The sequence below is a fragment of the Scomber japonicus genome, chromosome 3 (assembly GCF_027409825.1).
Source record: "Scomber japonicus isolate fScoJap1 chromosome 3, fScoJap1.pri, whole genome shotgun sequence".
Classification (NCBI taxonomy): Eukaryota; Metazoa; Chordata; class Actinopteri; order Scombriformes; family Scombridae; genus Scomber; species Scomber japonicus.
The window spans coordinates 28,104,552-28,241,802 of NC_070580.1; the positions used below are offsets into that span (position 1 = coordinate 28,104,552).

Genomic DNA, 137,251 nt, shown 5'->3' on the forward strand with positions numbered 1-137,251 from the left:
CGCATGTGGACTGGGATCATTCCCTGTTCATCACAGGAAAACCAGCACCTGGTACAGCAGGAGGTGAGGGCAGTCATGGAGGATGTAGGGGCGTGCAGATCTGTTGGCATTTAGAAGCAAGGAGCCTGGATAAAATGGGACAGTTCTCTTGTAAAGAAAGTGACCTGTGCAGCCTTTGGAAGTATGTGCCCCACAGAGTAAAGCTTCTCATCCAGGCAGCGTAGTGACATGCTACCCAGCAAACCTCCACACGTGGGGCAAAACAGAGTCACCAACATGCCCACGGTGCTCAAGGTGTGGAACACTCAAGCACACATTGAGTGGCTGCCCAAAAGCCCCAGCAGATGGGAGATATCGCTTTGCCACAATCAGATTGTGAAGGACCTTTCTCAAACCATCAACAGAGGTCTTGACATGAACAGACACACCTCTTCCAAGCTCATCAACCTTGTCAGAGCTGGGGAACAAACACCTGCCACTAGGAAATCTGCAGGGATACTGGCCTCAGTTAAAGTCTGGAAGATGTCTTTTGACCTATGGCACAGCTGAAATGCCTCCAGCACATTACCACCACCACCACCACCACTCTATGCCCTGATGTGGTTCTCTGGCCAGACTCAACCAAGCATGTCATCCTATTGGAGCTGATGGTCTGTGGATGGAAAACCTGGATGAAGCATATGAGAGAAAACTGGCCAAGCATTGAAGATTTTATCAGCCAGTGAAGAGAATCAGGATGGAAGGGGAGGTGTACGCTGATAGAGGTTTGATGTTGAGGATTTGTTGCCTGTTCACTGACCAGAGCCCTGCGCACACTGGGCATTGAAGGGCAAGAAAAAAGAGAATAACCATTTACGAGACCACCAGCGAAACACCTCTACATGGCTATGGCTGAAGAGGGAACAACCCTGGTTGCAGAGTAACTCACCAGCTGGATACAAGCAGGGACCTTGATTGGCCTCTGCTACAGTAGGTTGCCTGGGGGAGGGAGTATGATGTTGAGAGTCCCAAATCCTGGTGATCAGAGGAACGTGTCCAGCAGTATCTGAAGCATTTTTTTCACTCAACACTGTGACAGGATTTTTACTGTTGTAGGAAAAGATTTCCAGTCTGAATCTGAGACAAAGTGACTGGAAATAGTTTATGGAGAGTGAATCTGCACATAGAGATTCTACCAAAGTCTCCATTGTTCAACGATTAATGTCCTGTGTAGGAGGGAAGCCAGTGATGTAAAGTCAAGCCCTCTTTTTATGTAAACCTCGACCTACAGTCTTATTGATTGTAATAAAATGACAGAATGGAAGCTAGGTCCAGACCAAGGCCAGACAGTCTATGCAGTGTGATCATGATGTAATGAGAGATAGAAATTTAAGGTTGGAAGAGACTGGACCTCAGCGCATCGCTTACGCGCCTGCAGGAGACATGAGTCAGATGATGACCATCCTGCTGCATCCCTAGCGAAATGTCTCTGTTTCTTGTCATTTACTGTTTCTTGTCTACAAAAATGCAGATTTTAAAATAGTGTTTCTCTTGCGGCAATAAGTCACTGAGATGATAAAGTTTGTGTTTTAAGATTTAAAATATCAAAGTTTATATACATACTTTACCATTTTTTGAAAGGCAGTGAAAAAAGATTTCTACTTTAAAAATAAATAATGTATTTATGCAGGCAATAGGCGACTCCATCCACAATTTAAACAGCCCAGATGGGAAGCAAGACAGGCAGCAAGGTTGCAATTGTAATTGCGTGAAATCTGATAAACATTCATTATATTATGATGTTATTAAATTATGATTTGTTAATGCAGTGGTTGCTTGTAATGGTATTTTTTGTATTTCTCTTTGTATAGTACTCACAATGTGTAAAAAGTAGCAGCTGTTTTAGTGTTTTTTGTGTACAGCTAAAATAAGAAACAGTTGTACCTCATCTACAACCCCACTCTGACTATACAGTTGCCTCTTACGCTCAGCCACACACAGCCATGCAGAGGGCACGCTGTTGTGAAATGTCAGAAAGATAAGCAACACTGCCTTGCTGCTCCCTAGAGAGTGAAGAGAGGAAGAAAACACAATTACTGTAATTAGGAGTTAGTGCTGTCTGCACTGCAGCCTCATCACAGCAGGTAGACCTCTAAATATGATTGCAAGGGACAGCATTTACATCAGAAAGGTGCTGGTTGGGGGATGCTCGCTCATGTATTTTTTTTTATTATTCCAGCCTTCTGATTGTCTATTAACTGTTTTTGACACAGGGAACACCTTGAGGCTGCTGCCACTTATGATTGATTCCTCTGGCAAGACTGTAAATTGTCTAATAAATTCCAATCACAAATGTACTATGTATCATACTGATTAGAAATGCCTTTTCAGTCATGAATTTGTGGCTCTTTGATGCACTGTCAAACAGTAATTATTTCTGGACCTCATTGGTAGTCTGAATGTTTTTCTTTGCTGTGTGTGTGTAATTTTACTCAATTTCCCTCCTCCAAACTCTTTTGAAGTAAATTCTCAGCTCAACCAGGAGCTCGTATTTGTAGGTTTGGCTGTTACACATAAGGTTTATTCTAATATTTTACTCAAAAACTTGACTGTTAAACTGGTTGTTTGTTTACAACACAGCAGCATGTCCATTAATCAATTTGTTTTTCAACATAATATTAATTAGCTGCAAATTTTTTTTTTTTCGGTTTCGGTACACCGGCCGACGGGGGGGGGATGTGTGTGTGAGCTATGTGAGAGAGACGCGTGAGTGACAGAGAGACGCAGGGAGAGCAGAGAAAGGAAAAAGGAAATGCAGCTTAACGAATACGATGCGTATTTTTTAATTAGCGTAAAAAAAAAATTAATAACGAAACGCAATATGTGGCGGCCGGTGTTGAATCTGTGGCGCACCGCCACGAATTAGTCTATGTGTGGGAAACACTGCACAACTTACCAAATTATGAACTGATAAAATAATCACTCATTAGGAGTATTCAGTAGTATTTATCAGCTTATCTGACTGCTCATGTTGTTTGCCCTACTGGTCTCACCTTTAGCAATGTTGGCACATCCCATGATCTCACTAATAAATCTGGGGTTTGAACAATGGTAAAAACTACTACAAAAAATATAACCAGGACTGTAAGAAAACAATTGAATTTAACACTTAAATTAATGAATAGTATGAATTCTGTACAAAATGTACTACAGTCACAGACTCCACAAAGCATTTCCCTCTGGTTCTGTATTTTGAGAATATGAACACCTAATTGTGAGGACTTTGTTTACTTCGACATGTTCCATGTTTTCATTTTCTACCTTCTGGCTGCTCATTGTTTCTCTCTCTCATCCTCCAAATGTTTTTTGCGCCTGCAGCTCTCAGGGACATCTGCGTTTGCCAGCACAGCTTCGATATGTTTTTATTTCCCTTATTGTTTCGCTACATCAATTCTCGGGGGACATTAGACAAGGCGTACTATCAAATATTCATTAACACATTATTTGATAGGCTTTTTAAAATTCTAATTAAGCTATTCCAGTATCTTAACTGCTCAACAAATTCTGTAATCCAATATTTATTGACACAATGCGTTTTGTGAGCACTGTGCATTGGTTTCATTTTGTTTCAGCTGTCAGATCAAAAGCTTATGATTTACTTGTGTCAAAAAGATAATTGCGCACAGACTGTGTTGTGTTTACTGTGTATTTTTGCTGTAGTTGGGGCGTTTGGGATGCTGCTCTCCTGATCCCCATCCTCCATCGCACTTCAAGCCGTAGATATGCTTCTGTATGAGAGGGATGAGAGCAGCTTTCTGCTAAGTCGGACTGTGTGAGTGGTGTTTCCTAAGAGCTTTGGGCCTTAGTGTGGGAAGTATTGTTGTGGAAAAGTTTACAGCCGAGTTATATTTGTGTCACAACTTTTTAAACAACACGCTGTATTGATCCTGCTTGTCCGGTCGCTTTTAGCAGGAAACTTATTTCTATTCTAAGGGTGAGAGAAACAACCAAGAGCAGAGTGTTTTGACTCTTGCAGTGTTTGCCTCAGCAGTGAATTACACCAAAGATAACGAGAAGGATCTTTTCCAAACACCAGACATCCCAAATACCTGACAGAGTATATGAAGTATAGAGCAGACTGAGCCATGTGTGTGTGTCTTCTTCATTCCTGACACTGCTACACTTTTAAGAGTAATTACTTGCTGCATCAGACACTGTGTTGTATGAGATGCCTGAATTTCGTTAAAGCAGACAGATTTCCCTGCGAGCATGAGTTTCCTTCATTGTGAGTCTTGACACATCATCCTTGATTGAGTTCCAAATGTCTCACAGCCACTACTCTGATGTTCACTCTTGTTTGCTTTAAAGCAGTCGATGTTGAGAATTTAAAAAAAGGCCTTTTCTCCCATGATGAGAACCACAAAGTTTAAATGTGGGAGCCAAGGGTGCAATCCAATACAACCAAACTATTTAAACACCCTGTGGAGATGAGCTGCTTACACAAACAGACTGTGTGTATCAGACATATGCAGAGGTTTAGAGAAAGAAGCAGAATATTTATGTTTACATTGATCAGCCATGCCCAGCTGGAATCACACAGCAGGATTCACGTTTGTCTCCTGCAAGCTGCTGGATAACAGAGTTGATACAGAGTTGAATGTTATGCAAATAAGCTGAGATTTATTTATAAAAAATCAAGATTAAGACTGGTTTATCCTCTTAACTCTCTACTCCAGCCAGGCAATCCATATTTAAATTATTTAGTGTGCTCTTCCTGTACCTGACAGCATGCCACATCAGTGATTAGCCCATTTCTCTCATCAAGACATTATGATTGCAGTTGTGGTTGACTCAATTATGTTCATTCCTTCTCCATTTTCTCCTTAGTGGAATAAGATCAAGATAATTAGACTGACTGATTAGCTCCACCTACTACTGTTAATTAGGATTAGTGTGCTCACCAGTTATAACGTTGATGGTGGTGATAATGATAATGGCTCCGAAATGAGGACTAGTGTGTGAGGCACTGTTGTGTGAAGAATTACAGCACCAGTTAATCATTTAATGAAATATAAATGTATGTATACCTTGGGAGGCATCATAGAAATGGACTGGATTTTAAGTAAAACATGGGTTCATCTCACTCTTAGTAACTTGTCTATACTCTGTGTCAGAATATGTCCACATAGATTGAACATCCATTTATTTTCACTGCAGGCTGGAAGACATCACAATCAGTTAGAAGCCAGATTGTTCTGTAAATTGTGTCCCCAGGGCTCATTTTATTAGCACACAGCTTGTACTCCGGTGATGATGTTTCTCGCCACCTTTCAAAACTCTCAGACGTTGCTTGTTCCAGATAACTGGAAAGCCAGAGATGAAGACTGCTACTCAAATAATGACCTGGTCTCAATTCATAGCTGGGGGGAAAAGGAAGGAAAAGACATACATTTATGGATTTTTTCCCCTCTTTTTAAAAACAGATCCCTTGACCAACAGTGTATTAGGATTTTCTCTGTTATGACTTCCCTACACTCTGTGCCAGGCAGCCTGAAGCCCATTCATCCCCACGGACTATACTTTTCTGCATGCATGTTGAATAAACAGTTTTTTTTTTTGTTTGTTTGTTTTCTCTCTCTTTTCTTATATGCTTTCACCCTCTTAGTAAATCCAGTGTTTCATGCCAACCAATATATAGGCCCACACACATTTCCAGTTTATTATTCAAGCTCAAGGACAGAATTGTCGTGGTGGCTTAGTACTGGCATTAACCCGACAGTTAAACGCCTTTCTGAGTTTCCATTAACCTACACAATAGAACCGCCCTGCTAATTTTCACAGCTCCACTTTAGCAATAATTGATATTCATGATGTGCGTTCTTGCAGCTGCCAGTTAAATTCAGTGTACACAGACTCAGGGGCAGTGGGTGGTTTAATCTGCTTGGGGATATGTGTCATATTTACGTAAGTCAACAAATCATTCAAATCCAAGCCAAATAAGGCTAAAAAACATAGTAATGTTTTCTTGGAGTACATAAGATATGATTCACTGAGTATCATACTGACAAACGGATATGTCATTAATTGTTATAAAATGGGTAGCGTCAGCCAAGCTGCCTGCTTAGTGATGGATGGGAGTATGCAGCTGTGACTGTGAGTGCTTTTTCAGAAAATTGAATATATTGCTTTCTAGTTCTCGTGGAGCTTTACCCACTGCTGTCAGTTAAACTTAAGACCTATAGCTAAAGCTTTTTCAATTATTTATTTAGACATGTCTTTTCTCTTTTTTTCCACAGGGACAGCTGACAAGAGGAGCATACAGCTTGGCAGCTTAAAGGTTGGTCAACATTCATTTGACCACATCATTACCCTGATCACATCACAACCTCTTAATGACAGCAAAAGTGAATATGGAATTCAAACACAGATTTTGTCACCTACCCTGCGGGGAGATCATCAGAAAGTTGGAGTACAGAGGAAAAAAAACAAAAAAACCCATCATGCTGTTGTATTGCCACGCTGTTTATGGCGAGCTGCTATGTGGTAGGATCCCTCCAGGTCACTTCCTGTGGTGTTTGAGATGGCTGTGACCAGTATTTGTTGAGATTATCGCCTCTGCATGGAGGCAGCAACAGAGGCGCCAAGCAGCCCTTTAAACCCTGCTGTCTTTGTACAGGCTGTGTGCTTTAGTACCAAAGTTACCCTGACAAAGATGTGATACTGAAAGAGATTTGAATGCGCAGTCTTGTCATTATAGATGTGTTTAACGGTTAATAAGAGAGGAAACATGGCCTAACCTTTTATTCATATATACATCTCACTTTAGTCATTTTTTAGTTTTTACTGTCTCCAGTGTATACTTCCCTTTTGTACTTCTCTTTCATAAACTCCACCCTGTTTTGCACCCACGTGGTGTAGAGCTTTGACGACTTTTTTAAGTTGCTGATTATTCCCAGTACTACAGTCGAGTGCTTCTGTCTTTGACTTCTATTGACAGTCAGGGTGGTGAAAGTCACTTCAGTAAACAAGAAAGCATTCTGTATTGGTCGCTTGTGTACCTCAGGTTGAATAATTCATGACCTGGCTTATTGTCAGCTCAGATTTCACTCTACCCTGTGTTGAATGATGAGGCCGTTACATGAAAATGACATGAAGTGTTCTTCATAGAATTATCATGCTTTAAAATGTTTGCTATATTTCCAGTTATTGTAGGATTTGCCTGTAAAATCTCTCATAGATCACAGAAAACGTGAACCCCAACCCTGTCCCACAGTCTTATTTTTTTTTTTTTAAGTATATTTTTTTGCCTTTAATGTACAGGACAGTGGAGATAGACAGGAAACAGGCAGAGAGAGGGGGAATGACACGCAGGATAAGACCGCTCGGCTCGGGATTCAAACCGGGGTCACCTGCAACGAGGACTGTAGCCTCAACACATGGGGCGGGAGCGCTACCCGCTGAGCTATGCTCAACCCCGCACAGACTTATTTTAATCTGAAGTGAGGCTGCACAATCCCGCTGACTATTTGAATCACACCTCAGATTAACGTGGTAAAGTTCAATTTGTCATTTCCTCTTATATCTTTCTGCAACAACATAGCGCTATATAAGAAACAGGTAAAAAAAAGAGAATGATTTAGTAATTTAATGAATTAGTCATTTCTTAGTGCCATATACATTTTTAGAAATAACTCATACTATATTACTCATTGCATGTATTATGTGTTGCCATTCTGAAAAACCCACACAGAAGTAACAGATTGGGCTCTGGCCAGCGTGCTTACTGTACAAACATTAGGTTTCAAAATTGGGTGTCATGGGTTTCAAAACATCAGTTTATCATCATTAACACATTTGGCTTAATGGCTTGATTGTCAGCAAATTTATACATTAACAGCTGATTCAGGGGCAGCATTTACTTATGTTCTGTGGTGTCCGCTTATATGCAGGGATATGACAGTGGGTTTGTTTTCCCTCTCTGTATTCACTTATCTTGTGTGCTGCAGATCTCCTCACATGCACTGCTGTGTAGGCTCTGACCTTAGCTGTGAGAGAGTAAAGTTTTCTGAACCTAATGACAAATAATGATGCACTAAGCAGGGGTACCAGAGGGCCCAGCTCATCCAGCTTTGAAATGACAGATGAGCCTGTGAAGAGGAGTGAGTTGTACCCCGTTGTTGTCATTTTTGGGCTACATTCCTTCGTGCAGGGTCAGCTTCATCGTCTGTATTTTTCAGTATTTCCCCCTGCAAAGTTCAAAGAGACCACCAAGTTAGAAATCCAGCAAACAGGCAATATAAATCTATCAGTACCGAGCAACAAATCTAGTTTGTAGCTGCAATAGCCTTTTCAATTCTTGTCCAAGAATAAACATAAAGAAGTAAAATGTAAAAATATGACAAAGCTTTTATCCTTAATGTAGTGGAATCATTTGCTCCAGTAGTTTGCTGGATGACTATGCTCAGTGCATACAATGAACAAGTCATTATATTTTGCATTCGGGCAGCACTGCTCTATGTATGATAACTAATGTGGCTGCTTACTTAAATTGTCTGCAGGAAGCACAGAAAGAGCAGCAGGATTTCTGAAGTGTATTTTGGTTTTCAAAAATCTTGGTTGTGCTGTGACTCAGCAAAGGGTGATTACAAATGTTCAGGCTCAATGAACTGTGTTTCACTTTCATTTTCATGGATTTTATCCTATTATTCACACAGACATTTCATTATTAGTGCTGAATTTCGGGTTGCACGCACAAACATACACACTCTGTTTGTTAAACCCTCCTAACTGGCTGTACTTGACTTCCCCTGGTGATGTGCAGCGTCATACTGTGCATTACACATGTGGCCAATTACAGTGCAAAGGTCAAAATGAAAACACACTTGCCTTTAAGCAACCACATCAGCAATAATATAAAGGAACACCTTTACTTTTATACGGTATATCACGTATTCATCCACAGTGGGTCACACAGAGAAATCCCAAATATTCATAATGTATTTGTGCTATATGTTATGTCTACAAACCTACTCTCTATGTACTCAAGAAGTCTATTTCAGAATATTTACTTGATTTGACAGAAAGGTGACAGAATTTAAATGACATAAAGTTGGCTATGGGCTCCCTGGATAGAGTCATGGTGAAGTTGATGAGGACGAGGTAAAACAAATCATGAAATAGGGTTTCTTAATCATGGCTTTGTTCAGTGAGACTCTGACCTCCCTGGGGAGATGTAGGAGGAAAGAGGAGCTCTCTGTGGGGAGCAGTATGGTATGAGGTCATTATTATTATCCAAACTATGGGGAATGTAATATGTCAGCATTTATTATAATACTTTTTAATTAATTTTAGCATTCGAGAGCAAACTGCCACAGGTATTGATATCAACTAACTTCATATAACTTGTGTTCCTATACTGCTGTAACAGATTATACTACTCATTTTTAGTTCATGTAGTGGTTTATTCAATACAGTATTTTATTTAATTTTCCCTAAGCTACACTTTGCCTGTTTACTTAATGCTCTTAAATATGGCTCTTTATATTCAAGGGCCCAGTCACCAAGGACACATTGAATTTAAATTCAATTTCATCCTGTTTTTCTTCCCTCCCATCGTCTTTGATGCAACCTTGTGGCGCCCATCATCCATCATTCCAAAAGATATCCCTTTTCCCTTTTCATCCCTGCGCTGAATTCTATTCATAAGAAATGGATGATGACCCTGACACTCCTCTTCCTCCCTGTACGCTCGGAAGCATGTCTTCATTAAAGGATTGCTAGCATCAGAGCTGGAGAGTGTGCATGCTATTTCTGCACAGCAATTGATAAGCCAGCAAAGAGGTAGAATTGGGCTTGACTATTGTTAAAGGCTGAATTACAGCGCAGTATATACTGCTCCCGCTTTATCGTACAGAGTCCAGATGGACATCTGTGTTTCTGAGGGGTTTTATTATAACAGCTGGCTGGCTATTGTTAGGAATTTCTGAGCACTGAAACCTGTTGTGAGTGTCAAAATTGAATAAGGATGATTCTCGTGAGTGTAGTATAGTAGATTTATAGTTTATTATGTGTATATCCGATCTATCATAATAAAGAGTTCCTCAGTTATTTCCATAGCTAAATAGAAAGTTGGCAATCTGACATTTGAAACTATAGCATTTCTAGATTAGATTAGAGAAATTAAACTTCACTGTGTGCATACAGTAAGCACCAGGTAACAAAAGGCAGTTTATCATCTAACCAGACAATGCAAACAGGAGAAAATGTGCTAATATACATATGTAACAATAAACCCATGAGGCACTGAGAGAAAGAAGTGATGTAACTGTGAAATAAACAAAACAATATACAAAGTGTATATGAATGCAGCTATGTTATGTAATGTAGTATGAAAAGTATGACATATACAGTACTGAGTAGTAATGGGTCTGATTACATTATACACAGTGTGAACAATGCGCATGAATATTATTTAGTGTAAAAGAAGATGAAATGTACAGTTGTCAGTGTTAAATACAATCAATTAAATATAGATGAATCCAGCAGCAATGAGCCTTGGTGACAGTAGTAATAGTAACAGTAGTTCAGTAACAGTGAAACTAAACTTATAAAGTGAAAAAACCTAAGGTAAACAGACACGTCGTAGGTCATTGTCAACACTAGCATTTACTAGTATGGTAATGGTTGCCATTTTTTAAACACTCCGATTTCCTTTAGAAATACATTTCAGACCATATGTTCACAAGCTCCTGTGGTGTGAGTTTGGCTTAGAAAACTCACATTGTGTCACAGCAAGTCGTCACCACACAGCCAGCTGGGGTCTGCAGGTCCTCAAAGGGTCAGGGTCACAGCAGGGATTGGACAGTGCCAGCACCATCAGATTTGGTGAAATGCCACAGTGGGTACAAAGGCAAATGAAAGAGCTGTTTTGCCCTTTGATGCTGATATTGAAGTCGAGGGCTATTGCCAAGAGACGTAGAGCTGTGTGAACAGAGAGATCACACCGCATGCTGAGACACTGTGCCACTAAGCACATTCCCTCACCTTCAACAGCTGTTTCACTGCAGCATTTCTGAGGGCTGTAATTTGTGGAAATACTGCTGTTGTGTAGGAAAAGCATGCATTCGTCAGCATAAGTAAGAGACTAAAATAAATTCACTTACTGAACCAATTTGATTGATCCATCTTCTCTTTTATGTACTTCCTGAATAATGTATTAAAGGACTTGAGTCTGATTGGTTCCAGGTTTGAAACAAACAGTATGGAAAGCCTCCACTGAGCTAGGTAAGATAAACTGATCACGTGTCATGTGTATCATGTGTGTACTGTAAGAGTGTAGTTCTCAAATTCATTAAAGTAAAGTAATTATATTTTGCTGAGTTGGACTACATTTAAAAAAAAAAAAATCCAGAAAGCTGAATGTAATATCTTTAATTTTCATCAGCTAAAATTGCTATTATTAATTGAAGTTTCAGTATTAGTGATACAATCTACAGTTTTTTTAGGAATCTTCACTAGCTCTTAAAAGTATTTGGTAAATAAAATTTAATGGAGTTGAACAGCGTTTGCTCCACACAATACAGTGACTTTACAGTGATGCACTCAGCAGTCAGATGGTTCAGCAGCATTCAATGACTTCTGTATCTGTGTAGAAGTTTCTACCTCAGCTGCTCTCCATGGTGCTGAAAGATTTCAGCATCAGCACTCCTGAAAGGTGCACTGCAGTTCATTGTCTTGCTGGTCCTGTGTTACCGGGAGATCACAACATCCACGCTTTCAGCAGATCCACATGAGAAGGCTTCTTGTCCAGCATGTTTGTCACTGTCTCAACATCTTTCTCAAATAGAAATGTTGTAAAAATTGTAATTAGTTTGACTTGATTTACTGTGCATTCTCAGCCTCACATTGAAATGAATAATAGCTACGTTGGTCCACAGCACAAAATGTTTCACAATAAAAGCTGCCTATGTTTCTTGGCCTATTCTTTACTATTAGCCTGCATCTACATTACTTTAACCTTCAAGTTTCTGTCTACGAAATGAACAAAAAGGCTGATATTCCTTTCATTCTCTGTGGAAAGTGCAATATTTTAAGATAGTTTCAGCATTAATGATTTAACTTGAAAACTATTGGAATGCAAAGTTTTCTGTTGTTGCTATGGAAGCTGCTATTGCTGAAACATCAACAGCTTAGATGTTGTTTGAATCATTGTCTTTGCCTTGTGTAGTTATCTGAGCTGTTATGTTATTTGTATTATTTTATGTAGCTATTTGATGAAGTGAAAAAACACAGATTTTAGAGCACCCCAGGGTGACGTATTTCTTCTTTTTATTTGAATTTTCAACAGATCACATCAGTCTGGTGGGACACACTGCTGGGAAGGAGCCCATTTTCATTATGGTTGCTTTTAATTTTCTCCACAAAAATACAGAGTAGTCCTTGATAACTCTACAATATGATTAATGTTAAGGCCATCTGCTGTAATTATTTTGCCTTCAATTCTGAGAAATTAAGTTCTTTTTTTATCAGTTTTTGATAATTGAAGCAGCTACATTACCAATGAGCCTCACTGGCTGCTATTATGGAGACTAAGACAATCTGTTTTGCGTTACATTACAAAACTTTACAAAATAAGTAGGTGCCTGTTCATTTTATGTTGATTGACTCGAATATTGTATTAGACACACTTAAAAATCTGACCCTGTTATTTCAAGCATTTTGACAGAATGAACATACAGACTTTACACAATAGTTCCTCTGTATTAAAAGCAAATAATAATAGAATCATTTCTTTTTGAACAAAGGTCAGTATTTAGGAGACATAGAGATAATCTTATCACGTAATCTGACATTCACTTTCATCTCTGACATTCTTTCTTACTCTTTAAATGTCATCTTATTGGAAAGTGACAGCTCATTTGCATCGTACCAGTCCCCAATTAAATGTTACATCCACAGATGTTAACAGAGGGCACAGACAAAAAAAACTCCTGTCTGATAACTGACAATGTTGCCTAATAACCTCTGTCTATCTGTATGCATTGCCACATCCCAGTAATCTATAAGCTTATCATGTCTGATCTTCGAAGTTTCTTGAAGTGTAAAGACTTAATTTCGTAGCAGAAGGCAGGAAGGAGGAGCTGTAAACAGCCCGTGCAGGTCATGTCGAGGTTGTTGACAAAGGACAGACCTTGAGGTCTGAATGAATGATTATTTTGATGAAGCCACATGATTAGAAATCTCTCCCTGCCTTCTCTTGGTCCCTGTCTAGCCCTCTCATGTGGATAAATCAAAGTCAGCCCCTAACTGAGTCTCTGTTGCTCCTCTGTCTGCAAAGTCATTAATCCAAGGATGTGGCCCATGGGGTTTTCTCCTCCTGCTTGACTCAATAGTTGTTACATGAAAAATAAGCTCTGTTTCATTCTCCCTCGCCTCTCCACAACTCTCTGAATCTCTCTTTTACTTATTCTAAAGGGCTTCTTCTCATGGTTTTCACCCCAGAGGATGAGTTACATGTCCTGCTGGGGTGTTTCAGTTGGATTGTGTGTGTGGGTTACGGTGCTGTAAATTGCTACGCTGTGGACTCACTCACACGTTGCTCTAAGGACACATTTACAGAATCTCACACTCTGTCTGTCCTCTCTCTATCTCCCTAATTTTTTTTTCCTGCGACTCCCCAACCTCCCTCCTCCTCTGTTATCATGGCCCGGAGAGAAGTTGTGAAATTCGTGACGTTCAGATCTAGAGGGGTTGGGTGATGGAAGACAAGAATAGTCTCCCGAGTTCCTGCTGGAATCTATCTGTCTTTGATGAGCGAGTTATACAATGTCAGCACCCCCGATAATCTCGCTCTTGCAATTTGTGGCAGAGAGAGGGAATCTCATTTGTTGCATTTGGTTACGGAACAGTGGCTGCCTCTGCAGAGCCTGTTTCTGCTCTATAACCATATAATTGTACTGACCAGTAATGTGCGTACAACCTAAAATGGAATAATGGCCACTGTCTTAAAGATAAAAGCAGATAAAATCTTAATGCTTTGTTCATGAGCCTCTCTCTCTCTCTCTCTCTCTCTCTCTCTCTCTCTCTCTCTCTCTCTCTCTCTCTCTCTCTCTCTCTCTCTCTCTCTCTCTCTCTCTCTCTCTCTCTCTCTCTCTCGCTCTCTCTCGCTCTCCCCCTCACTTCTTCTCTCTCTTCCTCTCTGGTGTGAAACTCATCATAGCCAGTAGATTCTGTTGCTTGAAAGGCAGCGGAGTCTGTCTGCTTAAAATTCAAAGTTGTGTGTGTCAAACAGAGCTCTCAAACAACCTCTGAGACTCAGCAGCCTGAGAGGATGAAAAGTAGTTCCTTGGGCTAACAGCAAGAGGTAGTGTTGCTCCAAGAGAACTTCATTAGTATTTTGCCTTCCTCTTCAGCTGATGTCTTCTTTCCAATTTGCCATTTTACATAAAACTCTATCCACAGTGAGCATGCTGATTACTCATCTTCATAGGGAGTGGTGAAGACTTTAATACTAGAATTTTTAAATTTGTTATTTAACTGCCTTAAAAATACAAATGATGAAAGTCCAAACTTTAAAATGTAATTTCTTACTGACGATTTTGTGATGTTTGCTCAAACATGATCGTGGGCATTTTAGGCCGCTGAGTCAGAGCCTGTTGTCCTTTCGATCTTGTCAGGGAAGTAGTTGTGCGCACAGATGGTAAATATTTAATGTGTGTGTCCTGCTTTGCTGTTGCCACAGGGGAGGGACTGTACTGTAAGTATGCAATAGCTCCTTTAGCCCTTAAGACCCACGTTAGCTGAGCTGTTGCTACACTTGAAGGTTTACTGGCTAGTCTCACCTGAGGAGACTGCGGTCTGTTTGGATGACATGTCAATAAGGTACTTTCAGAGGAATGTGTTGTGCTGAACTCCCACAACATCAGTAGTTATTTATTGTAGAGGCAGGGATGTAGACTGCAGTATGAACCACAAGACAGTCATAGGACCTCTCGGTTTTTATCCATGTTATATTCCCTTTTTTATGTACTAAACATTGCAGATGAGAAAATCAATGCAGAATTTCCACCACCTATAATTTTCTTTTTTTTATAGTTTCTTCCCATACTTCCTAACCTTCATTCTGTGCAATTATTATTATATAACTCTCCATATTTTTCCTTTCATGTCATACAACATGGATCATTTTACACTCGACATAGTGTTTGGATAACAAGCTAGTTTACTCTGAGTTATAACTCTATCTCTTTGTCTGGAGGTGTTTTGCTAGTGAAGTATTTATCTACCATTGTGACAGCACTGTTTCAGGGTCTCCTGAACCCCCATCTCACAGAGGGCAGGCTCTCGTCATTGTCGCACTCTTCCCATCGCCAGTCAAGTCTGCAAAGTCACGGCTGACCCTGACCCATTTTAGAAGAAGCACTCCAACCAGCCTGCTACATTTTCCCAATGAAATCTGCAGACAGAGACTAATTACACCAAACTGCCTTTTCCCTTTCACCTGACTCACACGGATCACTCTGGGTAAATAGCTTTTTCTTTTCTCTTTTTTTTCTCTCCCACATCCTCTCTAAGGACATGTTTTGAGGGACACCAGGGATAAGCAACGGTGAAAAGAGCTCTTGAAACTACATTACTGTAGCGACAATAACAAGTTTGTCAGCAGAAGTCTGGCTCTGGAGAATCTTTCTGTTAGAGACATTACATTTCAGTGTCATTATCAGCCGAGGAACCAGGGCACACTGACTGGAAAGGAGGAGCAGTCATTCATGTCCCCTTTGCTCGAAATAAAATAGGATCTGACTCGAGGAAGATGTACATTTATGCCTTTGGACTAGAGTAAACTATGCCTTGAAAATACATGCTTTTTCAGATAAATAAATAAAAGCATAAAAAGCTGACAGATTTCAGATGTTTACAAAGGATAAACACAAAGACTAAAATAATGAGGTTATATAATTAAGAAACCCTCATAATACTTCACCACAGGCAGATCCTTTAAGACTGAACCACCTCTGCTGAGAAGGGATCTTGAATGTCTGTTTGATTCAAGCTCAAATATATTTGACGTCAGCCTTAGGTCATGACCCAAATATATCAGATAATACAAACTATTCAATGAATTTGCTCTTAATCTGCAGTGAACGTCACTTCATCTTACAGTATAATTTTTCTACTATAGGTCCGTTTTCACAATAGACACCTGATTTGAAAGGCAGAATTGTCAAATGTAATGCATCAATGCAAGGTTATCAACATCAATATCAATCAATGAAGGAGCTGAAGGACCTTGTTGGGGACACATTCCTGCATCATCTCCTCTAAACTTCTGATTTGATTTATAGCCCGTGTCTGGCCAGAGACAAGTCAGACCTAATAGGATCAAGAAAGGTTGACTGAGGTGTCACCAGGGTAGGCCGACGTTACCACTGATGTGAAGTGGGACAAGAGGTCAATCAATGCTCCTGAACCAGATAGATCAAGGAAGGATTTACAGTCCCATCATAGAAGGAAACTTAATAATTTATTCAAATAAACCATATATAAGACAGACAGTGGGAAAAAAGCAGCCGGAGGCAAAGGGAGGGCATGAAAGGAGAGAAGAGCAGAACGGAGGATCCAGAGAGGGAGGTGAAACAGAGAGGAAAGACAATGAGAAGAGACAAGACGGAGATATTAGAAGAGATGTAAGATTGTCCTTTCTTGTTTGACTATAAGCACATATGTGCTCTGCCAGCAGATTGAAAAAGATATCACTTTAACCACACCCTGACACGGGTGTCACTTTCACATGCCTCCCTGTTTGATATACTCAGTGCATTCAAGGAGGAATTTCTCTCTGAGTTGTGTAATCAGGGCAAATATTTTAATGTTAGCTTCAGAGCTGGAATTGACAGGCCAAAATAGGTCAGGTAACATGAGAGGTTTGGTGCAGCAGATGATATTTTGGCATTCCTTCTTTACAGTCTAACCCCATTTCAGTAGGAGTTGTTATCTAAGATATAGATATATCTAAGATACATTTATAGCAAAGTAAGGTGTTGTTGAACAAAATGTTTACATTCACAGGACAGATTTATTAAACTCATACTGACAGTGAATCTCAAATACGTAGTTTGCTTTCAAGTCATCAGGTTCAGGTTGGACATGTAGACTCCAATGACAGTCGAATTAAAATGAAAAGGAGACGTACTAAATAAGTGCCTGATGTAAGCTAGCATGACTCCTTGATATTGCATTTCATTTCTAGCTCAATGCAAAGTTTCTGCCAGATCACAGGAATATTTCAGTCCTGAACATGTGCAGCATCCCACTTCATATCTAGAGGGGTTTAAATAGTCGCCTAATGCTGTATATAAATGTTGAAGCTGTCAATGTGTCGGTTTAGTGACTCCTGCGTCTGTCGTTACAGTTCCTCTGCTTGGACCACACCACATGTCTAACTTTGATGTTTAAGCCTTACTAAATTTAAAAATGTATATGGTGTGTTGTGACTGAATCTACAGCCACATTAGCAGCACTGTGAGGCTGTAACTGTGACTGTTGCTGTGAGGCCAGATAGATGCCTAAACAATGGAGCAAGTGGAGCAAATGCATCCCCATTATTTATTTAGGGGGAGCAAAGTTATAGTTTTGCAATCCCACATTTTGTCTCTTTGAAACAACCTTACTATCAAACAGCCTATATCAATCATTATTTTACTGTTTTCCACTGACTGACAAAAACAAGTAATAATTAGATCACACATTTTTAGATCACCCTTTGGCTTGGTTCAGTTGAACCGTCGCTGATCAATCGGAACAGACTGGCAGCGAGAAACAGACAGACAGAGTGGAGCTTTTCCCCACAGCATCAAAGTGTCTGAATTAACAACCAGTCAAATGTTCAGTGGTGGAAAGTGACTTATTTAGACTTCTGCAGACTAATTAAAGTACTTAGAATTTCTGGGAGAGGATCTACTGCAATTATGTATCTTTCCAAGGTTGCACCTGCATACCTAGCCACAGGTGCGCTTTCAGCTAAATGCTAAGTCAGCTTGTTAACATGCTGAAGTCAAGCAAGTTTATTATGTGGGTGTTGGCATGTAACATTAGGTAAATAAACCCAAAGCCCTGGCTCATGATGATGTGATTTGTTTTTCTGCAGGTATGAAGTCATGAAATTATTGATTTGATTGATTGTTACTAGAAGAAAAGTCAACAGATCAAAGTGATTACATTTATCATAAGGGGGGCAGAACTGCGTGTATCAAATTAATTGACAATGCATCCAATAGTTGTTGAGATTATTCACTCAAAATTACAAACGTTAACCTCATGGTGGTGCTAGGGGAAAAGTCGGGGGATCATCAAAGTCAGTAAAATTCAACCTCTTGGGATCATGCATGTCTGCCAGTCCAGTTGTTGAGATATTTCATCTGCCATCCACAGAGGCACTCAGCTAGCATGGCAAAAAATATCAGATTCATCTGTGTCATCAGAGTCCACTGCAGAAAAGAGTTAATGTCTCTCTGACCAACCTCGTATTGTATTGGTACCTCTACAGGTCTATTTCCCACAATGACCATTGAACAAACTTTGAGCAAAGAGCTCTTGTGATTCACACCATGATAATAGTTTATTTGTACTTTGTTGCAGTTGTTAGACTTTGAAGAAGGCCTTGTGAGAATAGCAATTCTCAGGTTTAACTTTATTTCAACAGGCATGATCTAAATCATATTGTGACATTTTGAGATTTATATAGATTGCTTGTCCTTTTTTAAGAGCTCTTTGAGCAAAGAGCTCTTGTGATTCACATCATGAGAATTGCTTGTCAGAGTTGAACAGCAGGGGACATTGAGGGACATTGCCAGGACATACTGTAGGCAGGAAAATTATGTATTTTGTGCCACCATCCTGCTGGTAATAAAAAAAAAAAGATAAAGCCTGAGAAATCATCCTGTTTGTTACCAGGACAACAGAAGCGCCGGACGCACCTTTCTCTTAATCTGGCAGGGATAGGAGCTATTTAGTCAGAGAGCATAGAAGAGACACAAGGAGGGAGGGTGCACACATAAAATAAAAAACACACACACCCAGTGAGGGCTCAGACAAGGAGGGAGGAGAGAAAGGAAAGTGTTAGAGGTGTAGAAAGCGAGGAGAGGTGCAGAGAGAAACAGAGATAGAAAAAGGTAGAGGTATGACTGTCATACTGTAGCCCTGTGTTGTAAATTGGTCTGATATTCTGCGCCCCCCTCCTGGGAAGCCTCATCAGCTGTTCAGCAGGATGCCTCAAAGGAAAAGGAGTTTCACATTTGGAGCTTATGGAGGGTAAGATGATTGAGGATTAATCTCTCAAATGTGTATTCATTTTGGAATTTGCCAGCTAACTATAATAAAACTGTGGAGCATTAGGTGCACCTGTTGCACTCTGTTACTAACCCAACATTACTGTGTCACAGAGGAGTAGTCAGAGGAAGGTGTGAGGCTGCTCAGGGACTTGGATTGCACCTGCTAAGCAACTGCAGAACTAGACGACTCTGACAAGGTCATTTACTGTCAGCACTGTGCTCTCCTAATTTACAGCATGATTTACAGCATAGTAAATAGATACTTAGATGAAATAATAGTTGAAATAATGAAATGAGTTTATTAAGGTGCAAGGCCACAGAGGAAGAGGCTAAAGAGATTCCTTTTGTGCATGTGATTGGCTCATCAGGATCATGATTAATTGTCTTGTTCATGTTTACCTGTTCCAGCTTGTTTTTTCCTGGGTGGACAGTGAAGGCTAATAAACAATATTTGAATGTGCTGCCAGTTTGAGGAAATTAATCAGGCCTTTAGTTGTAAACAAAGATCAAAACACAAGGTGAGGTTCCTATTTCCACTCGATTCCTGTTGGAGGAAACAAACATATTAAAAATGCACATTTCATTCGTCATCAACAACATTCATACATGCTATTAAGTGCCTTTAATATTGAGTTATTGTGAGATAAAGGATTCAATTAAAGGACAATTTAAGCAGTGCATTTCACTCTGAGGAAAGAAACAGAGAGCCTTCAGCAATGTCTTCACTTTGGTGGCAGTGGATAAGTTCAATATCTCTTCAGTATGAAGTATGAAAAAGGATGTAAAAGAGGAATGCTGGCTTTTGTTATTCACAGTCTTGCATGTGAGCAAGTGATAATTTTATGGCAGTCGGTAGAACGTGAACTTTTAAGATATGAAAACACTTTGGTTTATGAGCAGTGAGCCGCTCAGCCACACTACACATTAGAATTCATGAGGCAATGAAATTACTTTTACTATTGTGTTTTGCTGCTTGCAGGGTCTGCCAAGTATGCCTAGACAGCACTCATGAGGCTCAATTTGACATTTCTGTGGTAGAAGTCAGATTTGAAGCTAGCTTGAGTGCACGGGCAGATGCCACTAACCAATACTACTACACTCGAAAGTGTAGGGCACAAGATTTTTGAAACAGCATCAAGCTGTACAATAATTTTAGGAATGATTAAGAACTTTTTCTGTTGGTTTTATATTTTTCAATAAGGCTATGGAGCTTTTATTTCTCTAAATATAACTGATACACTTATTGAGCCAATTGAAGCTATTCAGTCACAAATCTTCATCTCAGCTTCTTCGCCACAATAGTCCAGTACAATGCCTGCATCACTGCTGATACTGAGAACCTCACACGCCATCTTACCCTAATGTGAGAACAAGATCCCAAGAGACTTTAACTCCTCCACTTGGGGCAGAAACTCGCTCCCAACCCAAAGAAAGCAGTCCACCTTTTTCCGACAGAGCTCTATGGCCTCAGATTTGGAATCGTTGACTCTCATCCTGGCTGCTTCAGATTTGGCTACAAACTGTCCCAGTGACTACTGAAAGTCATGGTGTGTTGAAGCCAACAGAACCACATCATCTGCAAAAAGCTGAGAGACAATTCTGAAGTCTCCAAACGCCGACTGTGTCTTGAGATTCTGTCCATTAAAATCTTAAACAGAAACATTTACAAGGGACAACCCTGTCGGAGCCCAACCCCCATCGAGAATGAGTCTCACTTACTGCCGAGAATACAGACACAGCCTTCACTGCAGTTCTTTTGGACCGAATGGCTCGCAGCAACGGACCTGGTAACCCATACCCATGCAGCACCACCCACAGGGCACCTCAAAGGACACGATTGTGAGCCTTCTCCAACTCAACGAACCACATGTAGACTGGATGTGCAAACTCCCATGACCCCTCAAGTATCCATTCAGGGGTGAAGAGCTGCTCCACTATTCCAAGGCCAGGACAGAATCTGCATTGTTCCTCCTGAATCCGAGGTGCGACAGATGGCCAGAGCCTCCTTTTCAGCATCCTGGCATAAGCATACTGAGTGAAGCTGAGTAGTGTGATCCCCCAATAATTGGAGCACACCCTCTGGTCCCCTGTTTTGTCAGCCATGAAAGCGCAACAATGTCCTGAGCCTTCAGCATGTCAGGGTGAATCTCATCGCCTTCTGGCACCTTGCCACTGAGGAGCTTTATGACTACGTCTGCCAGATCTCTGTCAGGGATATGAGCAAGGCCTCCCTCAAGTTGTCCAACTCTGCTTCCTCCAAAGAAGGCATGTTGTTCGGGTTTAGGGGATCCTCAAAGTAAGATAAGATAAACTTCAATGTCCCAAGGGAAATTTGTCTTGGGCCCAAAGTGCTACACAGAGCTGCAGTCAAGCCATACATGATAATGCAATACATAGTCTAAATAATGCATAACTCGCAAGACAATGAAGAGATGCTGCACACAGCTGCAAACACAAAAACACATGGCAATACGTAAAGTGTTCCTTCCACTGCCCAACAATGTCCCAAGTCAAGGTCAACAGTCCTTCACCTCTGCTGAAAACAGCCTGGGATAAGCTCTGCTTCCCCTTCCTGACGGTTTGCCAGGACTTCTTTTAGGCCAACCAAAATTCCTTCTCCAACCCTTCTCCTTATAGAGTTTTAATGCCTGCAACTTTGCTTGTTTTGTTTTTTTCTCAACCACTTTTTTCCACCACGCTCTGATGAACCCACTGCAAATAACTTGTATGACACCAAATATAGATACATAGACATAAATATAGATACAGATAAAGTAGGGACTAGCTGCTGAACATAGTGAAGCATTTGACATGCAAAGAGACAGATATTTACATCAGGAGTTTGTTGATGCCAAAGTAGAGCTATAAGGAGAGCACATATTGGGCTCACATTGATATCATCAGAAATAAGACTCCATACTATTGCTAATGTAGCTCTGTGAGAGCTGACTGAATTAAAAGACAACTGCGTGCTTACACATGAGGAAATCAGATTTACATGATGATGTTAATCAATGTTGTGTTAAAAGCTTGCCTCATTTCCCCCAGGTTGCCTAAAAACTATGAACGCAGTGGTGACGTAAGAGTTTCATGTTGATGAACTTTGAGTGAAAATCTCATTTAGATGTGCTCTTGTTTTTTTTCATTTTACTTTGCCCCAAAAATTTCATGCCATCCATGATCTAATCTGATAACTTTCTAGTCACAGGCAAACTGCTTTTATCTCTAAACTGCTATTGCCTCGAGATAGTTTGAAAATATGCTGCTGTCTGAGTTGAATTAACATGTTTGTTTCTAGGAAATTAATGATTCACTTTTTTACGTCAATGTGTCTATTTCAGCTTGTTTGCACACTTGTCAACAAAATGTTTCCCTGTTGTTAAAAGCCTTATTCTTGATAAGCAAGTCCCTCCAGGGAAATTAATGCCAAATGAATAACAGGGAAAGGATTCTTAAACAGAAATGGATAAAGCCTAGACTTGGACCATCAAATTACCGGTCTACATTCATTTCAGCATCTGTCTTTGAAGAATTAATTTTGTTGCAGCATAATTTCCGCATGCAATTTAATGGAAATTGCCGTTAGCCAATAATAACATGGCTGTTTTCTACAAAATGTTTGTAAGAAACTGCTAACAAAAACCTAATGAGCTAAAAAACAACTGGAAATTGTGCCTTATTTGAGCATCAATTTTACTGCCGCCTGTGCCAGTTGCTTATTGATGTGACACTCTTTCAGTAGTATGCAAATTTAAAAGCGGGCAATTATGTGAACTAGGCGAAATGATTTTAGAAAACAATAGATGTTAGAGGGCTGTGTGGGTGATCGGGTATTTTTAATATTGTTTGCAAGGTTGATATTCAGTAAACTTTTTCTTTAAACCTCCCACTTGTACTTAAAATCCATAAACCCTAGCAATGAGCAAGCGAGGTCGGTGCCCCCTCATAAACACCCCTACACAAACATAAGCTTAAAGGCCTTGTTTGATGTGAGTGAGTTGTCTATTCTGAGATTTAAGGTTGTGGTGCTGGTGTTTTTAAAAGGCTCAAAATGATTGCTGGCTGGTTCCCTGCTGGTGAGTAAAGTCAGCTTTAAGCCTGAAGACAACTGGAAAATGTTCACCCTTGTGAAAGATTATAGTATTGTGCACATAACCCACTGCTCTGTTACGGTTTCCCTCCTGGGTATTATACCTAATGAGGAGGAGGATGATGTGATACACACAGTACACCTTAATTTCAGGCATTTCTGCTGTTCAGCTCTACTGTATTCTGCTTTTCATCTCTTTGACCCATGTAATTGTTGTAGAGACTTTGGCATGCTTATAAAGATACATTTAATGAGAGTATGTGTATCAGCATGCAGGTGTTCATAGCAAGAGTTTTTATTGATTTCCTTAATTAGATGTCTTTCATTTTTATTCCACCCATGACAACTTTGTGGAAATGTTGCTTTCTTGCTTGAGTCACTCCATTTATTACATTGGTGATTTATTCTGTAGATTTGTCTACTCAACTGTGGACATGATTTTGAGATTAAAATATTTACTATTACCATTATCAGGAAGTTGCCGAGCCGCATTCTTTCCCAAGAACCAGTGAAATGCTTCCTCTTCCCCCCCTTAAGGCTTAGGGGGCCAATGCCACTAACACTGTGTTGAATTTAGTTGAAAAAGTTTGATGGCAGCTAGAAAATTTTATTAGCTGGTTAGATTCTGGTTTGCTGCCGCTGCTGCAGATGTTCATGCAGACCAGCTGGTATATATCAGAGTGGACTGGCTGAAAATAGAGGAAATGTGAAAACTGTAGATTTGTGTCAATCTCAGTTTGTCATAAATCAGACTTTATTACTGTGCACGTTGGAGCCCTACTTATTGAACCTAACAGCCCTGATTTACAGAGTCTAGCAGAGGAAGAGTGCTGATGTAGCATAATTACTGAAGTGCTCTTGACAATCTCGCTCTGAATAGTAACACTACTCAGTCCTTCCCCTCAAAGACAGCATACACTCAGCTGCATCTTAGCTGCATCTTGTATCGATTACTCACATTTAGCGTAATTCATTGAGCTTTCTGTCTAACAGGTTGAAATTTCTATTGTCGCTTTTCCTGTTAGAGGAAGACATGCTGTGGTTTAGGTTTAGCTGTTTCTTCTCTCAGCTGACCATGTGATACTCAAAAGAAATCATCATCATAAGAAAAAACAAGATAATTAAAAAAAAAAATTACAAAAACTTCATAAAAAAAGAATCCTTTGGACTATTTAGAATTTCTGTACAGGGATGGGGAGGAGCATTCCTGCTATAAACGACTATCAACCTCACCAAGGTTATGTGAGCTAATGTAAAATTAAATTATCTCTCTACATTAGGAGATAATTAATGTGATTATAAGACCATGCAGGCATTTAACATGGGAAATTAGCCATTAAGTGAGGTTGTCCATCTATTTTTATGTCTTTATAATGAGCCATGAATCTCACAATCTTTAAAGCACTTCAACTATATAACATCTCTGTTGATTTGGGATGTCATGTTAGCTAAGCCCACTGTGTTACCTTCAACCTATTTATGTGTGTCCTTCCTTGGAGTGAGTGTCATGTGCTTCCACAGTGGATGGAGGTGTAGTTGTTTGTATGATGGTCTGTTGCTCACCAAAACAGTATGTTGCTTGTGTCAGCAGGGGGACGATCACCAAGCGTATCGCTGACTGGCAAGCTAATATTTCCATTCGCAACACTGCGCAACAAACACAACAAAAGAGCCGAGTCCTTACCAGCAACACGCTTAATGTCAGTGTTTGCATGTCAAATACATTTACCGGAAAGTGTTCAAAGGTGGCTTGTGGCTAACGTCAGTATCGAGTGCTAAGAGTGTGCACTGCAAAAGGTTCACGAAATAACATGTTTGATGTCTGACAGGCAGATGAGATACTGTTTCAATTTCTTACATCATTCCATCCTCTCTCATACAACTTTAGCCAATATTTTGACAACAGACATAAGTGCTGAAATAGGAGAGAGGGGAGAGAGGGAGGTGGAAAAGCTACAGAGCTGGTAGGAACAGAGGGATGTCAGAATGAAGGCAGAGATGTGCACAGATACACAGATAAGACATGTAACAGACCCTCAGTTTGACCACTGAGCTCTATCCTCCCACCTAGTGGTCTGGGCATGTTATTGAATATCTGACCCACTGCTGCTTAAAGGATGGGTTCACAGTTTTTCAAGTCTGTTTAAAATAATCGTCAGGATCCCATACGAACATTAAAACAGATAATCATACCTACTGTTCATACTGTTTAGAAATCCCTTCCTAATCCACTTTAAATCTAAGAGAGACCAAAATCAACAGCCCTCGTTTTGTGTGAATATGTATTCTTCTATAAGGCTTCAGCTGTGTAAATTTTCTCCAAACAAGTGGATATCTTCTACAATGATCACCTTTTTAGTACAACATTCCCTCTTTTTGCTACAGGGAGACACTGTCTAGGGAAACAAAAAGAGGGAATTTTGTTCTAAGACTTATACTTGAATTTAAATACATTTTTCTGTAGATTTTGTCCCCCATCACTTACATTGAGAGCTGATTCATAAGGGATTTTTAAACAACCAGTATGAACAGAAGTAATGATTTAGTGCAAACCTGGTTCAGTGTTGATTTGGATACCTGACTGTTGTTTTAAGATAAACTTGAAAAAATGTGAAGCTCTCCTTTAAAGAGTAACTTCATACTGAATCCACTTCTCTGAGTTAATAAACTGCATTTACAGTAAGGCCGAAACGAGTTGTTAGTTAAACGATTAATCATTTTCACATATTCACAAGTAATTTTAATGTGACTCATGGCCATTTCAACAAGTTTCAAACTTAAAATGATAATGAAAACAGTTTAGTTGCAACCCTAATGCATTTATTGTACTATTATATCAAATGATCCGGTCTATAGTGTTCATAACAACAGTGCTTATTTGTCTTTTTAGGGGAAAAAATCAACTACTCTTGTACTATAGACAAGGTGGGGCACAGGTGTGTGTATGAAGGCATGTTTTATGATATGTGAAGGCATGTTTTAGGCATGGTCAAAGTAAACTATGGGTTTCATTGTGAACACATACAGTATCATACAGTACACTCTGTTCTTATGCATCCCAAACCCTCCAATGCATAAATAAATGATTTTAAAACTGAATAAGATGCCTGTCTACAGTATGAATATTTCATGGAGGTGATAATAACTCACATGAGACGTGCAGTAAGCCTGTGAATGCTGTGCTTTTTTTTTCCAAATTCTCCTCTGTAAAAATCTTAAATGGTTTTTGACATTGAGGGGAATCTCATTTATCATTTTGAAAGGTTTTTCATGAGGTGAGACAAGGAAACGAGAGAATCAAAGAAATACTGTCTTCCTGTCAATGTAAACAGATATTGGTGGCAAACTGCTACAGTAGTGAACGACCAGCATAAAAATCCAATAAGTATTTTTACTTCTACAGAAATCTTGGAAAGGTTGAGAAATGGAGATTTTCTCAAAAGGCTCTGCAGTAACCCCGCATTGAGTTGAAACTCAGTCCTCCTGACACATTACTATTACACTCTATCCTTTAAACAAATTTTACCTCTTTTTTCTCTTATACTCTCGAAGGAAAAACTGGCTTCAATTACATTTATGGTACATTCATTTTGTTGTTTACTGAAGGATGTAGCAGGTGTCTGTGAGTGTCTCAGCATCGAATGCCAATGCAAATTATTTGACTTAGCCCTGGAGAGGAAGGGATAAGTGGTAATTATCAGTCAATTGATTGGCCACAACCAGCGTCTGCTCTGGGGCTGATTTAAAGATTTGTCCAGGTGGGAGAATTTGTCCTGTAAAATCGGTATGCAGTGTTAATAGAAAGAGAGTATACCAATTATCCACAACTCGACACCAGCAGAGAAAAATAGCCCAAACACTTTTTTTCTTTCTATTGCTGGCTCTTTGTTTTTAATCTCCAACTCCGTCCTTCTCTTTTCCTGGCAGTTAATTTTACTCATGAACACACATACACACTATTTTCTTTCGCTCTCTGTAATTCCTCATGCCAAACTATCTTTCCTTGTAACAGTCACAGGGTACTTCTCCTCTGAAAACAAAAATATTAAAGCAAAAATATTTCTTACTATATCCTACACACATGCTTTGGTCCTACCTTAATTTACCCTTTAATCGTGTGTGATATTTGACTCTCCTTTTGGTGAGACCTGTGCTAAAACACCTCCTCATTCCAAAATCTCTAGACTCCAGTGCTTTGTTTGTCTGCCCGCACAGCACATCTGCCACCCGCCCTTTTCCATCCTTGAGATGATCCCACTGTAGATGTACTTAGCAAGTGGCTGGCAGGCAGAGGAGTAGATAAAGGAAGTGGAGGGAAGAAAAGGGATCAGTGGAGGGCGGTGATGTGGATCACATTCAACTGGCTTCAAGGAGCCACATTTTGGGGTAGATTGTTAAGCTGCTCTAATGTAAAAAAATGTACATTACCAATGGATCTAATCACCGTGTGTAATTGAAAGGGCGTCATCTGTAATGACAAACCTACAGAGAATTGTCGCCCAACTCTGCAGTGTTCCTGAGCTCTACAGACCATTGTAGCATCTTTTAGCTCATTGTTTTTGTTTTAGAGACCCACAACTTTGTAGTTTCGGTTCATTCTCATCAGCATCATTTTCGGCAGACAGCTGTATTCAAGAAAAAACAACAACTATATGCTACCTGCCGCACACCAAACAGGAGAGAGATAAAGGTAGTGAAGAGCCAGTTATTTTCCTGGAGAAACAGTTAGTGAGGTAAAAGGAGATTATTGGACTTATCTTAATCAATTAAACACATCTCCACATCTGTCTTCTTGATGTGTAAATTAACAAGAAGTGTGCTTAGAACTTAATGAGTTGATCATACGTCAGGGTTTACAGCTTGTTGTGCTGCCTCAGGTGGCCAACAAAGGACAAATGATAAGCATGTTTACTTTTGAGGTTTTTATCAAGTATTTCCATAGATATGGTAAAAATATAAGCTCATTAAAACTTCAATTTTTTATAACTTTATATCTACTTTTATTTAGTCTAAATAAAAAGGGAAGATTATCAGATAAAGATTATCAGATGAAAGTCTATTCTAACAATACGATTTAGTTATCAGTTTGACTTCTTTACACATCTTTCTTTGTTTTTGCCTCCTCAACTTTCATCTTTCAGTAATGAGAACCAAGATTAATCTGCTGTCAATTTGTTTCTCTACAGAGTTGACAAGAGCTTCTCCAGGAGCAGAAACTTATGGTGAGTCCTCTCCTTACTGGAAAACACAATTATCATCAATTATCTTTGTTTCATGCTCGACGGCCTCCACCCTTAGCAAATAGTTCCAAGTATTCAAGTCTTTGAGATACAAACCCTTCCAACCATGATTTTGATGAAATATCTAAATTCAGTCATCTAAAAGCAGAATGAAACATGATTTGACATCATGGCTTAGCTCAATTCTGTTGTATGTTAGGGGTCGTTGACTCTACATGAAGAACACATAGGTGGGGTTTGATTTGGCCTGCAGTTTTATGCGTAGTATTTTTAATAAAAGCACGCCCCTCCAATTTAATAGCCTTGAAAAAGAATTAAGTGTTGATAAAAATGACAACCTGAATATAGACATATTTAAAAAGGGTGAAAAGATGATAAGAAGTGTATTTTTAGCAGGCCCTCCTTCCTCTTCCTCTTTATCTCAACCCTGACTTCTTTTTTTTTTCATGGCTCGTAATAAGATTTTCAATGTGTGCATATGATTATTTTCCTCACTCAGAAAATGTATCTCTTCTTAAGGCTTTGGCCAACTGCATATGATCAAAGTGGAGATAGTGGAGCTGCTTGGTAGGTAGTCTCCCAGCATGGAGAAAGGAACGTGTGAGTGTAAATAAAGGGGTAAGAGCAGATGGAGGAAGACAGGGAGCAGAGCTATGTGTGTTATGCCAGCTGGGCATGTAGAGCGCACACCTTTGAGATCATAACCTCTACAGAACAACTGATACCACTATTATGTGCAATATTTCATTTATATTCCTCTCTGGTAAGGAATCCATGATCCTGTTTGTTCAGGGCTGTGGGTTATTTACCTTTTTATATTCAAGTCCATGTTTATATGTTTTTCGGATGTTTTATTGATTTTATTATATTACAGTATACTATATATTAATAAGAAGTTCCAATGGCATGGAATCAAGGCAGCAAATATCAGTGCCATCACAAACATGTTACTTGCTCATCATTTTTGTTTTTTATTTTGCGTGAGCACAGTCTGTCCCTGAGTTGACTGAGGGATGGAAATAGGAAAACAGTGAGGGAGACTAAATCTTATTTACAATTGTAAATTTTTCTGCTAGTGTTCGTGTTTGTGTCTGTGTCATATGCAGTAAAGCAAAAGAATGTATTCTATTGCTCAGACGGATTTCATCCTTTTGTTTACCCGGCCGTCGGCCAGCTCCCCAGCAGCTAAAAAAAGCCCCACAATGCTTTATCATTATACATTAAATGGGGCATATAGACTCATATAAAACTGAGTCATAATGAGTCTGAAAAGGACAATGGGAGGGTATACTGGAAGGGGAAAACTGAAGGTGCAATGATGATTCAGTCTCATCACAGGAGAATTCACCCTTGCACACCCGCTGAATTTCATTATGAAGGTTTGGTTCCTCTCTGTTGCAAACAGGTCTGTAGCGCATGCTAATGTCACCTCAGGGCTGGGTTGTGCAGTTGCTAGCTATCCACAGCACAGCTCTGTGATTATAATCACTGAGTCATTATGCCAATTGTGTATTCCATCAGTCTCTGACTGCACTCAGATTAAAAAGTCCCAGTATCAACAAAATACTTAGTATTTAATAATTCATTACTTTTGGGCACTGGGAGATATTTCTCAAAGACTGTCTTTCTCCAAATCCATTAGGTGTTGTTTCCATATCATATATGATTGGATCACTTTTAAAAAAGGGTTTATGACTTAATTAGGACATGTCTCAGTTTTTTTCTGTAGGGAAGTTGGTGTGTGGGTCTCTCCATCTCCATTCCCGAGCCTGTCACACAGCTCTTGTGTTAGGAACAGCACCATGACAGCAAGATTTACAACAGTGGCTTCAAACCACAGTGTCTGTCGTTAAAAATTGGCTTTCCTGGATCACCTGCCATGTGCCTCAAATCCATCACAGCATTGCTTGTGTGTGTGTGTGTGTGTGTATATGTGTATGAACAGACACACAGCTCCATCATCTCACCTTGGCACACGCACGCTTTCTGTTCGTGTTGATTTGACCTGAGTAGCCCAAAATTGTTTGGACATGGTGGCGCTCTCCATGAAAGGTGAGAATACGCTTATTTCACTGTGTTAAACTGCTCACAGCACAGTGTTCCCAATTAAACACTCATTAACTTGATTGCGCTCGATAATCATAGTGCTTAACTTCGTCAGTCTAAAGTTCCTGCTGGGCTGCAATGAAAAGGCCAGAATAAATGCCATGGCATTTCTGCAATAACTGTCATTCTGGATGTGTTTTTTTTGTTCATAACTATTCATCAATAAAAGGGGGGAAGCCTGACGATGACATATATCGAAAATTACTGTCTAGTTGGAAATAATGTAAAATAATATGATCAGAATGTGTGTTGTGATCTAACTATAAATTAAAATAATTTCTATATTAACGTGTTTGGTTGACAGTCAAGGGTGTTCTCTTTGAGATAATGTGATATATTATGAATTGTGCACAGCTGGAAGTATGTCTGTTGACTTGCAGCCATTTCCTCTGAGCTGTGCCAGGGCCATGAGCCCGAGACACCCTTTGGCTGACATGAAGAGCTGGGTGATAATGAAGTAGTCCTCAGTGTTGAACAACGAGGAAGAGTGAGTCGAAGAGGCTTCTGATTGGGTATCTTTGCCTCTTCAAATTGCTGTTAATGGCCGCTCTCCATCCTAATATAGGAATCAGAGTCGTGAGGTTAAAGCAAACAGGAAAAGAGAGCAGCCAACTGTAGCTCAATGGGCAGATTGAAAGCTGGTATACTGAGTCAGGGCATGGGGACATATAAACAGTTTACATTCACCACATTAGACAAGATAAGAAAAGAGAAGATATACTTTATCATCCCCTTAGGACAATTTTCCTTGGTTTCAGTGTTCCTGCATCACAAAACATTTCATAAAATATTTATCTTCCAACCATTTTTACATAATACTTATATACCTTACATTATTCATACAGAACAGACAAAAAAGACAATAAGACCAATGATACAAACCTATTAAAGCTTATAAAACCAGAACAATAATATTGCACCAGTATTGCACATTGTAGCAGGATTTTGCACGTTCAACATACAAGGTATTGCGATATTGCAGTTGCCAGTGTATAGCATAGTTAGTGTATGTATTGTTTAGTGGTCTGAATATAGACTTCCACTAAATGGCATTCTCATCACATGAACAAAATATAAGTGGAGCCTTCCTAATATTAAGTTTCACCCCATTTTACCTCCTGAACAGCCTGGATGACTTGCTCCATCTCATATCGCAGATGTTCAATTGGACTGAGATCTGATGGCTGAGCGGGCCACTGCACCAAACTGAATTCATTGTAATGTTCATTGAACCATTCCTGGACACTCATAGCCTAGAAATACAGGGCATAACCCTCCTGCCAAGATATCCTGGAGCTCCCTTTTTACCATGGAGTGCCAGAGGAGTACACAACAACATTTTTGCTGTGTTCTGCTCCCATTAATGTGATGGATCCTTTTAAAGATGTCAAAGTTTTCACAGTTTCTCAGTGTACAATAGTTATTTTCCTTAACGAGGCTGGAGCTCTGTGATCTCATTGGCTACCATATCTCACTCTTTGGTTCGACGAGTTTATGTGTTCTCCCATAAGTCTCTTAGCGCCACTTTTAGATCAGACTTAATGAATGTCATTTGGCTGGAACATAGGTTGCTCTGCACAGTTCATTTCAGGCTCCTCTGATCACATCCGTCCCTCCGTCCAAACTGATAGAAATTGATTTTACAGGTGAGGACAGTTAATGTAGGAAATATTGCTTTCACCTGGATTCACCTGCTCAACTTAAAAATGATCAAATTCAAGCCACTCCAGTCCCCACCTGACTATTACCAATGTCATAAAGTGTCATTCTAATCAATAAATTAAAGTGTTGACTCTCGGAGCATTGCATTTTTTTCACTTTGAATTCAATGCGAAACAAACAGCTCCTGTTTTTCTCTTCCCACATTTGCATGTAAGGTTATGATGACGTTTTAATTTTAGAAACTTTAGACAGCTACTGCATGGCACCTACTGAGAGCACAGAACTCAAGCTTCAGGCAGTTTAAACAAGTCCAGTGTGACTCGACTGTCTAATCCACATAAGAACTCAAACGCAAAAATGAAAAGCCATTGCTTAGAATTTGCATTAATTACCATTACTGTAGATCTTGCAGGAATGACAGAGTATAATTGACAGTGTCTGACTCACTTAAATCCAACCTATAGTACACCTGCACAATAGCTTTAAGTGTTTCTAGGGATCTTTCCTTGTCTACAATAACCTTGACTTAAATCTTTTCATGATGATTAAAAACGACAATATTTCACTCAAGCTCGGGGCTTTACATAAATATACCCCTTCCAAATATGCAGTTGTTTTATGAAGCCTCTTATCTTATTATTCATATCTTGCATAATAAAATTAATGTGACTAATGTTAATTATCTCTGCGGGCTTACAATGAGAACAGAACAAAATCCTTTCTGAGCCGTTTTTTTGTGTCCATCAGAGTGGGGACAGCAGCACTCATTAGATTCAGGTTGTATATCTGGAAATGTTTCAGGGAGAGAGAGTCTAGCTGAGCTTTATTATAGGTACAAAGCACTGGGACTGTGGCTTTTTTTAGGGGGAAAATGGACTGACTGTGTGCTATTTTGGCTGCATCAAAATGAGGCAGGAAAAAAAGACCCCTGCCGTGACCCAGACAGGTGTGCCCACTCCTCAGCGAGGTTCAGAGAGAAAAACATTATGATCCAATGCGGTTGCAATGTGGTCTGCTCACGCAGGTTGTGCAGAGGGCACAGTCGGAGTGCAGCGTGGGGATGATGGAGGTTATTTTAGCAGATGGGGTTCGCCTGTTACTCTCTGCACCTGTTCACTTGCTAGACTGCAGATGCCACGGCTAATGAGGAAAAAGCCATGCATGTTAAGATATTTTTGAAGTACTGTCCACTCTTTTGCCACTCTGTAATCACATGTCTTTGAAGATTAAAATGTTCAGTTCTTTGACTCTGTGACATAGAGGTGTTACTCCTCTCTTTGAAATGAATGCTGCATATTGAAGTGTTTTTTTTCCCACTCTCCATTTACACAGATGATTAAAAACACCAATTATGATATGACAACAAACACACACAAGCACCTACAGTATCGCACGTTCCTCCCAGTTGGGCTTCATTAGCCTCCCCACTTAGTATAGACGTGTTCAGCTAATGAATTGAAAAGCTCGGACTTATTGAGGGGGTAATGTTGCTTGCGAGTGCAGCCGTTTAACATTATCAGGAGGTCGACTCCATGTAATCAAGCTCTATTACATCTCTGTTGAGGAGACACTTGAGTGTTAGGCACCATACCTCACCAAGTTGGATGACAGTGAGCAAAGAAGAATGACGCTGGAGGAAATGATGCATTTCCGGAGTCACTATCACAGTGCGATTGTTTCTCTAAGGCATGTTTGGTTGGTTTTATGACAGAGTGAATCATTCTTCACATTTGTTCAACAATGCACATAGTCATTGTCTTCAATTACATATTTCTAAAACCATCTCGAGGGTCAAGTTGTCACATGTAGACTAAATGTGGCACATTCTTTTGTGTGGATAATGGAGAAGACAATGTCACGTGTTGATGAGATTTCTAAATAACAGTTACAGCAGCGTTCATAAATACTCATTGTTCTCAGCAGTGGGAAAAGGTTGTTTATGCTTTGCTACAAAATCATATACTTTAGTGTACTGAGCCTCTAAACGAAACAACTTCAAGTATAAAGGCTGCATGCTGGTTTCATGCTTGAACATTACCATATTAGCATGTACTGTAGAAATGTCTCTGCTTCAGTCTCAGCTTGAGGTCGGCTTTGTTGTTTACTGTTTTCTCTCATTTTGTGCTCTTCACTCGGCAGTCACTGTGCCCACCTGAAGCATCTGCCGGCAGCCCCGCACATCCACATAATGACTCTAATCACACAATTAGTCACTGGGGCACTCAGAGACACCACCAGCTTGGCCGAGGTTCAATTCACTTGTCATTCAGCCAATACAGTATGAGAAAATACTGGCAGATCATTTTGAAAACACTATAGCTGGGAAAGTTTGACTAAATGAACTCACTTATAGATAACTTAGAATTGTACAGTATATAGTAAGGAAATGATATGCTGCTGATGTTAGTTATTTATATGTTTTTAAAGTGATTCAATCTAAAGTATATTGACCTGTACCTTCGTGTTCCGACAAGCAAACAAGAACACTCTGGCAGCTCTGCCCCTATGTAACACACACATTAGGCTAAATTAGGCTCCCAGTAGATGTCAAGATGGTAACAACAAGCCAACAGTTTTGGTACACTTTAATTATGCAGCACTTCAAGACATGATATTTACAGAGACTCATTTCTCTAAGACTGTTAAACACTCACCTACTGACAACTTATGAGTTTCCGATTCCTGTAGGTGTGCATGTGAGCGTGTCTAAATGTGCAAAATGTTAGATTGGCAACATGTCCAGGGTGTACCCTATCTGTTGCCAAAAGCATGCTGGGATAGACTCCAGCCCCACAGAGACCCTGAGAAAGATAATCTGTGTGGAAAATAGATGGAAGAATTAAGATGTAACATGTCACACTTTACTTTGAAGTTATGTTTTGTAATACAGTGAAAGCCCGACAGCAGCTATGTAGTTTCAGTTGTCCTTAATACATTTAAATTGAATCTAAATCAGAATTTTTTAACCACCCTCCACTTACACAGATGATTAAAAACACTCCATTAATTCTATAAAATGTGAAGCGTATAAGACAACAGTTCAGTCTGACAGGAAATCAGGGAATTGTGTTGTTGAACTGTGGATGAGCTACAGCTTGTCTTCCATATGCTATCTGCCCTTTTGAGGGTCCTGTGGTTTCACACTCAGTTTGGGTCCAGGTCTATCACTGCCAAAATCAATAGAGAGGGCCACCCAAACACAAGGTAATTATGAAAGCCAGCAGGGCTCTGGTCGTGCTGACAATACTGTTGTTGTGTTGAAGAGCGGCTTCCTTTCCTATAACCATTCACGCCTTGAGGGGATGAGGGCCACAACCAAGTCCCAAACCCCTAAAGCTAAAGAAAGTGGTTTGGGGTATTGTATCAGTCTGATCCCACTCATGCTTTTTTCCCTTCAGTACCAACCGTAGAGCACAAGCTGTCAAAGTGAATATTTTTATCTCTGGTTTCTTTAGGCTTAAACTGTCCCTTTTAAAGGCAAATGAGGATAAAACTAAGATATTGAAGGCTTCCAAACAACTTGCTATAGTTGTGTTAATTTTATGACCCACAAAGTGAGGAATTTTAACAGCAGGGGGAGTCGAAATCCAAATCCTGTTCCACTTCAGTAACTTAATAATCTCAATGAACGGTTCTGAGCTCTTTTCTGTATTTGCCTATTCTTTTTTTTACACAGATAAAAAATTGAGTAAATCCTGGTTTGAATAATTTTTGACATTTTTGTGCATATTCCTAGGAAACTGAACATTTCACCACCTGCTGTAGCTCTAGATTACATTACAGGAGAGAGATCGTGCACGAATATGTAATTAAAATATTTACATTAATTTAGTCAAATTAAATCAACATTACTTCTATACTGTGGGATATATACACATATGCCAGTTAGATAGGTGTATGATTTTTCTGCATGTACTTTTAACTTTCCATCCAGCTGAATCTTAAATGTTTCATCCTAACCCTAAACCTGAGAGGAGCCTTTAGATTATGAAAATAAATAATCTACACAGTTTTGACTTTCACTGGATGGAGAAACATATGCAGACATTTTCTGAAATGTCATCTGTATCCTCTGTGTCACTAGAGTTCAAATAAGATTGCTCACACTTGAGGAAAACTGAGTGGATCTAGGATAGGGAGAAAAGAGAGCTCTGGATGAGAAGTGTGCGGCAGCTGCCATACTGTTCTGGGGGAGGGGGACTTAATACCTGAGCTTGTCCTTTACATATATATCATGGGTGTTACGAGGCCAAAATTCTTGTAAATTTAAGTATTACCAATGCTCTTTCAAAGAGTTTTTCGCTGCAGTTGGGTGGTGTGTAAATGTTAAATTTAGTCAAGCTGCCTCAGGAGAGGACTGTGAACAGTGTGGGAAGCAGACAGCCACAGTGAGAGACAGAAAGGGGGATGAAACTAATGAAATGAGAAATGGAAAAAAAAAAAGTCAAAAGAGTCTCAGCATGACCCACATACAATTCCTGCTGTAACTGCACACAATCTGATTAACTTGACAATTGTGAATTCTGAAAAATACTCACTTTCGGAAAAAAAAAAGAAAATAGCGATAATTTGTTTAGTCAACCTCCTCATGACCTGGTTTGACTCTGATTTGTTCTGCTCTGTGTAAGCAAAGATCCCCTTTCATCTTCAGCTCCACCCCACTGGCAGTTCAGAGGCTTCAAACAGACAAGAAGGTGTTTGTACCTGCATGCGTCATGCTCGCTTTCTGCCTCTTGGAGCTCAGCTATGTTCAGGTGTATGTTGCTCTCCCTGAGGTAACACTATTCTCCCTGAGGTGACTGGTAGAGCAGTTACCTGTGCTGCAAAAACCAGAATGTAGGTTATCCTCCTGAGTAGTAAATGAAAAGAAAACAGGCTTTGTGTGCTCTTAGCTAGCCAGCTCTGGGCTACCTGTAACATTATACTCATATGAGGGTGTGGATGAGCCAGCGGGCCGCCAAAATGGCTTGGCTCATATCCCCTTATGGGTTTGTTTCAGGGCCTGCAGCCATGCTTATTGATTGGCGCTACTACCATTACATTTTCTGCAGCCTGGTTTTTCCGACTATAAGTCCAGCAAGCAGCTAAATCTGTTCAGAGGTAATGTTTCAGAGCAAAGACACAGGAGGAGGAACGGTTGGCATGACATTCTGGAGAGAGAGAGCTTTTCTGACACTGTTTTCCAAAAGGTGGAGCATGCTTGGTAAGCTGACAGGTTCCTTATTATATATTGATGCATTTACACTTTTTGTTTTTGTCCTTTGTGGAGCACTGAATGTGTGGGACAACTGAAATTCAAAAGTTGAGTCACAGCAAAGACATTTATGTGACGCATCCTGAATCATTATTTAAATCTTGAAATATCAGCTGCTGTTGTCTATTTATGTGCTTCCACCATTTACATACATCTTACACTGGTGCTATTTCAGATGAAGGTATTTAGACTTTAAACAGGTCTGTGTAGATATTTGATTAGGTTTGGTGCAGTGAGGTGGACATGAACAGGCGGTGTGGTATTGAAATCCACTGAATGCCTTTTATGCGAGACTACATTGTTGTAACTGGGCATGTAATGTGTAGCGGTGTCTTCTACTGTTTTACGCTTGAGGATTTTGCCTCCCACCAAATAGGAAAATGCGATTACTCAATAATACATTGGACAACACTGACCTATGCTTATTCCCCTGTGGGCTGAGCAAGTGATTTTCTCCATTATGTGTGAATGTGCTACACAATCTGCAGCATTTGAGAGCTTTTCAGCCAACTGCCTGCCACTAATGTGTCAAATGGACAATAGGATGGTTAGGCTAATTTCTGCAGAAGGGATTTTATAATGTTAGAACAAGCTGTCAGAGTGAGGCAGATAATAGGACAGAGAGCTTTGATGTCACCTCTCAGATGAGGTGATGTCCCTTTTTTTTTTTTTTTTAAACTTTGCTTTCAAGCCTACATCCGGCTGAATTTTGTCCTATTGAATGAGCAGACTCTGTTATTAACTAGCAGACTCAGGCAATAAGCAATGCAAAACCCACAGATTGGATGAGCAGCTTTCTGTCATAGAAAGATCAAGAGAAAAAAAAAGGGGAGGTGGAGATGGAAGGCAAACAAAGGGGAGACATCGGGAAGGAGACCAAGAGAGCATTTGTACTCGCCTCAAAAAGAAAAAAGAAAAAAAAAATACAGTCAGGAAAATGCACGCATGTATGTGAGGAAGAAGGAGAGAGAGAAACAGGGAGGGTAGGACGGAAAGGGAGGATAGAGGGAGGGCTGCTCTCAGCATCATCTGACAGGAGAGAGGCTGATCTCCAACAGCAGGTGTTAGAGGATAGAGAGACTGAGTCAGACACACGGAGGGAGCGATACATAGAGGAGCACCAAGTTGTTGAGGAGAAGAGACTGAGCTGCAAGTGAGGCAGCACCATACACGGGTAAGCATGGATAGAGATGATGGGAGTGCTCTGTACTTGTAGGGAGAAACTGTTGAAAGATAAATTAATTGAGAAAGAAGGAAGATAGATAGACAGATAAGAGAAAGAAACTGACATAGCAGCTTTTTGTATTTCTGTGTCCAGCTCCAGCTGATTTGCCCTCATCTCTTCATCCTGTCACTCTAGACCCTGAACTTTCTCTGCTTTGTCTCTCTTCCTCTCTCCCTCTCTCTTTTGTCCAGCCAGGAAGTGGCTGTCTGGCATCTTGAGTAAATGACTGCTTTCATTGTGCATTAGCTGCTATACTTGATTAGATTAGTTGCTCTCTACTAAGTGGACCTGCAAAGCTCAGAGGTTTATGTGTACTTGTCTTTCTTGGACAGAGTGTGTCTTTCTGTGTTTGCGTCCGCATGTCAAGCAGCCAAGCATGACATTACTCTTAAAGCAAAATATGATATTTTAGTTCAGTATTTATGAATCCTAGGAACTGGAACCCAGAGCAATAATTTAATCTATAATGCCACTGAAAGGCAAAACCTGGAGCCGGTCCAATGACGACGAATTGGAAAATAATGTTCTGGTCTCGAAGATTGCTTTGAGCACTCACATCCAATTGAGATTTATTTGAGTGCTCTGTCAACAATTATCAAGCAGAAAATGTGCCAATATATCTGCAAAGTTTGGGCTTTGCCAAAGCCAGTTTCTAACTCACTCTTAGTGGAGCAAGGATTTGTCTTTTCTCCGGATCAAGAGAGGAACTGACTGATGATGATAATGATGATGATGATCCTCTATAGTACTAGCAAGACACAGTTACAGCTCTGCACTCAGTAAAATGAGTGCAAGCAAAATAAGAGAAATACAAGCACTTTTGACAGAGTCGCAGGAACAAAAGGGCCAATCATTTCATCTTTTCAGCCTAGTATTTTCAGCAACAGTTAGAGCCAAGAGGATGCATGCTAACAGACAGGCAGATTGCTTTTAAATCTTCAGATTAACCTTTTTGTTAAAGTATTGTTGCTGACTGACTGGGTTTATAGTCACTGGTTGAAGTGTGCTGCACCAGAGTTGCTGTTTTTTTATAGTTATTGCTGTTCAGAAGGGTTTGAATTGAAAATATCTGTAATTTATGAAGTCTGTTTTATGTGCAGTAGGACATTTTATTCTATCGATCCTTCCATTACTGAACCTCGTAATAATCACTGACTTACTGTCATTAGTTGGTTTTAACAGAATTGAGTATAGTAAGATCATTATGGTCCTCTATTTCCCATCAGATATATGAACATTTTTATTTGGCGTCTTTCTGCTAGACAAATCATTACTCGTGTAGGATATAGTTACAAAATGACGGATAGCACTAATGATCCCTTTATTAATGCAAGATGCCCCAAGGTCTTCTTGCAAAGGGAGTCTTGTCTGCTAAAGCCCATTTGGCTTTAATGGACAAAGTTACTCTACCATTAACAGACAAGGTTACTCCACAATAGCAGCACTCGATGCAATGATGTCTGACTCTTCCTGCACTGCCTGTGGCTATCTTTTGTTTGCCAAATAAACCAATGCATCTGTTGAGCTGGCGCACATGCATCCCATATTTAGCCTGGGGTCAAGGATTCACTACAACTGTTATTTCTGCTGATAAGCACTGCATATTAGCCTTTAAATTAACCTCATAATTCTTTGTCTTTTATACTGAATACTTATTCCTTTTTTATTTAATTGTGTTGCTTTTATAAAACATATTTTGTATGTAATAGTTATAGTAATTTGTTTTATTGCTGCAGTGAAGAATGTCGTATTGGCACATGTTGGCAGCTTACTGTGGTTATTGTGGGTCCAACCACATCTGATAATGTGGTAATGATAAATTATCAGAATCAATGTACTTATTGCAGTCTAATATGATGTACGTTAAATCACCTCATCTTTAGATTCACATCACAATCAATATAAGATTAAGATGAATTGAATGGTGGAAATGCTGCATACCCACCTCTTAAAATGAAACAACACTTTTGCTAGGGTTGGCAGCATGCCAAGGATAAACAGTAAAGACTGAGCATGAATTATCACAATAAACAGTAGACACCATGTGGCAGAATGCCTCGGTCACAGTTTTTATTTCCTTTCTTTCTCGTATAGTCAGGAGGATGTTTTTCAATTTTCTCAGCCAACCAAACATGTTGCTCATGGGACGTGGAAGTTACAGCCTTCAGTCCAAAGGTTATAAGATTTACCTTTAAGGGAAAGGAAGTGCATACCATATTTTATTGGACAGAGTAGATAGTGTAGTTGTGTTGATACCTTGACCCTTAAGGTGTGAAATAATGGTTCAGTTGTTTTGCCGTGTCTGACCTCGACTATCTCCGCTCTTTTCTCCACCTCTGACTGCAGCACTACACTACAAAAGTTCTCCTACTCAAACATATGTTTTAAATTCAGTTGGTGGAGCATCCACTCTTTTGTATTTGCAGGTGCAGCACAGCCTGAGCCATTATTGGACTGCAGAAAGCTCAAATTCTTATCATAGCTCATGACCCACTAGTCTATAGAGACAGCTGCTGCAACTCACAGGATTAATTGGCGGATTTTGTTTCAGAATGCTTTGTGTCCATTTTAGAAACCGTGTGCTGACAGTAATTGTACTTATATACATAAATATGTTTGATGCTATCTTGAAAATTATCTTAATTCGGCAAATTATGGGTTAGATGGTAAATACCAGATTTTTGGAGCTTCCCTGGTCTTGGTCCAAACAGTAGATGGCAAATTCTTTTTTCTGGTGTTTCATGTGGACACTTAAGAAAAAGCTATCATGTGTGATTAAAGGTGACTAGCAGTGTGTAAAAAATAAAACCCACAGTGTCTCTCAGAAAAGGGGTCTGAAATGAAATGATTAACATTTAAATGATTTTTCTAAGTCAGTCTCCTTGCCTCTGATGATGACAGTGAGCTAACATCTTTCATCAGTGTAATGCATGGTAATGTATGTTATATGTTTTATTCAGGGAAGCAGCACATGATCTCCTGGACACCTGGTGTTCGTTGTTTTAAAAAAAATAACCTGGGTAGTTTCCCAAAAAACGACATATTCCTTTAAGATGTTTCCATTTTAGTAATGGCACTTATAATTTTCTTTGATTTTATGCCAATATTTATTCTGTAGAGTAGGTGTTGGTTTGTTTGTCAAATGGAGCATCTTTCTGTGTTTCCGGGGATAGGTAATGTTGCTAGGTGACACACACATTTATCCAACTGCAGCTCTAACAACAAATCAACCTCAATATGGAGAGAAAAATTGGAAGGAGGTTTGTGCACAGTGTTTGTACCACAGAGCATGTTGGATGTGATGGTAGCTACAAAATGAATATGCAGGGGACAAAAACACACACAGTAAATGATTAAGGGTCTTTTATTAAAATTGGCATGAATTTGTTTTCCTTGGCAAAGAAGAGAAAAGGTGACACTCTACAGTATATCTCTTTTCTTTGGCTCTATGGCTCTCTACATGTGGATTTATTGCCACAAGGTAAATAGTTAATCAGATGTTCTAGGAGAATGAACCTTTCACCTGTGATCAAGTGTGACCTGCCAAAGTGTCATTGGTTAAACTGGCGCAATAAGTGTTACTTTGTGTTACTTACTCCAGTGTGCCAATCATCCCGTCAGCGTGACACAGTAACCCTTCCACCTTTGTCAACCCAGTCAATGAGTTCATTAGGACATACATTAGGACATAATGTAGTAGGCTGCTTTATTACTGCCAATGACTACATGAAAATGAATAATGGCTGCATTCCATTTAGTAAAGCGAAAGCATCCAGACCAACAGAGCAATGAGAACATTCAAACTGAAATGAGAGAAAAAGAAGTGAAATTCAGAAATAAGCAAAACAATAAAAAGGAGAAGTGAAAAAAAAAAGATTATGTTCTTAAATTTGTGAATCATAAGAAGCATGAAGACTTTTTTTTTAAAATCTGGAGAACACTTTGTGCTGTATAAATAATATTACAATTGGTAGTGGTATCACTGATGGAGAACAGATATATTGAATATAACAATACAGGATTTGTTGCAGGATTCTGTCAGCCAAGATTCATGAATTAGTTTGGCCAAACGACAGAATTGTAGTGAATGACTGAAATGAGTGACAGAACAGCTTAATTGCAGTTTTCATTACCTTATTAAAAACCATTAGTCCAGACTATACAGTTCATGCTTTCTGCACACTGTTCTATGAGTGCGAATCATTTCTCTATTGCACCTCACTGCCTTTAAAGCAGATGACGAATTGCTGAATATTCTTCTTTGATTTGCGACTTACTAATTTTAATAAGTGTTATATGTCAGGATGGTGATATATGATAACGTGTGCTCGCTGTGATAGTCAGAATATGCCAGCGTGAAATTTCTCTCTGAGTCAAACTTAGCATTTACCCCCTCACTGGATATATTCTCTAGTCTAACTTAATGAAATATCTTCTGACCAAACAAAATCATTCTCAGCACAATTGAATTAAAATGAGTCTGTGATTGTTACATAAAATTCTTGTTGTTGTTACCTAATGAAATATCTTCAGTCCAAACAAAATCATACTCATGCCTAATTTAATTGAGCCTGTGATTTTGTCGATCTTTCGTTGTTGTCGTCTTTTTTTTTCTTTTCTCTTTGTTGCTTGTTTTTGTATCCTCTTTGTCTCTTGCCCTTTTCTGCTTCTTTCTCTCTTCCTATTTGGTTGATATGTTTTGGTGATTTTTTTATACTAAAGGGGAGGATTTTATATAAGCCCCTCGGGCCTCTTTTCCTCTCCTGCACAGTTATTTGCCTTTGTACTGTGAAATATAATGTTTGTTTTATTGTGCATATGAATAAAATAAATAAATCTACCATGTACATCGGTGCCCTGATGGTAGAATCACACACACACACACACACACACACACACACACATAGCCAGAGAAACACTATTAATCTTCTGTGATGAGAGCCACCGAGCATACCATCAGTAGAGAAAGTGGCAGGCTGTCAGCCAGCCTTCATCTCTCTGTCTATTGAGTCTTCTCAATCAAGATTAATTTGGACCTTTGTGCTTTGCCTGTCATCATGGATATGGGAGCTTTGGGTTTCCATTTTCATCCCGAAGTAATGAGCAGATGACACCTACTGTACTAACTCGAATAAAGAAAAGTGAATTTAACTTTAGAATGACCACAGGTAGAATTGTACGTTACTATATTTTTAAAAAATATTCAAAATATAGCATGGTTGTTGTTTATTTTTATTATTATGGCTCGTTATTGTCCATTTGGGATATTTAGGCTACTTTGGTCATTTAAATAATTTGAGTTATTATGTGATGAATATGGTTTTATAATAATATCCCACAACCCAAATATGCAAATACTTCCTTTTAGTACACATTAGAGACATTTTAGATCAAATTACATTACAGCTATGCAAAAGATACTTAGATTATAAAACAAGAGGGCCAAACCACAAGTGATAATTAAACATACTTATTTCATTACTTCAGACATTCCTTTGTGAAGATAATACCTTAATACAATGACAGAGTGCTTCTTTTTTATTAGAAATGGGGTTGTCAAGTGTACCAATACATTTTACCTGTTAGCGGTTTCCAGTGTTAAAGGGAGTGATGCACATGTACAACAAAAACATCCTCCAGTTTAGTCTGTGTCGGAAAATACTTCAGTATATGACCTTGTCACCTTGCTGTAATTGCTCTCATGGGAAGATAAGCAGGGTGTCACCAGAGTACAAGTAGATTTATGACAAGAACAAGCTCAATAAGCAACTTCTTTGTAAGTAAATGTTAATGTATCATTCTTAGCTCGAAGCACCATTTGACATCATATTTTCATTGTGGTGCGGCTGCGTTATATAAAAGACCTAACAAAGTTCACACTTTGGAGGAATGTCAGTTCTGAGAAGCTAAGGATGCTGAGGAAACATCTGACAGCCCCATTCAGTCATTTCTCTGGATTCAGCAGAGATCAGAGGGAACAAAGAACAGTGTTCCTGCTATGTTACAAATAGATTTACTAACCTCGACTCCAGGTCAGCAGTCTGTTGTCAAAAAATGCTGCTCTGTATACTCAGACTTACTCAGATTCTGCCCAGCTGTAATAGGCAAGGTCTTTCAGTCGCAGAGAGCTGCAATATCTAATAATGGACTGTGTACAGAAAAAAAAGGCCACTCAGAAAATGATTAGATTTCAACGTCTCCAACTTGCGTGCAAAGATTGTAGAATGGAGGAAATACGTGAGTGGATTTGTCCTCACCAATTCTCACTCCATCCTCATGAACAAATCAGATTGTGCTATTGTTGTGTGATTCTTCCTCTCCTGAGCAGTGTCTAGAAATGCCCTCTGCTGCAGGTTTGTGAACAGGATGCATGCACAGACGGGCTGCCAGTTCTAGAAACTGACTGTGGTGTGAGATAAAGTGTGAAGTAATATACTGTGACCAGAACCCTGGTCAGACTGATAATTCACTCCAATAACATAGAGAAGAAAAGGGCCGAGAGGAACAGAGAAAGACAGGTGAGGGCAGTGGGTTAAGAGATGAAAGCTGAGGGTCTTTTCTTGCTATGTGTAAATTTTCGCTTTGTTCTCCCTTGTTTCTACTCGACACTCTTCGCCTGTTTCCTTCTACCGATCTGTACTGCTTTACAATCTCACTTATCTCTTTGCCTTTAACTTAGTCGGGGCAAAAATAGCATGCAAGCTATACATAAAGGACATCAATATTTAGTTTGAAGAAAAGAAATACTTTCACACGATACAGTGGCGAAACAGTGGCACCACACTCATTGTAGTAAGAGTTGAATGATCCTCTTTGATGGGAAAGTCAGTTGCGTTACATACATTTTCCTGTGCTCTTATTGCATAAACGAGAAACTCCGCTCAAGGCTAACCATAACTTCCCCCCCACCCTTCTCTCCCTCTCTCGCCCCACCCCTCCATCCTCTCTGACTCACAGGAAACAAGATGGAAGGATTCCTCGTATCTCTGATGAAGTAGAGCCTTCACTAGAACACTCCAACCCTCCATTTCCTCTTTCAAAGGTAACACAAGTTTTCAACCTGCAGCTGTTCTCCTTCCCATTCTGGTTTTCCAGAATAGCGAAACAAATCAATGTACAATCATCTGAAGTGTTTCTACACAATTCATCTTTTCTACAGCAGACCTGACTCATGTTTTTTGTGCTGTGACAAGTCAAAATGTCTGAAAAAACATGTATCAGGAACATTGTACCGTGCTTGTAAAATGGAAGATGATGCAGATTGAAATGAATAATCATAATTTCGCAGTGAAGCCATATATGGCCTACATCTGTGTATTTAAACAAAGAACAATGTTTCTCTTATATTTTTAATGGAATTTGAGACTAAAGAAAAACCAAAACCAACAATTGCTGTAATTAATCTCACTAACAACCGTTGTATATGTGGCTAAATCCTGATAGAGCTGATTCATCTGTGCCATTGTTCTTCTTCATAAAAATAACACCAACCTGCTTCCGCCAATACTTACTGTGCTGCTTGTTCATCTGCAGCTGAAAATACTCACCAACAAATACAAAATGGTTTTGGTCTTTTCAGTGGACAGTAAGAAACATCAGCCTAACCCTTAAAAGCGATAGGTCAGAGCAGTATTTGGCACTACTGTACAGTAAAGTACATAGGTACTCCCCACTGGTTTCCACCCTCGTTTTTTCTCACTATATCCTTTAGCTGTTTTATCCAGGTGAAAAAGGCCTCTAATACCCCCCCCCAACCCCTGTAACATTAGTTGGCAGGCTGTTGTAGTGTCTGACAGAAGAGTCTGTGCCCTTTGTCACAGCCTTCTGAGACAAATATAGATTGCAGCAGTTGTTCCTCTTTGATACATACCATAGGAGGCACATTGGTGTTATTTCTGTCTCTGCATGCCCATGCACTGGAAATACACTTTGCAATGGATTCATATTGTGTAGCTGTAAAGAATAGACTCACAAGTATTCACAAGTATAAGTGTTCTCATTTACCTATTCTGTTGTGTCAAATCATAGATTAATAACTTTCTGATTCTACAAGTTACATAAAGATCAGCCGGATTTCTAGCAAGGTAGCTTCTTGTTCGACCTGCCAAAATGGATGTGTCTGTATTGACATGTAGCTGTAATATCTATATATTTTTTGTTGTTGTTGCACACAATAGGGCTATTAAGGTACATTATAGTTGTATTGCTGTAGAAATTGCCAGCAGTTGAGTTCAAAAGCTCCTCCTTGTAATGTCACAAGTGTTTCTGAACTGAACTGAGTTGACCCACTTGTGGCCAGTTCACTCAGTGGTGCTTGGATCAGAGAGATGCAGAACATACTGAAGATTAAGTACATTATGTGTGTATCTCATATACTATTCTGCAAGTCAACAACCCAATTTCACATCAAAATGTGTAATGGTTACATTGGTCGACGTGTTACTTTCACAATAACAGCTGTAAAACAATTTATACATTGTGTTATAGCCGCTACAGTAGTAACAGAGTAGGCTACTTTCCAGCATATGACGTGAGCATGTGTCAACAGTGTTTTTTTTAATTACTCACTGCCAGAGACAGAAGTTCCACAGTCCAGCTTCAAAACTGATAGCCATAACATTAACACTTTTGTGTTTTTGTGTTGAGAAATGTGAAAAATATCATTTAAAGAAAATCCTAACATGGTGTCAGTGAGGAAAATACTCACAGGCTGCAGATCCCCCCAGTCAGCCATTTACAAATGTTCAAACTTTGGATTTAAAATGAATTTCATCCCATGGGCGCTATTAAAAGAACATCATCAAACAGTCACATAAAATAATACAAATAACACAACAGCTCAGATAACCACACAATACAAAGAGAGTGATTCAAACATGTCATGATTTCAGCAATAGAGGCGTTCATAGCAACAACCATAGCAACGATAGAAAGCTTGAATGAATCTTCATAATAACTAAATATCAAATACATTCACTTAATGAAGATTATAAAAACAAATTGCACATTTCTCACTAGAAATGTTATCAAAACACATTTTAATGCCAAAACGATTATACTGTAATTTTGCATTTTCCACTACACACATATCATGTCCCCCTCGAGATGAATTGTAATAACTTTCATGACCCCTTTTTTTCGTCTATCAACACCAGCAGTTCAGAATTCCAGCTTGTCTACTTTAGTTTATGAGCAATTACCCGCAAAACTAGTGTCATTCCCATTTGCCTCAGTTGCACTTTCTGTTTTGTGACTATGAAATCTTGAATATGGTAAATATTATACCTGCTAAACATCAGCATTGTAAGGATGTTGCCTTTAGCATTTAGCTCAAAGCAATGCTATGCCTAAGTGTAGCCTCATAGAGTCACTAGCAAGGCTGTAAATTCATGAACTCATTCATATTACAGTATTACCCCAAGTCAGGTTTCAATACAGAAGTCCTTTTTCAATCAAAGTCATTTGTTTATCCACACGCTGATGATCATCACCATACACATGCTTTATGAGTTTTTGTCTTAATGATTTCTTTTTTTAATCTCTTAATCTTGTCAAGTTTAACAATAATAAATTACTAATAATGGATTCAGCATCTTTGTGCTGGAACTTTAAAGTCTTTGCTTTCTGAATAAAGCATTGCACATGCCAATACCCAACAGAATCAAAATGCAGGTAGTGTTTTAGACAGACAGTTACACCGCTGTGTTGTTTGCACTGGTCATCCACTGCTTATTGCTTGTGTGAAAACCGTAGGAGATCTGCCACAGTATCCAGAAAACTCAGCAGCAGTTCTGTAGACCTTCACCTCTGTGGCAATCAACCAGCTCATCTGAGGCATTAATGGGATGGAGGGGGCCATCTGTGTGAACTCCATTTGTATCCCCCAGGCCCCAATGGCAACAGAAAGGTCAGGCTAGTCTCTGCAGCCAGACCTGATGAATGGATCCCAATGGATTTTCTCTGGCTGAAATTATAGGCTTATGTGCCCATTGATTGCCTGTCTTTGAAGTTTAGTTTTCCATTTTACTATATTGCCTTTGAGGATGCGGCTAACCCAAAGAGCATAAATGGAGGGATGTGGAGTGAGTAGGCGTAGGGATATTGCTTTGGATGCAAATCATTTGCAATTTGTCTGTGGAAACTCAAATAGGGTTCTGGTTGTGAGGAGTTAATGAATGTACTGAAGTCAGAGCTTTACTCCCCAGCTTGCACACTGAGGAGAAAGTTCTGCACCATATGTTTCATGGATATTATGTAATGCCCCTCAAATGTATTCACTTACATACTATATTTTGACTCACTCAGCCATTGAGGAAAGTCAGTCAGTTGATCAGTAAACCATTTGATCTGGCAGCAACTCACTCTGTCTCTCTCGTGCACTCTTGCTCTTAGCTGGATGCTTCAGCACACACACACACACACACACACACACACACACACACACACACACACACACATGCTGCAATTGCTGGTAATCAACTCAAGAAAAAGAGCTCTCAGCCCCTCAAGCTTTTAAACAGTGATAGTGTGTTTTCTGTAGTGGCTTTACATTTTGTCAGAAGGCAGGAGACTTAAGACTTTGTTCAGACTGCAGCCAAATCAGATTTGTTTCTCAAATCAGATATTTAAGACAGACTATCCACACTGTTATTTGCAAGTGATCAGATCAGACTTGAGTGTCCAGACATCAACTTATCTGCATGGGTTGCTATGGAAACAATGTAGGCGTCAGTAGCTATGTACTGTGATGCGGCTTTCCAGTGCAGAAGCATGAGAAATGGACATACAAGCCCCCCCCCCCCCCCCCCCCCCCCCACACACACACACACATAAGTGCCGGCAGATGTATACTCCATACTGCTTTGCTAAAATTCTGCTCAGTCGCTCTGATGCGCTCCCTTCACTCTGTACTTGACGTCTTTGTTTTGTGTTTCACAAAAGACACTTTGAAATCCAATTTGAGCAGCCAGAGTGTCCAGACTGAGATGCATCCACTAGGATTTTTGTAGAAATCCATTTGAAATCACATTTCAAAACCTCCAAACGTGGTTCGGATCACATTGCATGTGGTTTTTTTTGTTGTCCAGACTTTCTAAAATACAATCTGAATATATATATAATAAAAAAAACCTGTTTGATGCTAGCTATCTGAACAAGGCCTAACTTTGACGAACTAAAATTGTTGGATCCATGGCGGACAAGTAATAAAAAGAATCCAAATTGATGCAGCTAAACCAGACATATTATCTTCATAATCATTGGTAAAACTCAGTATCTACCTTCAACATGACAGATGACAGTTTTGTTGGAGATTTGGATGTCTGCCAATACTGGACAAAAAGGCCTCTAGGTGAGTCTCTAGTTTACTTATGTTCAAACTTGTAATCTCCAGCCCCAAGCAATGATGCCTCAAGTGACATTTCTTGAGGCAAATGGTCATATTTTGTGCAGCAGCCACAAGCAGCAATTTTTTTAAAGACATGTAGTAGTAGTAGTACTCCCCATGTGTACAATCAATGGAGTTCCACAGAAGGACACAAACCTGGAAGTCTTTTCATTGGTTTGTTGCTGGTTTTGGTCTCTTTTAGTGTTTCATCAGTTTAAACCACATAACCAAGCATGACTTTACCACAACAGGTTGACTTTTTTAACAGCTGGAGCTGAAATGCTGAAACTCACCAGTGCATCTCTGTAATCAGTATGCTTTATAACAGAAACAGTGTCCGTGTGGATAGATTGAATCTGAATAGCAATTAATATGAATATCTAATGTCTCACACTTTAACAATTAAATGTGATTATTAGGCACGAATGCAATTAGTATTCAGCATTCCTCTGTAAGTGTTCTCAAATCCCTGCTTGGCATTCAGCTTAAGCCAGTCTAGACCTGGGTAAACAGCCAACGATGAAATGTAACCTCAGGATGAGACAGTGTTCTCTATTCTGGTGCAGTATCATTTGTTTCTGCACTCTAGCGAAAGTTACCCCCGTCCATATAAAATCCATATTCATGTTCACTTTTTATACAAATCCTGTAACCTCTCCTCTTTGCATGTACTTGGTATTGATTCTCCTCAAGGGAAATCAATATGGACGGTTAGCTGAGCTTGTTTGTCGTCCGTTGCAAAATGAAAAACACTTAACATACAGTATATGGCTAGAATGTGCCTTCTTAAAAGCTTTCAGCAGTATTTTTTTTAAAGAAGTAGGTCAGTGTTTGTTGATATCTGATGTTGGATGTGCGTCTGATGGAAAGAGTTGCACAGAAAAGGATCTGCTTTCACAGAACGACAGCTCCCCTTTCATCCCACAGTGCTTCCCTCGTCTTTTTATCTCTGCTTTCCTACTCTGTCTCCCACTATCTCTTGTACTCTCATGTCATATCCATGTTCAACTATGTACAGATGATTTCAGGGATGCTAAGGTTGGCTAAGTCCTCCATCCGACTGTGGCATCTACACATGCAGAGCTGCTTGCTTGTCTCACATATTTCCCCTATAGTGGAAGTGATAATACTTTATCATTATTGGGTTCATTTATTTATTTATTTATCTATTTTACCAAGAACATGATGCAGTGGAATGTGTCTGTTGCATCCTCATGTGTGAGAGTGCCAGAACCTCATTTATTAAGTTTCCTCATCCATGTATGATTGCTGCTTGATGTTAAGCATTGAATTAAAAAAAAAGTCTTTGCAAGAAAAGGCTTGTAAATATGTCTGAGTGCTTGCACAGCAATATAAAAGTGTATGACAAACAACTCATAATGAGCATTTTGAATCTATACGACCACTGCAGGTATACGATATACTATGTATGGAAACTTTTGAGGAACAAGAATTGCATACACTGGGCTGTTTTTATGTTTTTATTGCTGCTTGTCAGTGTGAAACAGAACATAAGAGTTTGATAAGTATCAGATGAAAGAAAAGAGGAACAGAATCATCATGTAATATAACAAAAAAAGAGAACTGTACAGTTTTGTGTGTTCACATCCGAGTGTGCCTTTTACTGTCTGTTGCGTCTGCAAGAGAAGAAAGTTGGGCAGAGTACACAGGGAGGGGAGAAACTTTGTTCCTCCCTTCCTCCTACAGCTATGTGTTTCTGCAGGAGGTGTGGTGACATGTAAAAGAGGAAGGAAGGGAAATGATATTCTCACATTACTGCACATGTTTTTACCTCACAGACAGCTGTATGGATTTTGACGGACAGCTATCAACTTTTCTCTTCTAGTTTATTGCCTGAGCGACAGTGAGTGCAAAGTGTCATTGTCAATCTCGCCTTTCTCCTTGTGGCTGACAGTGACATCAACACCGTTGCTCTTGTCAGTTCGTCTGAATCCGTACTTGTGGAATGATGACTGAGCTCAGGATAGCAAAGAATGACTTATTTGAGGGGCTGCTCAACAGTCCCGCCAGTAAGCCTCTTCTCAAGAGACGATGCATCAGTGATGTGAGTATTTTTCGCTTGCTAGAAGTGGGAAATTCTGTTTTCGCTCTGTTTAATTCTGAAAGTAGCTTAGAGACAAAAATATATGTTTGGTGTAGAACAGTAGATATTAGATAAGATAGATAGAACAACCCTTTTATAGCCTTTGGTATGATGTTACTTTCATTTAGAACATTTAAGTTATGGCTTATGGCTCTAGTTCTACTGCACCTTCACAATCCAGCGGTGCATTGCTCCCTTTCTTCCTCAGGAGAGATTCAGCGCTGATGTTGTTCTGTGTGGTTCACTGATAATTTGGTTGACATAGGACAGTGCTTGCGGATGTTTGTTTTGCAGTTCAGGAGAGCAGTAACTCCCTGAATATCATATGGCACTGTTTATTTTCACATGTAACAATAGACTGAGGCTGCACCTTTGGCTTTACTAGGTCAGGGTCAGGTGGGAGTGTTTGTGCAAGTGTGCTTTTATGAGTGGTGATATGCGTGTATGTCAAGGAATATGAATATGTTTTAGTATGTGGGCGTGTGAAAAATGCTTGTATGCATGCACGTGTGTGTGTGTTTTTTTTTTTCAATCCCTGCAGTGCCTTTCAGTAAATATAAACTGTTGTGGAAACATCAGCTTGGCACTTCAGTCCACTTGTGTTACATGGTGAACGGAGGGCTCAACCCCACTACAAGCACTGCCATCAGGATCGCCTCCTCCTTCATCTCGAGTTGAAGCTGCTTAAAATCCATAATATGGCCTCTGCAGAAGAGAAGAGCATGCCTGTGGGTATTTTCTCCTGCTTTAACCTGTACCAGTGCCTTTGCTATTGGACAAAACACTGAATTACGTTATGTGGCAGTACTTGACAGGATCTTATTATGAATCCAGGAGCTGGATTGATGCCTCTCTGTTTAATGAGCTGTGCTGCTATCAGTGCACCACCTGCACTCATGCTGATCACAAAACATCCAGATTATATGCAGAAAACCTGTTGCCAGACCATCCATGTCAATTTATTTTAACTGCCTGATTTGTACATCCTGGCAGGTTGAATGTGTCTCTTTCACACAGTAAAGGAACTGAGTGCTTCAGACACCAAAATCACAGTGTCTTCCAGCTAATTTGGCTGCTCAGCACAGTCAGATGAGCTGTTGGCTGTAGCAACGGAGAGAAGCTCCATGGAGCTTTGAGGCTCATTTCCCCCCTAAGAGTTACTTGTTTACAGTGTGTTTGTCTTGAAGCATGGAGGTACGAGTCTCTTGGCATTGAATGAAGCCTCAGTGAGATTGGTGTCAAGTGGGGAAGGGAATGCATCAGGGAGCAGCGTCATAGCAAAATATGGAGTTAGAGGGTGTCGGAGATTCCGACAGGAGGTCTCGTGTCTTGAGACTGCACAGCCTGCTTTTGTAGAGAGCAGAGATGAGAGATGAGTGAACGCAGTAGGGGAAACATATCAACACAGCTCTGCTAACTATCAAATCCATGTTCTTTTTTGGATCTTTGTCAACTCTCTCCACTAGACCTCGGACCTGTTTGCCATGATCGAGAGGATGCAGGTACTGTACGAAGCCTCTGGCTCTGCCTTTTTTACACGCTGCCTAAATTCGTCCGTTCTGCGTCTCAGGCTTTAATCAAATGCCATCCTCAAAATTTCACCCGCTTGGGTTATAAAACTTCCATGTATTTCTATTTTCAGACTCAAGTTATTCTGCTTTTCCTGCTATTTTTATGTTCCAGATCACCACCCTGCAACTGCAACACTTTTATGTGTGTCCATATATTCCTCTATTTGCCATGAATGTGTTTTTTGTATTTTAGCAGTGACAGCCTTAGGCTGTCTTTAGAAACCTGATGCTTCTGAATGTGCTGAACAGAGCCCTTGTGTCTTTTCCACAGCTGGGTAGTTTTGTCTGCATCATCAGATGTGTGAAATCCTGTTGTATTTTTTTTAGTATGCTGAGGTCTTATAGGAATGTAGTTTGTTTTGTAGCCGGTGATGTTCAACTCCAGAGTTACATGAACCTGAATCAAGACCAGTAGGTTCTAAACAAGACAGTGAAAAGACATCAACACAGATTAAAAGAAACTTTGGTCTGAGAGTGTCTCTTACACTGCACTACACAATGTCCCTTTTAACACACTCATATTTTCTTTTTTTATTTATTTTGATTTTGAAGTGGTAGATGGAAGTAGTAGTAGTAATATGACAACGTTTTTTGTTACATGCACAGTTTCTTAAATTGTGTTAACCATGAAGCATTAGCATTGCAATCAACATACAGTAATACAGGAAAGGACCTTTTCTATCTGAATAGTCATGTGTGGCAGCATACATAAAGTTGTTTAGGCTTAGACTGTAAAACACTAAGATCTCAAACAATAACATCTTTTAGAAGTTGCTGTAACCAGGAAGGATCACAGGCGTGAAAGGCATGATGTGTAGGCGTGAAAGTATGTATTGCTAATGCATTTATTTTGGTTATAAATTCTGAAGCTATTCTGAGTGATCTGGGGATTTTTGAGGGGTTCAAACATTATTTTTCCTGTTTATCTTCTTTGGTTGTTCAGTTACCGAATAAAACAGAAGTAGCACTTTTTTGCTGCAACAGTCAACACACAAGAATATTTTATTATTATGCATATTCTATAACAAAAAGTAAAAAGAGTGTGGGAGGGAAAGAGAAACAGGAACAGTAGAACCGTCTTCAAAGAATGAATTTAATGAAAGCATTTCCAATTTCCATTTGATTAATCTTCCTTATAGTCCTGAAAAAATATGCATCAAATTTGATACATTTTAAATCTTACTGTAAGGTATTAGGGGGCACTGAACATTAATGCTTCTTTACTCATTTCTTTCTGTGCTTAAAAAAAGCAGTAAAGTGTCAGTGGTTATGAGTAGAATGAGAATAGATAGATTAGGTAAGTATTTTTGGCACTTTATGGCCCCTAAGTGAACTTGTGGTTAATAAACCACTACCAGCAGTATGGCTTCATGTGAACAGCTTTCCAGTTGTCGTGGACCTCTTCTTATCTTTTTTGTACACTGTAGTCTCTGACATATCACTCTTCTTTCACTTCCTCTTTCTGCCGCCCAGTTGATTGATCTTGTGTTGTGTAAACATGAATTATTGTCACGCCAGACAAGTCATGCACAAGAAATTCCATAGCAGTCAAAATGTGTCTGTGTGTATCTTTGCACATGGTGAACTAGTCTTGTAGATATTTCACCTGCTCTGTGAGTGTGCTATTATTATTTTTCTCTCTCTCCCCCTCTACAGAGTTGCAGAATGGATGAGCAAAGATGCCCCCTCCCTCCCCCCCTCAAAGTGAGTCGCAAATCCTCACATCTCCTCATAGACTACAGTCTGGTAAAGCATCCGTTGTGGCAGTAGATTTATAAACCTTTCCTTATCAGCTGTCAGACAGGCTTTAGGATGCTCACCGGCTGAGTTAAGAACTCGACGGGGACTAAACAAACAAAATCTGCCGCTGTCCTATTACTTAGGCAGGCTAATGCAGTTTTCAGTGAAGACTGGGAGATATTCCCCACAGGGGGCCTGGGGTCAACTCAGAAAGGGCAGAAATAGATGGTAATCGTTAAAAAGGAGGATATAAAAGTCAGGTTGGTGAGGGTTTGGCTATACCCTCAAATCTGTGTAATGTAGTTTTGGAGTTGAATTTGGAGTTAAAAACTCCTATTCAGCATAGTGTGGAAATATCTGTTATTTTATAGTCATAAATAATTAAAGAAGAATATCATACTATCACATTTAAATACAGGGAATTAGCGATCAGCGATGTATATTGTGGTCAAAACTGAGTCATGTGAATGATCTGTGAGCTTGTGAGTGTTAACCTGACTGCAGGGTTTTGCTCCCTTTCAGCCACAAAAGCATTAGTGCTGCTGAGAACTGATGTTGGGCAACCAGACCTGTGCACGCCAAGCATGGAAACCTTTTTTTTTATGGTTTGCTTTGCACGCAGAGTAATTATCATGCTGAAACAGGAAAGGGGTGTTCTGTAAATCCAATAGTTGCTGCAATGTTTAAATACTCTATTGTCTGAACTATCAGTGATTTTGTGTATTTAGGAAGTTGTGATGGGCTTTTTTTTTACCAGTTTTGTGACATTTTATGGACCAAACAATTACCCAATTATGAAAATAATCAACTGATATCTTGATAATGAAAATAATTCTTAGTTCCCTTGTTTCTGTGAATATATAATACTGCTACAGTCTACCCTAAATAGCAATAAAAGCATATAGATTTAGTAAAAGTACCTTTTTAGACTCAACAATGAGCAACAGCTTCTATCTATATCCAGACTATTAAAAAATATTGAGGGAGAACTACATTATGTAAGAAGAGATATTGATTTCTCCATGGAAGCTTTGATTGCCTCTAATACAGTAACATAAGAATGGTTGTATTAAGGCGTGAGTTTCACTTTGTTGAAAGAAAATGATTGTTTTCTTGATCTTGCTGTCACTTCTGCTACATGTAGCCAGTAATTTGTGTTGGACCAAGTCCAGACATGCTCTACTGGGGTTGTTGAAAAGATTGTTCTGTGGAGAAAATCATTACTTAAAACTGAGAGAAAGTGGATAAGCCAAAGGTAATAGCAGCACGATGGATCAGAAGGTGAAATTAGAGATGAAAGGTTCATTATTACTTGATGTCCAGCGAGCAGTGAGCTTCTGAAATATGAACTTCTTTCACACCACCACATGCATATATAGTAGGAACCATAGACTGTATAAAGGTAGGAGCCAAGATCTTTTTAAACATCAATACTGAGAGTGTTTAGCACCTTGTCCCTCTTAAATGGGCTCAAACAGTTACATAATAACAACCAGAGCAATGAGTACAAATTGTAGTCTCAGATACATATGTTAAAAAATGCAATGCATGTAACATAAGAAATGTGTCTGCAAGGTTGTTCAATATGGCCTCCGTTTGTGGTCTTGGTTTGAATCATGAGGAAAGTCACAATGAAAAATGTAGAACTAGATAGTTGATGTGTTGTCACAGTGTTTATGCTCATTGCTATTTTTCTCAAGAAGCAAAACTGAAAGTATGACTAGAAGCAGCTCTTTGTCAGCTTGACTTATATTTGTTTCCCCCCTGCAGACAGAAGAGGACTACATCCCTTATCCCAGCGTTCATGAGGTATATATAATGTACTTTCTGCACAAATAACTCACACTACACACTTTATACTTTACAGACGTCAAAAAGTAAAGCTAAAGGTAGACTAAAAGGCAAAAGTAAAAAAAAAAACAAGCTTTCATTTGATTTGCTGCAGCAGTGAAAGAGTTGCTGTGCTTGATGCAACACATTGATGAGTAGTAGTAAGGAATCAATGTTCTTTCTAAAACATTATTATTTTCCATCACTGTCAGGTTCTGGGTCGTCGTAGCCCTTTTCCACTCATCCTGTTGCCCCAGTTTGGAGGTTACTGGATTGAGGGGACCAATCATGAGCCTAAAGATCCACCAGAGGCAGATCAACCTCCCTGTCCTACCTCCCACATCAAATTGGAAACAAATAGCACGGCCAAGATCTACAGGAAACAGTTCATGGGCAAGGTGAGGATGAGAAAGATGGTTAAACAAAATATCTATCTTGATTCATTTAAACTAGTTAAATTCTCACAGTGTTCCAGCAGGTGGGAGAAAGTGCACGTGAAATCAATTTTTCTCTTGAATTGTAGCCTACTTGTGGTCTACTGGTGATTTTGAAGTAATAACATTGGCTTTCGGTAGCAAAACTACATAGAAAATAGTTGACAATATTTTATACAATTGCTTGAACAGGGCTCAATTGTGTATTGGAAAATAAAATCTAGTCTAGTTTATTTGTGATCAATTGTGTTTGGGTTAGCTATCATCACCTTTTAAAAGTGCTAGGACATTTTTTAGGTATATGGAACAACATGTGGGCGTTGCTAACCGCTACATCATTAAAATTCCTTCCCAAACTGATAAAATGAAGAAGTGCATGTACAAGTGCATACACCACACACTAGGAAAAAAAAAACCTTAACTCCCAGTGTTGATATATTATGCCATTTGATAGTAAACTGTGAAACAATTTGCATACTGGAAAATACAGTGCATTCATTACAGCATATGTGCATTCAGTAAGCTAAGATTTGTCAAAAAGTTGGTACATTATACCTTGTTTTTTTACACCTTTTTCTCAAGGGGGTTAGGGTTAGTAATTTAACTACTTTCCTTAATTAGAGGATGATGAAACTCTCTACCCCCTCTCCATTTCTAATTTATTATAGCAGTTTGTATTATTGTGTTACCCACTGTCACTTGCTGGAGGAGGTAGACATCCTTGCATGAGAGTGTCTTCTGCTTATCTGCCCGCAGGAACACTTTAATTATTACACCATGGATGCTGCCCTGGGCCACTTGGTCTTCTCCATGAAGTATGATGTCATTGGGGATCAAGAACATCTGCGCTTGATGCTTCGGTACAATTTCCTATTATCTTTATCCTTGACCTGTTTTCTCTCCTATTCGTGCTTCTGTTGCTTTGTCTTAGTAATGATCCTTTCCTTTCCAATATCCATAGCAATTTTTCTTTGCCTTTATTCCCCTTTCTCTTTTCTGGTCTCTCTCCCTATGTTCATCTCTGCAATGCAGCTTTCTTTCTGTACCCCTGCAACAATACTGGCTTCAAATATCCATGTAGTGGTGGGATTTTTTTTTTGGCATATACACATAATTGTCCCAAACAGAACAACAGTCTTTTCACACATGACTTGACTGCTCTGTGTAGATTAAGGTTTTTTTGGGGGGGAGTTTTTCCCCATCGTGAACAACTTTGAGTTAAGCAATAATGACACACAGGAAGGAGAGCATTCTTCATTCCCTAACAGCTTCCCTCCTCAGTGATGAATTTAAAATGTATTCCCCAGTTTGATTGCTATTAATAAGCCACGCTTTAGCATGCCACCACAAGCTGTCAGAGGCCACCCTATAAATGTGCCCATCAATTTCATCTTCAGTTAGATATGACTTTACATTATGCTGCTTATTTTATAGAGGCAAACAATGTCCAAGCCACTATTGTTTAAAAGGGTTGTAACTATAAATGTTTATCTGTCTTTTACAACATGAAATTGGCTCATTAACAGTATCTTCTTTTGTGAAATATGCTATTTAAACAAAGTCCCTGATAAAAAAGTGTTCCATAACACCTGACTCGGTGGACATCTGTTCCATCAAGCCTCTGGTGGTTTTTATTAAAGTAACAGTGGTGTGAAAAATAAGCTTTTGACAACTAGTCCTGTTTCTCATAACCTGCAGCTATGTTACCATAAATACACAACCCTGTCTCCTAGAAATGATGTCTATATATATGACTAAATTGTTTACTCAGTTATGTTGTATTGGCAAATGTAATCATTGCCTGAATTATGTTCATAGGCAGTTTTCTTTTTTTAAAGTGAATAAAATGCAAAGTTAGTGACAGATTGTGGGGATTTTAATTTTAACAAAGTACTGCCAGTGCCTAAACATAACTATAAAACAGCTGAGTAAAATCTGAGAAATGAAATATGTTGTCCTTGAGCATTTTACTCATACAGTACGTCCTGTATCAACATGTTTGGCTGAACTTCCCAGACATGTTCTTTTACAACATTTCCTCATAATGCTAACAGAAAATCTAATTTAGGCAGCATTACATTTCCTTAGAAATATATGCTGTTGCAATTTAGTCGTCTATTATGTAATACCTGAACTCCCTCCAGCTCACCACCACAACACGGCCTTAAGTCACTACTTAGACTCTTCTTTTCTGTAGAGGGAGATACCAAACTCGATGGACTGAAAAGGGGAACACCACAAAATAAGTGTCTATGCACTCCATGCATTGTGCATTGCCTGTTGGCACCTACATCCTATTGGACTTGAATTTAAGCTTTATGGCACTTACTTGCACAATTAAAATTGATTAAAGTACGGTAATTCAATTAATCTTTTGAAGTAAAATATATCCCAGAGTCCAACAGAGATGTGTGTTAGTCATTTATGTTCTAATAGTTGTGTAATTATATAAGTTGAGTATAAATATGTGTTCAAATGTTTGTGTGGTACAGCACTCAAGCCTGTCTTTATAAATATTGACTTTAAAAACTGTGCTACAAAGTACTCTAAAAATCAGCATACTATTCATTCGTGTTGTACAAGTATAATACCTCCCACCCACCCAACATCGTACTCACTCCCTGAAATCCTCTACTCCTTCACACTCGGCTAAAGACAGACGAGGGGGAGAGAGAGAGAACTCAAAGCACTACATAACCTGTGAATTAATTTTAGTACCCGAGAGACTCCACTCCAGGTTTTAATAGCTGCATTCCCTCTTTGTTACCTCCCTACATACTCATCCACTCTAAAGCTCCATTAACATTCATTCGGCACTCAACATTTTTTTACCTGGTGATATTTTCCACTGGGTGGGCACCACCCACACTCACCCCATCACTATCATCACGTCAAACTCACTCCCTTCAGCTGTTGGAGACATAGGCTTTGACTCACAGTCCATATTTAAAGTGTTGTAATGTATATAACGACCTACATTAGTCATGACTTCTTTTTTAAAAATTTACCTTTCATACACTACACACAGTAAAAACCCTGACTTACTTTTTTTCATCATACATATAGAGTACAAACTGTTTGGTGTTTGGATTTTTCAGTTTAAAATGGCAACTTTCACATGCAGATTTTAACAGTTGTAGCAAACTAATGAGGACACATTTAGCTCCATGAATGAGTTGTAAAGTGACCTTCTGATGTTTCCAGCTGTTCCATGTGGTAGAAATGGTTGTTCTTGACTGTATTGCAGTTCATATTAGTATCATTAGTTGGAAAAATATAAGATCAGACTAAGATCAATTATTACAGTCTTACCTTGTCTGGCTGCTTAGCTTACACACTTTTTTAAAAAATCTGTATGTTTTCACTTTGTAAGAGAAACGTCTAACGTAATGCTATCTCAGGTAAAGGTGGCTTGGACTATAGGAGTATTAACCTCCCCAAATCCAATAAAAGGTTAGAGTTAAATTCATTCTTTAGACCCTTGTGGTTTCGGTTTTGGAAAGACTTGAACGAATGGGACCCCACTCTCAAAAGGTATTACTCTTCTTACAGGCCAATGCACACCACTTCAGCTTAATAAGAAATCTGAAGATTAACTGCAGTGTCTGGTTACGTTTGCTAAGCTATGATTTGACAATCAGTGTTCATAGGTGCATTTTGTGGCTTGTTTGTGGCTTTGAAAATCAGAGTTTTCTCTAAATGTTCATTTTTATGGTGTACTGAACAGTTTTAGCAATTTTACTGTGATGCAATTGGAGCAACAAGGATGTGAACAGTGTATGCTATCATGTATTGGTCAATACACTAACTGACTGATGTATAATTAGCCCCTGAGAATGCCTCACAGTGATTGCCTCACAGTGATTGCCTCACTAAATGTAAGCTATTATGAAATGTTCTGACTGACTATACATACATAGTGTTGTAGCACTCAGTGGATCTAGGTTTTAGAGTACTGTTAATTTCCCTTTTTGGATAGAGCAGTGACCATGGGTGTGCACATTCGCCCCCCCCCTCGTGGCCCAATTGTTGAAAAACGCGTGCTAAAGTGCCCGCTTAGGAGCCAAAACGTGCGCTAAGTTGTCGCTGGTTGGCAAAACATACTAAACTGCCCTCTTGGGTGGCAAAAAGCGTGCTAAAGTGCCTTCTTCAGTGGTGAGAACACGTTGTATGTGCCCTTTTCTTTTCTTTTCGGCCCTGCCCTTCAAAAAGTCTGTGCACGCCACTGGCAGTGACCCTGTTGACCTTCTCACAATCTGTTCTCGAAGACATGAAGTGTAAAGACCATTACGTTTCCAGCTCCACACAGCATCTATAGGTCTGCTCTGAAGTTGTGATTAACATGCAAGAATGCAAGAAAGCATCAAAGACAGAAACTATTTAAGCAGGAGGATTGATTTTGGATTAGAAATAAAACAGGAAGCATGCTGACTTTTCTAACTGTTTGACTTTCAGCAACAAGTTAAAAACCTACCATGATGTGATCCCCATCTCCTGCCTTACCGAGTTCCCCAATGTGGTTCAGATGGCCAAGGTAAGAAGTTGATATTGTGCAAAACAGATTGCCATAAAAATGTTTTCTTGCACACAGTATAATTAAAATGTACCTTTTGACTTACAGCTTGTTTGTGAAGAGGTAAACGTGGACAGGTTTTACCCTGTCCTCTACCCAAAGGTAGGCACTATTTATCATTGTGATTTTTTTTTTTAAATTATAATTATTTTCTTGGCGCTTAGCTCGGTGAAATTTAGTGGACACTTTATCTTCTTGTCCTCAGGCATCAAGGCTAATTGTCACCTTTGATGAGCATGTGATCAGCAATAACTTCAAGTTTGGGGTTATTTATCAAAAGTTTGGCCAGGTGCGTGCTCTTCAGAGATACAGCTCCTATTCTTTGCTTTTGAAGTCACTGAATATGTCCTTCACTTCCTCCTTCCAGACAGCAGAGGAGGAGCTGTTCGGCAACATGGAAGAAAGTACTGCCTTTGTCGAGTTCTTGGAGTTTCTGGGCCACAAGATTGAACTTCATGACTTTAAAGGGTTTGGATGTTTTTCACTTCAATTTCTTTCTATTTTCTCAGCAGCAGATTAAGTGCTTTTTGGTTCATTCTTAGTATAGTGCTTTACCTCATGTCTGTCCGAAGCAGGCCATCTTTCACTTTGCTATTGATCAGAGTTGACTTTAAATGAATCCCTGAAAAAAACGATTTAGAGTGTCCTGATATTTGTAGTGCTGCTGACATTGTGACTGAATAGGCAGAAGAAGTGCCCTTGGCATTCCCTCAGTGATGGATGAGCAGGGATGAGCATGGTGCTCTGAGAGCATGCACTTATGTTCCACTCCTGACACCGCTTTGTTCGTCTCTCTTCTGTCTCGCTTTTAGTTGCTCACCTTAATCCCCTACTCGCCTGTTCTTCTCATTCTTTCTTGTCATCTCCTATTCTTTTATTCTCCTCCTTTTTCATGCTTCTCCTTTTCTTCTCCAGGTTTCGGGGTGGGCTGGACGTCACACACGGGCAGACGGGGACAGAATCTGTCTACACAAGTTTCCATAACAAGGAGATTATGTTCCATGTGTCCACCAAGCTGCCTTACACAGAGGGAGACTCGCAGCAGGTATAGTGACATTGCAGTGTAATTAACAGTGTAACTAATACCTGTTTCACTACTGTTTTCAATATGCTTCATTAATTAATTTGTAAAGACCTCTTCGTGTGACTTCTCCATGTGTCAGAGTGCAGCAGCAACAGTAGCTAATGTGTGGGCAGTGTTGAAATCCAAAGTTTTTGGTTAATGTACTATTCCTGAGGTGTAAACTAAAATCATAAAGGAAATATTCAAGAACCTTTACCTTTAAAGCCCTACTTGTGCTTTACAAGTGCACCACAAATGTTGGTGTACAGCCATCAAACCTGCAATTTAGGTTTGCAGGTTTGATGTCCAGGTTGATGTTACCCTCCTATCTTAGAGAAATATCTTCTTTTTTTTAAGGGCTATCATTTTCACACATTGCAGTATTCTCCTCTGGCACTGGAAGGTATTGTAGGTTTTGAAACTGAGGACTTCTTTGACACCATGTTGCAATAAGCTACATTCATCCTCAGCTGCTCTTTAGAGCCTCTTAGATTGTTTTGATCTTTGTTGCCACAGTAACCCTGAACAGACTGTCCATATTGCCGAGGCATGAAGAGAAACAGACATAAACAACACCCACATGGGATGATTTATGAGGGAACTTGAGAAAAGGAGGCAAGGTCCAGCCGTAATAACATATCATTATTTCAGGATGGAGAAAGCGCAAAATTAATGGACTGAATTTGATCTGATTTGAGGTGATATACAGTATTAACAGATGCCAACTGTCTCAATCCACATTTGCTGAGTTCAAGTGTCTAGTTAAAGTGTCTAACTGTCGGCGGTGTCGCTTGAGTTTCACAGAGAAAGTGGGATAAATGTTCTTCAGCTATCTGGGTTCAGATAGCTCGTGAGTAAATATTAGAGCTGACAGCCAATAAGCGCAGGGATGATGCAGTAGCAGCCCGGATGCTCTGCCTTTGCGGCCACATGCATCCTTTTTCCCTCTCAGCATTCACCACTGTCTTACACTGCTGACACCGATTTCTTCTAAAAGGGCAAAGGTATATTATGGACAAAAGTATTTAATAATTAGTTTCCAATGGGTAGCTTTTTATCCTGTCAACTGTAGATGAACTGTTGATAGATCTCTGTGTTTAGTGTGTGTCAATACAGTTTATGTGCTATGTGCTAAAGTATTTTGATCATTTCTAAGAAATTTGCATATTTGAATAATGTAGTTGGGGCAGCTTTTGGAATGTTAAAACATTTTCTATTTATTAAGCAGTAACTTAACGTGTATAGCATATTCGTGGCTGCTATGTCTTCAGCAAGTTATGTAAACCTGCGAGAGCCTGAAACAGATGGTTGACTGTTCTTATGTGAACAAACAGAATGGCATAACAGACAGAGGCTGTAAAGTAATCGTGCTGATAACTGAGAAAGGATCATATATCCAAGATTAAATATTTGCTGTGCTGTACTGTGCACACAATTGATCTACTCTTGAGATATTTAATAGCAGCACCACCCAACACCAAAGTTAATGTCACAAGGTGTGATGTGGCTTTGTTAAAAGGCTGCAGAGTTAAATAACGTGATGACTGATGGAGGGTAATCAACGCACGCTGTCACTGAGCAGGTGTCACGATGTTGGAGGCTTTTTACTGAGGAGGAACACAGGAGCTGGGTCTATTTTTGCCCAGACTTTCTGCTCTGAGTATTTCTGTTTATCACCAAACTCTATCTGGCTGCAAAATCTGATATATGTGCTTCCACTCACATGCTGTGGAATGATCTGGGTCACGCTGTCTCCATGATAACAATCTATTTCCATTTTTGGTGGGCTGAACAGAATTAATTTCGACTTTCTTCTAGCATTGTAGTATTTTTGGAGTATTTTACTGTTTGATTGCAACATTTCTGGAAGAAGCCAACTACTGCACTTAGTCATGTTTTTCAATTGTTTCATTTTCACATGAAGAGAGCAAAGTCTTATGTTCTCTGTTATTTATGGGAGCTTGCGTGCCATCGAAATAAGAGTTCCTAGCAAAAGGCAATGTGGTGACATTGTAAATTCATATTTCAGCAGAGGAAGAAGGTGTCCCTAATTCTTGGCAAACATCAAGCTTCTTAAAAGATATTGCTTGAATAAAATTTTAATATTGAGCACAGTCACTTCATCCTCCAAATGCACGGCTGTCCTTCTGGCAACTTTAAGCTTTCCGGCAACAAGAAGAATACAACAATGATTTTGGTCACTGACACTCAGACATTTGTATTATCATAAACCACTTTTGTTTGACTTTGTGGTGCCGCCACTGCTATTCAAAGTCATTCATGTTCACACCATCAACAGCCTTTGAAAGCTTGGGCCTAAATTATTCAAGCCCAGTCATAGCTCCATTCAGTGTGTAGTGACTTAAAACAAAATAACAATGAGCACATCATACAGCACTAGGTCAACTTTACAGTGTTACAGTAGCCATTTCACATAAACAGTCAGTTTATAGGTGTGATATTTTTCAGTTTATATTTATATAATCTGTTAAGGCGGATCCTGGAAGTGATGCGTGAATTCGCTGACTTGTCATTTGAGTTGTTTGTGCTGTTGTTAGTTCTGTTTATCTATGTATTTATCTCATTCAGCTGCAGAGGAAGAGGCACATAGGCAACGACATTGTAGCCATCGTGTTCCAGGAAGATAACACGCCCTTTGTACCAGACATGATCCAGTCCAACTTCCTGCATGCGTATGTCGTGGTTCAGGTGGAGGATTCTTGCACAGACAATGTCACCTACAAGGTTGGTTGGACATGTGTGACCTGTTTGGATTCCCTCATTCATTATTCAGGAGCATATATTCGATATGTATCACAATGTATCTTGCAGAAGGATTTCATAGCCTTTTCTTTCAGGTGTCTGTGACAGCGAGGGATGATGTACCTTTCTTTGGGCCTGCTCTGCCTGACCCTGCCATCTTCAAAAAGGTCAGTGTTCACACCAGTGCACAAATTCAGCTCCACTTTACAAGCAGAAAACATGAACCTTGTTTCTCTCTCGCTATATATATATATGCCTTCCTCAGGGCCCAGAGTTTCGAGAGTTCCTCTTCACCAAGCTCATCAATGCAGAGTACGCCTGTTACAAAGCTGAGAAGTTTGCTAAGCTGGAGGTGAGAAGAGTTCTACAATGAAAACATCACTGTTAGATTGTGAATACATGTAGTGTATGTGTGCACAAGTAAGCACATACCTGGATAGATGTGCATCCTGCTGGTTTTCTTCATAGGAAGTGATTTCCAGTGACAAGATGGGTTTATTTTCATCAATGCTTTCTCAAACAACCACAAAGCAAATAAGCTGATGTGGTGCTGTTGTATCATTTTTATCCATGTGGTTTAATTTGAAATCACTAACTAATTTGCATCTGTCAACTTTCAAATAAAACAAGTGCCAGTACCTGCGCAAACTGTCTGTGTTGTTTGGTTTCAGGAGCGCACACGTTCAGCCCTGTTGGAGACTTTGTATGAGGAGCTGCACATCAACAGCCAGTCCATGATGGGTATGGGTGGAGACGAAGATAAGCTAGAGAATGGGGGTGGAGGAGGAGGAGGAGGCTTCTTTGAATCCTTTAAGGTACAGCCCCATCCCTCATTTGATGAGGCGCACCGTTAATCTGCAACTCCACATGCATGAAAGAGAATGGTAATGAGTGGAGAAACTTTTAGGATGCTTTTTTTGCCTCTCCTGTCTCTTGGCTGGGACTCTGGGTATTCACACATGAGAAGACAAAGCATAGAGAATTTTCAGTATCTCAAAGGACCAGTCCTGTGGCATTTGATTTCCTCACTTGGCTGGGACTTATGAACTCGGTGTGTTTTCACGTGATGGTGTGGTTTTTGAGACTGGGAAGCGTTCTGTTGTGTACAGAAGGCACTGACTGAGAGTGCTCCATCAATGACCATTAGGGTGGTGGAGCGTAGCCCAGCCGTTGAGGCACAGCGGTGGGAGCTGTGATTGTGTGTGCCTGATGAACGATTTAATGACCACTCATTAGGGAGTTGATGATGCAGTTTGCATGTTTCCCCATGGGCAAGTGTTCCTCTGCTGTTTTTTTCTTCTCTGTGTTTCTTAGTAGTTCTCAGCCGTCTTTTATGTATTTCTCTGCAATGTGAGAGAAATGTATCCACCTTTATCTCAGCCTCTCTGTCTCTGTTGTCTATTTAGATTCATCTTTTTCCCATACCCACAAATCCTCTCTCTCTCTTTTTCTGTCTACCCATCGAGAGCCATCATGCTGCCTCCCTTTCTCTCTTTCACACCTCCACAAATTACATGTGCAAAAATTCCCCACTCTCTTGTTCTCTCTCTCTGCCTCTGTCAAGCTGCGTAGATTTTGCTGTCCTGCTGTCTCTCCTACTTTCTCTCATAGTCTTGGTCTTCCTGGCTCACGCTGTGTCTCATCTCCCCCTCCCATAACACAAAACTCCAGTATAGACTCACTACTGTTGAATGACAACTTAGTACATACGAGATGCGGTTTCATCCTCCTACACTTCAAAGCCTACACTCTCCTCAACCCTCTGTGAACCTCCATTTTTCTCATGTAGCCTTTCCCGCCTGACTGTTGACCTGCACTGCCCCTAAGTGTTCAAAAATAGTCCTGCATACACACGCAAATAAACACACGTCCATGCCCTCAGAGATTCATCACATTTATTCTAAAGTAAACACACATATAAGCTCTTCGAAATAGGTTCAGTATGTAGTCTTATCAACAGTATGAGTAGTAATAGACAAAACTAAACATTCATTAAAAATAATTGGCCAAATGCAGCAGTCTATAACAAAATGAATATTTTTGACAAATCTGGATATATTATATAATTATGTAAATACATTGCATGTATTACAACCAAGTTTTGTGAAAATACAGTGGAAATTAAACATACACTGTGTATTTATTCACCAAAATGTACATATACAGTATATAAGCATTTGAAATGGGCTTAATTTGGACTTAATTTGAGCATAAATCCATATACTGTACGTGTGTGGTATATATTGCCTTGAAACATCAGTCAGTGTGTTGCATTTCCACATTGTATCAAAGTGGATCCACTGATAGTATCTCCTCGTTTTTCTCTGTAGCGGGTCATCCGCAGCAGAAGCCAGTCTATGGACGCCATGGGCCTCAGTAACAAGAAGTCAAACACAGTCTCCACTAGTCACAGTGGCAGCTTTACCCACAATCCCGCAGAGAGCCCCAAAACCCCAGGGATTGTAAGTAACGCAGTTTGGTTCACATGATGCCTACCCAATACATACATTCATAGCACAGTGGACAAATGCTCATACACACACATCTAACCCCCATTCTTTCTTACCAGCAGCACTTCCATCAGTAGTTTCACATCAAAGCCCTCGCTTTTACTCCTGACATTTTAAATTCACCCTTGCTTTGTGCTAAAGCAGCTTTCACTGATTGCCTTTTTTTCCATTTACAGCTCACAGTGTTCTTATTAATGACAAGTTTTTTTGTTTGGAAAAATTAACAGCATAATTCATTCTCAGCATTTCATCCATTATCATCTGTTGACAGAATCCTCATCACCACATTGTTTGACAGTTAAATATCTAGGATGGTATTAAAAATGGTGTGTGTGAATTTAACAATTTCCCTCCTCAATACAAGATGACTGATTGTTTGTGAGCCCCTATTTAGTCTCTGTCCTGACTCTTAAAGTGAACTCAGTGTAGCAGCTGTTTGACTACCCAGACTCCCTCCCTCCTTAATGTGCTTTTGTCATGACTGCATCCTCCTGTAAACGTTATAACTTCTCTATGCAGCCGTGTATATGTGCATGTGTTGCTGCAGATGCATGGCACAAGCCACAAATACAAGAAGCTCACTGTCTGGTTTGTGTTTCTTTCAAAGGTCGGGGGTTGATTATGTTTCTGCTCAATTTGTTGCAATTTGGAATTTGGTTATTGACAGTATTTTGAATTGGAATTAAAATAACATAAATTCTGAAAGAACCAAGTTTTCTAAAAGCTACTCCTTTGAATTGTGTCCTTTTGCCCTTTTTTTCCTTTTGAATGCATCACTAAACCGACCTGTATCCCTCAGGGCAGAAACTGCCGACATGCCTGCTACCTCGGTGGCTCTCTACTGCTGTCATCTACTGCTGTGCCCTCCTGTGTCGAACACCAGGCTGCTTTGGCTCCAAAAAGCTTCTTGCTGTTATTTTAATGTCATGTCTCCTCTATTAAGCCATGCTGTGAGCTCCTTTTTAAGCTCTTTTGCGCCATGCTGTTTAAATTCTGTGTGCTGGTGTGCATGAGATCTTATGATATGTTTCTTTTCTTTTCCTTACCCCTCCTGCTTTTTCAATCTCTCATCTCCTTTTCTCTCTGCTTCCCTTGCCCTGCCTTGTTGGCCTAAGTCATTGCTTGTCCCAGGGAAAAGTCCCAGTAAATATGGACGACGAGGCAGTGCCATAGGGATAGGAACCATAGAAGAGGTTCATGTATATCTTCTCCCTTCTTGTTTACTGTTTTTGTCTCTAACCTTTACTTTTCTAATGTATTTTTATCATCTAAGTGTAAAATTAGTAGTTTTTAGAGTCAAATGTGCCTGCTCAGTGTGTTAGCTCCTGTGGATGTGAGAGGTTTTCTGATGTGTAGGTGTAGTAAGTTACAATGCCATTTGCTTAATTGTGGTTTCAATTACAATTTCATTCATTTCATTCATTCATATAATGACTAAACCTCCTTGCATTCATGTATTATGGCAGAGGGAATGATTTATCACAGTCTCAGAGATGCTATAGCTTATTTACCTCCCTGAATTGTAAAGGCTTTTTACAGGTTAATTTTAGATGAGTCTTGTTTTTTTTTGTTTCATGTTATGCTTTCCATGGCAGCAGACCTCAGAGCCTCATGCATGAATTTCCTTCACTTCATTTAACTTTTAAATTTATTATCAAACACTGCAAGATAAAAGTAATAACGTCAGTAAAGACTCCCACTTCTGTACTTATACATAGTAACTCATGATGAATCATACGGCATCTTAAATTAGAAGTGTGTACCAGAAATTCGAACAAGTAAACTCAACAGTCTGACCTCAATACTTAAATCATAACTGAATAGAAAAATCCAGCAGGAGGCTTTTTTTTCAAAAGCTGCCAAAGCCTGATGTAAAAGTTAAAATAAGAGAATTAGACTAAAAAAGTTTCTTAACCTGTGTGTTGATATCAAACCAATTCCTGTCTGAAGGCCATGCACCATGGATTTGTATAACTTGTTGCCAAATGTGTCATTACATTATCAAGCCATCAGTTCATAATTTCGTCACCCTATATATATGTTTTACATGTAGATGCTTTCACTTCCACTAGCCTACCTTGTCATGCATTGTATTTAATTTCTGATGTGGTTGTGAAACGGTTACACTGCCCCCAGAGTGTGTCTGACTTTCCTCTCCCTACCTGCTGTCAGTCATTGATAATTCCTGGAAAAAGCCCAACCAGGAAAAAGTCTGGGCCCTTCGGCTCCCGTCGCAGCAGTGCCATTGGCATCGAGAACATCCAGGAGGTCCAAGAGAGGAGGTGAGAGGACAGAGCAGAGCTGATCAGCAGGGAGTGGGTAGTGAGGAGAGAATAGTGTTGCAACAGATGGAAACCACGACATTAATATGAAAAATTCAGCTAATGGGAGATATACTGTGGATGATACATGCTCTTGTTGGACAGCAGTCTTTGACTAAGAAAGGGGATCATTAATGATTAATGCTATGTGTTGTGCTATGGAGTTTTTTGAATGACAGAACTGTTAAGATGCTACCTGGATTCTGGGATGTAACATCTGAATAGGAGTTTAATAGCAGCCAAAACATCCTAATTACTGTATATGAGGCTTAAATCCATGGATTATTACTGTAGTACAATGCAGCACTTGCATAATCAATCGATCACTTGATGAGAACAGACTTTTCTGTTTAATATAATTTTTTTCTGCAGACATTTACCATGCTAGACCAATTTCTGTTTGACAGTAAGAAAAGCATACCAACAGGTAAAAGCGGATGTAAGAACTGATTCAATACAAGATCCATCTTAGTCAGCTTCTTCAAACAAAGCAAATGCTGCTGGGTTTTCTCATAGATCATGTTGGTATTGCTGTCAAAGATTAACTTTTTTTTTTTAAGTGCCAAAATACTTCTGCCTCCTAGCCACTAATCACATTGTTGCCTGGGGTGTAGTGGCGACTAAAATCAAAGCAGACATCCATATTTTTTGTCACATTTAGTTCTAAAACCTTCATTAAAATCAGCAATACTAAAGCCTCAGTTTGTGGTTTGTAGCACACTAAAGGCCACTTCTTCTGATCTTACAACACATTTTAAGATAATATCCATGTGTTGTGTCATCAACTTGCACTGTTTTGATGTCCCAATCTCCATCTCTGTCTCTGCAGCCGGGAGGTGTCACCCAGCACCCAGAGGACACCGGACAGCAGCTTCTTGTCGCAGGAAAACAAAACAGAGAATTCATCCAATCATAGTTCTCCAGAGTTTGCTGCTACTAAGAACAGGTGACTATTATTTAAATATGTGATCTAATAACACTCAGTATACATAATATAATACATAACTGCAGATTGGGAAGTTATTTGTGGTGGTTGATGCCTTGGATGTGTGGTGAGGGGGTTGCATTTAAATCATCTCCTCGAGCATCCACCTTCATAGTCGAGTTTCTAATGCTTTCTAGTATTTGTAATGCAGCATGCTAAAACATTTCAAAATGTCAGTTATTTTTTCCGAAATTACTTTTCAAAGTAAAGTAGTAGCTTATTAATGCCGCCTCTCATTTTGACAGGAGGTACCCAGTAAAAGTCCAGTTTAGATGAGAGTACAATACATTTTCGACTTTGTATATAAAGCTGAAGTCTCTTAAATGGGCATAAATGCATTAACACTGGTATTCTGCAATGAATAGTGTTGTTAAGTAATGTTTTCTCATAATTAAGTTATATTTGAGTAATATATTTGAGTAAATTTGAGATATTTGACACAAAAGCAAACTCACCTCTGTCTACCATCTAATGGAAAATACGAGATGCTGTGAATAACTTCATTGTCAGGGAGACACAGGTGTTTGTGCGGTCAGAGTGACCCAGGTGTGTAGTTTGGCGATGTGTTGCAGGGCGCCGTCTATCCCTGAGGCTCAGGACCTTTCCCGCTCTTCCTCCAACGCCAGCAGCTTTGCCAGCGTTGTAGAGGAGCACGAGACCGAGCATGAGGCAGACGAGGACTACGACACTGGACTGGTGGGTGGAGAGCAATAACACATCATGAAAGTGCGTGTCATGTCATCCAAAACAGCAGGCAAAATCTTCCTCTCTGTTACCTGAGCAGCTGAAAGGATGTGAGATGGTTTGATGGATTTCTCCATGTTCTAGTAATAATAGGTTTCAAAATCTACATTTTGTATTCCGAAATGAAAGAAAAAAAGTTCATGCATGTAGAGCTCCATATTCTGATAATGTTAGTTGGTAACTTCCTAACCTCCTTCTACCCTTCCTACAGGAAAGTGCGTCCTGTGTTACGCCACTCAAGAAAGAGTCATTTTTGTACAGCTCTGGGGTAGAAGACAGCACATGCAGTACCAGCCAAGGAAGTTTTTCAGGTGAGTTTAAGAGATAAAGGAACCTCATATTACTGGGCCACTGGTAGCCTCAGGGTGTGGGAAGCAGGCAACTTACTAAAAGGTTGACTCTTTCACACATTTAGAGTATCGGGGGAAAATCTAGATGGGGCATATGTAAGAATAACACACTCTGCTTCCTGAGCAATTAATATGCCAGTGCCCTTAAGTGATAAACCTCACCTCAGCTGCACCAGTTGAGATCAGTGCCAACAACAGTAGACTCTTGATAAAAAGAGCACTAACTCTTCTCACGCAAATGAAGTTAACTTTGCCTTAAAAACTGAAAACTTATCTATAATTCCCACACAACCTCTGCTATGCTGCACTTTTTTTTTCTGTCACTAATGATTCACCCTGAACCATTAATCTTTTGGATGCTGGGGTATCCTTTTTTTGGCTAGAACAGCTGGCAGCATTTTGTTCTTGAGTTTATTAACCATGACAGCCACACATCTGTCGCCTCCCTCCCAGCAGCTTCTCGTCTTGAGCAGCAACCCGACGGAGTGAAGGCATCAGAGCCAAAAGCGACAGACAGCCGGCCCAAGACAGAGCGCCCCCCGCAGGAGCACAAGTTCTCAACGGTGAGACAAAGTGCCTGACATCAGTACTGCTTGTGGAGATTTTACAACATCACTCAAATGAGTGTTCCCCCTGACACTCAGATAATTATCTTATTGAGCTTTAAAGTTCATGATGCGCCTCAGGTCCATTTAGTAGCTTCTCTGGGATTTTTGATCCTCTCACCTGATTTTTCCCAGTTGTCATGGAATTGAGGATGTTAATATTTCCAGTGTTTTTGAGCACTTTCATGAAAATGTGTGTGATGTCAAAAGGTTCAAAACAGCTTTGTAGATTTAAGGATTGCTTGATGTATTTGATGTATCTGGTTGTTATGTGTTCTCTCTTATTACATATGTTGATATTAATGATGTCATCATCTCTCCATGTGTATACACAGGACTGTTAGCCACGCCCCACTGATCACTACATCGACGTCCATTTTCAGGTGGGACATAATGTTGATATGGTGTGCCTAAGTAAAGCATTGGGTCACAATTGTTCAAACTTGTCCTAAAACAAGAGTCATGTGCCCAAAGGAATACTGACACATGAATTTCTTGAACTTAGCATTCCTCCTGTTCCTACTGACTATTAAGATACCCCTTCATAACACACTTTAAATGTAAATCCACAGCTCTCTCTCTCTGTGCAAAAATGTACTTAAAAGTTTATTAAAGCTAAAATGAGGCTTCAGCTCTCCGGCTTAGTCAAATCAGATCAATATCTTTAAAATGTTCTGATTTTTATAGTGTCAAATTCCCTCTTCTTGATGATCCTTCCACTACAGCTGAACAGAAAAATGCTGTCTGTCGAGACATAAGGCTTTTTTTTTTATTAAAAAGACAGTAACTGTGGAAGACATCCAGTTTATTTGACAAAGTCCACATATTATCTTCACATAAAGTTTTAAATACATTTTTGCTCAAAACAAGGTTGATCTTCTAATGGTCATTATGAGAAGGAGGAACGATGACAGCAAGCAAAACCTGCACATTATTTTAAGATAGGCTTGAAAAATTGTGAACCTATCTTTTAATGACAGCGCTGTAAAAATATATTTTCTTATCTTTTAAAGCTGCTTTTTTTCTCTCGTCTCCTTCTTACCCTTCACTCACTTTCTCTTCTTTTACGTTCATCTGTGTATCTCTCTCATTTTCCTTTCTCTGTCTCAGCATTCCCTTCAGAGGCATCTCTTGCCAAAAATGAGCCAAGGGCATGTGAACTCAAACACAGACGCAGAACAGGAGCAGGAGTTAAAAGCCAGATGAAGAAACTGACAGATCTTCCTTTGTACATTTGGCATGAATCTGCTGCCTGTCATGACAGACACCTAGCTTCATAGACATGTACGTACCTAGAGCCCTCATTCCAGCTCCACCTGGAACCCTCTTTGAAAGCTCAAGGCAAAGTTAAAGAGACCTCCACACACCCATGCCGCATCACTACTGACTGTCAACTGTCAGCTGGTTGAGCAGAAGAACTCTGCCTGCCTGCTCATTCTTCGGGCCAGTAAGCACCAAAACCTGATTCTTACTGTAAACACTCACTCTTGTGCGCCCGCTTTTAAAGTTCAGGATTTGAAGGGGGGATTAATCTTTGACTGAAAGTACGATGAAAGAAACAGATCAAACAATTTATCTTGTGAAACAGTGGGTCTGTAGAAACGAGAGTTGCACTAGAGAGGAAATGTTTTATTTTTTGATGTCAACCTCACATCCCACTGTGATATTGTACATGGGTCCAACTTTGATGTGCCGAGTGTGTGTTTGTGTGGCTGTCTGTCGGGCCACATCTTGTGTTTAATTAACAATCTATTCTTCTGGGTATTCTGCTGTGGATATTTGTTGCGCTTCACGACAGCTTCCGTGAATTTGTCACATTTTTGATGGAGGGTATTTCTAAGATGCTGTTGTTAGTGGCTGTAATAGCGTCAATCACCTTCTTCTTAGGTGGGTGAAGGGGGGTGAAATATACCACAAAATTGTATCTTCAATTTTTAAATTCAAATTTTAACTGTATAACAGTAAATCTGTTGAAAACTACATATTTTAACATAACTGTAGACTCTATTCATGCTATATAATTATAGTAAGAAGCAGAATTGCTGTAGTGCCCAACCAGCAACATGCATCCTCAACCCACAGTTAAAGGTACTGCTGTTTAAAACTTTGTCTCCAAAATGCTCTTTGTCACACACCACTTGTTGATTTGATGTCTGTGTACAGGTGTGTATACAATACTGTGCATGGTGTAAATCTGCTTGCCAAAAAACCTCTCCTCTGTACACTGGTGCCATGCTTGACATAGAGGTGTCGTCCCTGTGATTTGTGTTTTATTGAAAACCAGCCAACATCTCCAGATGCAGTGCACATTGCTGATAGAGAGCCAAAAAATGTTTTTCTTTGTAAAGTGTAATATATGTACGTGACCTAAGCACTACATTTTCAGAGTTATACCGAAATGCTGACCTTTTAAAAAACCTGATTTGTCGCTGAATATGAATTACACTGTGACTCGTCTTGAAGTTGCCTTTATCATGATTGTGTTGCGCGAGCTGCTTTGAAGGGGGAGGGGGGGGGGGTCATATTTAAAGGCTTTGTGAAGCCAGATGGCTTGAATGTAAAACAAGGCAGACATGTATTTATTTGTACACATCTGCTCCTATGAATACTGATACTGTGTGGACTCCTGGCCACAGTAAACTTGAGTCTAAAAACAACTCATCCTTTCCTGAGGAGAAAGGCTTATCCCTGTCTTTAGTTAGTTATGAAGGAAAGAACAAGGAATTGTTTTATTTCAGTGACGAGAGTGAAGCAGACATGAAATTTATTGTCTAAATTGTCATTGTCAGTTGCCATTTACAGTATGTGAAAGTACAACAGATTTAAAGGCACTGGACCAAGTGCAAAACACAGCCTGTTAATGTATACATACAGCTACAAATCACTCAGAACAAATTAAAATAGTCAGCATTTGACTCAACTCGAAAATGGCTTAGAAAGAAAAAGACAATTTATTTTGTAACGACACAATTTGTGTATTGCAGCCTTTTGAATTCAAGATTATGAAATGAAGGACATGATTTAAAATGTTTTTCCTTTTGACCTTTAAATGCTTGAATAGGTGGACTACGCCCTCTTGTGGCTCTGTATTACTATAGCACATCACTATGTAGTTCCATTCATCTAACTGTGCTTGCACTGTACGCCAGTGGCCAATCCAAACTACAATTGATTGGGAGTGAATCTTCTATGTGCTCAATTCAAATGATTGTATTTCTGTTCTTGACTGCTTAAGCCCTCGTTCAAAAGATTTATTTGTAAATATTGCTTTACATTCTCTTTTTGTAAATAAAGCCAACAAAAAGATTTAATAAAGATAAAAATGCAAACAATATATCAAAATACTGTGGTTATGCTTCCTTAATAAATGTTGATTGTTACTTACTTCAAGTAGTTTGGTGTTACATAAGGTAGGTAATGTATTATTTGGAAAAGAGTGGCACTTCTTCCGAAATCATTGAGGTAATGTAAGGCAATAACAAAAAAAATACCGCTCCCAAATCTAATCATTCTTATGAAATACATTTTCTAAAACATAAATCTACTATTTCTGACCCCTCTTAACCCTTCTATCTGCCTCTCTAACCTCATCTCCATACAGTTTTTGGTCACATCTCCAGGTTCCACCACTTGAAGTCAAACGGTTCTCTGCGGACATTGGAGCCACAGTGGACCTCGCCCAGCAGCTTGTGGTAAGAGGCAAAGTCGTCAATGAATGTGCACGTGAGGCCCAGGCCCTCCATCAGTGAGCACATCTCTGTCTCCAGGGCACAACGTCCATTCACCTTGGGGCCAAAGGGCTTTGGGATGCCAAGGTTTTTCCCCAAGACGATCATGTTCACCTAGAAACAGATGTGGTGGATCATGTGAAACCCACAAGTGATATCAGCTCCTAGATTTACTTGCATCTTGTTGACTGATGAGAGCTTTAATGCCTCTAAAATGGAAACAATAGCCATACAAACATGATCAAGCCAAGTGGCAGTTTATGTTAACTGACATACATACCATGTCAGGGTAGTAAGCCGCTGCTCTGTATTCATTTGCCCTATCCTCCTCTAACTTAAAGAGGATTGGCAGGTCGATGATGTCCTCGTCGTCCAGGCCCAGCTCTCTCTTCAGGACATCCCTGTTCCAGTCGATGCAGCTCTGAGAGAGAGAGAGAGAGAATAGGAAGTATAAAGGACACCATGCATTGCACACTACATAATACACAAGCTCATCTAATTCCATATTACCTGTTTCTGTATAAAAATGTGCTGATAGCATGCAGAAGAAAATTGACCACAATACATTATTTCTTTTAGGCTATACTCTGACTTTAAACAAAAAATTGTACTATGTGACCAAAAGTATATGGACGCCCCTGCATCAGCCATAAGCATTGCTAAAAAGTTCATAACACGAAGCATACAGCCAAGCAACATCCACTAATAGATTTGATCATACTGAGTCATACAGAAGCTCTCAGTGGTTTTCAATGTGGCAATGTCGCAAGAAGGCACCATTCTATAAATGTCAGACGTGTGAGACGTGCATCAGTTAGCTGTAAGTGCTATGAATGTAAAGTGCAAACAACAGCTCACCGTAAAGCGATAGGCGACACAAGCTCATAAAACGAGGCTGCTGAGTGCAGTGGCAATGTTTACCTTCTCATCAACTACCAAGTACCTGCCTGCTTCAGGAGGCCACATCAGTGCAATAACAGTTTGTCAGGAGCCCCCTATGTGGGCTTCAGTGGCAAGGCAGTGGCACACAAGAGATCACTATATATGCAATTCAAAGCATTGGCTGGGATGATGTAAAGCAAGTGTGCTGAAGTGTGGATGGGTTTAGGTGATGCTGGTACTGGAACCCATAGTGTCCACTGAACAGAATTCTGAGGAACATTTTTTTTGCTTGAAATGTGATAGACAATATTCATTTACGATAAAAAATATGTATATTGTTTTCAGTAAATTAGAGCTCAGCCACATTATTCTGGTACTGATATTAAAACAATGTCCAGTGTGGCTGGCGTGTTTGATTGGGTGAACTTTTGTAAATGCCTCTGAGCCCATTATGAGCAAACATTTAAAACAACATTTTGCAAGAAAAGACGTGATAATGTAAAAATACTGATTTTATGACATATTTGGCATATAATAAGAGATAAATAAGCAATTAACACAGGGACACAAGATTAAAAGTGGGAAAAGGTCATTTTCATTTCATCATCTGGTCTTAACATTTTGAGTTTTAGTAGCAGTAGCAGCTTTATTGGTGGAAAATCTGCAGAAACGTCATCTGAATTCTGCGGGCTCAGATTCCATGTGGGCCTGCTGATAAGATAGAGCCTATTATATTTTATAAAATAGGGTGCTTCCAACTTTGAGGCAACAAGTTAGCCTACCAAGTCCTTACATTTAAAGTTGCATACCACATAACTGCAACGTCAAATTGCAACGTCATATCTCTCTACTGATGTTTCCAGTCTCTCCTTAAAAATAAAGGGAAAACGGAACAACTATTAACTATTACTATTATATGAGATTTATGTTTGGCTGTCCACATACTTATGGCAGATCATAGCTGCAGTTGGCAAATCCACATTCACAGATTGAATTAGTCTTTGGTCTTTCTGGGCTTTTTTTTTTTTTTTTTGAGAAATTGATGCATCTGACCTCATAATGAACTCACCTGTACGTAGTTATTTTCAGCTTGGAAACCTTCATCACTAAGTACCTCATCCAACGTAACTGGTTCTGCATCTCCCTGACCTTTTTTGAAAGCATTGTAGAATTAATGTAGAAGTGAGTGTTAAGTTATACAATGAATCTGTTCATTGCACATTTCTAGATTTGTCACAGATAAGATTGTTAAAGACAAGCCTACCCTCGAACAGTTTGGCTTGTCCGTGACCATCTTTCTGTAAGTCTCTGAATAGTTTGTAGCCGGCATCCGGGCTGGCCAGCAGCAGCCGGAAGCCCTGTGAACAGATACACAAGAGACAAAGATAACACTGGCTTACTCTTACCCTGAGAGTTTATACAATCACACTCTGTAGGTTACAGCACTTCACTGAGGGCCAGTAACAGTTAAAGGCTTGCTGTTCTCACTACTTCTATAAGTCTATTTAAATATTTACCTTTCTGTCAGGTGCAGGAACAAAAGACATGAATTCATCTACGTGACCGACAACAAGCCAGTCAGAAAATAAGGCAATGGGCTCCTGAACCTTCTGGGCCCACAGGAAGTCTTGAACTACTTTGGTCATGTTCCGTCCTTTGGTTGCCCTTAAAAAAAAAAGAGAAATATGTCCTTACGTGTGACATAATTCTTTCATCATATGCTCTGTTTATTGCGCTGTTCCATTACAAGGAACTGGATGTGTGTTCATCTTATGAAAAGCTGCTGTAACTGCATAATTTAATGAGTTATGTTGTCAAGAAGTCAGGAATTCATCTCTGAATCTGTGACTCACGTCGGGAAGGCCACTCCAATGATGATTCTGCCCAGGGGGTAGTCTTTCCCGTTAACAGTGACGGGAGGACTAACTTCCAGATTACCAAATGAGTCCAGACTGCTCACATCCTTTCTCTGGGCCACCCTTGTCACATATCCAAAATCAGGTCCCTGGCGACATGAAATAGGTTGAGATGTAGGTCAAAAGCGTTTCCATTTCTAAAAGCATTATGCATTTCCAAACTTTTGATTTAAATACAAAGTCACCAATACTCACCAGTAATTCATTATATGGAAAGTCCATGAGATCTCCATCTCGAGGTGAATCCAGAACAACAGGGAACCGGTGATGTGGTGCTTCGATATAACCAAATTCCAGCTCATCCTAGAAAGTTGGGAAATTCAACATTTTTCCTTTCATAAAGAGGATTTGATGTATTTTTTCTCTTTTGCATGAATGTGAATTTAATGAATTCTTCCTAGTTGTGCTGTCTGTTCTTGTGATGCTTCTCTTTAACTGAGAAGTTCCTCGCATTTGTTTTTCTCTGTAATTGTTTCTTCTTGTTTGGTTTCATTATGTAAGGATTGTGAAACACAACCACACACTGACTGTAGCTGCAGGTCAGATAAACCTTTCATGACCAAACCAAATGCTTTCCATATTCTGCCAAGATTTGAAATATGTTATAACATGTTTTTTTTAATTTTGACTGAAGAGATAATTGTTAGTAATTGTAGTCTCAATGATATCTATCGCAAGTAAAAATGCATTAAATGTGAGGTTGGGTTCTTAAAAGGTCATTGACAGTCAATTCAAACTAAATGACAGCCTTTAATCAAAGGCTCAGAGGGATTTGCCCAACTATGTTTTCATATGATTAAAAGCTCTCGGCGGAACACACAAAGACCCAATTTTAAAAGGAATAAAAAAGGAATCCCGGTGACAAGTAAAGCTAATCTCCACATGAAAGTGTAACACAAAGTTTGCATTTAGTGTCATTAACCTGCATCCAGCGATCTCCTCTGTTCATGTACTCATGACAAATCTTAAGTTTGTACCCGCTTCTGGCAACAAGGTTCTTCATTCCTTTCAAGAACTGGTAGTTATCAGATGTGCTGAGAAGGAAACCACAAACAGAGAAGTAGTTATCATTAAGCAAACTTCTAGTTTTAGATTTTTTTGGGGGTGAAACAAAAGGACAAGGGCACTTTTATTAAAACTGTCAAAATGCAAGCAAAAGTAATTTTGGTAATATGGATTTGCTAAAACAGCAGCACTGTAACTTCCTGCTGATACATCTATTGTCATCATCATCTTAGTTATTCATCTACCGACTTTTACCTGCAGACAAACACCTCTACAGGCTGGAGGGTGTTGGGTGTCATGATCCAGGGTGCCATTCTGAACACAACTTTGTCTGTGAAAATAGGCGTCTCAGGAAGTACCTGTCAAAACATGAGAGGCGCGACTGAGCTTCACGTCTGTTTACACTGAATCTGCATTTGATCACTTGAGCATAATAAGACACCAAATTAACTTTTAAAAGAGAGATCTTGTTATTTCCAAGATGTGACAGAGACAGTAGAATTTAGTTAGTAATCTAACCAGAAATGTTATTTAAATGTAACAATTTGACTGGGAAAAAAATATAATCGAATTTAACAAAAATATGGTAAAAGTAGCCTAACTGTTGATTAAATCACTCATCAGTTAACAATCAACTATTTGATTGATAATTAACTTAAACATTAAAATGTGTTTAGTTAAGTTATATAATTGCTATGAAGTGCTAATGAAAGTTAATTCTTGGCCTTAAACGAAATAAAAATCTTAATTCAAGGTGCACTTACTAACTTCTTCTAGGCTTTCGACCAGATTGTCAAAAGAAAATCATGAGCATAAGCTAGTAAGTGGACCTTTGGATAGTTTTTCAAACAATAATGTTATCATTTCTGTCATTTCAGCACAGTTTAACATGAAACATAAAAATGTAAACATAAACATAAAAAAACACATAAAAATGAGATTACACCGTAAATAAAATACATGTAAAATTGTGGATGCCATGTTGAAGTTCTTACAGAACTGATGGGCTCTAACAGACTGAGGTTGATGCTGATGAGTCCATCAAAGTCTTTGTCAGGAAACCTGAGGCCCTCCACATAAAAGTTCATCTCTTCCACACCTCCAAGATAAGGCACTTCCTGGGACAAGGACTCACTGCTCAGCACCAGTGGATAGTCCTTCACAAAGTGGTTGAACAGTTTATCTGCTTAAACAAGAAAAACAGAAATAAGGACAGAAAACAACAGTGATTAAAACAGCACAAAGACTCAACTAACCGCTGAATTACTTGCATGTTACATCATCTGTTTTGGGGGTTTCTCTACCCTTATCTTCACTCACATAGGACATTATTCCCAACTTCAGTGGATCTGGACCTGAAGACTCTGACACTCTCTGCGTCGCCCTGAGAGATGTGCATGGTGAGTTTGTAGCCCTCTGGGAGCTTGGCAGGGCCTTTGGTCCGCAGCACCATGACAGACATGTCCTTCAGATCTGCACAGCCAGAAAGAGTCACATTAAATGCTATTTTAGCCCGTCATAGCTCACCATGATACCATAGATTTTAGAAAATGCACATGTAACATGTACAGGACTACATGCATGTGCTTGAAAGACTTTTTGACTTGGAATTTTAGTGTTGAAATGCATAATACTGTCAATGCATGGTAATATTTATACCAACTAAATAAAAATACACATACAGATTAAACTGCTACATGACTGTTTTACCATTAAGTTTCAGTTTAACAGGTTTTTCTACGGCAAAGTCATTTGAAAGACTTGATCAAGCCACTTTATCAAACTGATTGAGCATATCACCAATTTAATCTGGTGACCCTATAAACCAAATAGGAGTGCAGTTATGACAAAGATAATAAGTAATAATAGTACAGAGGGAAGAAAGACAAGTAACAGTGTTCACTAGTGTATGAGAAGCTGTACTGATTCTCTTTTACCTGACACTTTGGAGATGTAATCCTGCTCGGTGTCTGGTTTCTTCCCATAGGACCGTTCTGAGTCACAGTTGACCAAAACAACAGCTCCATGCCCATTAGGACCCCATTTCCAGGATCCCTGGAAACAAACAAGTTGCCCCCCACATTATGATACAAGTATTTATGTCTAGGTACATGTAATTATATTGACAATTCCTTGGAAAATCTAAATGTAAAAAGTTCAAAGAAACAGTGCTGAGTTTAAGTTTGCACACACCAAACTGTTGAAACACAAATATTACAAAAGAAGAAATTGTTGAAGCAATACATGCATTGTAAAATTGTAAAACAAGATGAGTCAAGATGACAACTTAGTTGTGGCATTAAAATGTCAGCTACATGACAAGGCAAAACTTTGTTGAGGCTCTATTAACACTTGTAAAGAGATACTATCTCATACACAGTTTGCAAAAAATATGCACTACAGACTCTGCTCCATCAATAGAATCATTTCCAGGTGAATACACACGTTATTTATTGTCTATCAGGAAGTGAAAAGAAGATATCAGATTTTTCACTGCTGTCTTAAACTGACACATTTGAGCCTACCTTATTGGGGTTGTTCTTCTCCACAATACCGTCTCTGTCCGCGTCCACATCCAGAGAGATCTCTGTGAGACAGAGATACTTAAATATCACAGCATGCCTTTGTCTGTCCAAAATGTTCCAGATAGTGTCTCGTAGCACAATACAGCGATTGTTACTAAGAAAGGCTGTTTATACACTTTTGTCATCAATATGAACATCACCATGCACATAAGTCAACTAGACACCCAAAACACAGACGGTTACAGATTATATGAGTCATGTTCAGATTAGTATATGCACTTACACATCACTAATGTTGACAAAAGAACAAGGTTGAACTAATTTGTAGATAAGTCTTATGTGTATTCTTTGATTGTATGCATGTTGCCTTATTATGATTTTTTCACATACCAAGTGCTGTCAGGTGCAGGACTGCTCTCCCCAAGACCTCTTTATCCTTCCCATAGTAACGGACTGACAGCTTTTAAAATGAAGGCACAAGTTAAAATTTATTTTAAAAAAAACATGTTGTTATTTCTGGTACCTATCACTCTTATCATAAAGTCTTACAGAAGCCTGAATGAATACTGTAAACTACAAAGCAATAAGAGCTCTTGGGCACTGTTCAACATGTAATAATTAATCAAAATAAACAAAAGCTAGTCATGCTGCAGAAAAGGTGAGTGGACTTTGGCCACTTTAAAATCCTAAAATGTATTTCTCCGATGATGCGGACCGTTTTTAAGGAAGTCACACATTTTTATTGTATTGGTTTGCTTTCAGGCTCTGAAACCTTGTCATATTTAACATCTTTAACACAGATATTATAATTTGTGTTAAAGTACTTTAATAACTTCATCTGAATTATGAATAATGATGTTTATTTACATGACTACAGTATGTGTTTACCCAAACTTGAATCATATTCCTGAGTGAGCATTTTCTCATTTATAAGCCGTCATTTCTTGGAGCTGATTATGTCCCATTACTCAGCACATATTCAACAAGAAATACAACTTATTGCTTTTTGTGACATCAGCATCTGAGGCCATTCGCTTCTGTCCTACTTTACCTTGCTATCATTTTCATGCTGGCTGGCACGGCTCATGCTGATGAGTAGTACTGAGTTTCCATTGAGAGGGATGGGAGAGAGGTGGGACGTTTCCAGGGACGGAGGACTGATGCTGTACTGAACACTGGGAGTGCACTTCACAGAGAAGTACATGGACCTGGGAGGGGCGCTCCTGAGAACCAGAAACACAAAACAGTTTGATGCAGGTGTGGACTGCGTTACACAACACAGATCTACTGTATTAAACATAAACAGTCTGACTAAGAGTAGATAGTTGTTTCTACACAAGTGAGGAAGAGCACTGACGTATGAATATAAGTCAAAGGCTCATGTTTCGTAACAGGTGGCAAACTGAAGCATCAGCTGAGGTCATGTTTAAGTTAGTGCATCTACATTATGTATTGCTTGGAAGAGAGCAGAGCAGGAAAAAAATACTTTAAAAACACACACCACAAGTTTTAATAAAATAAAAATTAAGGATGGTATGAGTTCATACATGATGACAAATTAAGTTGCAAATGGCAAGTGCAGAGGATGTAAACTTGTCATAACACATTAAATACTTGGAAAAGTATTGTTAGTATAGTTGCAGAGCATGAGTGAACAAGAAGGAGCACCCCGGGGAAAAATGGGCCCATATTTGCATGTCCATTGAATTTGAAGCGCTTCCTCATGTGATAGTGAGGTGTGGACGGACGCGCCCACACTCAGCCTGAGAACCAAGACACCTGATAACCCCAGTGCTCCATGTCAGGTATTTCGACGAGTCAGCTGTCTTGTATGTAATTATCATGATTTGTGCTGGAATAAACACTATGCTGTTTAAATACCAAGTGAACAGCACTAACATAACCATCTGTACATTGAAACATTGGTGTACAAGTGAACCTAACTAAAACAAAACCCATTTACAGCATCAAAGGAATGGATATCCTTTCAATATGATATCAGCCTTTTATTTTTGGATGGTCTAAAAAGACCTAAGAGCCCCTGGGGGTCCAGGCAGTGTGCTAGTTTCCAGCTCTGCCCTGTCAGTAATCCAGCCTCGCTCTGTGGCGTTGTGTTGTGTTGTGTAGGTTGGCATTTTGGCAGAACAGATAGCTTGCATTACGACAAAGTCTCCTCTGTTGTATAGTAACAAAAGAGTGCTGTTGATTTTCCCCATTGTACAGAAAAACCATGAGATCTGTCCCCACCAGGGTCTGCTCATTAAATCCTCCCCCAGCTCTCTTGGTGGGGATAAACAATACAGTTCCAGCTGTATAAATATCATCAAAATTGAGATTTTTAAAGAAACATGTACATCTCAACTTATAGATGTAAACTTTTAGTTCTGAATGTTGGCAAGGTTTTTTGACCCATTTTAACTTGTACTTATTACCCCCCTGCTCTTAGATTGTCGTATAGTTTTATCCATTTTACTCTGTTCCTTTCTTGTGACATACATCACATGATCTTATATATATGCTACACTTTGTGATTTTTTGTTGTTGTGTATGTTTTGTTTTTCTGTGCTTATTGTGTATTGTTGTATATGTGGAGCTGCACCTGGCACTTTTAGCCCAAGACAAATTTTCTTCGGGACAATAAAGTTCACCTAAACTCATCTAGACTGGAATGGCTTTACGACTTAATATTGTTAAACAAACCTATAAAAGGAAATGAGACATATAGGCTACAGTATAGACTAGACTGTAACTGTCTGTTAAATCTCTAACACAACAGCAGTGGTAATGAAATTATTAGTCTAAGGTGTAATGATAGAGGATGTTGGATGCTGTACAGACTGTAAAGCCCTGAGGCAACTTTATGATATTGGGCTATAAATAAAAACTGAATCTACTATTATGCAAATGTATAGCCTACTACAGTAAAACAGAATAAGATCATTTAAGATAATATGTTTTCCAACTTTTCCCCATTAGTTAACACAAGAGGATTAGAATAAAGCTGACCATGATATGGATCTTTGTGTGTCTTTGTCTCTGTGTGTGTCTGAACATAGCGTGTGGTCTTACCTGTGCAGTTTCACGTTAAGCTCGGAGCCCACCACACATAAGACTTTTGTAGTTTTGTCATAATCTACTCTGAGAGTCCGGGGGTGCGTCATGGTTGCAGAGAGTGTCGCAGTCGGTCAGTGAAGTACAAATGCCATACAGCTGATCCACTAATATGAACACAAGCGGAGACGCAAAGCACACTCCAGTCTGAGCAGAGCACAGTCCGGGCTGAGAGCAACAAGTGATTATGGAGTCTGCAGGTCAGGTACTGGACGTTTTAAAGCCCCGGGCGGTGATTGGTCAGACACCCCCCTCCCCACCTCTCCCCCCCGTGCCCTCTGTCTCATACACACTCATACACACATACACAAACACACGTACACTCAAACACATCCCGCACTATTACATCTTTCTTCTCTGCCGTCTCTTTTGTCTTTAGTTGTCTTTAGAAAGTTTCACATTTGGAGCATGTGGGAAAAACAAACATGCTGCTATAGCCAATTATACATGTATCTACTCATGCATTCATTATAAATAACTAATGATTACCTAAGTGACAATCTACATTTCATATAAGCGTTTTTTAATGTGATTTATATATTACAATAATAGACTATTAGTGTAGATTTATTTAAACTTGATCGCCTAAATCTACCTAAAAATAAAAATAAAAAACCCAACTCGGTTTCTCAATTAGATTAAACATGTCAAGTTTGTTACACCAGCTCGATCCAAGACTCAAAAAGCCACATCCTTCTTTCCAATGTGATCATTACCACAATCATCGTTAACAACATGCAACATATTAGTATTTTGCAGGGCGATTAAGGTCAGGCTTTCTGGTTCAATGCATGATTGCAAAGCAACTCACCTGTACAGGTTTGCCTTCAGACCGGTGCCAACAACATGGAGAACACGTTGGGCGTTTTCTAAGTCCAGACGGCATGTTCGAAAAAATTCATGTTCAACTTTTCTCCTCTTGGGTAAGAAAGCAGGTATGTTGGTTTGGGATATTTGTTGCAACATGGCTGGTTCAATGATCGCCTCAGACTGATGACGGATTTGTGGAGCAATGGCTTGATGTTCCTAAGAAGGTGTTTCTAATTTGTAATTTGAGATAGAGGGCTAGAACTTCGCCTTTTGAGGAACCTATTTGGCAACGGGGATAAAATCAGTAGTAGGTTGAGTTTGCAGATGATGGGAGTGACCTCTGTGGAAGCATACTCCTACGCCTGTAAAAAGGAAGGAAGAAAAAACTTACCTTTGACAATAAAACAAATTGTAAGACACAATTATGAGATAAAAAGTCATAATTATGAAATATAAAGTCGAGTTTTTGAGATGAAAGATGAATGAGATGGAAAGAAAAAAAGGTCCCTTAGTAGAACTTTTGTCTTTTAATTATTATTTTCTGATGTTTTGTGTTTGTCTTGTAGCACTTTGAGTTTTGTTGTTCAAATGTAAAGTGCTTTATAAATAAAATGTATTATTAGTTGTATTATTATTGTTGTTGTTGTTGTTGTTAACCATATGCAATGAAGTTGTTATTATAATTAAGCTTCAGGAACATGACCTCACCCCTCCCTCTTACTAAATTCATTCACCTGGATATATCCTGATTCATACCTAGATACTGTAGGTGTGTCTAACCCCCCTCTTTCCTGTTCATCTCAGTTCTTATTAACCTCCTATTATGATTTTTATCCACAATAAATCAGAGGGTTTATCTGTGAGTGTATGTACTTTGCTTGTTTGGATTCTTATGAACCTCCCCCTGAAAACCTATTCTTCTCCTCTCTCCCCTCTCAATAGGTGGCAAAGTGGCTCAGTGGTTAGCAGTTTGGCCTCACAGCAAGAAGGTACTGGATGCAAATGCTGGCTGTCTTGTTGGCATGGGTTTTCTGCCTGTGAAGCAGAAAACTCATCAAGACATGCCCCCAATCTAAGTCTCGACATCCAGGTTCCTTTACCCTCCAATCTCATCACGAGTCATCCCCCCAGCAATCGACCCAGCCCTTCACTCCCCTCCTTGACCTCAGTCATCCAATGATACCCAAACCCTCTTACCAATCCAAATAAAACTACTCTCATACTGCACTAATAGCATAGTCTTTGTTAGTGAAACATGGTGATTCATATGCTAAATGTTGGATGTTAAACATATTTAGTCTTTCAGTCAGTCTTGTTGAAGCTTAAAAATTACAATATTGCTGTTAATATAGCTTGGGCAGTATCTTTTATGTGTCGATGAACCATATATTTGTAACATTCACATTACCATATGGTGTCTCTTTAGTGAGTATAATTAAATGCATACAGTCTCAGTATACAGTCTCAGTTTTTTAATGTCAAACACAGCTACATCAGCCTTGGTAAGTGTTATCATACCTATAAAACTAATCATGTATGTAACAGTGCTGTGAAGACCTACGCTTTGATGTTAAAAAGTCATGCAGATATTGTACATGTCCATTGAGTTGTCCTGTCACTTTCCAGTTATCCTGGGGCAGATGCTAATGCCATGCCTGTTATTCTCAGTAATAAGCACCTCATATCCCCAGGTGACACAGCTGGCATAAAACTCATAATAGCAGAACCATGAAATGAACTTAGACAGGTGCTTGATAATGCAAAATACAATTTTATTTAAAAAAAAACAGCATGTCAATAATCATTAATGTCAAGCTTAGACTGTTTGGTTCTAACTCAGCCAAGTTTGAAGTGAAACCCTGAATGCAACTTGATGAATTGGACAACCATCCAACCCAGATGTGGCTTAAAATAATAATGAATCATTCCACATAACCTAACTTCAATCAAGCATGATTTATGCACATCACCAAGTGTATATTATCAGAGTTCACTAGAGTGTGTATAGCTCTTTCCTTCTGTTTATCACATTAATAAGCACTTACATGTTTTGTTCAGTACACCTTTTGGTTATATGACTCACCCATTAGATATTTAACACGGACAGTCAGACATTTAATCTTGCTCATACTTTATCAGGCCACAACTGTATCTGATCCCTGGTAATCTGGAGGTGTTTTGAAATATATTTTGGTGCCTCATCCCCGTACCAACCAGACCAGGCACCTGTGCTGGTTCACTGGCAATCACTGGCACGAGTAATAACTTTGTACTTCTATAAATTTACAGTGTGACTGAAATATTTGATTACACTGTTTAAGTTTGAGACTATTTTTTGTTAATTTTTTTTCTTGTAGTTTAGCAGGTTCAGGATTGCAGTGGCACAAATAACATAACACACAATTACACACAATAGTTCATTTATGTCATTTAATTTGTGTTTTATTGCACTTTATCACCATTGCAGTATCAAAGTTGTCACATAACAAAATACTATACTTACAAAGTCATTATTTTTCTTTCTCTTTCTTTCTATCATTGAGTTTTCATCTCAGTTACTACATTCAGTTTTTATACAAAACAGAAATATGTCAAACAGGTCACTTAAATGCATTAAAGAGAGGCAAATCTAATGGGACTGTTATAACAAGTCTCTGCATGTAAACAAATGTAAGTCATGTGAGGTCTTGAGTCAGTATAATAACTCATACAAGCAAATCAATACAAGCCAGGGCAAATATGAGCCCTTTTGTGGGAATAAAAACCTGTTTTTCTAATAGTTTTAAAATAAATCCACAGCATGTTGTACATAAACATACTGACAAATCTAACCATTATATTGGTTTGAATTTTAAAGTAATTTTAAACACATTGCAGCCCTCTGTATTTATGTTCCAGCCAAACATTTTATTATAAAGTACAGTAACTACTGGTAGTAGATCATCTATGCTGTCATGAAAGTCATGGCTTATCTTTGAGGGAGACTTTGAGCAGGTGAAGGTAGTTGATATAGGAAATGTTATTTTTTGACAAATCCCATTAAAATTCATCTTTGTGCCTTAACTTACAATTAGTTGCCTTTAATTGAGTAATTCATGACCTTGTACTACAGTCCTTCCAATGAGATTATATTGCAACTATTCTGTTAACCATTGCATCTCTTTAACCTTCTGTTTATTCAACAAGCACATGCACCTACAAGCTGTCTGCCCCTCTCTCCTCTCTCCTCTCTCCCTCTCTCGTCCCGTTTTCTCCTCCTGTCCTCTCTTGCTGCTTAAGTATCTCTCGCTGGACCACCACCCATCCTGGAACCGCTCTGCTTCTGTGTCTGTCGGTGCCATTTCCTGAGGTTTTGGACCTGGTTCCTCATCCTGCAGGAGTTCAAGTTCACCTCATGTCTTTTTCTCCCTGAATGATGTCTTTATCTTTCGTTCTCTCTCCTGTGTGAATGTCTTTTCTTGTCTTTTCTCCTGTATATGTGAATGATGTGTGTGTGTGTGTACTCTGTCCTCCAGCCAGGTCTCCATTTTGATGGAAGGGGTTTGGCTAAGGTCCTAGTCTGTTCTGGTGGCACCTGGAAGCTGCTTTGAGTCCTCTTCATCACATTCTTCACATTATAATTTGGTACATAATAATACTGTGTTCTGTAATTGGTGCTCTATTCTCTACACACATTTATTGCACATCTGTCTGTCCTGGAAGAGGGATCCACCTCTGTTGCTCTTCCTGAGGTTTCTTCCTTTTTTTTTTCAGGAAGTTTTTCCTTATTTGAATCGAGGGTCTGTTGTCAGAGGATGTTGTATTGCTGTATAGACTGTAAAGCCCTGTGAAGCAAATGTGTGATTTGTGATATTGGGCTATACAAATAAAATTGACTTGATTTGACAAAGAATTTTGAATAGTTTCATCTGTTATAAGCTATGTTTAAAGTAGTCCTCTGTGCAGTCATAATCCATTTCCTTGTTACATTGAATAGTTGACCTACATTCATGTGTAGAAAAGTTATAATAACCCCCTTACATTGGCTCTAAGCACATGTTGCACACCTTTATTTCTACAAACCATTGCCATCTCTTTGTTCACTCATAGGACCATAGATTATATATTAAGATTTTCAGATATCTAGGCTATATAAGATATTTATGTTCAGTCTAGATGGTACTTTGATGAGGATGACTTGATGAGGACTTTTATGTTTATACATAAAATTATGTATCTATGTGAAGGATTATTAACAATAATAATAATAACAACTTTATTTGTATGGCACCTTTCATACAATAAATGCAGCTTAAAATGCGTTACAACCAAAATAAATTACATACCAAGTGCTTCACATAAAAGGAGCATTGAACAATGTTTAAATGTGCTTTTTACACATGTGAAATTACCTCATGTGCATGGCTAAACTATGTAATAAACTCAAAGCACAAAGGCCACTACAGAAATCACCACCAGTAGGCTCATCATAAATATGTAAAACAGTGGCTGTTATTACTTACTCCAACAGCTCTGAAAAAAACTTTCTGCTATGTACAGTAAAGGCTACTACAAAAACACAATGGGCTGAGAGCCAATCAAATCGCTGTATCATTTTGACAAGCTTGAGAATGAGCCAATGGAATCACTCCAAAAACGCTGGAGAGGGGCGGGACTTAGGATATCCTATGTCATCAACTCAAGGCGCTTTGTTGTTCTTTCGGGACAGAAAAGACAGAGAAAATTAATTTTAACTCGCTGTAAACAACCCGGGTCAAACAAAGATACCGTCGTATTTGATTCAGCGTAATCAAATGACAACCGGGTGAGGAGTTAATCCGGTATCGTTTTTAGGAAAACTGGCATATTTGTGAAACTAAACAAGCTGAACATTGAGCTAGCATAAGCATTCCAGATTGGAGCGGAAGGGGATCAATCCTTGCTAGGATGCCTCACGCAAGTTGGATAAAGCTGTATTTTACAGATCCGCTTGGATGCATGGCACTTTAACCCTGAAGTATGTGTTTGTTTAAGTGGTAATTAAGCTGCAGGAACAGTTTTATGGTGGTTTTGTAACTGTTTTTTAACCAGTTTAGTGAGTTAGCCACGTAGCTACGTAGCCTTTCTGTAGGGAAGACATTTAAAATGGCGGAAGACTGGCCCATTCCTTCGGCCCTCGTCTTCATGCTTCTGAGTTTGAGTGCCTGGGCCCTTGAGTCCTGTCCGGTTCCTTGCTCGTGTTCTGAGGGACAAGATGGGCTCCATATCCTGGACTGTAATAGAAAAAGGCTGTCGACGGCTCCCCTGGACCTACCAGATGGGATAAACCAAGTGTAAGTAGACACCCAAAGACGCAGATGTGATGAAGTTGCACTGAGTCCACTCCACTGATTTGTTGCTCAATAATATAGCCTGACTCTCCCTTTTTACATGTGTTTAAGCCATTTAACCCCTAATTAGATTCATATAAGCTTATTTCTGCTTAGGTGTGTTATAGCACATTTAGCTATATACACATTTTTATTTTTTGGATTTTGTATTATCCCCAATTTAAGTTATGTAGACAACAATGAAAAAAGTTAATAAAAATCACTATCACACCCAAACTCAATCATTTAATAACTGTGTGTGTGTGTGTGTGTGTGTGTGTGTGTAAAGTTAATCAGAATTTATGCACAATTGTTAGTTTATTATGTAGGTTTTCTAGGTTATAATGTTCAGTTTTTATGGAAACTGCTCTCCTGCTTTTTAGTCAATTGACAAAAAAATTAATCTGTAATTATTGTGAACATTGAATAATTGTTTTAGTGATTTTTGGAGCAAAAATGCCAAACTTTTGCTGGTGGGAGCTTCTTCAATGTGAGGATTTAAAGGTTTTTTTTGTCGTGAGGCATGATAGTAAATTGAATATCTTTGGATTTGATCAGTTGATCAGTCAAAACAAGATTTTATCAGTGTATCAGTGTAATGCAGGATTTTAGAAATGCCTGTCAATGTAATTAACAAGAGCCTTGACTAGAGGGGACTGTTGTGTTCAATTTCTATCTACAAAGTTTGGCCAGACGTTTCTTCAGTCAGTGCAGCTGTGCTGTGCAACACCCTGCCGGCTTATATCAAAGGCTGCAATAACCTTTTAAAGCCTTTAAATCATCTGTGAAAGCGTGTTTGAAAAAAAGAAAGAAAGCCCTTTACACTCTAGAAGTCGACACATAAATATTGGAATAGGTAGTGTAATTTTATATATCATTCATTTTATTGTACGCTGCTTGACCTGAGTACAAATTTGGTTTCATGTGTAAATGACAAACTTGAAATATATTTTGTATATTTTTAATTTTGTATCGATATCATGGACTATAATTTTCAATCATGTGCTCAGAACTGTGTGCCACTGCTCAGCTCTGCCCATGAACTACAGATGCAAATTAGCTTGTAGCTATTTCTGGTGCAATATATTTATTGTACATTGTCCCTGCTCAAATAAACAATAAAGCAACCATGATTAGACTGACTGAAGGAGATTACTGGTGATTGAATCTGCTGTTTTCATTGATACTGCAGAAGGTTTATTAGAGGGTTTAAAATCCTGATACTAATGTTTTGTTGAATTTCATTTCAGGACCATGAACCATAATGAGCTGACTGCTTTTCCATATCTTGGAGATGTTTCCTCAAACATCACCTCGCTGTCATTGTAAGTAGGCTTTACACGATCAGGGTTTTTAAATAAACTGTTCAGGTCTTTTTTGTCCACGCTCTGTTTCTTAAACCTCCTCGTGTTCCCTGTCCAGGTAAATTTGTGGTTGAAACATTTTGCAGATACTTCCCCGTGAGGTTCTTTAGTGTTGCACAGATTGTAAATAGGTTGTGTTTTATCTGTCTGCCCACACCAGCGACATGTTTGTTTGAATCTGACAGCTCATGATTCAAGATTCAAAAAACTTTATTGTCCGTCACATTGTGACAGGGCTCAAAACTAACTGTTGGATTCAAACAAACATGTCGGTGGTGTGGAACTTCTTCGGAGTAAATGAGACAGATAAAACACAAGCCATCTGCAATCTATGCAACGGGAGCATCTGCAAAAAGTTTCAACATGACGACATTGATCGGATCGGCGAATTAAGACTTTACAGCCGAGCTCACAAATTGCATAAAATGCAAAATATCAGCCGATTAGATCGGCGTAAAGCCTAATTTTAAGTCTTGAATCCCCTTCAGGTTTTCTTCCCCTTCCTGTCACCACTTAAACAAATAATCCATGGATTTCTTTATGTTAATACAGGATCTACATTATATTAAAGTTTGACAAATAACAATCATGCTTTGCATAGTTTAGACACTGTTGATGAATTGGAAGATTTTACAGCTTTTCACCTCTTTTTATGTATTGTATACTAATATACCAAAACACTGCTTAGGTACCTTTAGGTATTGGTTTTTTTGTCTTTCTTCATATTGATTTGGGTGTAGAATAGATTATCATGCCAATCACACCTCCTTTTTATTTTTGTTTCAGAGTCCACAATCGCATCTCAGAGCTTTCAATGCTTCAGCTGCAGCCGTACGTTTCCTTGGAGACGCTGGACCTGACGTCTAACTCTATCTCTGAGCTCAAAGTTGGATCCTTTCCCTCCATGCAACTAAAATATCTGTGAGTGGACACTCTTACATTTATTTTAATTTAACCATTTTTTATGCATGGTGGTAAGAACAAAAAGCAGAATGGTACAAGTTGAAAATCAGATAAAAGAAGAGAGTCCATACTTTTTCCAAGATTTTATATTTTTATATTATATTTTATAGTTTGTTGTTGATTAGAAAGCATTATTGTAGACAAACTGGCTTTGTGGTGCCTCCTGATTGTGTCTGTAATGTTTCTGCTCTTTTATCTCATAGGAATTTGAGTAATAACAAGATCAGCGTCCTCGAGCCTGGCTGCTTTGAAAACATCTCCAGCTCCCTGCTGGTGCTAAAGCTCAACAGGAACAGATTAGTTATGCTGCCATCCAAAGTCTTCAAACTTCCACAGCTTCAGTTCCTGTAAGTATTGTGTAATGTGTTTGTGATGAAAACCCGAATCATCAGTAATATTTGAGTCGTGGATAGTTGGAAGACAAAACACTAGCTCTTAATTCTGTTATAATAGCTCTTAGTTAGCTGAATCACTTGTGAATCCAGAGATAAAAGAAAAAATATGTTTACTCTCTTTTTAGCGAAATGAAGCGTAACAAGATCAAGATAGTGGACAGCCTGACATTCAAAGGGATGGACTCACTGAGGTCACTGAAGATGCAAAGGAACGGCATCACGAAGCTCATGGATGGAGCCTTTTTCGGACTGAATAACATGGAAGAACTGTGAGTACAGTGTTATTAGCTGCTTTCAAGTGATATTAACGGCATGTTGATCTGTTCAGTATATTATACAAGTTTCCTGAAAGCATCTTTGGGCTCAGATAATCTTGGTCCAATTGTAAATCTATGGACTAAGATCAGTAAGATAGACTTAAGATGCTTCTCAGAAAAGGGATCCTGCCGTGTAAATAGATACAGATAGAAGAAGGAAAAAGACTCACAACCTGTGCATCTGTTGTTAACATTTTAGAGCGGTCATGTTGTTGGCCATAATCATGCAAACAGATTTGTTATTAAAACAAATTCTTGTTCTCTTTAATGCCATCTTATTTTTCCCATCTGTGTCTCAGAGAGTTGGAGCACAACAACCTAACTGAGGTCAACAAGGGTTGGCTGTATGGCCTGCGCATGCTGCGTATCCTGCGGGTCAGCCAGAATGCTGTCGGCATCATCCGACCAGACGCCTGGGAGTTTTGCCAAAAGCTGGAGGAATTGTGAGTGTGTTCGCTTCATAGCTAAAATCCCCACGCAGCCAAGAGTCCCCACTTTCTTTGACTAGCCCCAGGCTCTGAATTTCATTCTGTGTGCTCAGAGGAGTTACTGTTATCTTTCTACAGTACTCTGGGGTTTCTGGAGCTGATACAGTATTGTCTTGCCTCCGGTGGATGTACTCTATTTGTTTATAACAATTTTGCAAAAACATCCCATTTTGATGTATCATTTATGAACGTGGTGTCACATTAATATTCAAGACTGGTGTTAAATAAGGTCACTGTTGAAACTACTCTGTATCATGTATGCTATTTCTTTCTGCAGAGACCTGTCCTTCAATCATCTGACGAGGCTGGAGGAGACAGCTTTTGTAGGATTGGGCCTCCTGGAGAGCCTGAACCTGGGAGAGAACTCCATCAGCCATTTGGGAGAGGGAGTGTTCAGTAGCCTGGCCAGTCTGCGCACGCTGTAAGTTCCACACTTCAAAGAAATCTGTCTGAATTATGTATTACCTGTTTGATCCAAGAAGGGTAATTAAGCTCAGTTTGAAATATAACCAAGTTCCAACTTGTTCTTGGCTCCGTGCATTCTAAAGAGAGCTGCAGACTACAGTAGGTTTGTGTTCGCTTCACTCTTTGTGTGTAGTTCTAGATCTGTCTATTTCCTGAGTCATCCTCCGTAGTTTAGAGAAATAACAGTAGAAATCACCAGTATTTCTGTATGCTCCTCAGTCTTAGTCTTCTTTCTAATCCTCCTTGTTGTTCGTCATCTGTTTAGTCTCAAATCCAACCACCTAATGTGTGATTTCTTAGAATCCTATTCCTTTAGGTTCTTGGTCCTCCATCCTACCATTCACTGCACCATTAACTTCAAATGAGTTGAAATATGCTACTCACTCATTGGAGAAGCAAGCATAGGTGTCGTACTTGTATTTCTAAAGCAATGGAAGCTTTATCACTGGGCACAAACACAAACAAAATCACAGATTATCAGCAGTGGCAGCGCTGAGTCCGTGACATCCGTCTCAAACGTGCACTGGAGGTCGTTGTAGTCCGGTGCAGGTGAGAGAGCAGATTTTGGGTCTTTGCACCAGCTGAGCCAGAGGTCAAGAGATCAGTGTTTATTCACTGTGTCAGTGTTGGTAGAGCCTGACTCCTTCTGGTCTTGGATTTGAAGGTTTGTTTTGTTCTGCCTCAAGCGGTGACAAAATAAAATCAACATAATATGCTAACTAGAGACTTCAGCATCTGCCTAAACAAATATCACAGCAGCTCTGGGTATGTCAGGGGAGAAACTGGGATATACTTTCTTGGGTGTTGAATACTGTGGACTATTGTGCACTGTTAATGAATTAATGACACTGATCTGTGTCAAAGATAGTCCTCTTTGTTTATGCTACTAACGGTATTGCTAACTGATACATGAATTGGTTCAAATGTGTAAAAATCTACTTGAACAAAATTTGTGTGCTCGCTAGACAGTAGGTTGATTAATTTGAACTTAATACCATCCCTAAAGCTTTAGAAATACCGTACAGCTCAGGTCCAGAATATCAGCCTAATTAAGCAAATTTCTTCTCCTATCATACATCTGTCTGTAAGGTAAGACGCACTGAGATGAGAGGACATTGTGAACTGATCACTTGCCACACGAAATTCCACTCAAGCCCCTGAGCGGCAATGAGAAGGAGGTCAGCTGTGGGAGGTTGACACACCATCCCGGGTGCTTTCATGGGAGAGGGGCATTGGAGAGTGCCGAAGTTCTTTCAGAGGTGGCCAGGCATGAGGAAAGAGAAACAAAAAGAGCCCATGACCCATCCTGTAAACACAAAGCCTCTCTGGGCTGCCAGTGGACCCTTGAACTGTCCCAGTGCTAAACAGAGCCAATTAATTTCCCTTCATCAGAGCAGCGGGGGCAGCGAACTGTGGCACACTGTGGAATTACAGTGTCTCAGATTGTTAGTCTCCTAACTGAGAATCACTGCCACCGACAACAGCAGTAGAGATAATGTGCCTTATCTGAGGATGGCAGATCCAGAAAAAACGTCTTCGGTCAATATAGAGTGCGTTTAATATCTAACGGCATTTCATATCTTATATCTTTGTTTTGCAGAGATATCCGCAATAATGAAATCTCCTGGGCAATTGAAGACTCCATCGGTGTGTTTGATGGAATGAAAAAGCTGAACACACTGTAAGGACACTCAAATTCTTATAGATAGATGGATAGAAATAATATTGATTGAATTTAATTTAATGCACAAATGTATGTTTGTCTTTAAATTGAGGACATTGTTTCAGATATTTGATATTTGTCTGTTTACTACCAAATCTGTTATTCTGCTTGTAAGTTTATTCTAACTTGCATTGAAAGGCTCGTCAAATGTTTTAGTTCAGTTTAAACAAAATCTGACTATAAAGTAGTTCCATTTTGCAATAAAATGTTACCCGGGAGAGGTTTGCAGCAGCAATTTACTGAACACCATATGAAATGCTTTTATTTTCCAGAATCCTGCAGCGGAACAAAATCAAATCGATCACCAAAAAAGCTTTTGAGGGGCTGGAGGAGCTGGAGCACCTGTGAGTGAAACCTTTTTCTCTCCACTACCACACTGCTATTATTGTTGAGTGATTAAAGATAGCAGAAGGCCTTTACTGCCACTGTGCTGTTGCTGTTTTGTGTTTGTGAAATGAGATGCCATTTTGATCAAATCATATTTAAGGTGTGTCTAATTCATATTTGCGTCCTCTTTTGCAGGGACCTCAGCAAGAATGGCATCATGTCGATACACCCTGAGGCGTTGGCACATATAAAGCTCAAAGTGTTGTGAGTAGACACAAAATGAATCTCACAGCTCCCATAAACACATTTAGAAACTATCTTTTCCCTGTTTTAATATTTAGTCTTTGATTTATAAGTGACAATTTCAATAAAAGGAATCATAATGAAGAAGTCACACTGCAATTGCAAGTTATTGATCTTCTGCTTTAGGGGTGAATGAATAAAGGAGCATTAAAATGTTTAAGCTTTTCACACAGTACTATTCTATTTTTGTTTATGACGATTAAAAATACGCAATTGCTGCTTCATTATATTGTTTGGCCATTGGTGAAGACTCCGGTCGTCAGAAAATTGCAGCAGCAGTATTTGCGTAGTTAGGACAGATGAAATTCACCCTCTCTCCTGACTGAGAAAAGACAGTGGAAATGTCTTCTGCCTTTTTTAAGGTTTTAATCAGCTCATCATGGGCCAGTCTCAAGCAGTGGCTAGGAAAATGCCCCGGCAGCTGTCAGACTCAAAAAATATACCATGACAGTAGTCATATCCTCTTGTTATTAATTAAGTCTGCTGCTTTAATAGAATATCGCACTATTTGCTTGGCGAGTGGATAAAGTGGCTTTGCATAATAACTTAGCTAAAAGAACATAATCGCAACACCCTTGTAATTGGAGTATATTTTAGGACAAAGTTTATGAAGAACTTTCATTTGTGTGAACCAGGATCAATGTTTTACTGTATGATTCATTTGATCACTTATAATATTTTTCAGTTCGTTGTCTGTATTGTGTTCTTGTTTTGAGTTTAGTAGAATTTTATTTTTTATACGTCTGAACTGTGACACAGATTTTCTCAACGTTGACATTAATGTTTTATTAAGACAATGTCAGGCTTATGTCGCTTCAGAGAAAAAGGGCAGTTTACAGAAAATGTGACGCTCATTTATGTGTGCTATAATATACCATAGAGCTACTCTTGCTTTCAGGCTTATTGAAAGTTCATACACATCATTTAAATCACTTAGTGTCATGTTGAGTGAGTTCATGTCCTCCTTTATCTCTACAGTAGTTTGGTGATTGTAACAAATTTTACAGCAACTCATCTCACTAATTTCCTCTCTGTTCTCAGTGTCCTGAACACAAGCAGCCTGCTGTGTGACTGCCACATGCAGTGGCTGGGGCCCTGGCTCACTGACAGCCAGTTCCAGCAGTCTGTGTCCGCTGTCTGCGCCCATCCTGCCAGCCTGCTCGGTCGCAATGTCCTTTCCATCAACCCAGAAGAGTTTGTTTGTGGTCAGTCCTTTTTTTTTTTTTTTTTTTTCCAGTCTCCCCAGTCTGCTATAATTCAGGTGCTCAGTCAGCACAGATCAGTGGCAAATTAATGTTGTGAGCTGGGAAAGGGTTGTTAAAAGAATTTCTCAAAATGTCCTTAATCAGTGGAGACTAGAGCCGACGATCCAAGGTTTAACAATTTATTATCTTGTACAAGAGGAGTGTTTGACAGTGCAACATACATGAGAGGTTACAAAGGAAAAGCTCCCTGAGGAGTAGTCGCTTCTTCTTTTATACGTTTATACAGTTTTTATATACCTTCCTTGACCGTTGGTTGACCATTTGACACAGTCTGATAACACAGACAGTTGTATGTCTGTGTCTAGTGGATTAGGCTTCCTGTTTCAAGTCTAACAATACTTCTCTTCCTCCTTCACAGTACATCATATTCTATTATTAACTTGGCTAAGTATCTTATGTTATCTATGCAGTGTAGCGCAAACAATTTTTATAACAAGGGTGATTAATTTTCAGTATTTGAAATCAATTAAATATATTACATATTATTCCACAACACATTATTACACTCTGCAGTTTGGGTTCCTAAATGTCTTACACTTTGGCAGTTGGACAACATTTTTTAGAACATTTCTTTGTGAAGTTTTATTATATTGTTGGTTTTCCCTTATAAATTCATGTGGTCCAGATTACTATCACATTGCCCTTCCTGTATTAGCACACGTAATGTTGAACAAAAACCAGTTCCTCAGTTTATTTTAAAACTTGTTGAACTTCCTTCCCCTGCTCCTCCAGACGATTTCCCCAAACCACAGATCACAAGTCACCCAGAGACGTCTGTGGCACTGCGGGGGAATAACGTCACTCTGAGCTGCGTCGCGTCTAGCAGCAGCGATTCGCCGATGACCACGGCATGGCGGAAGGATGGCGAGGTGCTGTACGATGCGGAAGTGCAAAACTACGCACAGTACCAGGAGGGAGAGTTGATCTACACCACTGTGCTTCACCTCCTCAATGTCAACTTCACTGATGAGGGGCGCTACCAGTGTGTGGTGTCCAATCATTTCGGCTCTAACTACTCCAACAGGGCCAAGCTTACTGTCAATGGTGAGGATGTGGTCCTTTGTTTGTCTTATCCTAGTTTTTTACTCTACCTTTTAATAAACCTTTTTTCTTATTCTTTTATTTTACTCTATTATTTTATTCAATTTAATTATTTATTTTTACTTATTTGATTTACATTTTTATCATTTTTATTTCCTCTTGCGTGCATTGGTCTCCAGTTTTGTCTTTAAATTGTTCTTTGTTTTTATTAACATTTTTTTTTTTTGGTTAAATTTTGTCACTTATTCTGTCTTATTATAAGCTTGTCAACCAGCTAACTGTAAAGCACTTTGAACTACGATTGATTGATTGTCAAAGAATGCAGTCGATGGTCTCCTGTAATTTTAGGCCTCTTTTTTTTCTCTGTCTGGTCTTGCTAGTGTAGTACACACTGACTTTTGATATAGCTGAAATTATTTAATACTCTTAAGAGATTTTCTTGTACATGGATTTATAACAGTGGACCCATAAGATTTATATGTAACTGCAGTTTGATCTGGTCTGACACATTTCACTGCTTCTTTGTTCCACTCTCAACTTTCTGCACTATATCTTTCAGAGCTGCCATCCTTTCTTAAGACACCCATGGATCTGACTATCCGGACTGGCACTATGGCCAGACTGGAGTGTGCTGCTGAAGGCCATCCATCACCCCAGATTGCTTGGCAGAAGGATGGAGGCACTGACTTCCCCGCCGCCCGAGAGCGCAGGATGCACGTGATGCCAGACGATGACATCTTCTTCATTGCTAATGTCAAGACAGAAGACATGGGAGTGTACAGCTGCACGGCTCAAAATGCGGCTGGCAGCCTGTCAGCCAACGCTACGCTCACCGTTCTGGGTGAGTCACCCACCTGATTAGGAGAATGCGTTACTGATGTATTACTACTGGGTCATTTCAGCTGACTCACTGTGCTCTCATTTATGTCTATCAGTCATTACACGTGTTTGTGTTGCCTCCTCTGCTATTTTAACTAGAATGTGAATGCAACGCTTGTTATACTGCGGCTGTGGAGAATTTCTACAGATGCTCTCTAAAATGAGTTTTTCACACACCTGTTCGATCACATTTTTTAATTAGGGTGCTTTCAAGATTCAAGGCTAGGCTATGTGCTGGTATATAATCAATGCCTCAAGGTGAAGCTTGTGATCAAGGCTTGAACATTAGTTGGTCCAAAAAAGGAGGTTTTTATTCCCTTAGAAAAATAACAAACTTGACCTCATACTCTTCTATCCAAACATTGCCTCTGGTATAAGCCTTGTTAAATAAAAAATCTATGAAATCCTCTTCTATTCCAGAAACTCCATCCTTCATGCGGCCATTGGAAGACAGAACAGTGGCTCGTGGCGAAACTGCCGTGCTTCAGTGTATTGCTGGAGGCAGTCCTGCCCCCCGCCTCAACTGGACCAAAGATGATGGACCTCTGGTACTCACAGAGCGCCACTTCTTTGCTGCTGCTAACCAGCTCCTTATTATAGTTGATGCCGGTCCTGCTGACGCTGGGAAGTACACCTGCATCATGTCTAATACACTGGGAACAGAGCGTGGTCACATCTACCTGAGCGTCTCACCGTCACCAAACTGCGATACCGGCGTGGGGTACGACCAGGACGGCTGGACCACCGTGGGCATCGTGGTGATTGTGGTGGTGTGCTGTGTGGTTGGAACCTCACTGGTCTGGGTCATTGTCATCTACCACATGCGCAGGAAGAGCGAAGACTACAGTATCACCAATACAGGTAAGCACAGCGTGACGCGTAACCTTCTCCGATATAAATTGCCTTATTTGAAATTTTAGGAATACTGTTCATAAATCATGAAATGTGTCCATGGCGGAGGCCCTTTTGTTATGAGGATAACATGGCTTCATAGACCGTCTAACAAAATCTGTCTCTGTCTGTTACAGATGAGATGAATTTACCAGCAGACATCCCCAGCTATCTATCCTCTCAGGGTACTTTGTCAGAGCCTCAGGAAGGCTACAGTAACTCTGAGGCTGGCAGCCACCAGCAGCTCATGCCTCCTCTCTCTAATGGATATGTCCATAAGGGCACAGATGGTGAGTAATCCTCCCTGTAGATGTGGTGAATTCCACCATGTTTAACTCTGTAACACAAGCCTGTTTCTCAGGGCCATTTATGATGACGTTATCCGGAGTAAGCACACTGTCATCTCTGTATTACAAACTTTATCATCATCAACAAATAATTATTTCATGATCTTGATATAATAAGCACTGTTTCCTTGTTTGACATAAGAATACAAGATGTTAAAATGCAGATATATGGTGAAGTATAAGCATGCTATTCTGTGTATAGTTTACAAACCCAGTCAAAAGTCTATGTGATATCCTTTATATTAGTCCAATATAGACTGATACTGTGCCTTTGGTAGCCTACTCAGCAGTAAATATGTAACGCTTGGAAGTCCTGTTGTAATTATTTACAGTAAGTAGTAATGGTTTGCCTTTTTAATCGTCAATGATTGATTTGTTTGCAATGTAGTAACCTTTGATTAGGCTTAAAGTAATCTCTGGTACCGGTTGACTGTGTCTGATGATTATAGATTATTATCACCATAACATATTCTTGTGGGTTTTTATCTGATGGGTTGGGTTGTGTCAGCATTGTGATCACAAAGAAATACAGCTCGTTATGTTGACACATGTCACAAAGATTATTGTAGGATCAAAATAAATCAAACAAAAAAAACACACAGCAGACTCGCCTGTCTTCAGTTAGAAGTACCTCTGGCATGAAAGGCAAACAAAAACATCAAATATCAAATGTCAAAAAGAATGTGCTTCTTCACGTTCCACGGCTTGGGATATTTCTGTCGTATTTGTTTCTAAATTGGGATGCCTTATTTTTTTTTTTTTTTTTGTCTTTTGTTTCGGATTCCTACTGAAATTAGACACTGACTAATTATCATGTGTGCCCCAGGTGTGTGTTATGGAGACACGGGCAGCGAGGTGGAAACCGAGGGCAACGGCATGCTGCACTGCAGGGTCGGCTCTCTGTTCACTGGCCGCAGCAGCTTCCACCCTGGGGAGGCTCGCGAGGGACTAGCTGGAGTCCCTGCAGGTTAGTGTCATCTACACAAACAGTCATGTGACTTTTATTTGATTTTATAGTATTAGATTTTTATTTCTACATTCTTCTTATTCACTTGCTTTTTTGTGGTTTCTTCAGATTTGAGGACATTTTTTTAACAGCTATATCTCTGCACCTCATTTGGCCTTTCAACCTCAGTGCATAATCAGATCAGGATAAAAGTATCCTAACAGTGGCAGTAATTCAAATAGAGGTGCATGTAGATTGATAATGTGACCAAATTAAATATTAGAACATACAAATTGCTTTAAATAAGTTCATATGGATGTCTTTTAAGAATCTAAAGTATAGACAATGAAAATCTAGGTTTCACAAACTGCTGTCTGTTAACATGTGATCACAAATCATAACATATTGTTGTGAAAGTAATTTTCAGTTATGAGGTGTCTGAGTGTATTTGAGAGGCTCTTTCCAAGCCATTGTCGGCTTATGTAATACTTGACAAAACCTCCAAATGGAAGAATAATGATGTGGAAAAGACTGGAGAAACGAACATATGGATTGAAACACTCACCAAGATGCTCGTCTCCTCTTGTCAGGTGGTGCAGTACCGCTGGTCATCTGCTCCGACTGCTATGACAATGCCAACATCTACTCTCGCACACGGGACTATTGCTCCTACGCCTATCTGGGGGAAGACGACCCGCTAGACAAGACTCTACCAGGCCTTAAGGAGGGCTTCGGCGAGCATCCCCAGCACGAGGACCCGACACTGGAGAGCCTCATTACAAACCGAGACTCCTCCGTCTTTCTCACCTCACACGACAAAAGGTTGAGCAACCACACTCCTCCGGAGCACTACACTAATGGTAAGACTGCGAAACAGATATTACAATTTTACCTTTTTTATAGAGCAAACTCGTGAGACCATCCTTTTGTCTTGGTGCAGACTATTATCTCCCACCCGCTGAGGGGGAGCAGTCATGCAGGTTTACTTTTATCTCTCCTTTTATATATATATAAAGACCATACACATTGATTCAGTGAAGCAGGTATTTTACAGATGAGAGGTTTCCCAAAGAAGTGGTGAACCCATGAGATCACATTTCTCGGAGATATTGATCTTCCAGCTGTAATATCTTTAGATACACAGAGGCTTCTTGTGAGGGTTGTTCAGGTGATCAGAGTAGTGACGGGCTACAGCTAAGTGTTGACAGTAGAGAGAGCCTGAGAGTCAGCATGGTTACCCATGTGTCAGGTGATAATTCGGTTTGGGTTGACCACAAGAGATACCTTTCACTTTATCCGTTGTATGGATGAGAATATTTATTATATTTTACGTCATGTCAAGAAAGTATGCCAGGGGTGTCAAACATGTGGCCCGTGGGCCTGAACCGGCCCGCCCAGGGGTCCAATTCGGCCCACTTTCCTTCCTGTCTTTTTTTCTTTCCTTCCTTCCTTCCTTCCTTCCTTCCTTCCTTCCTTCCATCTGTCCTTCCTCCCATCCTTCCATCTTTCTTCCTTCATTCCTTTCTCCCTTTCAGCTTTCCTTCCTTCTTCTTCTCTTTCCTTCCCACCTTCCTTCCATTTGTCCTTCCTCCCTTTCTGCCTTCCTTCTTTTCCTTCCTTCTTTTCCTTCCTTCTTTTCCTTCCTTCCTTTTGTCCTTCCTCCGTCCCTCCCTTCCTCCCTTCTTTCCTTCCTTCCTTCCTTCCTTCCTTCCTTCCTTCCTTCCTTCCTTCCTTCCTTTTAATGGTCCGGCCCACATTAGATCAAATTCAGCTGTTTGTGGCCCTTGAATGAAAATGAGTTTGACACCCCTGAAGTATGCTATTTGTGAACAGTAGGAGATGTGTAGCCTTCTAAATATTTTCCTCTCTTGCCATCTTTGCAGATTCTCTTAGCAGGTCATTCTGGGGGGAAGGCGAAGATCCATCCTCAAAACCCCAACCAGGCACGTCCCAGCACCCAGTGACTGTACACAGGACACCTCCTCTGACCTCCTCTGCTGACGGTGCAGAGGAGCAGAGCGGAGCAGAGGTGGACTGCTTCTCCAACCAATGCACACAGAATCACAGAAGTGCCTCTAATAGGACTAACCCTCAGGAGCAACCCGCTCCCACATAGGTCCTAACACTACACCCATGTTCTGCCTCTGACTCTTTGTCGCTGCACCCCCTCCTCCTTCACCCACTACCTCCTCACATTCTGCCAAAGATGCTCTCTTGTATGTTTACATTCCCCTTTTTTCACTCAAGAGGACATGCTGAATTTCTCCACTGTGGACAGACTGCTGTGTCAGGCTGGGAAAAAAATGGACCGATGATTAAAGTGACCTCCTCCTTGACACCTCCAACTCTGCAGGACCCCATTCTCACACACACACACACACACAATCACACTCCACTATTCTCTGTTCTCTTTCTAGAGAAAGCTATGAATGTATGCTTTAAAGAGCCATGTCGGATGCTGCCATGAGAGAAACGCCAAGATTATGGCAGTGTCCTCACAAGCTCTCTCCTCCGTCCTAGCTGCTGTGGGGATCAAATTGCGTGCCAGTGCGCATCACACTGGCAGTTTTGTCTCATCATTCCTGGTATAGACACCTGTTTGGAGCAGCCTGCATGACGTCCGGTAAAATCAGGAAGTGGGCAAAAATGGGTTAAAACGGGGGACAGTTCCCTGACCAGCAGTTTGTGGTTGTTCATACAGGAAAAGAACCTTGAAAGCATACATCCACACATTCCCACAGCCATCCCCTAATGACTGTAAACTATGCTATCTGGTACCGTGTTATGCAAGTCCCAGAGACAGTGACACCAAAATGTGGTGTATATTATGAATATATATGAATATATCCTATATCATCTTTATCTGAGTTTGTTTTCGTCCAATGTCAAACTCAGTTGTTTATTCCTTCATTTTATGTCTTTTGAAATAATAAGCAGTTTGGGGAGAAAGCGTACAATGTTTTGCACATGTGACAATCATGGTTTTGCTGGCTATTGTTTCATGGTTGTCTATTGGGTGGCCTTTTTTTTTTTTTTTAACAAGCATTCTCAGTAACCTCTATCAGGTGACATTATGGTTTATATAGACAGTATGCACTGATTTGTTTCCCTTATATCTTACAGGCACTTAATTTAATGGTGGTAAACTTTATTATGCAGTGTGCATGTCATTTTACATTGTGAGGATTTAACTTCACAGTTTTATCTCAAAAAGTTCATGATCCTTCTGTAGATGTTGATAAAGATTTTCACTTGGGACTGTGAAAAATGAGAATGTATTATATTATTTTATACATGTATGTACGTTATTTTATACATGTATGTGTGTGTGTTTGTGTGTGTGTGTATTAGGGCTGAACAATTTTGAAAAACCCGATTATTTTGAATCACCGTTCTCATTTTAATTGAAAAATATTCAAATGATTATGGTGTTGTTATTGCAGGGATCTGTACCAAACAAAGTAGTTTTGTTTTCTGAAGTCTGTAGAATATGTGTAGGTGATGACACCTCTGCAGCACAACAATATTTAATGTAAAATTGTATTTTGACACATTTTTCCTTTAACAAATATCACACCTCCTGAGATTTGAAAATTGCAGTAGGCTTTATTGCGATTTCGAAAAAATTCAGATGAATTGTTCAGCCCTTGTATGTATATGTTTGTATGTTTGTGTACATAAGGCTAGTAATCTATTAAATTCCATGTCCTACTAGTCCATTTGCAGAGAGGTTTGAGACATAAGCTGCAGTAACTTTTAAAACACTCAATATAAGCCTTTATTGTCCCAGAGTTATCTTTGTTTCTACGTGTCACTTCAGGTAACAGGATGAAAAAAATGTTCTTCAAAAATGTGTATCATTGGCTTCATAGAATTTAACAGCTGCCAACTTCAGCTAACTGTACTGTTTCCAAGGCGTCAGCTGTTAGGCTGCTTTGAGGATTTGAAAATGCTTTTGTGCAAAGGAAATTAGTCCTGTTTGATCTTATGAGTTCTCCTTAAAAATCCTCTTGATTATTGCACTTCAGAGTTGCTCAGATGTGATTGGCTTTGGCTTTGTTTGTGACTCTCAGAAATCTCCTATTTCCTCAATAATATATTAAGCAAATGATGTTCTGCTCATTCTTCATGGGTATCATGTCTGACAACACATTGCTTTCCGTATTTGAAAGTTTGTCCTTGTTGTTATTTCCATTATGGTGATAATCGGTACAGTCTGCTCTTCTCTTTTTGATCAAGACGGGACCTGTCATGTCCCATCTCCCTCTGTAGTAGTGCTACACTGAGTTTTTGAGGGTACTGAGTTCAAACACTAACAATCAAGAATGCTGAAAAAGTTAATCTACAGGGCAAATGTGTGATTGTGTAAATTGATGCTACAGTTTTGATTTAAAATGGAACACAGCCAAACAAGTTAATGTTGTTTTGTTTTATCACATGTGTGCGGCAAGCAGCAAATGGTATCGGTACGCCTCCGCCTCCGCCTCCTCAGTGGTACTTGCATAAATGACTTGCATGTCAGTCTTGCACTCTTTTTTTTTTTTGTTCTAACTTATTTTCATGTTTTTCCAATCATGTTTGCCTTTTATTACCAAATCAGCGCATTCCAATCCTAATCCTCTGAATTTGGCATTTGCCAGAAAAGTGTCGACCAAGTGTTTTTTTTTTTTTGTTTTTTTTTAAGCCAACACTACAACCGACTTGACTCTAACTTTTCCTCTATATTTTGACACAGTTCTTGCTTCAGTGTAAGCAGATTGCCGTTGATGTTTTCTGACTATTGGCCAAGGTCAGTTTCACCGTCCACCTCTTAAGCAATTCAGAAATTGAAATGTAAATTCACAGTGATAAGTCATCATAATGGAGTTTCATTTCCAAGGGGGCATACATCGATTCACTGTTCAATATCATTTCTGCCAACACAGCGCCATATAATGTGCATTTGTATTGTTTAATTCTCTGAACGTCCTTTATGACTTTATACCAAAGTATAGCAGTAAATGCTCTGGCAATATTCCATGCTGCTTTTTTTTTTTTTTTTTTTGTATTGTTGAAGTTTTGCATTTTATTTTCAATAGTATTTTGTTTACCTGTACATTCTGTAAAGCATGTCTAAAGAGCCTTTTTGTTACGTAGCCATTACTCCAACATTAAACATGAATTCTGATAATTTGGTTTGAATCGTGAATGTGTGCCTCAAAGCTCTTGTCACATAGAAAATATGAAACCAGGTTTGAAACTTAATTATGTTCTCCATCATTTAAGCTGTCAATATTTTATTGAATTAATTATTCTTCTTTGAAATGGTAGAAAATTGTGAAAAATGGCTGTCACAGTTTTCCACATTTCGGAACTATGAGTTTAGTAAGTGACTGTGACTGTTTGGCAACTATTAGGATATTTGAGCATCAGTGTCTGTTGATTTATTAATTAACTTATTTTTTCAGCTCAGTATTAAATCTTCGGAGTAGTATCTGTCTTTTCTTGAAGCTGAGAGAAAAAATGTTCTTGGCGGATTCAATGTAGGTTGCATTTAATTCCAGAGGCGCTGGGTCTTCACCGCAACATGATTTCTGGACACACCATGGGAAGATTTAAAAGGTCAAGCCATCTATAATCTGGATTTAGTCATGTCAAACCAACACAAAGCCAGCTAATGTGGACCTTTAAAAAAATGTTAATCTATCATCCAGTCACGATGTGAAGAAAAAGGCCTAATTTTCTTAAATCACTCCTTCATAAATCCAGCATAATCTCAGGAAACCGTGGATACGAGATGAATCTGACAGCTTCAGCTTCAGCCTTTCAAAGTTCAGTTTAGTTTGGATCTTCGCTCCACTGCCTTGGTCCCCCATCACAGACATGATAGCATTGTTAATCATCCTCTACAAGGCCATGAATTATTCAGCACAATGTCCAGGGTGGCAACTCTCTATTTAAATACAGACTTGTAATGCATTACACCCAGAGAACATAAACTACGGCTGCTTCATAAATACTACAGAAGGTGTGTTTCCCTGCTTCCAGTTATAAAGTTAATTAACTCGACTGACATCACTACACAGTGCTGACATATGACTGTACTGTGAGTCAATACGCCCAAATTGTCAAAATCCATCATGGCCCATTCGAGAGGTTTTGGCTAAAAGAAGCTGTGCATCATTTATAACATGCTGTGAAACAAGACTAGTCATTCCTGGAGATGAAGTGGTATTTACAAAGTTTAATTAACTACCAAAGCTACATTTAAACGCTTTTTCAGTATGGCATTTTTTTTTATACCAAACTCAAGTAACATTTGTCATGAAACTAACCTTTAAAGACAAAAAACGAGCTGTTGTATAAATCCTTTCACGGTCGATTTCAGGCCATGCAATATGGAGGCTTTACATATCAGTGGAAGACAGTTTCTTTGGAAGGCTGGATTTGCAGCACTAGTTCTACTTCTACAGTATATGAGAATAATGCATGCATGAACATACAGTAACAGCACTCTACACATATATACAGGCTAATGGAGGCATTTGGCGTCTAAACAATTGGAAAACTAAGCTATAGATAACAGCCTAGTAATATTCAATGATTAAATCTATTAATTATCTATAGGTCATGCATGGATACACGCAGTTGCATGCAGTCAAGTGAGATGGCACATAAGTATGCAAATATAAATCAAAGACCTCAGTTGGGAAGATGAACTGGAGCAGTAAATTATTTGAATTGCTGTGATTGTGTCAGTGGGTGGCGCTGTGGAGACACTGATTATGGTCAATTTCCGGAATTTCCTTCCCAAGAATACCTGTTTCACTCTACATAAAACAAAAGTCTTAATTAAGTGTAATTGCTTTTGCTCGGTTAATATTAGGTTGATTGTATTTTAAAAAAAAGGGACAATGCTCATTAATTAACACGAGCACTTGGGTCCTTAATGTAAATGGGCCAGATTTAATCAAATAGACTCATTTTCATCTACAGTCCCTGGCAGGTTGATGGCATACAAAAAAACTTTAAAGGAAAGCATACAAGAGCACATAAGCACATATTAAAAGCATGATCACGTGATTTGTGTTTTTCTCACTTAATCCCTCTAAGGTCCTGTAAATGTTGGCACAATCCAGGTGAACACGGGCATTGTGTGTTTTAAGAGAGGACTACATTAACAGTAAGTCACAGTGAATATTTCTGGTCTCACACATCATATTTTTCCTCATTTAGTACCGCAGCATACCGGAGGATGGAGCCAGCCTGAGCTACTAGGAGCCACGGCTGCTGCTGAGCGTAAAAAGGGGCGTTTCGGAGCTTGGCTGCATCTCTCTTGGCGGTGCCAGGTGTGTTCAAACCTGTAGCAGACAAACGTTGGCAGATGCCTCTCGTCGACTCAGTCATCATGGGTTGGATTTCAACCGTATTAACCGCCTACCTGTGAGACGCTGCTGCCGTCTACATTCACACAGCCCACAGGTATGAGGGATTTTTCGTTGACGCACTACATTACAGCGACAGACACTCCACAATCTACCGCCGAGTGAGTAAAACACTCTCTGTTTACGTTCTGTTTTGGCAACTTGGCATCGACAGGCTCCTCCAGAGACGAATCACAGCGCGGATATGGTTTCAGAGTAGCGGCGAAGAGTGTAAAAAAACTTGATTGTTTTCGTAGACGCTATCAACTCTTCTGTTTTTACGCACAAGGAGCGCTTGGAATTACTGCGACCAAGGCTGTGACTGTGCGCACACCGGAGCGTCTATCCGTGGGATGACAGACCTTTTTAACCTCAGACCTCAGCGGCAGATTAACGGGAGAGATTCAGACTCATAAATGTCAGGAAGATGAAATCACCAGCAGGTCAGGAGAATAACTCAGGAGGGTTTATTAGGCCGCGTCACTTCGCAATCATTTAACAACACCGAGCTGAAGCGACTGTTAACCATCGTTAGTTCATTGAAAAGGGAGTAACCATGTCCAGAACACTGAAGAAGAAGAAACACTGGTCCAGTAAAGTGGTGGAGTGTGCGGTGTCATGGGGCAACCTGGGAGACTTTGGCTCCGTGGTGGAGGTCCTTGGAGGAGCAGAGCTGGGTCAGTTCCCCCACCTGGGCCAGATGAAGCTGGACGTGTTGGTGTGTCACGTCGGGAAGCTGCCCTACTACGGGGACGTTTTACTGGAGGTGAACGGGACGCCCGTCAGTGGACTTACAAACCGTGACACTCTGGCTGTCATACGTCACTTTCGGGAGCCGATTCGCTTGAAGACGGTCAAACCAGGTGCGTCCTTGCTTTCTGTTGTCACCTGTGCTCTGATTTTTAAAACAGAAAAAGAAAACGTGACATCCACTAAAGACAGTAATCCTCATAATAATGCACACACAATAATGAGGATCATCATAACAATGGTACCTATAACTGCCAGTCTGTGATCATCTGAAGACAAACATCCCTCCAATTAGAAAAATTTGAATTAATATGAAAAACATACATTTTATAGATTCATCCTTCATCCTAAATATTCTCTCTTCATATAACTTGCATTAGGTTCATGTGTCTCCATGCAATGTATGAACTTCTACATGTCAGCTAAAGTTGACTAAACCTTGGCAAAATCAAGTAAAAAGGTAAATAATTGAGTTTGACTGTGACCACAGACCATCACATCCCTGCATACTTCCTAAAGGACATCCCACACTTCCGCTCTAAACCTCCTGTCCCATAATATTTAATTGACCAATTCTCTCACCACTTTCTCAGGGAGATCAAATAGTGATAATGGTAATAATGGCATGTAGCCCAGTCAGAGCCTTCTAAGCTAAGTGCACTTACATGCATAGAAATATGGCCTAATTACATCCTCCATTATTCAGTCTACTCTGGTGCCCATTGGCCACAGAAACTGGAGTGGTTAGCTGTGTTATATCCTGTTGTCCCATCACTACGCATTCAGCTCTCCAAGGATGTTGCCTTTACTGTCCAAACTCTGTCCAACTATTAATGAGGTCTAATGGCTGCAGTGGCAAGATGATGCTGTTGTCTGCACTGTACTGCTTCTGACTCAACCTAAATGACTCAGGTAAATGGTTTTAATGGTACTGGAAGGACAATTGTGTGTTAATGGGTGAGAGGGAGAGATGACCCTCCTTGTTGCTTTGCTTATGTGCCTAAACTTTGAATGTCTAAACAGCAACTGAGACCATTCAAAAGGTTACATCAGCAGCAGCAGCTGAGTCCCAGGACCCCAGGCCTGGATCCTTTAAGATCAGCTGTACTGTATGTGTGTGCATGCATACTTTTGGACAGCGTGTGCATGTTTGTTTGTAGTCATTCCTGTGATTGTTAATATTTTATTGAATTTTTTTTTCATGTTTTTATAAGCAAACAAGAGATGAAAGGGAAAAAAATATGTTTGCCCAGATTTATGAGTCCAGTGCCTCTTAGTGTGCATGCACATGAAGGTGTGTGTGTGTATTTCATGGGTTTGCGCTCCCCAGAGCTCCCAACACCACACTCTCTGCCCCACTAACCAAGGATGATTAATAAAGGGCATGGAGGAACGAGAGAGAGAGCGAGTGAGGGAGAGAGACACAAAGAAACAGTGGGAGAGGGGCGTAAAGAAAGATGGGGAGAAAATCGGCTCTGCATTTGGCTCCAGGCTTGACTCCCACGCGCGGTTGTTTTTGCTCTTTAAGGCTCACAGAGAAGTAATAGGTGGCAAAGATGGCAAAATTCCTCCTCACCCATTTCTTCAGTGTCAACCTCACTGTTCTGCCCTAGTTGTTCATACTCTGTGTTCATGAATGTGGCATTTGGTCATATGTAAATGTACATCCAGCATGGATCAGTTCGCTTTGTAACAAGGCCTTGCAAAGACCCCCTGGCATCAGCATACAGATGGGGTTGCTACATTGTATGATTACGTATTGTACGTGTGCACGTGTGTGTGCTGTGTGTGTGTGTACACATTCCTGTGCGGTAGCCTCATGTTTAATTCACACCTCTTGCATAATTGAGTTACCGAGTGAATTTTCTCCACTCTGATGGAGGCAGTGGGCCTGGAGGATCAGCTGTTACCAGGAAGCCTGGGAACGCAGCGATGACATGACGGCGGCCGGCAGCGACGGACAGGCTCTCTGGGTCCACCAGATGTTGCTCAGTGCTCTTCCCAAGATCCTCTGTGCTGTGCTGTGCTTACCTTGCCCTCTGGAGCTGGTGTGTTTCCTGTGCTGCTGCTGACAGCTGGGGCGGAGCTTGGAGGCAAGAGATGGAGAGTGCAGAGATGCAAAGGCAGAAATGGGGAAGGATAGATAGAGACAGGATGCAAGTCTCTATGGAGGCTATTATCTATCTCATTGATCGAAAAGGAATGTGCGCTGAAAGAGTTGCACAAAGCACTTCACTTACTTTTCTACAGCTGCCTCTAGTGCATCATATATTCTCTAGGGGCTACCAAGAGGCTGCATGCATGCGTTCCTCACATATGTACCTTTTTGCTGCTTTGAAATGAACTTCACACCAAGACTTCACAATATAGCATGAGGTGGCTGTGCCCATTTCCTGCATGTCTTTGATTAAGCTGGGAGATTCTTCTATTAAAGGCTCTGTGCTCGGTACAGGGATCTATTTCTGCCGGTACCCCCAGCTAAGGATCGGAAAAGATGCCTGATGAAAAGCCTCATGAATGGCATCCCAGAATTCCTCTTCCGCTGTGTAGTTATTTTCTGCTGTGCCCCCCTATATGTCTGCAGCTTCAATCACTGTGCAATCAAAAAATACATCCAACCTGTAGCCATTTATATGCAGCTGAATGGATGATGACTTTGACATCATTGCAGCATACACTGGAGCTAGTCCAACAAGCTTTCTTCCGTCCTTTTAGATTACTAATATTAGCTGTGTGAATGTATGAAACGTGTGTACGAGCCTCCTCTTGCTTCTGTGGCTGTTAATGTCTAAGTCAGACAATTAGAATTTATACTATGATTATTAAATATGATGGTAGTCAGTGAAAAGCTATTTAATTGACGGAATATTGAATAATACCTTTGGGTTTTGGGATAACTGCATTATGATTGAGGATGATGTCATTTTAAATCTTAATGGTTGATAATTGTTGGTGTGATATATTAAGTTTGCAGAATAGCATAATCCATCTGTGTCCGTCTGTGTAAGCTACAGTTTTAGAAATTAATTTTGTTCTTAATTGTCTGTGAGTACTGAAAACAAATTGCATAATTGAGTTTGAATACATCCGTGGTGGATTCGACCATAGATAATAATTTGTCTACTCTCGATTACATTTTGAGTTTCAGTTGCCTCTGCTCAGACATCAGCATATTTTCCATTACCTGCTGATCATGCCAATAGAGAAGAATACAGAGTGACATGAGCCCCTAAGCCCCTGTATCAAACGGCAATAGTGAGTGTGGGTTAATCACATTAATGCACCTCTCATATCAGGAAGTGCCTCTCAATGGATTCATCCTCTTGACAGGCGATGCTTTGTCACTGCAAAGAGATTTGCAGTCAGCTGCAAAAAAAGAAATAAATAAATAAAAAAGATGGAGGAGTTGGGAGGATTGAGTGCGAGAGTGGGAATACTGCAGCCCAGAGAGCCTGGTCAAATAACGAGAGACATCTGTTTGTTCCTTAGAGATGTTTCTGACAATCAGCTGAATGAAGCAGGACAGCCATCACGTACGCCGATCGTTAGTTCCTTTGGCACTGAACTCATAACAAAGTAATTTAAAGCTGAATGAGTTCTTTCTTATAGTGACTTTAAAGTGATTATGAGTGTTTTTTTTAATACAGTTTCATTAAGAAGTAATCTTTGATTTGTTTTGCTAAAATGTGTTTAGGCTTGGGCAACGATCCTGCTGCTCTGCTGTTGGACTGCTTGTTCCTTTATGTTCCTTTTGCAGCTCTTTTGTGATTTTTAATTGCACTGTTGCCGAGTATACATCCTACTGTATGTTGCCTACAACTGTCTTCATGCTGCTTTCTGGGCCAGGTCTCCCTTGGAAAAAATCTCATTAATCTCATTGGTGCCAACTGGCTAGATAAGAAATGAATGGAGAAACAAACAGGTAGATAAATTGATTACTGCATACACAATAAACTGTAGGTGGTAGTGAATTCTCATATGTCTCATTAATAATCTGAAATGTGGGTAACACAGAATATAAAACTCAAACTTGGCAAAACTCTACTAGACACATGAATGAAATATAAGCAGAATTCTGCACCAGCCACAATTCTGCTGCACACCCATCACAAATGGTTTATTTATTAAAACACTACTGCTCTCAGACAAGCTTAAAGGACCATACCAGTGTTTTTTGTATTTTTTAAACCATTTAATACAAACACATATGCTTTGTGTTGCTGACTATTTTTTAAAGCGTACTCTAGTGTGTTTGATTGCTGAATATGAGTTTACCCCCCTTCCAGGCTTCCACTGTTTTCAGTTTATTTCAATGCTGTATGAAAATCCCCTAGCAGAAAGTTTCATTGAGGTAATCCATCATAGTAGATATCATGCTCGCTTTCATTGTCTCGGTTACACTATCATTGTGTGGCATTTCAGCAGAGATTTTCCACTTATACTTGCATTTCCACACAATTACAATGTGACAACAATAAAAGCAGACATGATGTTCCCTCTGATAGCACATTTTAGGTCTCTATAACTTGATTTTCACACTGTTGTGATATGAATGACTAACTGGAAATGAGGCAACACAAATTCAAAAAGTCTAAAACTGCTCTCTTGGAAAATAGTCAACATCGATGCGTTTGTAAAAAGTGGGATTAAACATCTGTATATCACATACAAGCTATTTGCAGAGCTCTCATATCATGTAATCTTCATTAGTGGATGGAGTTTGCTCCGTTGTCATGGAAACTGATCTGTTGACTATTGTTATGGTGCCTTTTTATAAAAGCAGCAATTCCCGGTTAAGGGTGTGATTACCCCAGGGGGAAGTTTTGCATTTGCCAGGGGCTATGTGGAAAGATTGTGTAGTAGTTCAGCTAATTTTAAGAGAAACATATTCTGTAAAAGAGGGAAAATTGGATAATAAATTGGTGTGACACTAATGTTTATCACATTTTAGGGTCATAATAACGAATAGGCTAAACTACCAGCTATGATAAGACGACTGCATTGGTCACACCTCCCATCACATGCTGTGAGTAAGAGTGTGACAACTAGTTAGCAAGAGACCAGATAAAGCTATAGTTAAAAATAATGAATATTTTTATACTTATTAATAGTGTTAAATAGCATCCAGATTAAAATCCATTCAGAAAAACACATTTTGATGGTTCGTGTTGATGAAGGGCTACTTGAGGTTATCCACTTAAGTGCTGTTGGTGCCAGTCAAATAAAAAAAAGGTTGTTGACCACAGCTTTAAAGCTTACTCCAAGAAGGCGCTGATTATCTAATCGTTATTATATTTAACCCCAAGCCGTGTTCGAGATGAAAAGTGCAGCAGCAAACTCTTGATCACAAGCCCTCTTGTTTTTCAGGTGGCAGGCATGTCACCACGCTCATCAGCCAGCGTGGGTTTGTTCTTGCTGCACAGGGACACTTGAGGAAGACTGTCACAGTAAATGCAAGACAGCACCAGAGTATGACAATTAGCAGGAGTGTTGTTTCATCGCTGAATATTGTCAACCTTCTAACCTCATCTCATTATTGTCTTCACTGCTGCTTTCTCTCAGAGCTCCCCTCCCTGCACTCTTTGGATTAGAGAGATATTGCTCTGGCGATATTGTATATTAGCGTAATGTTGATCGTCTTTAAAGAATATTATTAGAGTCTTTGTGATGATGCAGTTTACAGCATAATTTAAGCCCTTAACTGGGAATTGATTTTAATGTGACATTGTTATTAAAAATGAGTGCTTATGATTATTATGTTTATAATCAAAGATATTTAAAGAAACGGAATAGCAGCACAAATCCTCACCATCATTAAAACATCATTGTCATTACGTAGGCCGTAAAATGTCCCAACCAGTGTCACGCATTCTCTGTTAATATTGGACTGTAATAGGTGGAAATTGGGATTTGTCTGATTTTCCTCCTTCTTTGTTTATGTCTTTATAACCACTCCACGCTTTTTTGTATCCGTTTGGCCTTTCCCTATATCATCCTACAAAGTGTTTTGTTGATATACAGCTTGTTTGTCCTCTGTGACTCTCATCAAATGTCTCCCATATGTGCCTGAGGCAGCTGTCAGGCTTGCAGTGAAGTGCTGCTGTCTTACCACGCATACACAGGCACATACACACACACACAGACACACACACAGACACACACACACACACATACACACATACACATACACATACACATACACATACACATACACATACACATAGGCACATACACAGAAATAGATCCAACAGTACACTGCACAAAGTGTCCATGTTGACATATAATTTAAATTGAAACTGAGACTCAAAATCTTTTTTTTTCTTTCTAAAGACCTGTCTGACTGCTGAACATCATTTATAAAAAACATGGATTCCTTGGAAACTTGGCAGCCAGATGGGGTGAAGAAATTCATTTTTGGTGGTTGTGGAGGGGTTTGCAACATAACACGATTAACAAAGGTGAAGAAATCAATTTCAGATTAAAATGTATGTGTATTTGTGTGTGTGAATAGTATAGTGGAGGCTTTGCTCTCTAAGTACTTAATGATTTTTACATTTCCCAGTTGCAGTTTTAATCGTTTCAAATTTTTTTGACAAGAGACAAAACCTTACAGTGAGGTAAATAAATGCCTTCAATAAGAAGCAAATTCAGCTGCGTCAGGAAAAACTCCTCCTTTCATTTTCAGCAAAGTAAGATATTAACTCTAAATATGAGGACTTATGACTTGTTTCTTTTGCAATTCAATATTGCACCAGTTTTCCCCATAATGCTACTGCAAAGCTTCCTCGTAGAAAGCCCGTTCTCTAATGCCTTGCAGTGTGTTTGTGGGGGCTGTTGGTGGGGGGAGGTGGGTGGAGGCATAATGTGACTACAAAACAAACGAGCGTAAAGTTGCTCCCAACCCTACTCCAAGTCCTCCATAATTCATCTATACTAGAGTTAGATACTCCATGGATGTGTGCGTGTGTGTGTGTGTGTGTGTGTGCATGTGAGTGATAACTGGTGTTATTACAGTAAAGCGGTAAGCTACAGTCGAAAAGCATAACATGACTTCCAGTCCCGAGCTCTCTCATTATTCCCACTTTAATCAAATTGGCACTGCTCTACACGCACACTCCACCAGCACCTGCAGTGATCGCAACGTAAACAGCATGCTTGATGAGATGGTTTGAGGTTGGAATGATGCATTTTGAGATTGATGATAAGAGTGTTTCATGATTGCCAGGTTTATTGCAGAGTGGAGTTGTGAAATATATGCACAGATTTGCTTCACAGATGTTGGTTAGGCGTACATTCGGTGATTCAGAGGTGGGTAAGAACCGCACCTAAACTATGTTTTCTAGATAACTTCAGCAAAACAACCGCCCTGTATTCTGATGAGCATTAACTTGCTTTTTGTTATACAGACTGTCTTGTTATAATCACACACACACCATCAGTTTGTTGCTGCTCTGTTGTGCAAATATACAAATAAAAAGAAAGTTGAACGTAAGTGCTGTTGAACTGGAAATCCCTCATGTCATCTGTCATGAAGCTACCAATAGGAAAAATGATTTGTAGTGTATTAAAAAATATATATATATACTGGAATATCCATAATAGATTGAGGACTGACTGGAAGTGGCATTGTAAATCTTCATTTTGGCTGGGCATCATAAATTTAATTGGTCGCGGGGTGACGCTGGGTCAGGACTCGGGACATATTATGTGGTCAGATACCCAGGGAGCAGAGAGTGTTGGACACAGGTCACAGTGGCAGTATTTAATGAGCTGTGTGTGCGTGTGTGTGTGTCTGTCTGTGTATTTGTGTGTGTGTGTGTGTGTGTGTGTGTGTGTGTGTGTGTGACATAGATAGAGGAGGGATGTTGCGGGGATGCGGGGGTCATTCCAGTCCAGGTAAACAACATAATCTCTTCAACTCAAACCTACATGGAAAAAGCTCATAATAGGAAGTTGCATTTTCAACACAGGATAGAATTATCTTTCTAATAGCATTGTATATAGTAGCTAACAATAACATTGGTCATAAAGCCATTCAGCATACAAATACCATTTGGGTGTTTACAGTGTATATATACGATTTCCTCTGGGATTTTTTTTTTTTTTTATCAGTGGGAGGTTCTGGGGATTTCAGTTCCTTGGTGCCTTCAGTCCCTGTTCCAATTAAAGACCCCGTTGTCGTCTTAAATGCCTGTTAGTGTTCATACTTCCATATAATGACTGCTTCTAATCCTGGCTGGGTAAATATGTATTTATTAAGGGGTTATAAAATAATCTTTTGCATTTTTAGTTGGATATAGTGTTCTCACAAAGGCTGGGTTTCACTGCTGACTGAATAGATGAGAAGTAATGGGAACTGAAAGTGGTTATTTTTTTCTTTGACCTGTATCCTATTTGCCCTCATTACCCACTGTTCCCTCTGCCTGTATTGTGAGGAGCTCTGCTTTTCTCTGCCCATCACCATGGCTGTGAGGTATCATCTTCTAATCGTTAATCTCATCTATTTTTCTATTTTTCTAAAATGTTTTTTTTTTTATGTATGCACACACTAGTTGTCAATTCAGTACATCCCCAGTACCTGATGGTTTCATAAAAACAGATTTAGTCTTATCATTTTATCCCCTGGAAACAGTAGAGACCCCTAAATATGTAATCAGCCAAAAAAAAAAAAAAAAAAAGGATCATAGCAGGAGCTCAAAAATCCCCAAAAGAAGTTTAAGTGTGCTATGTAGTTACAATCTGAAGATACAAAGTGTTTATCCCATGTGTAATATTTTCAGCTCTTTTCCTGCTGTCTACTTCTCAGAGTGCATCAGTCACATCCTGTGAATCTGAGTTTTGGGGGCGGGTGCATAAAGGGCCGGATGTGAGTCTGGCGTGGGTTGTCTTTTCGTTGAGCATTGTCTCCATCAGTGTCTGAGAGCAGATTGGAGGGGACGGCTAGTGAAGAGTCACTCCTCGGTCTGAGAGCCTTGTTTATTTTACCAGAGGCACAGCAGCCATACGGTGGCTGACTGACCCAGTGCTGTCATGAAGGACGTTATCTTTATGCAACAATGATTGCTACACGCCACATCCCCCCCCGCCCCTTCAGCTCCCTTCAGTGATTGCACACTTGGCTAGTGTGTCACTTCCTACTTTCCTATTATCCAGATGTGCATTATCCTCCAACTGGTGTTTATCACTGCAAGATAGGGGCTCAGGTCACCTCTAGACAGCTCACAGGTAATGGGCCTTGACATCTGAATTAGTCTGCTCTTTCAAAGGGTGATTAGCAGGCAGCTTAGGATTCTGGGGGGATGTTGATAGGCAGCCATAAACAGACAGGGTTGGTGGGCCGGGGGGTTGCTCTCTCTCAGAGGTTCATGATGGGAGGCTTGCCAGTAATACGGCTCATCATGAAGTGGTCACGGTGTGGTTTTGCAGATGACAGAGGGTGGGATGGAGGGGGTCGACAGGGGCCAGTGCGTTTATATGTTTGCACTGGTGATTTAGCCACTTGAAGTATAATTTTCATTTGCAGATACTGCAGTGTGCACAGCAAACCAAACTGCTGCTGCCCTCATAAACTTCATGAATAGGGAAGCTTTCAAATTATACCAAAATCCCTTTCCCGTCACTGTGTCTTGGCTCTGTGACTGGCCGGCCCAGCTGTTACGCTCATCCCTTCCCCAGCTCTTTTATTATTCCTTGGCTGTATGATTCGCTGTGTGCTTGTGGCGGCAGGGGAACGGCTGGCTTTGTAGAATCTTAATAGCGGCGAGCTAGCTTCAAGCTTTCCATTCGCCGTTTGCTGCAGGCATGTGACTGAATGCCAATGAGACATTAGAGTTGATGCAGCCAGGCCGTGGCAGGCAGGATCTGTAGTGGCTGTAGAGCTCTTTACCAGGTGAAGAGTGTACATGTCTGCTCCTAGAGGCTGCACAGCAAGAGGCGCTCGGTGTCTTGGGGTTATCTCAACGCACCTAATTGACAAGATGTGCCCTCTCTTGTGCTTCTCTGTCAAGAGGAAGATCATCTAGATTCTGATTCAGTAATGATACAATGATGAATGACATAGAAGGCAGGGACACAGTGTTGAGTCCGAGCTAAATCTACGTGGGTATTCTGGACAACCATATACAACTTCTCCTCTCCTCTCCTCTTCGCTCTTCTCAGGCTTTATGTAATTTTCACTATTTCCTTTGTGTCAGACTAGGAAATCAAGTCTGATGTTTTTCTTAAGTTGCAGTGTATGAAGATATTTGCCTTCTTTCTGTTGAAAATGCATGAATATGATGTCTTATTTAAATCCTTTCCTTGTAATAACAGTGTTTTTTACATTCATTCAAATACAATCTCCTCTCGTTTGGTTATCATCACAAATTATTTATTATTGCCCCTGTAAGTTTAGGGAGAGTGAATACAAAATACATCAGCATTATAAAACTGAATTGGTTATGCAAAATAACTTTTTATATCATCCATTGCACTCAGCATTTGTGCTTGGTTTCCCTATGTGGTACAGTGCATACCCGGCATCACTGCAAAGACAAGGGAGTATGACTGTGTGTGTGTGTGTGTGTGTGCATGCATGTGTGTGTGTGTCTGTATGTGGATATGTGTGTTGTGTCAACATGGAGCTTCCTTAATACTGAATGTGACACCAAAAACACAGACTGTAAATATCAACATTGGACCTGCTAATGTACAATAAATGGAGAGCTGTAAAACTTATTCTCTCCACACACACACACACACACACACACACACACACACACACACACACACACACACACACACACACACACACATACACATACATCAGCACATTAATCTGTCTTTCGCAGCATGCACATGGTTCTCCACATGACGCAGATGTTGCTAACAGTGGGATGGAATGATGGGCGGATGCTGAAGCCCCAGTCATCCAGTCACTGCTTAATCTGATTACAGACAGCTTCACACAGTCGTCCCGACTGATGAAGGGAAGGCATCAGGGAGGGGACAGATGGACGAGCCATGGTTGTTAACAGCTGTGGTTAACTCTGTTGTGTAATATACAGTTTTGGTGTGCAGAAAGACGAAGGCATATGATGAGAATTTGCACTGCATTATATTGTAATCATACTATCAGTATCCATCTTGTGCTGACAAAGATCACTCTATCCATTCTCTTAATACTGTAGACCTCATACTTACTAAACAATACTTGTCATAATAAGGGATAGGCAGTAGCTGGTATGATCCAAAATGTTTGTCTCCTACCTTCTTCATAGTGCACACAGTGAAGTAGGAAGAACTAAGTTTGTTTTTATTACATTGCATAAAACATGTTTCACCATTGATTAATTAAACAAAATAAAATCAAGACGCAGAGTTGCTTGCGCTGATTAACATCACATTCATTATACTCTCTAGCTATGCACCATCCAAAATGTGTTTCAGAGCAACATATATGAGTAGCAAAAGTACCAGAGCTGAGTGTTGGCGGCTGGTGCTGGAGCCCTCTTTCAGATGTGCAGGGTACCAACCAAGCAGCAACTAGCACAACTTGAGGCTGAAGCCACAATGCGGAATTGACTTAAAGTGCAATGCCAACGACAGCCACTAGATGCTGGTTCCCAAGAAATCCCTGGCTCCAGTTGATTCCCCTTAAAAAAGTGTCAACTTCTCTTTAGAAATATGTTTTTTGTGAGCAGCTGGGCTGGACATGAAGTATTTTTCAATGAGTCATTATGGTCTCTTAAAAAAACTTGGCCCTGTATTAGGTGTGCTGCTAGTCATTTTGGATATTATTTCTCCATTAATACATTTTGAAGACTTACAGGAGCTTTGATGTCTGCCATTTGGCAGAGTTAATTTACAGCTCTGATTGACAGTTGGCTACTCTGCTTCTCTCAGCCAGCTCTGGTCATCACACTGAGTCTCGCCATTGTCACAATATTTCTGTAAGTTTAGTGTTACTTGATAATGATACCTGCCATGTTAGTTAACTAATGTTAGAGTGCGCACCGCATGTTCTCAGTAAGCTGGCGTGAGCTTTGGTCTAAGGTAGTGGTGTGTGTTTCCAGAGCATGAAGGACAACACCCCACACTCTTTATTTGGAAGTTCCTGGCTTCCAACAGAAAATGAGGCGCCAACTGTAAGCAGCAACACTGAGACATGGTTACACCTACTTCGTCCATCTTTATATACAGGCTGCGGTACCGACATACACAATATGTGCTGGAGGGGGGCAGAGCTTATGAGATTTATTATCATTTAATTACTATCTGTTATATTTTTAAGATAAGACATACTTTATTGTCCCCCTAGGGAAATTTTTCAGCATTGCTAAACATTTATCTCCGATACACATCGGACAATCACTCTTACATAAAAAACAGAAAAAATCAACAACACGAGACCAAGACCAATGAATTTGATAAAGCCACGATGGCTTATAATACCGGTAAAATAATACTGCACTAGTATTCCACTTCGTAACAATATGTTGCAAATTCAACGTGAGAACAACAAAAGTACTGCACGTGCCAATGCTCTGCTGCTTGTATAGTATTTCATAAGCAAACTTGCCCGCCAGCAGTCCAATCATGTCTTCATATTGGCTTTAAATAGCTGCGTTTGTACTTGAAGCCAGAAGCAGGAGTATCCTGTCCTGCTGTTGGCAGCTTGGGATCACATCAGCATCTCTTCCTGAAGGGTTTGCTCCCGGTTGAGATGCCAGAAATTACTGCTACATTTGATCACATTAAAAATATTTGCTGCTAATACTAATATGCATAATGTGAGTCGATGTCTTGGCTTTGTTCAGCGAGTGTTTGTGTGCTTGGCAGTCGCGATAAGCTAACGTTACAGGGTTGCTGGCTCTTTTATTTCTCTCTTGCAGATCTTGTGGATGATGCCATGCTGCTTGCTGTTTTCTGTTCTTATGCTGCTGCTAGTTCTGTGCAATTAATTTGCATGCATAATAATTCATGCTGAATTAATTTCTTGTAGTGGCTTAGAGTTTCTTTCTTTTGTTTTTTGATATGTGCATTATGATACTTTGCTGTCATGCTGTTTAAGAAGGACAGGTTTTCAAGCCTGTCTTCAAACAAATGTCCACCGTCCTGATCCTGTTGCATGCACTATTCATGGAGGAAATGTAGAAATTGTGGAGACATACAAGTGTTTAGGTACAATTTTTGATTCTGGACTCAAGTTTGACAAAAACACAGTCTATTGTTAAACAGGGCCATCCATCTACTGTGGAAGCTGAATTCTTTTAACGTTTCTAAGAGCATTTTATGTAACTTTAACATTGCTTTATTGAAAGTCTGTTGACATTTTCTTTTATTTGTTGGTTTTATAGTTTATCTGTGAAGGAGAAGAACTGTCTCAGCAACATTATCAAAGTCTGTTCCAAGATCATTGGAGTCCAGCTAACATACTTAAGCTAAGGTCATTAGTCATCCTGACCATATCTTCAGTAAGGAATTCTGTTTGAAGCCCTCGGGGCGGTGTTGCCTTACGCCCCTGAGGAAGACAAACAGATACGCAAATTCATTTATTCCTTCGGCCATCAGTCTTTTAAATGCTGCTGACAGCTAAATGAACACAGGCCACGCAATGTAAACCTGAGAGCCATAATGTGTATGTTTCTATTACTGTTACTTGCTGCTAGCTCCGGTTGCCCATGCCAACCTGTGGTATTGATAGAGTGGATGCTGTATGTGTTTTTTTTTTTCTTGTTCTTTCCATGTGACTTGAGGCTGCAAACTGAATTGCCCTGCGGGGATAAATAAAATTGTTTGATTGATTGATTGATATCCAAATGTGTTTTTAAAATGATTGGTTGCTGTCTTTCAACTGAGGTAGAGATGGAATATGACTGGCACAGTGCAAGCTTTGTAGCACTAGTATCACTTACTAAAAAAGCTAAGTTAAATTGTCCTAGTGTGGTAGTTAATACTCATTTTCTCCTCTCTGATTTTGGTTTCAGGGTTGAGGTCAGTTCCCCTCAGTCTATTTAAAATGCAATGTTAAACTGTGATTCATTCATTCTTTATTACTTCATCATGATGACGGGCTTTCTTGCCCAGTTGAGGGATTTGAAAGCAAATGTTCCTCTGTGAAGTTGTTCAGTTTAAATTGAGGTGAGATTGTGATAATACTGCTCTGAAGACTTTAATTTGAAAAGATATCCCTGGATAACATTACTGCAGCACTGAAAGTTGCATACTAAACTGCTGGTAGCAAAATAAAAAATGTTACATCAAATCAAAAGAAAAAAATCATTACAAAAAATCTGTAATAGAAATCTTTCTTAGATTTGACAGTGAGGGCCATTTCTCCGGCTGGGAAAAGCTGTCTTACTGTGTTTAAGTTTTAAAGACAGTCAGCAACAATGAATCTTGAGCTCCACATTTCTGACTAATTTAGACTCATAAATATGAAGGAAGCTTTCCTAAAAGTGGCCTTTATAAATAATTATATAGCAGTGACTAAGCCTACGCATGTCTAGAGAAGGCAGGTCGGCCTCAGCATGCAAGGTACAATGATGAGTCAGGTATTTACAATTTTTGAAAATTGTATCTCAAAACCACCGACACAAACAAAGACTGACATCCAAAGGATCTGTGCTGATGCAAACAAATTCTCATAATCAAGTACAAAAAAACCTACCACAGTATTTATTTGTTCCCAGACTCAACATAAAAGCAAGCAACATAAGTTTGTTCCTGAGGTAAAACACTACAGTAAGCCTTTGAAAAAAGTTTTCATAGTGTGGATTAAAAGACAGACATTCATCAATTAGAATCCAGTTTGACACCCGACTGCTGCTGCTTCCCTTTTGTGTGCTTACAATATGTGGGAGCTTTGAAGATGTGTTTCTCACACTGGAATACAACTTCTTTGATTCATCTGCATTTCAAACAAGCTTGGGATCATATAGCTGCAATTGTACTAAATATAAAAACATCAGTTGTGTGTGTGTGTGTACATATATATATTTATCTCCACAGCGAATATGTATATTCACTATGAATATGTATATTCACTGTGGATGCAAACATTACATGTCAGGCATGTGTTGCTGACAGCCTTTTATATTGTCAGAGTAGCAAAGTGGCAGATACAGCCGACAGTCGATCACTCTGTCATCTTTTCTTCCATCGTTCAAGGACGTGCTGTTGTCTGCTCTATTGCACTCGGGTCTGTGACTGCAATTTCACATGCAACGTCAGTGAGGCGTTCACAAATTGTGGCTTTACCTCTGAAATTTTGATACAGATCCGTTAACTCTATCTGTGTTTCTTTTCTCTTTTGTCTGACCTCCTGTACAAAGCGAGGCCTGTTGTTTGTACTGTTGCAGAGGGATTTAGTGTTGGCGTTGCATCGTCTCACATGGCTATTTCTTTGGAAAATTGGACTCAGTTTTAAAGGCAACAAATCACTGTATTACAAAAATTAATATACAGTGTATGATAGAGCGTCCAGGTCCTATAATTTACATATTTGTAGGGCTGCAACTACCCATTATTTTCATTATGAATCAATCGATGATCGCTTTCTTGATTTTAATAGATTCATTATTTGGTCTATAAAATGTCAGGAAATAATGTAAAATATTTCCATAACAATTTCCCAGAGCCTAATGAGAAGTCTTCAAAGTGCCTGTTTTGTCTTACCAACAGTCTAAATCATGCAGGGATTCAGAGATTCAGTTTCCTATCATAGATAACAAGAAAATTAGGAAACATTCACATTTAGGAAGCCGGTACTTCAATGACTGGAGCCAAAAATGTCTCAAACTATTAAATGATTTGTTTGTTTTTACCTCATTAAAGTTTTTCTGAAGGATTGATTTAAAAGACAACAAAACTCATACATTTTTATGTTTTTCTTATGAAAACCAAATTTATAATGCCTATAACATATTTATCTATCCACCTCAAGAGATTCATTAGCTTTCATACCAGGGATTGGGGCTGTGCTTTGGTGCTTTGATGCTTGAGGCCAGATGATGCAGTGTGGCATCATGATCTCTCCACTGATTCATTACAGACTGAGCCGGTTTTTGTTTTGACATGGCTGACTGTGACCCCAAGCCCTGGTCTGTCTGGATGGCTGTTTTTAAACCTGGCTGAACAACCCTGCCATTGGCATTCACCTACACATTAACGTACCTATGATCAAATCCAAAAAGACACTCTCACATGTGAGCTCTCACACTTACAATATGTGCCCACACACACGTGCACAAAGCAGCTGGGCTGGACATGACGTCGGTACAAGGCTGTTCAGACGTCCATCAAACGGACATTAATTGCCAGGTGAATTGTGTGGGGGGTTTTTTGTTACCTTTTTTAAATAAGTATCAGATATTTGCAGTATTAATTTTTATTATGGTGTAGTTGATTGTGGGTGTCTGCAGGTTGACATCTGAATAGTTAATATAACTGAATAGACCTTCTCTGGGTAGATTAATGCAGGGGCCAGCAGAGGCAACGCTTCTAAAAGTTGAATTAAAATATGGATGATGAAAATTACATTTTTAGCTCCCTCCAATTTTGTGAAATGGATGTTCATTCTCACTTATATTCTCATACTTTCCTTGTTTGGTGCTGTCATTTTTAATAATGCATAGAATCACTTATGAAGATACATTTTAGCTCATTATTAAATTAACCACTTAACACACGCCCCTGTTTTTTATGCTGTTAGCCTAAACGACATGCCCAAGTTGTGAGCAGCACAGATCCCACATAGTTTGAGACTCAGAGATGTGTCTGGTATCATTGGAAAGGAAACACTCTCAGGATTCTTGTAAAAGTGTCTGTGTGATTCTGTGACTTACTGACAAAGAGTGACAGAGGTTACAATGATGGGGTTGTTTACTCGCCCATAGGTTTGCCTTTACAATGACATGTGTATAGACATTCAGGGACCTCTCAGCAGGATATAGACACATTGAGGCCACAGCCACAGGTCTTGGGTTCATGCAGTCCAGACCAAAAGATGAATTTTTCAGAATTATTTTTCAACAGGTATGTCCATGCGTTTTCCTCAGGTCCTTTTTGGAGACTCCAAATGGACACTTGGTTACCAAAGCTGTATAACCGCAATCAAACACCTATAACTTCACATCCCCTTTGCCTACAATCAAAATCTTGGTCTCTAATGAAAGCTGACGCCATATTATTATTATTATTATTATCATTATTATTATTATTACATATAACCATATTTTTTTGTTTGGCCATATCTATCTATCTATCTATCTATCTGTTTATTTTGCTATAAGTCATATGTTAAGTCGAAGAAGAACCAACCGTGTACCAAAATGCCGAGTGCGTAATGATATATGGTTCAACTCTTTTACGCACCGGGCGCACGCCGGTTACGCTTGGAGTTTGTTTATGGACAGCCAAACTTAATAGCTTAGTGTCATACACCGTTGGAAACCTCTGACTATTGGCTAAAAGGTTATCAACTTCATTTCACCGAATATTTCCATAGGCTGGAACAGCTGTCAATCAAAGCCATGTCGTCATTGTTGTCGGTCACATGTCCTCATTGGCTTTGCTTTGGAGACATGTACTGCCTAATCCTAAACACCGATTGGCTTGTGTAGTCACGTGTACTCTGAGATGGACGTGCAGGTCAGGAAATGACGTAAACGGACCGTATATGGTTTGTTATTTGTGTAATTACGTTACGTGTTGGACTAAATACATGTTGACATATTGAGGAAAGTATTTCGGTTTTATGGAAACGGATTTCATATTTCACAAGAATGGATACTTGGCGAGCTGTACAGAAAGTCCTGAGTCATAAGATGATCGTTGTGGATAAAGGGAAGACTTTGAAGGTATGTAGGCATTATAGCTTTTCTTACTTAGCTCAGGGGCTAGCCGAGCTAATCGCTAATACTATTACGGCCGTGAGCAACCATATAAGTCGTGAGTGGTCTTGAATGAATCAGGACAATCTAAGCTTTCCAACGATGTGCGGCATGAATATATATGTTTAAGGGTTGGTGTTTAAAACATTCAGAAGAACGTGTGGCTACCTCCTAACATCCGTCCCGTCCCCTAGACGGAACAGCGTGCGTTAAGTGGTTAAGGGAAATAGAATCTGAATCACAAATCACACACTATCCTCTTTACTGTATTTTAGACTTCATATGATATCTAATTAATAAAAAAGAATGATTTGGAAAACGTACATAGTTTCTCTGCTCCTCAAAACACAGAATCAGCCTGGCAAGGAATTCTGCTTTGTGTTGTCTGCCAGTTTTGTTCCCATAAATATACTTAAAATGACTGCATTGTTGTCTGTATCTCTGCAGACAAAATGAATCTGAAGTATTACTGAAGAAGCAAAACACAAAACAAAACCTGTGGAGGGATTTCTGAGGGGGGAAAAAAAATCCAATTTTTGTATTGATAAAAATCCCATTTACGTTCCAGCATGGCAGATATATATTTGTCCATTTGAGATTAAGATGCCCTGGAAAGCCCTTTGACTTTTGAAATTTTAGATTGTATTTGCATTGAAAGGATGCAGGACTGAAAGAACAATGCAGCTCAGGAAAATAGTCTGTTTGCTAGCGTGCTCACTCAATGTCCCAGGCTCAAGGCCACGTACCAAACCAATTTTGTCACTCTGGCACATAAAAAGCAAAAATTGATCTTTACGAATAGACTGCATTGCTGTTTCGCAGGAGGGGCCTAACAGATGAACACAGACGAATATATCCACTTATCCATCCATCCGTCCATCTATCCATCTGTCCATTCGCCCGTCCCACCAGACGTCGTTTTTCTCTGACAGGGACGTTGCTCACTGTGACAGGCTTATTGACAGGCCAGAGAGAAGCGCAAGATTATGGGACTAGAGGATGACACAAGTGCTTGTCAGCCTGATGTGGAGAGTAAGGTTTACGTGCTGTCAACAGGCTGAACACGCCTCTGCAGCATGCATGGAATCTGTGTGGCTCCACCTTAACAGAGAAAAGGCTTTTTGATGAAAACCAGTTGAACCAGTAGTACCTTTGGACATACACGGTTGCTGTTGGACTTTTGTTTTTATGTATCTGTCTCACTCAGGAGAATGGGAGATGAATGTGAATTGATTTAATTGCGTTCCTGACCTTTTTAAAAGGACAAGAAAAAAGCTATTTAATTAATTCACTTCATGGTCTAGCTGGTAACCACTGAGGGTAAAGAAAACCTCCTGTGCATAAAGTATCTTGTATGTGCTTATACATACTGTATGTGCTGCATATGTATCAGGACAGATCTGTTAAGGTAGTGCCTTTTGATTCAGAAGGATTTGTTGCAATATAAACTTAAAAGTCAACTTCTGATGTATAGCCAACCAAATGCAAATGGTTTTGCTACTTTCTAATAAATCCTTTTGTTTTGTGACTCTAGTCGCTAACAGCTGACTGGAGGCTAACTTAATCCAAAGGCGCTTCTTAACATTTAATTTCCATGTCTAAATGTTCTAAATGTGTAATAGCGTACAGAATATATAAACACACATGCAATATGTACTGCATATGTTTAAAATGAAATCAAACAGTTCTTTTTATTCCACCACTGACGCGTTAGTTAGTCTATTATTGAGTTGTATCCCTCAGTGTCTTTTCTGCATTGAAAATGTGAAGCTCTCAAAGGCTTTGACTTACCTTTTTATAAAGTCAGGCATTTTAAGCATGTTGTTGAGCAGAACATGGATGAGTGATCACATTACTTTTCATCTCCCCTCCAGGATGTGAACTCCAACCTGACACTCCATATAACTTGCGATGTTCAGGCCAGATTTAGCCCCGGGTTATTTGTCAATTCTAATGTTCATATGTGCGATGACACTTGTGCATGTTTTTACGTATGCAGTCAGCCTTCAATGTTTTCACAGAATGTATGTCTTAATTCATGTCACTAGTGAGTGTAATTCCTGAGAAAACACCTTTTTTAAAATGGGAAAGATGGAGACGCAGGTGTGGGTGACATAGACGGGATTTGTTTTTTGACTGTTCTTATCCTAATGGTATAATTCCATGACATGTCTGAACCACAGGTGTGGAAAGGAACAGGCTGCCACTACAAGGCCCTGCCTGCCTCTGTGCACAGAATGGGCTGAATCATCCCGTTTTGTAAAGCCCGTGATTAAAGCATTGGTATTCAGATCCACCCTGCCACACCAATGATGTTCCCTGGCTTCATATTTGTACTGCACCCTCGTTTCATATTTGAACTGCACCCTCGCTTTTTATTTGAACTGCACCCTCTTACAACAGGTTTCAACCTCCTCTCAAACATTAACATTTTCAAAGACTCTGGACAACATAGAATCCAAAAATAACATAATTTTGATATAGTTGGTGCCCCATTGAGTAGAATGTGAATTTGTGACGCTAATTTTAGAGTCATATTACGTGGTAGTGGATTTCACATTGTGAGGTTTCCAGTTTATGTCTGAAAAGCAATTGTAGCTGTGATAGAGCTGGATTTCATTTTCTAGCAGCAGCCAATGCCCTCTTATCACTGCTTTCACTTTGACGCCTGTTATAATGGCTTTACCCAGCAGCCTATTACCCCTGCCTGCATTCAATTTATGTCAGCTCAGCCTGAAATGCTAACCCCTACTTTTTATTTTTATTTTTATTCTTTTTTTTAATTTTTTTTTTTACCTGTTTTATTAGAGATGAAGGGTAGAAAAAATCTGGAAAGTAGGGTGGAGTGAACATGCTTAAATGTTTAATTTATAGGTTTCGTCTAAGCTGTCAAAAACTTAGACCAAACAAAGGTAAAAAGGTCAAATTAGCCACATTGGATAATACGTCTAGATTCATGGTACAATTTCCATGACAACAGCACTAATGCCTGCTCAGTGAAACTAAAAAGTTAACCACTTTTATTTAGATAAATCAGACTTTATGCAGCGTACAGGTCTTTATTTGGCGCTCCATGTTTGTGCCAGCTGCTGAGATGAGTAGCTATCATCGAGACAGCAGCTGACCCCTGCCTACCCCTTGCCATTCTTACGCATCTGCTCACATGCAGGAGCTCCTCCCTTTCATCCGGGCATTTATTCCTGAGCATTTCTATTATCAGGCTCTCCTGCATTCATCTGTCAGTGGATGCTCCATGATACAAGGTGGCAGGCCGCAGAGGCACTGAGGCATTTCCGCTCCAAGTGCCCTCTATCCCCATTTCCCCTCTTCTTCTTTTTCTCTTTTCTGTGCTATCATCCGTTTTTATTTGGCTCTGTTCCTCTCTTTTGCCCATCTGGCCCTTCCATAGACAAGTGCGTGCAGACACACAAAACTGTACACGGATGTAATGTACTCTCCGTCTCACACACACTCTTGCATTGCCATGGGGGACTTTACTAAGGTATGTGTCTGTGTCCAACCACTTGCCCTGGAGTCAAAGAGTAGATCACTCAAGCATTGCCTGTAAAAAGGAAAACGGTATTTCTTTTTTTACTCGTAGCTCTTAATGCATGCTTACATTGTACTTAGATGGAATCAAGAGCTGTGCGTGCGTGTGTGTGTGTGTGTGCATGTGTGTGTATGTAGGTGGGTGAATGAACATGCACATGTGTGTCCCGGGTCCTGACAGAAAGAGAGGGTTGAGATAAACACACCATTGTCTGCTTCAGAGCTGGTCGGGAGTGCACTACTTTTGTTGAAGGAGTGTAAGCTAAGGTGAATAACTGGATGTGCCTGCTGTACTGTTGACTTAGAGGGAGGTTATGATCCACCTCTGGCAAGTTTCAGCTCTCCTCTGATCCTGAATTTCCAGATCCAAGGCGAGTCATTTAGCAGAGCATGTGTGCTCCCATGTGCGTTCTTGTATTTGTGTACGTAGGAGCAGTGGTGGAAGAAGTATTCAGATCATTTACTGCGTGAAACCACATTGTGAAACTACACCGTTACAACTAAAACTCCTGCTTTCAAAAAATATTATGAGCAAAACATATTCATCTATCAAAAATGAAAGTGCTCATTATCCAGAATATCTCCTATTAGTGTTAAATTATCATAAAGTATTATATCTCTGATTTTTTAATATTCATGCATTACCATTGAAGCAGTGATTCATTGTCGGTGAAGCAAATTTAAACTGTTTTATTCAGTTTATTATATCACACATCACATTGTAAAGGCTTACAATATGTTTTGAATGCATCCAAATCCGCATTATATCTAGTAATACAACTGCTGAATAGATTAAGTCAAAAGTCATTTTGTATGTAGTGGAGCAGAAGTATAAAGTAGCATACAATGGTATTCAAATGCTAACTGAAATACAGTACTTAAGGCACTTTCCACTGCTGCTGAGGAACAAATGTCCTCACAGGGGTTATGAGATCAACAGAAAACCTCCAGAGTGAGGACAGTTTTTTTTTTTTTTTCTGATTTGCATTTCATCTCGCAGGATTTGCATCCAGGGTTAAGGTCAGAAGAGTGAATATAGTCAATGAATATAGTTTTTCAGTTACATAATGCTGTGTGTATTAAGGTGTGTATGTTGCCGCTGGCAGAGTGAGATCCTCCATCTGAAAGCTTTGTGTGCTCCCTAGATGGATGACAGAGATGAAGATGACTCCATCGCATACACGTTCAGGTCAATAATCATTGGTATTACAGCAGCTCTCTCTCTCAGCTTATATCTGTACAGTTATTCAGGACCAATGTTAAGTAACTGCACTCAAAAATATATGTAGTGTTATATTTTTAGCCTATTTGCCGCTGCTTTGAAGGTTTTCCATCATGTGAGAGACAAATATGCACTGGAAAATATAATAATGACAGGATGTGACCGTCCAGACTTTTCAAAACCCATTATAATGTTTAAGGTGCATTATCAGTGTTCTGTAGCAAAAAATGTGGTAGATTTAGCTGCTGTTAACAATTTTAAAGAAATTATAAATAATGACATAATAACATAATAATATTTATAAATAATTCAGATTTTATTAACTCAAACTGGCATTCAATGAACACAAACTTTTGTTCAGATTTGACAAAAAAAAAACAAAAAACTGGTAGATGAAAGATTTTATGTTACACCCAGGGCTTAATGAATCTGGGCATTTTATCAACTTGGAGCTGGATCCAAAACTGAATCCATTATTTGCACCCAGCATTGATGATTTGATTGTCAAATGCTAACAGTGGCTCATTAATTGACCAGATGCTGATATTTCTGCTTTTGAAACATGTCCAAACATGGAGGCAGATAAAAGTTATAGACTGCTTGATGTCTCTTTTAAACTTATTCATTGTTTTCTACTTTAATATTCACTTTAACCTGATGTAGCTTGAATTGTTTTATGGTGGTGAAACTGCATCCACATTATCATTGGAAACTAAATTGCTGAGAAACATGTAAAATATACGACTCATTTTTGATGCAGACATCATAAAATTCAATCCTACATGGCAGCCTCTGCAGAGTTTTTTTTTCTTTACAGTGGAGATATTTCTCTGAAAGTTTGATAGTTATCTGATATATCCCTCAGTGATGAAATCTCATCTCCATCTGCTCTGTCGAGCTGCTAAGATCCTGCTGTAGATTTCATGTCACGTACAATCAGCATGCTTTGAGCCACTGGCTCACATTCAGTCTTTGAAGTAGTCTGCCTTTCCCTTCCCTGGTCCCTTCTCCCATGCCGATACTTTACCTCCCTCAAAGCTGTGTTCCCATCAGTCCCCGCTTGTAACTGGGGCATTGCTGCAATTGTTGTGCAGTGATTTAAACTGAATTGTGTTGAGTTCTGTGATAAATTGCATACATCAGGATTCACTTATGTAAGCAGATTTAAATCCTGCCATGATGTCAATGTGCACATACAGGCCCAAACGAAGCTGGACTGATACACACTCCATTTACTGCACAGAAAGATGTGACAATTTGATTTGCATAGCAGTAGCTTGAGCTCGAATGACTTTCAGTGTCGGCAGCGTACATGTGATGTGGATCGTGATTTGTGTTTGGCTCATGACAGCGGCGTCTCCCATGAGGTGCTTAAACACAGAATTGATTTGTTTATTTCGCCCTAAAACATAGAGCTGGTTCAATTGGAACTGGAGCTGATGAGAGATTTTGGAGTCAATTGGCACAAACTGAAAATCATTAACCAGTTAAGTCAGTCAAGTCTCTCTCTCTCTCTCTCTCTCTCTCTCTCTCTCTCTCTCTCTCTCTCTCT

The 137,251-nt window shown here is 39.6% G+C and overlaps 4 protein-coding genes across 4 annotated transcripts in view; 3 read left to right on the plus strand and 1 right to left on the minus strand.

Moving 5' to 3' along the window:
* Window positions 1–228: 228 nt before the first annotated feature.
* LOC128355326 (rap1 GTPase-activating protein 1-like) lies at window positions 229–75,069 on the plus strand. The gene is made up of 26 exons (XM_053315572.1): window positions 229–539; window positions 20,866–21,211; window positions 21,416–21,603; window positions 37,057–37,180; window positions 53,841–53,876; window positions 55,602–55,649; window positions 57,456–57,494; window positions 57,728–57,913; window positions 58,706–58,809; window positions 62,405–62,483; window positions 62,571–62,624; window positions 62,728–62,811; window positions 62,890–62,990; window positions 63,438–63,567; window positions 66,175–66,330; window positions 66,444–66,515; window positions 66,614–66,700; window positions 67,020–67,163; window positions 68,679–68,810; window positions 69,974–70,051; window positions 71,031–71,140; window positions 72,009–72,125; window positions 72,737–72,860; window positions 73,120–73,219; window positions 73,715–73,821; window positions 74,974–75,069. Exons 1-26 carry the CDS (start codon window positions 229–231, stop codon window positions 75,067–75,069), a joined length of 3,153 nt encoding a protein of 1,050 aa, XP_053171547.1.
* Window positions 75,070–77,470: 2,401 nt separating this feature from the next.
* Window positions 77,471–87,080, minus strand: padi2 (peptidyl arginine deiminase, type II). The gene is made up of 16 exons (XM_053315038.1): window positions 86,989–87,080; window positions 84,971–85,142; window positions 84,310–84,379; window positions 83,920–83,981; window positions 83,332–83,449; window positions 82,715–82,867; window positions 82,390–82,580; window positions 81,650–81,753; window positions 81,312–81,423; window positions 80,585–80,692; window positions 80,327–80,478; window positions 79,991–80,138; window positions 79,738–79,831; window positions 79,543–79,622; window positions 77,872–78,012; window positions 77,471–77,705 (listed from the first exon to the last, which is right to left on the minus strand). Exons 1-16 carry the CDS (start codon window positions 87,078–87,080, stop codon window positions 77,472–77,474), a joined length of 2,031 nt encoding a protein of 676 aa, XP_053171013.1. The 3' UTR covers window position 77,471.
* Window positions 87,081–92,523: 5,443 nt separating this feature from the next.
* lrig2 (leucine-rich repeats and immunoglobulin-like domains 2) lies at window positions 92,524–107,075 on the plus strand. Its single transcript, XM_053315036.1, has 18 exons — window positions 92,524–93,152; window positions 94,439–94,513; window positions 95,339–95,473; window positions 95,719–95,862; window positions 96,036–96,179; window positions 96,527–96,670; window positions 96,993–97,136; window positions 98,781–98,861; window positions 99,176–99,247; window positions 99,426–99,494; window positions 100,575–100,738; window positions 101,531–101,842; window positions 102,399–102,680; window positions 103,139–103,579; window positions 103,747–103,899; window positions 104,783–104,923; window positions 105,493–105,762; window positions 106,786–107,075. The coding sequence occupies exons 1-18, from the start codon at window positions 92,965–92,967 to the stop codon at window positions 107,016–107,018; spliced, it is 3,192 nt and encodes a 1,063-aa protein (XP_053171011.1). The 5' UTR covers window positions 92,524–92,964; the 3' UTR covers window positions 107,019–107,075.
* Window positions 107,076–112,861: 5,786 nt separating this feature from the next.
* Window positions 112,862–137,251, plus strand: part of LOC128354925 (membrane-associated guanylate kinase, WW and PDZ domain-containing protein 3) — a 123,328-nt gene continuing 98,938 nt past the window's right edge. Inside the window, 1 exon segment of the mRNA XM_053315037.1 lies at window positions 112,862–113,168. Coding sequence (XP_053171012.1) covers window positions 112,862–113,168 — 307 coding nt within the window.

What these genes read in the sequence shown, in the direction of transcription:
- LOC128355326 (XM_053315572.1), top strand. Translation starts at nt 229, where the DNA reads ATGCTACCCAGCAAACCTCCACACGTGGGGCAAAACAGAGTCACCAAC. An exon ending in CTTATCCCAGCGTTCATGAG is followed by an intron (nt 57,495 to 57,727) that starts GTATATATAATG and finishes CATCACTGTCAG; the next exon opens with GTTCTGGGTCGTCGTAGCCC. An exon ending in GGATAGGAACCATAGAAGAG is followed by an intron (nt 70,052 to 71,030) that starts GTTCATGTATAT and finishes ACCTGCTGTCAG; the next exon opens with TCATTGATAATTCCTGGAAA.
- padi2 (XM_053315038.1), bottom strand. Translation starts at nt 87,080, where the DNA reads ATGACGCACCCCCGGACTCTCAGAGTAGATTATGACAAAACTACAAAA. An exon ending in AGCATGAAAATGATAGCAAG is followed by an intron (nt 84,380 to 84,970) that starts GTAAAGTAGGAC and finishes TCATTTTAAAAG; the next exon opens with CTGTCAGTCCGTTACTATGG. An exon ending in TTACATCTCCAAAGTGTCAG is followed by an intron (nt 82,868 to 83,331) that starts GTAAAAGAGAAT and finishes CTGGCTGTGCAG; the next exon opens with ATCTGAAGGACATGTCTGTC.
- lrig2 (XM_053315036.1), top strand. Translation starts at nt 92,965, where the DNA reads ATGGCGGAAGACTGGCCCATTCCTTCGGCCCTCGTCTTCATGCTTCTG. An exon ending in CCAGATGGGATAAACCAAGT is followed by an intron (nt 93,153 to 94,438) that starts GTAAGTAGACAC and finishes ATTTCATTTCAG; the next exon opens with GACCATGAACCATAATGAGC. An exon ending in ACTAGCTGGAGTCCCTGCAG is followed by an intron (nt 104,924 to 105,492) that starts GTTAGTGTCATC and finishes TCCTCTTGTCAG; the next exon opens with GTGGTGCAGTACCGCTGGTC.